At 36.3% G+C, this 110,804-nt stretch overlaps 1 long non-coding RNA gene across 1 annotated transcript; it reads left to right on the top strand.

Moving 5' to 3' along the window:
- Positions 1 to 29,421: 29,421 nt before the first annotated feature.
- Positions 29,422 to 88,912, top strand: LOC125778439 (uncharacterized). The gene is made up of 3 exons (XR_007422702.1): positions 29,422 to 29,980; positions 55,883 to 55,931; positions 88,858 to 88,912. It is a non-coding gene; the product is annotated as an uncharacterized LOC125778439 (long non-coding RNA).
- The last annotated feature ends 21,892 nt before the right edge of the window (positions 88,913 to 110,804 follow it).

Raw genomic sequence — 110,804 nt, 5'->3', positions numbered from 1 at the left:
CACTACATCAAATTTCATCCGTGCCTACTAATTTTTTATATTTTCAATAAATGTAGCGTAAAATAATGCGTGCAGGGTTTACAAACCTTGCGGAATAGCATTGGCTTTTTAGGCTAGGGCGTTATTTGTTGGCATTAAAAGATGTGCAAACAAAAATATATGTATGCATAAGTCAGTCCATTCAATAGCTTCATATGGATGAATTAAATTCATACAAGAAGCAACACCTATAATAGCTTTGATCAACTATATATAGAATATGCGTGCAACCACGAACACCCCGACGTATGAGTAACAAATATTTGCAACAATTGCGAGGCTGGTAAATATTAATTTCAAATGCAAGTGATTTTGCCGCATTGAGGCCAAATGCACATGCGAATAAGCATCAATGAGGAATTGTTCAAGTTCACATAAATATATGCAACTGTGATCAAGTATGAAGTAAAAATTCACCTTTGGCATAACCAATATTTTATTTAAAAAGATTTTAGTAATATGCAACTAGAAGAAGTCGCCATTGCGGTTTTTGGAGGCAATGACGAATGGCATTTAAGGAGAAACAATGAGCTAAATCCATTTAGGAAAGACGAGAACATTTAACCAAAGCGCGGCGGGTAGATCGTGTAACATGAATAAACAATAAGAGGACCGGGCAGAAAATTGTTGAAGCCAATGCGGACAATGCTAAAGAAAGAGGAATCCTAGGATCCAGCTGGATCGATGAATTGGAGAAAAAAGCTTCGTGTTAAAAATTGGAAATCGCAAATGACCGATATGCCTGCAGATCTTTGGGATTAGGTCAAAAATTACTTAGAGATGTATGTTGATGAAATTCGTACTGAAATTGTACGTGCTCTTCTGGCCTCAAATTGATCAATTTTAGCTATTGTAAGTCGTTCCATCGTTGAAAAGTATAGATGCTTATGTATAGTATAAAAATTTTATTTGCGTAGACACCGCTTACGCGATTATGGCCAAGTTTACAACAGCGCGCCAGTAATTCTTCCTTTTCACTATTTACTAGGACCATCACCACCTGCTCTTTCCAACGGAATGGAGGACTTCTTTTTTCTCTGCTTTCCCCGGCGGGTACTGCATCGAATACTCTCAGAGCTGGAGTGTTTTCATTCATTCGGACGACATGACCTAGCAAGCGAAGCCGCTGTCTATTAATTCGCTGAACTATGTCAATGTCGTCGTATAGTATATCTCGTACAGCTCATTGTTCTATTGACTGCGGTATTTGTCGTTGCCAGTGCGCAAAAGACACAAATCTTCCGCAGATCCATTCTCTCGAAAACTCGTAACGCCGACTCGTCAGATGTCGTCATCGTTTGTATCTGTACCATATAGCAGGGCAGGGATGATGAGTGACTTGTAGAGTTTAGTCTTTGTTCTTCGAGAGAGGACTTTACTTCTCGATTGCTTACTCTGTCCGAAAAAGCATCTGTTGGCAAGAGTTATTCTGCGTTGAATTTCGAGTCCGGCGTTGTTGTTGGTGTTAATGCTGGTTCCAAGATACACAAAATTATCTACGATTTCAAAGATATAACTGTCAACAGTGACGTTCCCCCTGCGGGTAGGGGGGACATCCTCAGGGTTCGGGGGGGAAACCGAATATACCCGCGGTAAGGCATGCCTGTCGTAAGAGGCGACTAAGATCCTGGCCGCCAGTCCAGAGTTGTGTGGAAACTCAACTGGTAGTAACTTCGGTTACAAGGTCATACCAAAGACTTTAACCTGGTACCACGGGGAGCAGTAGCCCTTGGAGGTAACTCCAATCTGCTCATTGGGTTTGGCCCTTTGTGGAGATTCGTGGTGGCTGTGGTTAAAACCCAAATCGCGGGAAGAATTGACTTTGTCAGTTCAAATGTGGAGTTCCATTGCAACCTGGCGCCGTGCACATAGTACGGCAGAGGTTTTAGATGGGCCTCGAACCCTACCAAGGTGGTTAGTGTGTCCATGCCACACTGCCGATTGGTACTGATAATGTTTAGCCAGTTTTCAGGGCGCTGATCAACGCATTCTATCGATCCGTTGTGCTTCTGAGCACCGTAGAATTAAGCTGTTTGACAGTAGGATCCTATGTAAAACACACTTCATTGTTGTCAACAGTGACGTATGAGCCAAGTCCCGAGTGCGACGACTGGTTTTTGATGACAGGAGATATTTCGTCTTGTACTCGTTCAGTATCAATCCCATTTGCTTCGCTTCTTTGTCCAACCTGTAGAAAACTTAACTAACAGCGCGGTTGTTGAGGCCAATGATATCAATATCATCGGCGTACGCCAGATTGTTTTTTCTCTATTCAGCTCTGTAGCTCGAATCAGCCTCTCCAGGAGTAGATTTCAGAAGTCGCACGGTAGGGAGGCGCTTTGTCTGAAACCTCGTTTGGTATCGAACGGATCGGAGAGGTCCTTGCCGACCCTGACGGAGATTTTGGTATTGTTCAATGTCAGTTTACAAAGCCGACTTAGTTAGGACCTACCGTCGGGAAGGCAGCTCCTTTTCGTGCTGTCATAAGCAGCTTTGAAATCGGAGAAGAGATGGTGTGTGTCGACTCTTTTTTCATGTGTCTTTTCGCAGATTTGGGGAATATTTGCTCAGTTGTTGAATTTCCAGGCCTGAAGCTACACTGATAAGGACCAATAAGTTTGTTGACGGTGGGCTTTAATCTTTCACACAATACGCTCGATATGTAGAGGAGACTTATCCCACGGTAGTTGGCGCAGATTGTGGGGTCTCCTTTTTTATGGATTGGGCAGAGCACACTTAAATTCCTATCGTTGGGCATGCTTTCGTCCGACAGTATTCTACAAAGAACCTGACGTGTGCTCCTCATAAGTTCTTCGCCGCCGTGTTTAAATAGTTCAGACGGCAATCCATCGGGTTTCTTAAAAACATATGAAAAAGTAGTCAAATTGGGAAGTCATAAATTATTGCTTCAGGTTGCTTTTAAAGTTGTTCAACCAAATGAGCCTCAATTTAAACTGCAAATAACGTAATACTAACTCAGAGGGTGTCTTTGTGATGGAAAATTTAATATTGACGCAACTAGCAGTTATTTATATATTTCTGGCACGTATGTAAATACATATGTGCAGGTATATCGTACATAATTTCAAATGCACGGATATATACTTGTATGAAACAACCCCCGCGGCCACAACGTAGGCATAAATTTGCACGTAAATAGGAAGTGCCAAACGCTGATGCTACCGGAAATAATTCCTTACACATGTTGAGCTTGTGACAAAATGACATATACACGGCCAAGTAAATAATTCGAATACGCAAAGCACCTTGATACGCAATACATACAACTGCGTAAATGCGTATGTTCTTCCTCGATTGCGAAGGCCACGTACATGTGTATGTTGGTGTGCGATTGGTTGTTTCCAGGTGCGAAATAAGAAAGTGAAAACGAATGTTCGAAGAGACCCCATTTCAAATGTCTTAGAAAGTAATTGCTTCGGATGTGCGAAAATAAGCTTTTGAGAGCAGCAGGAGGCAATTTCGGCGTTATGCAAGTGAGAGGCACAAGTAGCAAGTTAGAAAGCAATTTGATTACTTTTTGCGTGATTTTCGTCCTCTGGAGATTTAATGTTTCAATCATACGTGTTGTTTTATTTTCGCATTAAATTAAACAAAGTTTTGAGTATTCTTTGGAAATTTAAAGAACGGTGGCCACTTTAAGTTTTTTATACCAGAAACAATTTTATTGCTTAGCACAAAAATTTGCGCTATTTTTTCTATGTATTAAAACTTATTTTCAGAGATGCATTGTGCTTTTTAAGTGGCTACTAATCAACTACAGTGGTCGTGGAATATAACAAACTTTCGATATCTTGGATAATGCTCTGGGCCTTTCACCTGAAAACGAACGCAACATGGTGGATGGAGTCATGTGTAGAAGTTCACGCAAGTGAGGAAAGTGCAAACAGCTTACGACTCAAATTCGGTGTGGGATTCGTGGTGGGAGAGAGACTCCGTCGCCGAGCACTCTCATTCAACCCGTTGGATGAACGTCTACCCTCAATCCGCATCGAACCGAAGTTCTTCAACATATTGTTGATTTGCGCTCATGCCCCGACGGAAGATAAGGCGATGTTACCAAAGATGCCTTCTAACAGCGCTTTGAGTGCACCTATGAGAGCTGCCCCCGCCACGAAGTCAAAATCGTGCTTGGCGACTTTATCGTCTTATATTTGGCACAACAGTCGGTAAATTCAGCCTCCACGAGCAAGCATCTCCAAATGCGGTGAGACTGATCGACTTCCCCGGGGCCCGAAATATTGTTATGTGTCCAGAGATTCCAGCATTGAAAAATTCACCAATCTATCTGGCTGCCTCCGGATCTAAAAGTCACCAACCAGATCGATCAGTTGTGATAAACGGAAGATACGTCTTCAATGTTTTAGACGTGCGTACGCTCCGAGGTCTTAACGTCGACTCGGACCACTATCTTGTTGCAGCTTAGATTCGCATCTGCCTCTGTGTAGCAAAAAACGCACGTCAACAAACACAAGGAAGGTTCGACGTCGAGAAGCTGCAATCACAACAGATAGCCGAACGATTTTCTATTCGACTTGCACTCTTGCTCTCCGAGAGCACTCGTCAACAACTGTGAAACTGTGGGACGGCATTTCAAGCTCATTACGTACAGCTACAAACGAAACCATTGGTTTTCGGAAAGTGCAAAAGAACAGCTGGTACGACGAGTAGTGCCGTGTCGCAGCGGAGAGAAAACAGGCTGCCTACCTCGCAACGTTACGATCGACCACAACATGTGCGGGATGGGATAGATACCTAGAGTTGAAGAGGGAAAAAAAGAGAGGCTGAAATGCGTGAGTATAAAGAGCTTGGCAAGCTAGCTGGAGTATTTCTCGAAAACTCTACGAAAAATACTCCTACTAACAGAAGGTTTCAAGACCGGACCATACTCTTGTTCAGAGGTGATGTAGTAACCAATGCCTAGAGCATACGGGGGATCCCTTCTCTAGAATGCTGAATGGCAGTGAAAGTATAACGCCAGGAGAAGGCGAACCCGATTCCCCAATCGATGACGATGGACCATACGTTCAATTGCCCGACCATGAAGAAATTCGAATAGCAATTACCCCTCTCAAGAACAACAAAGCTCGCCATACACTACCTCTTCGTTGATTTCAAACCTGCTTATGACAGCTCGAAAGGGAGCCGCTATGTCTGAAATTGGCACTTCTCCAAACTAATAAAGCTGTGCAAACTGACAATATCAAAAGTTCCATCAAATCCGAAAGAACCTCACCAACACAGAATAACTCTTGCTAACAGGTGCTACTTAGGACTGAGTAAGCAATTGAAAAGTAAAGTCCTCCCGACGAACGAAGATCTAATCTTACAAGTAACTCATCATCCCAATCCTATGGTCCAGAGACATGGATGATGAAAACATTTGATGAGTCGGCGTTACGAATTTTTAAGAGAAAGGTTCTGCGCACGGTTTATGGTCCTTTGCGCTTCGGAATATTTCAGTCGATGGAAAGATGAGCTGTACGAGATATACGATGACGTTAAGATAGTTCAGTAATCGAATCGAGATATATGGGCAAAATGGCAAGATAGCCACACCCGCAAAATTCCATTAAACGAAAACCTAGTACTATTACAAATTAAGATGTAAACTGTAATTTAATGCAGAAGATCACAGTAATGGACCAATATACTGAACATGTGTAAAAAGTGGGCAAGACCCAGCCCTCTAGTAGGCCTCAAAGCATATGTCTCAAATTCCAAATCAACCACATTTGTTCAAAATATTTCTTTTGTTACCTCCAAAACCGGTTTATAACCCCGCCCACTATCCATATAAACCTTGTGTTGAAAAAATTTCTTAAAAATATAGTTCTTGACTATACTTGAGTCATGTCAAAAATTCCGATCCTCTGATTGACGTTTTTCACTTAATTTTTCGGATCTTAGCCTATCCTTACTTTTTTTTACAAGCTTCATTCACGGCCGAAATTTGGACAGCATAGCTTTCGGACGACATTGCCATCTTAACAGCGTCTACAGACCATTGGCAGTATTATGACTACCATTCTCAATATAATTCATAATTGGCTATCGCAAGCGGGACTGGGGTTGAATCCGGAGAAAACGGATCGGCTTTTGTTCACAAGAAAGCACAATATTCCACTATGGAGGTTCCCATCGATAAATGGGAAACAACTCTCAACTCAACTCTCAAGAACCAAGTCCGTTGAGGAACTTTTGGACAGCAAACTCCTGTGGAAGCGCAATGTGGAAGAAAGAGTAAGGATGCTAGCAATGCTTTATATGCGTTTAGGCAGATGCTCGGGACAACCTGAGGCTCTCACGCACTGGTGCTACACAGCTATTGTAAGATCAATTCTGCTCTATGGTGCATGGGTTCAGAGGGCCGCTGCGCTGTGCATAACGGGAGCTTTAAGAACAACTCCAATGACGGCTCTTTAACTGGTACTAAACCTTCCACCTAAAGACTGAAAAATGTACCGCACAATCGGCGGGACGACTACGGGCTGCAGAGTAATTTACATATAGAACTTTCGGTCATAGGTCGGTGGGTAATGGCGGTTTGGCAAGCACAGATTACATAATCCTACTTTTTCGTAGAAATACTTTTCAACTGGGAAAAAATGTTGAATTTAAACATAGAAAATGATGGTTGGAGTGAAGGTATGTCAGATACTCTAAATATGTATACGGGTGGCTCGAAAGTGGAGGATGGAGTTGGAGTTAAGCATAAGGTATCCTTTTATGTTCCCGGACAACTAAAGTATATTTCAACCTGAAGTCTTTGCTATTACGAAAGTCGTGGAACTGGCATCTAATGCACTTACAGGCCATTCCCGAGCCCATATCGACAGCTAAACAGAAATCAAGGCAGTAGCCTGGCATTGCATATCGACATGGCAGCAGTGGAAAGTGTTGCCAGAAGCAAGCAATTTCACTGATACTGGGTGCCAGGTCACAAAGACAACAAGGGAAATGAAATAGTGAACGAGATTGCTAAGAATGGTGTACGGCTAACACCCGAAAACGTGAGTAACATTATGAAATCCATGCATTGTCTTTACGACGATCTGAACAGAAGTATGGTAAAAAAAAATTAAAATCCGTTGGAACGAGCTACCTCTGGACAAAACGGCAAAGGTCATGTGTAAAACGATAAATCAGAAGTACACAAAATTCATATTGGCACTCGATAGAAGAGACTGTAGGAACATGATCAGAACATTAACTGGTCACTGTTTAGTGACGGCACACGCCTGTAGAATGGGGCTGGCAGATCGAGAAGACTGCAGAAATTGTCAAGAGCAAGTCATCAGGAAAACAATGGAGTATCTCTTGTACGCTTTCCCGCAACCGGCAAGGCTACGTCTGGAGACCCTGGAAGAGGTGTCGATAAAAGGACGACTACTCAACTTTTGGGGTCTACCAGACTAACTCAACCTAACCTAAAAACGTGTAAACATAATTTTAAACCAAAGGACCTTTTTTATTCCTAAAGTTCGCCGTTTTTCGGCTGTCGTCCTAGCTGTGCCCCTCAAACGTTAAAATCTGCGTTTGTGACTCTTTGTCTTATTACGTCAAGCATCATTATATTTGAACTCAGAATTTCTAAATTGCTTCTTATATTTTATTTTTATTGGCTGCGTATTGAAATAAGATTTCAATCACTGTTATTCAGCATGTCAGCAACTAATTTAGAGGCGATTAACGTGCCCATTAAACAAACATAATTAAAGAAAGCATTGGGCGCACATAACGGTATATACATGCTTATGTGTATGCAATTATAATATTTGTGTATGTGCAAATCAAAGCCTCAGGTTCTCCATGATGTGAAAAATTTGCTTAATGCTGCTAATGGGCGTACCAAAAAATAATACAAATTGGCTTGAAATTAGTTTAACATGCAAGTGTGTAAACAAATGCACACATTTGCCCAAATAATGGGTACTAATAATGTGTACTACGAGCAAATGCGCGTAAATGGCATATTAGCGCATAAACACGCATACATACGCATGTGTATGTGTGCGCACAGCAATTTGCGTGCCCGTCTATGCAGGTGTTTATTTATATAGTAAAGTGTTGGAAAACTGGCGAATCGGTGGATAAAAAACATTCGGCCAGATGCGCGGTGTAGCTGTGAATATTTATTTTTGAAAGCGTTTTATTTTCGTAAAAAAGTGCTTTGCAGCCACGGGTTCCAACACGTCAACGATATTTATTATTCTTAGTAAGTAAGTTTATTATTGAAAGTTTGTTTGTTGAAATTTCTAAAAACCAAATAATATTGGAATTATAATACCTTTTAGCAATGCATATCGTTTTATCATACATATTAAGCTATTATTACTCTTAGTAACGAAAACTTAATCCTCGAATAAAATTAATTTAATGCATATTATAAATAGAAGTGTTTTCAGGGAAACAATAACCCAATATTAAATTTATGTTTTCTGAAAATAATCTTCATTTGAGCAAAACTGTGTGGTGGCAGAGTTGCAACCTAATAAATAAACTATTGAAGACGGATATTTTTTCCTTGTGTTTGGGTACTAACGACTTCAGAATGAATGTCTTTAAAGTAGGAACAAATTTGGCGGCTTAAGTGGTCTTGCCATCAATTCCAGTAAAAACGAGTTTTTTTGAATAGGAATCTAAAATTTCTACTTTCGTATAAGGGGCTCTTCAAGTATTACGGAATCAGCGTTATGAGGCGGCGGAAGTTCTTGCTTTGCTTAATTTGGAGACATGAGGGATAGGTGGTCTGGATGATGATTATGTGATGGAAAGGTGTCACAAAAAAGTACTACGCGCTGATTACCCTGGATGTCAAGAATGCGTTCAACAACGCAAAATGAGCACACATAATCAAAATAACGGATGAAATACGAGAGATTTTGAAGAATAAATAAAGAATCTCAAAATTATGAACAAAGTTTTACTATTTGTTTGCTCATAGTAGTATATGTACATTAAATTAAATATTTTAACGTAAGCAGGAGGAAGGGGGGTAAGAGCTCTGCTTACTTTTGCTGACAAGGGGGTGACGGAGTTAAATAGTTGTAATAAATCTGCTTAAGTAATACTTGAAAGGTCCCCAAAAGGGATACCCAATATTTAAGTTCTCATGTTTGCCCTTGGCGCTCAGTTCCGAGTGTTTTGTTTCCAGATAGTGGTTTGTTTAATTAATTAAGCATTATAAAAATCAAGAATGGGAATGGCGATTAGCCGGTTGAAGATCAGCTATAGTAAACCAACGTTAATCTAATCTATTTTATTTTTTTTGTTGAAGCACAATTGAGTTACACAATTTGAAAACAGAAGGAGTAGTTAGAGTCCAAACAGACCCAAGGATTTCCCAACTTTGCCAAATGTTATGATTATCGTTTTGACCCATTCTTTAAAATGAACGTTAGGCGGATAATTTCTCACCAGAACATATAAGATTCTCAACTAAATTATACGATTACCGTGAGAATAGACTAATATACACTGTGATCGGTTTTTTTCATCAATATATGTAGATAAATAAAGTTGGAGTGTCTGCTTGTAATATTAATATATCTACTTATTACCAAATACCCGGAATATATCCTAAAATAAATTTTTGTATAATAGTTTACATATCTGTCTGTCTGTTTGTAATAGCTGGACCGATTTTGATGTAACTTTCAGACAAATAAGTAGTTGGTATAATAGAGAGTAATAGGCAACATATTTTTCTTCAAATATTTTTCAAGGGGTGTCAAATTTTCCATTTGATTTTTTATTCCCTGAGCAGGGAATTTTTGTAAGCGAAATACGGAATTAAAAAATCCTCGCAAACTCTGTGAACTGAATGAACTGAACAATATTTCTTTATTAACTTCCAGTTAGTTTATTATACATACATACATATATTAAATAAAATATCTCAGATTTCGTTGGAAATAATGTCAATTATTTAAAAATATGAAAAAAATGTATTTTCCATGGAATTATGAGCTGGTTTATTTTCAGGGTTGCACTCAGATGCTGTAACTTTTTATTTAAAAGTCACGGGAACTGTAAAATTTTGCATGCAAATTAATCATAGTTTATTCGAAGAAATTTTGCATCGATTAAGGTCAGCTTTAGATTAGAGTTCATGCTACAAGCGGGAAATTTTAACTTTTGACTAAGTACTCGAACCGTAGTTAAGGTTAAGCAATTAAAGTTTTAAGAAAATTTTTTCAAAAGTTCTCAAGTTATTGGTCTCAAATGTTAAATTGGTTTTTTCGTTTACAATGGAAATGTGAATTCGTGATTTGATTAAATATTGTTTCCAAATTGGAAAATACGAAGGAAAATCTCAATTAATATATAAAAAATAAACAAGAAAAAACGTTAACTTCGGTTGCACCGAAGCTACTTTGCTTCCGCAGTTTTTTTGTAAACTTAAGGCTTTATTGTATAAAAACGGTCCAAAAGTGTTTTCCCTTATGATCCTTTTTTTTGTAAACTAACACAAGTTGCTTTACAAAAATTCTATACTTTATAATACCTAATATAAATCAGTGGTTTTAGTAGAGTAATAGTATTATCTATATATGTGTCAGCCTTAGTAAAGCGTGGACTCAGCCGCACTTTTCTTGGAATTAAAAAAAAAAGAAAAATTTCCCGCAAATTTCGAGAATTCGGCTCAAAAAGTGACATTTTCTGTTTATTCTCTGTTTGGGATCTCTACAAATATTTTGTTGGGCTAATGTTGACACAAATGCCCAAGATCGATATAAAACGATTTAATCGACCAATGCTTGACCCTAGAGACATCTATTGAAAAACGGCGGAAGCAAAGTTGATACCCTTCACAGGTGCATTTCATTTATTAACTATGTGTTTAGTTTGTATGGCAGCTATATGCTATAGTGAGTCGATCTGAACAATTTCTTCGGAGATTACATTGTTGCCTTAGAAAATAACCTGTGCCAACTTTTGTGGAGATACATTGTCAAATATGAAATTTTTCCATATAACAACTTGATTCCGATCGTTCAGTAACATGTTATAGAGGTCTGATATCGGCAGTTCCGACAAATGAGCATCTTCTTGAAGAGAAAATGACGTTTACAAAATTTTAAAACGATATCTTAAAAAGTGAGGGACTAGTTCGTATACATATATACAGACAGACGGTCGGTCGGACAGACAGACAGACATGGCTAAATCGACTCAGCTCAACATACGGATCATTTGACTGTGTGCACGTTATGCTTGTGTTGGTTATGCTAGCGTCAATTGATCGCAAAATTCTGTTTTGTTTGCCTACGAAGTTGAATACAGAAGCACAATCGTGCTTTCACAGACACTTGTCGCGACATGTTGGTGTGAGGTGTCTGGCACTGTCCGTGCGCTATTGTGCGCATAGGCCGTGGACAACGCTGATTTAGATATATACTTTATAGGGTCTCCGACCCTTCCTTCTGGGTGTTACAAACTTCGTGACAAACTTAATATACCCTGTTCAGGGTATAGTAAAAATGTAAATAGTCACATTTTGGTCATCTAAGCAATCTGGTTTATTTTTATTAAGATAGCACTCATGCTATATAGGGACGAATAGCACTCATTCAAAGAGACAACACCCTTTAATAATAATTTCATATTTTTTAACCAATTTTAACAGTCAGTGCAATGCAAAACACTTGCATAATAACGCTAATAAACCATCAGCAAGTCATGAAATCATAGAAAATCATTAGTTAAGATAAAATTAAATTTTTTTTAGCAGGTTTCTTGGCGAATAATCTGTCTATCCATGTTCCCATCCTTGCACACAAAACAAACTACGTCCAAATCGAAGCTAAAACATCGTTTATGCTTGTCTTCTAATTTCATGCTTTCAGAAAAGTTTTATGAAATATGAGTCATGAATAATAGGATCTATATCATTATTTTTTAAAAGTGGTTTTTAACAGAGAAATGTTACGATAACGGTATGTCAGTCATGAATTTGAAGCTCATAGAAAAAGAAATAATAATAATAAATAAATAAAATGCTTCTTTATATAACAGAGAAATGATTGTCAAGCAGGCAGAAAGATGTGTGACTGACTTACAATATTTGCGCAATAAAGTCTGGAAGCTGGACAAAAAGTATATAAACATAAATTATAATTGATTAAATTGGAAGTAAATAAGTAGTTGCACATAATTACATTTCTTTATTGATCTATGGATTTCGATGAATTTGCTGATTTTGCATAAACGATTAACATCTACATTATCATATGTGGGCGCCTAATGATGAGTGAATATAATATTTTCATAATCGAACCCACTTACAATATTAATGACTATGTGATATAACGATAATCTACTATAAATACATACATGATTCAGCTGATTTTTAAATTATATTGTAAAAACCAAAATACTTATTTTATCGACCACAGTTCGGGCATATTTTGCTATATCATTTACTCTCTCTACTTTCCAATGCGTTTGTGAAATTTGTGATTTTTTGCTGTGTGTTCAATTTATTATGTTCATAATTTGTTATTTTAAAATAAAATTGAATAAATGTCTTAATTTTAATATATATTTAGTTATTTATATTTTAGACAAAATAATTGCTATACTTTCCGTTACAGCGGTTGTGTAATTAGTGGCAGTACGATAACGAAATAGTGAGCTAGAAAAATGTATGATAAACAGCATAATTATCTCAAAGAACTTCATAGTATGGCGAAATTTATTTTCAGGTGCAACACAACTGGCAGTAACTCCAAAGAAGACTTAATTGTACGATTTTATAGTTACTGAAAATAGTTTCTCTCTACTTATAACATCATTGTTTTTTTGTAACTCACTCTAAGAAATCTTTAATATTGATCCGCCTTGCAAAATCTCAAGTTTAGAAGCTATTAATGTCATTTCCAAAATTTTATACTCAGCTGAGAAATTGCTCAATATATTGAAGAATTGTGTAGCATTTAAAGCCATGTATCAAAAGAAGAATTTTCTGTAACTTAAAACGCCCAATTCCATTTTATTAAGAATTGGAGGCCTGTCTCAGATTTGGTATTGAACGTGCCTAGTTTATTATGAAATTCTGATTTTCTACCTTGGCGCTGTTACGGCCGAAGTGATAATCACTCATACGCCCTGCTCACACAAACTAAGAACTTTGTCGCCGCTTTCGGTTTCACTTAGCTAACAAATGCGCTTATTCGTTAAAGAAAAGACATATGCGCGCACATATACATACTTTTGTGTACATTTGCGTGATTCTTTAAATAATTCGCTTGCTTACTTTACTCACACCTTGCCTCACTGAACGCATCAATCATGATTTCAACTTGTATGTGCACAGAAGTATAATGTTGTTATCAATCAGCGTTGTTTGTGTTGTTGTGTAGGTACCATAAGTGATACACATACGTGTTGTTGAAAGTCCTTTTATACATACTTACAAGTATACGCATAAAGCAGCCCTTACCACGCAGGATTTCTGAGCTTCACGCACGCACATTTCATATATCAATACATCCAAGCCCAAAGGCCTTTACTATGCTGTGGATGCAATCCATGTATAAAGATACATCATACACTCCATTCCCTCCTGCACCTCCCTTGCGGCGGTCAGCGTAACTCGGTTTCGTTAATGTTCAATGCTTTTGGGTGTTAAGTCGGTCCTCCGCCTTTCATTTTTGTTGTGACTTCCTGTTGAAGCATGCTCACACATGCTTGCATACTTATATAGAAACCATACATACGTACATATGTACTATACTGATTTTTAGGTTCTTGGAGGCTTCTTAAATATATGGCGCGTGCATGTGCATCCAAATTGGCATATTTTGTCTTTGCTATTAAGAGAAACTGCCAACAGCTTTCGTCAGTAATTATGATAAACGTAGTAACGTTCAGCTAATACGAGTATGTATACAAGTATGTATATGTAAAGATATATCATATACTCGTATGTATATGATATTTGATTTATTTTTTTGAGAGTTATCGGAAATATGTAGTTTTGTGATTTTAATTTTTTTTATCTTTTTTCTGTTTAAGCAACGCGAAGGCCAATTTAAAGACAAATATAATTGCGTTATACGCTAAATTTATTATGTTTAGTGGCCTTCAGCTAGTAGAACCGAAATTCCTTGGAGTTAAGATGCAAAGGAAACCGAACTTAACAGCTTCGAAATATATGTAAAATAACAAGTAAGGGTAAGGCGCTTGGCCCGGATAGGTACACAGTGTATGAAGAATTGCCAAAAAGACTTCTTTTCAGAAAGTTTGGTCGTCTCGGACTTATCTGCGTGGATAGTGACTTCACATAATACGACAAAAATAAGTCCAGCGGGGTTAAATCGCAAGGGCACGCCATAGGCGCATGACGCTAGTTAAAGCATCCGAAGTTTCCTTAAATAAATTGATTGTTTCGTTGGCTGTATGGCATGCAGAGCCGCCTTGTTGGAACCAAAGATCATCCACTTCAATATCCTCTAATTCAGGCACGAAGAAGTCATTAATCATGACTCTATTCCCCATTGACTGTAACATTAGGGCTGGCTACATTTTTGGAGTATTGTGGATCACTGATTCCTCCTACTCCACACCAAATACTGACTTTTTGAAGATGTCACGGTGTCTTAACAATAGCTTGGAAATTATCATAACAACAAACAATTTTCTTGAGTACTCTAACCCTTAAATAAAAAGTGATCTTCTTCGCAGAACAAAATTGTGTAATAAAATATTATAGTCTACAACAAGTACATAATTTGGTTGATTCGGAGATTATGAAGGATCTTAAGTTCAATATTAATGTTTATATTAACAGGAAAGCTTTGAAGTTAAATAAACTTGTTGAAAGATCTTTTTATATGTATTTTTATATCAAAAACTTTTATTAAGCAAATCTTGGAGGTTCTATGGTATAACATCACAAAAAAAATCAAAATTCCAAAACAGTTTTCGCTTTTTGCTTTAGGACATTTCCAATGGAACTCTACCTAGGTTAAATCTTCCTTCTTCCTTATTATATATCCATATTAGTTTAAGAACTTTTAAAATGGTTCAATCTTTGTTAATTTCTCTTAGCGGGGGTAAAAATTGAACTTTTAAAGCCCAGTTTTGAAGCAAATTATCGCCGTTCACTTTCAATTCTCATTTCAGCACATTCAACTTGTCCCTTTTTAAGATTTTAAGATTTTAATTTTTTTCACTAGATCAGTTTCAAACGTTTGTTTGGTGTTTTTATCTTGACACATATTTTGTATTACTGGGTAATTGAAAGAAATTTCGCAATAATTTAATTTCTGTTACATTCCACACATACATACATACTCTCATATAAATTATTGTGAAGCAATTTTTAGACGTTTAATGACATCGCCATTGGCAACGCTCAAAGCGATGTATAAAACTCATTTGAATAAAATTTAACAGTAGTAATTGTAATAAAATCTAATAAATATCTATTTTTATTAATGAACAATGTATGTAATAGATATTTTGCTGACAAAGTTTTTGTTCAAATCGTTTAGTAAAGTTTAAAGGAATTTTGTTGGAAATTTAAATAGGATTTTGTTTAAAATGTTTACTAACCTTTGACAGAAAAATACAAAAAGAAACGAACTATTTCTCAGAAATCAGTTATGAAGTGTGAGTGAAGTGAATAATCACTTAAAAGGAAAACTAAACATTTTTATTCAGAGAAAATGGAATTTATCGGATCCCCAACATATTACAAATGTCTTTTGAAATCCGATCTCCCGCTTTGTTAAGTTCGAAAACTTGAATTTGAAATTTGGTTCTAATGCTTGTCATTCAGTCAATAATATAGACAAAATCGGCAAAACACACGTAGTAATACAAATATACTTGTAGTATCGAAATGTTGGATGATTAATCGGTATATTGGTCTATTCTGCTTTTCTGTTTACAATCCGCCTTATTTTTTTGCTTGGCTGGTGACTGCCTCCAAGATAGCAGTAGCTGGCCGTGAGCTCGCTAAGAATACCACTCAAGGAGTGTTACTTATTTATCAATAGCATCAAATACATCCAGGATATAAGGGTCACAAACGAATTATCGCAAACCGCAAATCCAATGAGCTTGTTAGAGAGAGTACTTATGTACCAATTTTATCGGGTTGGAAACAAATTGGTTATTCTCTAGCGATCTGGAGAGAGGCCTGTAAACGTTTGCCAATAACACTGATAAACAAAAATCCACTTGTTTTTTGTGACATGAACAGAACAAAGTGTTTTTTATGTAAAAATTGCCACAAATGCAGAAAATAGCTAAAGATTTCTTCTATCGTATTATTGCTATGAGGATTTTTGTTTAAAAAAACAGTCATAGATACTATTTATTAACCAAAGAGTACCTTAAAATGTTACTATCGATATTTTTTGGCGATATTTTGTTTTTGGAGTATCCCTTAACAATGTCCAGCAGTAATCGGCAAGCAAACTGGCACTCCACTTACCTTGGTATTGTATCTCCATAGCAGAAATGTCTTGGTGGAAAATCCATTTAGGAGTCCAGAAAGTGAATTTTAAGGGACATGTTGCAACGCATTTTTTATAGACAGTAGTTCAGTCACAAGATCTTTGTAATTATCAGCTTTCACGTTTCTAAGAAAATTTTTAACAACGTTTTTAAAGGCACTCCAGGCTCGTATTTCAGTTTCATTGAGCATTTCCTCAAACGTTTCATCTTTCTTTAGTTCTCCTATATGCGGACCCACAGAAAATGCGGAAATTTCTGTTTCAAATACAAGAACCCTATTCCATTTCTGTCCATTGCCCTAACAAAATTCTTCATTAAACCCAATTTTATATGCAAAGATGGGATCAACTAGAGGTTTACTGGTAAAAGTTTTTGGCGTGAAAAGTCTTTAAAATCGCGCCGAAACATATGGGTAGCAGGTTTAAAAATTGGACCGTAACGAAAAGGTCTGTATCATCATACCTTAATAATTAAAAAACTATTAGTCTTAGAAACAAAAATGTGGTGTGAATATTATGCTTATATAGTCAGCTCGCTGTTATGACATTGAGTTCGTGTCGGGGCCGAGCGGGCCGGCGGGGAGGCATACTGCGTTAACTGTGCGAAACCGGCTCTCTCGCTAGTTTCTATTCAGTGTAACTCGTGACTCGGACTATATATTCTTTCGTGTGTTTGTCAAGTTTATTTAAACTGATTGATTTATACAAAAATAAGTGTAATTTGGACAGTATTTATATTTAAAATAACCAGAAAGTGATAATCTTTATATATATAAATCTTCTGACCGTGTGTTTGCCTTGTGATTGCTCCTAAACGGATGGACCGTTTTTTATTAAATTTTGTGTGTACGTTCAAGGAGATTCGGGAATGGTTTATATTTACAATTTGGTCCATTGGAAAATGTTTTTTAAATTATTTTTTCATTTTTAATCAATTTTTAAATTTGAAATGTTTGACCGATAGATGGCGCTCCCATCGCAGTATCCAATATTCAAACCTTAAATTGGTGTAAACGTGTATTAAACAAAACGATGCCAAAGAAAAAGGCGATATCTGTGGATCAAGTTTTTATCACATCGCTTAATATCTATAAAAGAAAGTGATGTTAGTTACTAAGCTTATAACTAGAGAACGCCTGGACCGATTTCGGTGATTACCACCAATTCGGATAGGTCTCCGCCCAAACAACGAGAATACTTTTTTTTTTAGGATAATTCCAAAAAGTATCTTTTTTCCATAAACATTTTTGTGTGTTTTGTTTTTCAATATTTTGATTTGTAAATTATTTGAATAGTTCAATTTCGGTCGCTTGCTTTTTTATTCCGGCTATTGAAAAGAAAAATTATTCAGTGAAAACTTTACGTGCGTTTCACACAAAGAGGTCAATTGCAGATTGAAATTTGTTACGAAGCCACGAAGAGGTCGCCCCAATATCGGTCCATCAAAGTATGGCAGCCAAAGGCAAGGCAAGAAGTACTCCCAGGATGCGGTGACATACGTGCGGAATTATGGATCGCGGTCAATAAGCAAGCGATCGTCACGATGTCACAGCACGACTTTTCAAACAACAGTTACGATGTTTCATGGAGTTTATCTTGGAGTAGGGTAGGTATATGTGGGACTGTTAGAGGCTAAATGTACTCTGTTGAGTAGCAAAAGAGAGGTTTGCCGCACGTACATATTCTTCTTTGGATGGTGGATGGTTGTCACACCAGATCAAATTGATGAACTCATTTCTGCGGAAATTAATGATGCAGAGAAAGATCCAGTATTATATGAAGTGACGAAAACCAACATGGTTCATGGACCTTGCGGACACCACAATCACACTTCGGTTTGTATGCCTGACAATAAATGCGCGAAACATTATACATGTTCTTTTCTGAAACACAAGCTGGAAATGATGGATATCCACTCTATCGGCGTAAATATCGAAGTTAACAACACATCAAAGTTGACAACACATGGGTCGTACCATATTCGCCACTATTGTCTAATTCACATTCAAAAGTCATGTGAATGTTGCGTATTGCAGTTTGGTGTAATCGATAAAATACGTTTGTAAATACGTCACCATAGGAAGCAACATGGCGGTTATTGGTTTTAAACGACACGGTCGATACGTGAACTGAAATAAAGTGCTTTGTAGGATATTTCTTTTGAAATTCATGAACGTTTTCCGACTGTTGTGCGTCTCGAAGTTAATTTGGGGAATGACCAAAGAGTCTATTTCAACCCAGAGAATACAGTACAGTCAACAGAAACACCACCAGCAACAAAATTAACATTAGCGAGTTTTTTCTCAACTTCCGTCAGTGATCCGTTTGCGAGAACATTGCTCTATTCGAAATACGTTGATATTATACATGGGATGCATCATCGAAGAAATTGTTACGCAGAAAGCAGGGTCATCCAGTAGATGGACATCCAGGTGTGTTCTCAACTAATGCATTAGAATGAACTTACACAATCCACCCGAAAAACGAATGCCACTGAAGTTCACACACATTTCGCGATGATCAGCCTTCAAATCCGCGTTATGGGATACGACCAAAAATTACATTGCCGAAGACATTTTACATTGCATACGCTAAGAATTGGAAATGGGTCAATACTGATTGATACTTCCCATGGTCTGATATCAATCCCATATGCCGTTTATCAATTCACGAAAGATGGACTCATCACGAATGTTTATACGAACATTGGCCAAACTGTCGTAAGTACGATTCCTTGAGTGTACGAGCAATCTTAGCTGCCACAAATACCTATGTTGTTGACTTAAACTGGAAAATTCAAAGTCAAATTCCAGGAGACTTGCAATCATACAAATCGATCGATCGTCTGACAATGAAGACGACACCGTGAATTACCAGTGGAATTTGTAAATTCTTTGGAGAGGCCTGGTATGCCACCGCATCATCGCAATCTGATTGTGATGCACCTATCAAATATAAGGGACAGAATGCTTGATTCTACGGATTTCTTTTGAGTTCTAACGATTTGCCAATTCGGTTCAAAAGTATTCCGTTTCCAGTGAAAATTGAATTTAAAATGACGATCAACAGAATAGTCGCATAGTGGGTGGCATACATTTGGAAATGCTATGTTTTTCACACGGCCAGATATACGTGGCGTGCTCAAGAGTTGGAAAACCATCTTCTCTGTACATTTACGCACCGGAACAGAAACCAAAAAATTTTGTTTATCAAGCTGCGTTACATTGAAGAAAAATATAGACAAATAGCAAATAAATGATTATCAATAAAATATGAATTTTTGTCTTTTCATTTCAAAACACATAATTTCGCGCAGGACAACGGCTGCGGGGTCAGCTAGTAAATATATAAAAGTTTTGGTACGTCGGCCTCAGCTCGTGCAAGAGTCAACAGAAATGTAAATTACGGCTATCGTTACAAAGAGGGGGCTATGGGCCACGCATAGGTAACCCGTCGCAAAGCTGCTGCTGCCGACCTCGCGAGTACCTCTACCACTGGAATACCTATACTTATAGACGTAACGAATGAACAGATGATCGATATATCTATTGGATCTGCCACAGTACCTGTAGCAAATGGATAGATGCCAGTAAAATCCCAACGCTGTCGCGCTCAAACGGTTTTCGTTATACTCCAAAGCCGAGCGGACTGACGCTGCTTGACCCGATCAGCATTCGATTGATTTCACCGCGGTTACCATTTATGTAAATTCGTCGATTACGCTACGAAGGTAACTATGGTATAGTGCCCAAGTAATCAATGTACCTGTCGATGTAAACAACATGGTGCAGCAATAGACGACGATTTAGCTTTTAATGTCAACATAAAAAAGAAACTTATTCATAAATCGAATTACTTGAGAGGTTTCGTATGTAGATTAGTTATTAAGGCCTGGTGGCGTTATTTGGCAAACCAACCGCTGTACAAACACTATGACGTAAAGATCCCCTGGAGTGTGTTTAACAAAGATATGGATGACTATATTTGGGCTTGAATTTCAGATTGAGTCGGTCGACCCCAAAATCTGAAATCCTGCTGGCTCGACAACATACTTTGCGATGGAATGAGGAACAATGTTTGGATATTGCTCCGGGACAGAACTCATCTCCGATAATAATAAGTGATTTATGTTTCTATTATGTACCTGTTATTTTTTATTAAAATACTTAAAACAGGGTCAATCTTGTTTTCATTTCAATCTTTTACTTTAAAAGCGATGCGCTAATATAGACGTTTTACGTTAAAATCAACAGCCGTGTGCTGCGGCACAACCCCAGCCGATTTTTGTCCCGGAGTGAGTGCCTGACGTACTGGCCACTGCTCGGAGTGGTCATGTGAAGAAGTTACACGAAAGTAAATCAGGCGAATGCGGTGGTTGCGATTTTAGTGATAACGAATAACCAATGCTGTATTATCGCATTTCTTCGCTCAATAAATTCAGACATAGTAAAAATCGAAGAATTCACTTTTAGAGCCTCACAAAACGACGCATATTTCAAATACTAATAAATATTTTGACCCGAAATTTAGCATACAAGATGTCACTAACAGTACTACCAACTTACAGAAACTTACCAACAGAACAGAAAGATGTATCGATTCGAAAAACACGAATTAAATAAATTCCTATAAATTGACCTTTCAATTTGTTCACAATAGTATTGTAAAATCTAAAGCCGCAGGTTACAGAATATCTGTGGGTGATGGAAAAATTCTGTTTTCAGATTTGACTTGAGGATATCAAACTGCATTAGAAACACCTAAGAATTTTCATGTCACAAATTATTTCTCTCTTTGAACTACCTAATCTGATCAAGGTTCCACTCGCCTCAATTGTAGAAGTACTTGTTGGACAGCCTACAATAAGCGAATATTATTTAGGGCGTAAATTGACATAGTTGCATAAATGAAGATTCCTTTTTCCTTACTCGTAGAATCAGATAATTTTTAGGGCCTTAAATCGGCCAAAATCACTCAGAAATTTATGAAAGGCTCAAGCACAACATCAATAATGAGAGTGCTATGATATATGTATGTCCAGGAGTTTTGGGAATCACAAAAATCGAAAAGTGCAGGTTTAGCGAGTGGTATCTTTTCAATCTTCTAAGTGGTAAACTATTGTCCAGCAGTTGAATCGGAAATACTGATGCTCCAAACGAAAGAAGTAACGTCTGTTTCCTTTACTGATAACAACTTTAGTTATCAGTATCATTAGCATAGGTTGTTGTCATTGTTTAGTCAGGTCTGCTGTATAAATATTGTAGAGCAAAGTAGTAGGCGAGTATACTGCCTTGGGGCACGCCTGAACAGGTCTCAAATCCGACTAAGCATCCCGGCATCTAACGTAGAATGTCCGATTGTGCAAGTAAGACTTTAGCAGCAAATACAGGTAATAAGGCATTGATAGTTTTCCTTTAATTTGTTTGGCGGATATGAAGGAAGACTGCAGATCAGTTTTTATTATTTTCCATGGCATCAGTTAAAAAGTGTCTACCCTATTACATTGTTCAATTGTACCATGAAATATTCAGAACCCAACTTATGATTCGGAATAAGCTGTTTGTCTTCCAACACCGATAAAAGCCTGCATAAAAATATTTTTTCGAATACTTTCGAAATAATTACCAATAAACCAATTGGTCGATAAGAATATACCAGATGTTCAGGTATTCCGGATTTAAGAATAAAAATAATCCGAGCACATTTCCATTGTGATGGGAAATGACATGGTTTGAGCATTCCGTTAAAAACCTTGACAATCATGCTGATTATGCTTTCCGGTAGCATTTTAAGTGTAAACGCATTAATTCTGCCATAGCTTGGTAACTTTTTGTTTGTCAATGCTTTGATCTCCTCTTGCACTTCTACAGCATCTATTTTGAAGAATAGGATAAATAAATGTACTTATTTGTACTTATATGTTTCTTTATTTGCCAGAGCGAAAAAAAAGAAATTTAAATAAATTTTAAATAAATACGTAAAAAATTAATTTCTGTTCTAATAAAGTTTTCAAGAACCAATCATGAAAGAATCAACTAAACAGACCATTTGTTGTTTGGTGTTATCTGATTTCAGACCCTGACCAACGAAATGGCTGACAACACCTTATAAACGCAAAAAGATATCACCGAAGGTAGCAATCAAAAAAAGAACTCCATAGAACTCAGATATACTTAGAACATTCTGATACTGATTTATTAGAAAAACAGAGGATAATGCGTCAAAAAGCAAAAACTATTTCGGAAAATTCTTCTTCTCAAGTGGTTATAGCCCAAAACGCTACGCATTGCTGGCTAAAACAGCTACCAATTTTTGTAGATAACGTTAGTCGATAAATTATATTTTTTATATAATAGAAATAAAGTTTACGGAAAAATTTTTTTTTCATTTTTTTTTAAATAGATAAAAAAAATATAAAAAAATCGGCCCACTCCGGGATTAGCAGGGATAGTTGTCAAATTAATTGAAGTTTTTTTTAGGGAAAAAAAAGGCGAACTTCCAAAAAAAAAGTTACGATTTTACTTAAAAAACCGATTATTTTATATAATTGATCGTGTTAAATTTTTTGTGTGTATTTTTTCGAAAAGTTCTTTCAAAAACAAAAATTGAAAAAAAGTGCCCAAAAGTCAATTTCTACAAAAGTTATGGCTATTTATTTTTAAATAAAAAAATAGCAAAATTCATAACTTTTTCGAAGTTGGACAAAAAATTTTGAAAAAATTCTCAAAAATGTTTTTCAAAGTGTAGAAAAGGATGGATAAGTTTCAGCAAAATCTAAAGGGGTCGGGTTCAAAAGTGGTCGATTTGGTATGGAATACCCCATATGTATTTAAATAAATAGGTCCTTCCGTCCATCCAAACAAGCTGTACTTTGACTAAAAACTAAGGTATAACTGCCACGCCCACAAAACGCCAGTAGGGGTATCTGTGAAAAAAATTTTGAAAAATTTAGCGTGAGCCTGCATCTTATATGTTTAATGTACATATAACCTAAACCTCTACGCCAGAGACGTAAAAATTTACTTCCAAGATCGTTTGATAAGGCTTTATATGAGCCGTGGTAAAAATTAGACAAGGGACATAGCACCGCCTACTTTTTGGTGAAATCACATATCTCGGGACCCGAACGACCATTTTCGACTTTAGTACAGGATATTATTCCCATATTCTTAAGCCACTTCGCATATAACACAGTGTACAAATCAAGAAGTAATTAATATAACGGGAAAACCTTCCACTAATAATTCCCTTAAGATATGCCACATAATGTCCAAAAATTTTCCGAATCCAACAAATACTATTCACGCCTCCAGTTACCGGTTCAGTTTACTTTTGACCGAAAAAATCGGTCAATGTGTGAGATATACAATTGAAATTTAGATTGGGCGAAAACCTGACCTAGCCTTCATTTAACTATTATGAGGATTTTTGAATATCCGGCTGACTTTGCTCCATATGATTGGCGATTGCATATGAGGACCTTAATGAAACCCAGGGAACATTTTTTTTAGTATATGGCATGATAATAGTTAATAGATAAAATCGGATTGATACTACAAAACTCACATATACTACGTATAATGATTTTCGTTTTTCTAAAAATCTTATGCCGAATATGTCAATCGGTGTATGAGTTATATATATATATATATGTGTTTGTATATAAAATTGCTTATATTCCGATACTCTGGTTGACGTTTAGATCTTAAGCTATTTCCGTGGCTTTGATGCTTGCAAGTTGCATTTTATAGCTCGATTGCACCCGAACTTAGCCCTTCCTTACTTGTTTATATGTCAAATTGTTTACAACGACTTCGGAAGAGAAATAAAAGTGAATACAACAGAATGCAACAAAATATATTTAAATAAATAAATCTTCACATATTTTTTAAATTTATTTTATTATTATATGTAATATTCGTAGTCGAAAGATTGTAAATGCTTGATTATAAATTCAGTGACATAAATGGCGTGGTGGTCGAGCATATTTGCAGTCGGTATTAAGTCTGAAAATTCTATGAATAATCTATGAAATCTCACTTTAAATAGCACGCTCTCAACTACAAAGTCAGAGCCAACACACGCACACCCCTCGCATGTTTGTATGCGCCCTGAAGCATGCAGACAACTGTTGTTGCACTTGCTTCGGATTCATTGCTGCTGCTGCGATAAGTGGCACTTTGTAAGACGAGTTCACGCATACTGAACTATTGGCGCGCTTTTGAACTGCTTGTTATATTTCATCACAAACGAGCATTGAAATAACAAATCTTGCATTCACCGGTGTGCGTATGGGTGCATGTGTGTTTCACTTGGTGGCGCATTTCTTTCGTTCACCCTTAAAGTACTTTATCTGGTGCTGGATTTGCGCATTTATTTACGTGCCCTGCCGTTGGTCGCACAGTGGAAACTTATCAGCTACCTTGGTCGCCTTGCAGCTGTGCCACACTCCTATGTACGATAATAAATATAGTAAAAGTATACTGCAAAAATACCTGCATTGGCAATTTTCTAAAATATATTGCATTGCAAGCGCTTTAAGACGCCATGCTGTGCACTTTTGGACATAAATTGATCTGACGGTGAACTAAGTTGGCGTTTTGTAAGCAGTAATGGTCTGGAATATTTTTCATGTTCGACGTTGTATATTAGAGAGATTTATGCACATATTATGTTTATTCCACTTACTATGTACATACATACTTATATGCGGAAGTGCATCAATAAGTATCTGAACTTGTGCAGTCGGTTGCTTAGTGATTTAAAAACGCATACACTCGATATGAATAAATATGTATATACATATTTTCAATAATTTGCATAATGCGCATAAATAAGCATACATCAGCACATAAAATGCAAAGTAACATAACATAATTCTATAGAAGGAAGAAAAATCGATATAGAAAATAAATTAATTATAATGAAACAAAACTGGAATTTTGTTATAACTTGGTTATACGAGTATCAGATATCAGAAACTAAAAATTTTTGTGGATAATCCGAATAATCACAATCAACAGAAAACTCAACTCAATCTTTTTTGACGTTATGTTGTTTTGCACTTTAAATGATGATATGTATATAACGGGTGGGCCATATAAAGTTTTAAATTTAAAGATAGGGCGTAAAAGATTGAGTGTAGCATTTGCTGTATGGCACGTAGCGTCGTCCTGCTGGAACCAAATGTTGTCCAAGTCTTCTTCTTCAATTTATTTGATGAAAAATTCGGTTCGGTTCACGATATCATTGATGGTTACGGCGGTTACGTCTTCATTTTCGAAGAATACTCAGGATACTTCCGACGAATGCCAAGACTGATGGCGCTCAGGCTGGGTGGGGTGGGTATGACGAATAGAGATCACTGATGTTGTTAGTTCTGGGGCGATTGAGGGCGAAAAGTCATAAGCAGCTGGCCACCATCAATAGAGATAGAATAAGAGCCTGCATGACGGTCCGAAATAAACTAATGGCATTTCTTTTACCTAATTTCAGCCACGCTGGTGACGGCTAAGTTCTCTGGTGGACTATAGAACTTTGGGAAATCAGAGCATCCTGCAGACGTTTATTCACTCTACTGACGACTGGGCGTTTTATAAACCGGGACTTGCAATATACAAGTCCGAGTTAAGGAAAGCAAAGAGACTTCATGGAAAAACTTCTGCGAAAAAGTGGAGGGTTGCCATGAGTCCCCTAGACTCAGACGCAAATAGGAAGTGTTCCATGAGCAGCGAGGAGACACTTCGGATGCTCACTTCCCGAGTGTAGTCTAACGGATTGACTGTACATAAGGAGGCGTATTCCGAATTGATATTGAGTGAGCTTTCAACAATGTTCTTCCGAAGTCAGTAGTTATTGCTTTAGATAGTCTTGGGGTTGAATCAAACCTCAAACACCTCATTCCCAGTCTTCTGTGCGTCAGAGTGATTACATCTGAATGGCGCAACCTGAGTGTGCGACGAAATGTGAGTAGGGAAACCACACAAGGTGGAGTTCTTTCTCCTCTTCTATGGATTCTGGTCGTTAATGACCTGCTTAAAAACTTGAAGATCGTGGCTGCAGGGTATTTGCCTATATAGATGATGTAATGCTTATGATCAAACGAAAGTACCTGAGCACTGTTTACCGGCGTCCTAATAAATTGGTCATTCGTAAACGATCTCGTCATCAGAAGGGTTAAAAATTTCAAAATATACTCTTCTATTCGATACAGAATATTTAGAACAATTTATTCCATCTCGATAGCTGCAATAACTAGATAAAAGGGATCATTCCTCTTTACCAGTATTCGAATTTTGTTACTACCTTTTACATATATTTAGTAAAATTCTAATAAAAACAAAATCTATGCCTTATGAATAGAAAATTGATAATATTGTACTACATATTTTAAGCGCTGACAGTTTACATCGATACAGCAATAGTCGGAGTTTTATAGGTAGGTAGGTAGGTAGGAGTGCAGCCCTATCGGGATCAATTAGCACTGATGTGCCATTTTGATACACTATTCGTAGAACCTCCTGTATCTGCTTTACGTTTCACCTTCTCTCTCAAACCATTTTGAGGTTTCGATGAAACTTATGTCCGATATGGTTTTGGTGGAAATCCATTCAAGGTTTGGTGCTTCGTGGATTCCGAGTGTTTTGTGTCGGATCTGTGCTAGAGCTGGGCATTCGCAGAGAAAGTGGAAGATTGTTTCCTTGTTCCCTGCTACTCCGCAGCCACGGCAGATGTCGTTGTAGGGCATACCCATTTTGGACGCATGTTCCCCAAATGGCCAGTGCCCTGTTGTGGTAGCTGTTATTCTGTATATACTTTTTCTTGACCTATTTAATAGGTCGTTGGTTCTTTTCCTGTCGTATGTTAGCCATAATTGTTTAGTTATGACGCATTTTGTACTGTTTTTCCACCTGTTGTTTGCAATTTGTTGAAATTGTCTATTGATCTCTCCTTTGATCGACCCTAGCGGGCTTGGTATTATCTCCGCCTCGGATTCATTGCCAACTCGTTTGCCAACTCGTCTGCTTTTTCGTTACCTAAAATGTTCCTGTGGCCGGGAACCCAGATCAAGTTTAGCTAGAGCTTGTCTTTTATTGAGCTTAGTGCTCTCTTGCAGTTGTGAACTATTCTGGAATTCATTGTCATGGGTGAAGACAATGCCAGGAGGGCCGCTTGGCTATCCGTAAATATAGTTGCTTTATGTATATTCCCGGGGTTTTCTAATAGAACTTCGCAGACTTTTTCTATAGAGAGAGATATGCCTAGATCAGCGGAGAATACCCCCGTGCCTACTCCGCAGTCCATTTTGGACCCGTCGGTATAGACTGAGGTGGTATCCTTCTCTGCTATTGAACCCCTTCTCCATTTTCGTCTAGATGGTATCCTCACCTGGAAGTGTCTATTGAAATCCAGTTTTGGGAGAATGTAGTCTGATTTTTAGTTTCATACGTTCATTTGGGTTAAACTTCCCTTTAATTTACTCCAATGTACTCACTATTACCGTACAGTGCTATTTAAATGTGCACTCATTGACTTTTGCTGGTTTAATTTATGTTTGCCTTTAATGCAGGTTAAACAGCAAATCCCAGCAAAGCAAATCCAGTTAAATGGACTATAATGCAATTGAAGCCAACTTTATCACATATATGTTACACACACATACATCCAGATAGTACATAGCTTAAAGAGCTCGCGCTCACGAGCTTTAAACACGCTTACGCCGCTGTGAATGCGCTCGAAAGTATGCTTAAGTTCATATAAGACACATTCACATACATACATACTCATGTCTGAGTGTATGCAGGATACACAAGTTAACATATTTCCATATGTAACTGTTATTGTATTTGTGCTGTTGCTCGTCACCGGACGCAATGTGCTGACATGCGAGCTAACGACATTTCACCCTGGCGGCACAACACACGCACATACACACACGGGGCGCTGAAATTCCAGTAGTCATGCTGTCAGTCGGTTAGACAACCAGGCATTTAGCCACCGCACTAGACAAACCTGTAATCAAGACGAACAGATGTCAATGGCCACAACGTTCTGTGAAGCGCGCTGATTCGTAGAAGATGATACCAAATAAGAAAAAATAAGACAAGTCAAGAACGCACGTGCACATGTGTGTGTGTAAGGCTAACCTAAATGCTTAGGAAACAAACGAAAAGCGAATGAACGACAAATAACGGCGGAAAAAGTGACTGACTTTGCAAAGGAAACGAAAAGTCACAAGTTTCGCTACGCTGGAGACACGAACGCCAACGTTGGCGGTTTAAATACGAAATAGGATAATAAATACGCAGTCAGGAATATTTCTCGCATGCGACAAAAATCAGCGAAGAAAAAAGCGCTGGCGGATTATGAGTTTATGCTGATGAGTGCGTTTAAGTAAACCGTATTATAATAATACATATTAAGCATTCGTGCATCTATGATGGCGATGGCAAGCAGATGCAGCCTTTGTTTACAACACAGCCAGCGGTAGTTTTTGCTAAGGTCTATGCATGTGTGCCCACGCTGCGGTGCGCTCAGTGCAAACATATGCTGAGCAGACGCTAATTTGTGTGACCCCTCTTAGAAGGGGGAGGGGATACTCTTATCCGACCAGTCGTTGTAAACAAACAGGCAAAACTGGGAACAGTTGTCGCAGGAGAGCGCGGCTAGTGAGCACACTGCGCGACAACTGTTCTTCAATTTCCCCAGGAAAATTATGCGCACTTCTGTTCCCGTTTTTCTCAGCGCCGATTGCAACAGGGAACACTCTGAATCAGCTGTGACTTGTGCCTGGCATTTGTGATAAGAAACTGTTACCACTAAGCTTATTGTGCAAGCGCTCGCTCGGCGTTCGTTGTTCGCTGCTACGCTGCTTCGTGCTCGCCACTCAACGCTTTGCACTTTGGCTTCACGCACGGCAGCGGATATTTTTAGGGGTTTGCCACACTTTTGTTTTGAACGATAAAATCAACGGTATGTGATTGTTTTGATTCAGTTGAAACGGGTTTCTAGCGGCATTCGGTCGCATGCAGTAGCAGTTCGCTAATTGTGGCTAAGTGACTAAATGGCTAATGCATAAATTGCCATACCAAATACTCTGTGCGACGTTGTGATTAGTGTCTACACACAACCAAACAGCATAATTAAGTTTGGCAAAATGAAGCAGACTGTGCGCGAAAATCGCTAGAATAACATATATGTGTGTGTGTGTGTAAGATTGCTTACAGCTGCTCGAAATAGTTTAAAATATTACAGCAAAAGCATTAAAACAAGAAAAATAACTGTGCTTGAATTAATATTAAGTGAGCCCTTGAGTACCAAAATTTGTATATCTTAAAGAATTGTGGGAAAAAACTTCTGATTTTTAGTGGCTAAAAATTGTCTCTTCACATGTTTAACGGATTTAAATATTAAGGAAGCCTTTACTTGTGGATTACGGCAATTCTCTAGTGGTAAGGCAAATTACTTTTGGCAACTTGAACAATAAAATCGAACAAACCTTAGCAATATTTTATCATTTCATTATTAATATTATTTACAATAAATGCACATAATTAAAAAAAATTATATGTGAGTGAATTAGCTGGATTAAAGTAATTAACAAATTTCAAAGAATTTTGAAGCGAGGTTGTTAGAGAAAAAAATTGTTTTTTTTTTTTGTATGAAGTTAAGAGGCAAATTGTGTGTTTATTGTTAAATAAATAGTTTTAGGAGAATGCTTACTCTACTTAGTTTTACTTAATTGGATCTACAGTAATGTTTTATGTATATTATCTATCCAAACAGTAAAGCTACTGATAAATAAAATAAATAGATAAAATAAGATATAAAGCAATATAGTTAAGTATCAAGGCTCTGGCTGACTAATATTTGTCGAAGAATAATGAAAATAATTTTACATTTTTAGTTATAATAAAAAATAAATAAAATAAAATAAAGGAAGTTTAGCAAATCTTAAGGTAACACTTAAAATCACATCTTTGCTTTTATGCATACTGCGAATTACGAATTACAGCGAATTTGCATTTTAAAAATTCTCTGCTCACAAAAAAATTTATTTCATTTTTGAATACTTGCAAGCATTAAGAATGTGCCTACAATTTTTAATTTCCTTTGAGAATAAAGTTTCGTAATTTTTTATTCAAGTGCGAAACTATTGTTGCATATACTTGCATAAATAAAATACTATCAAGTCAAGAAACAGTTTCTTAAAATATATTTTTTTGTTGCCACAAGCACCATTAAATTCCATTAAATCCGCTTTAATGATTTTCATACAGAAATTTAAAAAGAAGATATGCTCTGAGAACTTGTTGAGAAAAATTCAAAAATTACATAATATTTAAAATTCATACTCAAGTCATTATGAGGAATTTTATTTTTGCTGCAGCTTTCACAATTGAAACATTTTTTTTATTGACCGGTGTATAGAAACTCCAAGTATTATTTAATATATTTAATATACACTCGTGGCCACGCAAAGCTTACCACTATAATTTAAATATGTCTTTTTGATTGCTTCGCGATTTTCTTCAATTTAGTTTTTTGTTAAGTTTTTACTAAGCAGCAGTAAACTAAATTATATTATCAAATTATAATTATAGTTATTAATTCATTACGTTTAATGAGTAAAATACAAACTAACTTTTCTGTGCCCAATTTCATTGTTTTTAAAGTAATAACGCGACTAAACTTGATGTTTCATTTAAAGAAAAGAAAACAAAACATTAATTTCAATTATAGTGTAAATGAAATGAAATAAAAAAATAAAAAAAAAATATTTTTTCATTGCATGTCAGTCTCTCACATTTCGAGCTCATTTTGTGAAGCTCACTAACTTTCAAATGATTTTTTATATACATACATATAAGTAGCTGAATGTGTTTTGTTTTTAATTTTTAATAGATGTGATAAGCAGCATGTCATTAACTTATTTCTAAATAAAAAATTTATATACCGCAAAAAGTACCGCTATAAAGTGTTGTTAACTATGCACAACACTTGCAAATGTTGAGTGGCAAGCTTTGCGTGGCGAGTGTATATCGTCAGCTAAATTGCAAAACAACGTATCATCAAAATAATCGAAATTGAGTTTTTTACTGCTTTCGATTCAGTAAATCATGTTACATATGTATATGTAGCATTAAATTTTTGGGTTGCGTTGACAGATATAACCAATACATAACCAATATATTATCATTTTATAACTAAAACTCAAATTTTGTTTCAATAATCGTAATTACTAGATCGTTTTTCTTTCGCTTGCGTTATTTTGCATTCTAGATGACGATATATACTTGTAGTTCATATAAATTGAAACTTTTACTCTAAATATACGCATACTATAAAAATTTTGCTACTTCTTCTTTAATGTATTTGACATTATAAATGAGCATTTTTTGAAAATTTTAATTTTCTAGTGTTACATTTATTTAACTTGTCTATCAAGTGTATTTTGATTATTTAAGTAAGCTTATGAAAGTTGTAAAGGGTGGTCCATTTCCTTACTTTTTTAAAGAAAAAACACAGAAACTCAACATTTAATAGGGAATGATTATTATCCTTCGAACGAATATTGTTTGTCATTTAGTTTTTGAAAATGATCTCTTTCAAATGTGATTATATGAAGCCTTCTACAGTTTTCTCAACTCCGCTCAGGTGAATTGGAGTTGAATCAATTTAACTTCTGATCAATTCAATTACTTTTTGGTTTTACGAACTTCAACCACTTTCAGTCGAAGTTTCATTGGCGATACTAACGTAAAAAATGAAGTTTCGACAGTTGATTAAAGCTGAAATTTTTTAATTTAGTTATTGATTGTGAAAAGGTAAATGGGATGGAGGCATATTATCAAAAACTTCCCGTATTCTTGTTGCCTGTAATTGTCAAGAATGCATTTTAAATGATTTTAACTTTGAGCGGGCGCAAACTACTATATTTTGGGTGTTTCATAATAATATGGTTTAATATAATGAAGACTTCAATATTATAAAGACTGAAGAAGAGCGAAACGCTTGAATAATTTAATTCTACTCAAAAAGTATATTCCTAAGAATAGTAGATTGTATCGATTCTTCAGTCCCACGATGCCTTAATTATATTTTTTTACTGCTTTTTATATGAAAATTTTTCTTAAATAAACACAGTAATGCTCAACCACAACGGCTACCAATAACCACTGGCATAGAGCTAAAAAGCGTAGGACTATCAAAAAGTAAAAGTTTGACATCCCTTTACCGAAATTTTGTTTTGACGAGTTATGTTGAATTTCAAAACTTCAACCAAAATGCAGTTGGTTTGAAAACCGCAATAGGTCTAAGTCTGTAGTTCATCAGTTTGAAATACCGCGTTAAAAGTTTATAAATTATAGAAAAGACAAAAAATTAAGTTTTTAATGCGGAGCACACACTCATAAAATTAATAGATCTAATAGAATGTAGTGTGAAATTGGCAGACGGCATTTCCGACCACAGTGACATTTTAGTTTTTGGAGCATTTGAAATATTTGTAATAAACTATATTTTCTTATGTCCTTTCAAAACTACTAAAAATACCAACCTTGTACCTTTATCTCCTTGTACTTCGCACAATTTTGGACGTTGGCTATCAGCGACTCAGCGCCACTTCAAAAACATTTGCAAACATTTACATTTGTTTCGGGTATTTCTGTAATTTTTGGGCTTGCGATTCGAATGTGTTGATGTTCTACTAATTTAAAATAATTTGGTATTACTATTACTTTAATGTTGTTTATATTTATGTACATATACATATATGACATAATAACACTTTCGCGCAATGCTGTCAATTATTTGAACCAGCAACAATTATGTTATAATACCCTTATCGAACTAAACACCAGTTGCCTTATACATACATATGTACACATAAGACAAACTTTTAATTGAAAAAATGGCAAAAAAAGAAGAAGTTGAGTAAAAGTAATTTCGTATAAATCCTGGAAATGCTCGTTATTTACTTTCAATTATTTATATCACTCCCGCGCATATTGTCGGAAAAGCACTCAAACGTCAGCGTTTGTTCATTTTTTACACCCCGCGCGCTGCCATACACTCTTAGGTGACCGAGGCAAGAAAAGGAAAAATGTAATATTGTGAAAAGTCGTAAATTTTTATAAATGCCATAAAGTAAGTGAGTTGAAGAGTTAATAACTACTTCTTTTTATTTTATAGGCCACTTGCAAATAATAAACCCATTCAAATGTAAATACCTGCCACGCTCGCAGAATTCTCTTTCGTCGTCTTTTTTATTTCTTCAGCATCGTAAAAACTTTCGAGTATCGCCTTATGGCCAGAAGACAGGCCTGCGGCTGTTTTCCATTTGCTGAGCGGTCAATCCTAACAATTTACACTCTATAAATTTTACGGTGCGCATCAAAATATTCTCGTGTCCACACTTCATATTTGCCGCCTTTTATGGCTTTAAATTGTTATGTCCTCTGCTTTCGAGCATCTCGAGCAGCGTAGATGTACTCGTATTTTTGCAATTTAGCAAATGTGTTAAGGAGCAGTATACACATTTGAGTGTGAAAAATTAATGAAGGTCTCCAAACCGGCATAACCACAACCGCAATGCCAATCTCAACAGATGCCGCGCGGTTGACATCTATCATCCGTAACGGAAAGTCCTGAAATTCTACAAAAGTTGCTGCAAGTGGACCATTGTTTGCGTGTTGGAAAATTAATTGTTTTCTGCCTTGAAGCGGGCGCAAGCAAGGTAAAGAAGAAGGCAACGAAGAATAGAAATTCGGCAAAGAAAACGAGAACTATGTTTGTGTTTGTGTGAGTGTATTTTTCAGTACGCTTCGAAATTTTTGAAAAAATTACAGTGCATTGTGAATGACATTGATTGAAGGTGTTAATTTTCCTCGGAAACAAGATAGTTTCTAATTCATTTTTTCTGAAATGTGAAATGTAAAGGAGTAAGTGTGGCTGAAAAAATGTAGACGTTATTTGTAGAAAAATACTAAAACGGAATAGTAGACAGCAGAAGCTGCAAATGTTGCAAAATTGGCGCAAAAAGTGGCCTTAAATGTGTTGGCTGTCCTCCGCAGCAGCTTTGTTTACAGTTACATTTCGTAATTTCAAGTTTTGCTCATGAGTGGTCGACGCGATGCACGAGTATCTATGCTCTCTTTCCCGTGTGTTAAACGTCACCTGAAATGCAAAATAACGTATCATCAAATATTCGAAATTGAGTATCTTATTGATTACGATTCACTACTTCAAATTACATAGATAATATTACAAATGTCCAACACTTTCAGGTTCTGTCCTCAGATATAAACCAGTTTTAACCAATATTATAATTTTTTTTTCACTCATGTTCCATTTTATTACGTGTTTCATTCATACCACTGAAAATTTGCGAAAATGTTGCTACGTTATTTTGCTTTTTAGGTGACGATAAGCTTTTAGACCATTTACAAGCGTTGACGCATAGCTTTCGTTGGTGCAACGTTCAATATTTGAAAAAAAAAACAAGTTTTTGTATTTATTATCAGAGTGGCTGAAATGGGTAAAATTTGAAATTTATTGCAATCGATTGTTTTTTTTTTTAATATTATCATTTCTTAATATTTGTACTTTTTTTTTGAAGCTGCCCTTATATTGGCTAGTCGAAAAAGTCTTTTCGTATTTCTAATCAAAATTCAACTTATCTTTTTATATTTATGATGAACTTTAATGAACCAAATATATGCTATTTTGGTCGACCACTTTTTGCCATATTTTTATTAGATACATTATTCCTTCAGTGTACGACTTTTCTAGCTTCTCGGCGAAAAACTGCGACATGTAGTTTTCGCATGCCAACGCTTCAAGTCTACTTTACTCTATTAAGAGAGTTCTGCATTGGCCGAAGGAAATATTAGTCCGATGGTGCAAGGTCAGGGCTATATAGTGATTGCATCAAAACTTCCAAACCAAGCTCTCCCACTTTTTTCCGAGTCATCAAAAATGTGTGTGGTCTAGCGTTGTACTGATGGAAGACGAAGCCCTTTCTGTAGATCAGTTCTGGCCGGTTTTTCGATTGCTTGCTTCAATCTCATCAGTTGTTGACAGTAAAATGCAGAATCAATTGTTCGATCAGACTGGAGCGCCTCATACTGGATGGCTCCTTTCCAATCCCACCAAGCACTCAGCATAACCTTTCAAAGCGTCAATCCTGGCTTTGCAACCATTTGTTGAGCTTCACCTCGCTTGAATTATGATCTTTTTTGCACATTATTGTCGTATTTGATCCAATTTTCGTCTCCTGTTACCATTCGCTTCAGAAATAGTTCGATTTCCTTTCGTTTCAGCAAAGAATTGCAGATGTTAATTCGGTCCATTAAATTTTTCACAAACCCAAACATTGAGCTTCTTTTTCTGGTCAGCCTTTTTAAACGGTTTAAAACCGTTTGATATGATGAATGTTAAGTTTCTTAGCGATGTTATGGCTGATGAATGTTAAGTTTCTTAGCGATGTTATGGCTGTTTATTTGAGGGCCCTCTGATCGTCGTTTCTCCTTTTCGCAAGGTGGCGCCAAAAGGAGATTCCAAGAGTATGGAGAAAGCAGAACTAGTGACGTGGTTGTTATGATATCGATGTCATCTGCGTACACCAGCAGTTCTGCACTCTTATAGAAGATTGTACCTTCTCTATTCACCTTTGCAGTTCGAATTATTTTCTTCAGCAGTTGGTAAGAAATCTTACGATAGGGCGTCTACTTGTTTGAAACTCGTTTGGTATCGAAATTCTCGGAGAAGTAACTGTGTAGCAATTTCGTATAGTATGGATATATGAATATATCTTGGATTTTACTGAAATAATAGCGATTTTTCTTGCTGAGGTAACGTCGATCCATTTTATTTTCAAAATGCAGCTGAGCTTAACTTTCTTCTCGTCACTTGTTAAAAGCCGAAAGGTTAAGACAAAGACCAAAATATTGTTGGCGCTTTTTACAACAATATAATTATTTGTTAAGTAAAATCTTAAAACTAAGCTAATGATAAGAAACCGCCATTAAAAACAACATTTCGAGCATAGTTCGTCCTCTTTTAAAACCTAAAAGAACCTAAAAGAATGTTTTTCAAATATCTCTAAAAATAGAAATAACTGGGAACCACTAATGTAGTCACGTATGCGTATGTGTCTCCTCACATTTAATACTGAAAGAAATCTGTTTCTTACATGAAGAGACACTTCTTATGACACGTGCGAATGCACCCACACTTTTTTGCTAGTCTCAACTTAAATATAACATATGGCAGACCAAAGCCTGGCACTTATCCATTTCAAACGCAAACATAGCACTTACCTACATGAAGACATCACCCACCAAGCTGCAATTGTAAACGTTTTTATGTAGGTCTGATTCTTTTTTCCCCGGCAAGCTGCTTGCTCGGTTGACTAGCTGCCTGGTTTTCGGTTGTTATGGCCAATTCTTTGTCGCATGGCAGTAGTTCGCATGGACGACAATGGCAAATGTCACACGTTTCGTCGCCTGCATGTTCGGATTGTAAGAACTTTCCTATTTGTTCGTGTAAGCTGGTATGGAAGTGGCTGGTACTGTTATCAAATTTTTCTTTACTTTTAATGGTTTCTTTAGGTTAATGTTTGTTTTGAGCGAAACTTTTGTTGTTGACATGCGGTCACATATCCATACACACATTACGTATCTTGGGGAATCTTCGAGGCCATTGAGTTGTCTTTAATTGTGTTTTTATGCCTGCCTTGCTAGACGTGGTGTGTGGGGTGGTGCTATGTTATTACATATGCGAATGATTAATATGTTTGGAAAGAGGATTTCATCATGTTCTACATATGTTCCGGCAGTACGCATGCATTTTATTTGGCGAATTTGCCGCATCCAAATATTTGCCATATGCTGGGCTGAATACTGTGTGTTAAGAGTGTGTGTGAGTAGAATTATTGCTTTTACGACTCCCTTGGGATAAAGTGAAAGTTTTTGGTACCGAATATTTTCTTTACCTACAGTTTTATTACAAATGTCATAAGAAACGATATTAATGGAGTTGTTTTTATTTTATCTGACTTTGGAATGAACCGAGCATAACGAGCTAATTCAATGGAATATTCAGGAAATAGCTGGAAGTTTCGTAAATTATCTTTAAATAGAGAAACATGTAGGTTGAACTAAATTTAATCAATACAATTCATATATTTCGACAGAATTTCCTAGATTTACTTCTTGTATCTTCAAACCTAATGTGAAAAGTCCCTCTTTTAAATGTTGGTCGCGGCTACATCTCAGATGGTCCATTCATTGCATTCAATTGTTGATGACTCGTTCGAGCATTTCGACTGATAACTAGCGAATGACGCGCGAAATCTCACGCCGTTTTGTTGAAACTAAATGTCGCCAAGATAACGAGCTTCAATTTCAGGCATCAAATAGTCGGTTATCATTGCGCGATAACGGTCGCCATTGAAAGTTATGTTCTCACTGCACCGCCGGCGCACCAAACCGTTGTTTTTTCTGGATGGAATGGCAGCTCTTGCATCTTTTCAGGTTACTCTTTATCCATGCAGCGATTTTGGTTTTTACTTACCTACTAAGCCACATCATCGCTGAACAAAAATTGGCTCGAAAACGTCGGATCTTCTTGGAACTTTTCAGGAGTCCATAGTGAGCAGCGATGTCGTTTGGGTAGGTCGAGCGGTTTCAGTTCTTGCACAAGCTGTATTTTTTACGCTTGTAATTTAAGATTTCTACGTAAAATGCGCAAAGTCGTTCCATACGTCATTCCGAGTTGCTGCGAACGGCACCGAATCGACTCTCCACGGTCTTCGCGTAGACTCTCAGCTACGGCTGCTTTATTTTCTTCACTGCGTGCTGGACGTGGTCTATTCGGTCGAATATTATTCGATAATGAATGCTGGAGATGAAGATGGGTGAAGGTGCTTAGCCAATTGTGTTGACCATAATTCTTTAAAGAACGTGAATTTTCGTAATAAAGTAGAACGATTTATTAACACTGTTCAGGCGTAAACATAATAATAAACATTTAACTTTAAGTAGAATGCCAAATGGATTTTTTTTTTCACTCTACTGAATAGTTTATTATAATAGTATATATTGTATATAATTTAAGTAACGCGTGGTCGGATCTTACTAGTAGTTTATTTTGTCGCTGAAATGTATAAAGTAAAATAATTATGAAAATATGAAAATAAAACTTTTCAAATTTAGGAATGATGTCGGTTGGAAATATGTTTGGCTGTGATGTGACCATCAGAAAAAGTTTTTTCAAACAAATTGATGTAAACAAAGGCAATATTAATGTTTTGGCATCAAATGAAATCCGAAATCTTTCCAGTTCGGAAAACTTAACACATGCATCCTTTTTTATTAAAACAATCATAATTTTTGAACTGCCGAGACCGCTGGCAAGAAAATTTCAAAGAGTGTACAATTTTGACACGTGCGTGTATGTGTCAAAATGGTCACATACACGCAAAACCATCACTGAAACATACTATGAGTATAACAAAAAATGTATGTATACAAATAATATTAAAAAATCATCAAAGCAAGAAAATTATGTTGGATTATTGTTAATCAGTTCAGATTTTTTAAACTGGACTGTCCATAAGTTTTTATTTGATTCCGCTTGAATGGTCAAAGTCATTCGCATTATGTTTCAGCTGTTTTTAATATTATATAAGAGAATTGCGAATATGAGTACAAAATTAAAAAGTCGTAGGACCATATGGTTATTTTGTGTACTAATAGTTGGTTCAATGCAGACTAATAGTATACAAAATATGCACTTTGTTTCATTGCTATGGAGACATATACTGAAATACTGAAAAAATGTGTTCCCATTCCAAAAACGAATGATGTTTTTTAAGCTCTATGGTAACTGTAACAATTCTATAAAAACAATTTTTTTCATATGGTACTTTTCCTACTATTGCAGGTAGTAAGCGGAATGCAGTGAAAACGGTGTTTCATTACTATAAAGGCAGCCCTTTCGCCACAAAAAAGGAAAGAAACAAATTTATCTTTTTTCATAATAATTTGATGTGTTTCCATTACAATTAATAAGTGCGAATTTTCGATTTGTCATAGACTTGGTTTTTTAAATAAAACAAAAAACGGTTTGGTATATCAATAAATAATAATTTATTCCTGTGAAAGTACATTCGATACCATTATGTATGGGACTCGAACTCGATTTCTTTTGCATGGCCTCCGCAGGCACGCTTGCAGGAGTCCAGACGATGAACCTAATTTTAGACGGGTTTCAAGCATAAATTGGTCGATACTGCTGCTATTTTACGTTCGATATTCGTACGAAGTTCAACAATTGTTCCTGGTTTGCTGGCATAGACCATAGATTTGACAAAGCCACTTAGGAAATAGTCTAACGGCGTCAAATCACACGACCGAGGTGACATATTGACTGGGCCATTTTGTGAGATAACACGTTCACCAAACTTAGTTTTCAATAAATGGATTTTGACATTCGCTGAGTGGCTTGTAGTGCCGTCCTGTAGGAACCACTTATTGTCTAGAATTGGAATCATCATCCAACTCGCGCCAAAAATATTCGGTTATCATTGAGCGGTAGCGATTACCATTCACAATAACATGTCGATCTTGATCATCATAGGAGAAGTACGGCCCACTGACGCCGCCGATCCATAAACCGCACCAAACCGTATTTTTTTTAGTAGGCAATGGTGAATCATGGCGATTTATTTACGAAGCCATTCTTCCAAAAATGAGCCTCATCACTGAAGATGATTTTTTGATGAAAATCCGGATCATTTTCAAGCTGTTGTTCAGCCCAATTCACGAACAAACGATGATTCCGGTGGTCAAGCGCTTCAGTTATTGCGTCAATTTGATCTTCTAATGATGTAGGCCAAGATCTTTCTGCAAAATTCGTCATAACCACATCACAGAGATGCCTAAAGCTTGAGAACGATGTGTGAGAGACTGACTTGGGTCTTCCTCAATAAATGCGCAAGCAGCAGCAATATTTTTCACACTACGGGCACTTCTTTGTCTCACTGGCACGGGAACATTTTGTGCAGTGCCTGTGGATTCAAATTTTTCCTTGATTCCGAATTTCTTTAGTAAATATTAATAATTTCGACTCATTGTTGGGTTTCATGATAAAATAGCAAACCTTACTTAAACGAAATGTCAAAAGAGCGGGAAAAAATATGGCGTTGTTTGCTGTCCCTATCGGGCTACTTTTATAGAGTTCCTGTAGAAAACCTTAAAATGAAATTATACAAAATACATTGTTTTGTTATAGCCGAAGTTTTTTCAATACTTGCCTCAATCTCTCGCGTTGTCTGTTTAGTTTGACTTCTTTAACGTCAACCTGGAACTAAATTTTCCGCATATTGCTCAAGAACTGACCTCCAGGCTGGCGTGAAATGCTTCCTTTATATATTCACTTTCATTAAGGCAAAACATTCTCTATTGGATGGGAGTCTAGTGACTGTGATGGCCCATCTAAGGTAACAGCTGGAAGCCTATAATTTCATTTGTGGAATGATCTAATCAAAATATTATATTAAAGAAAATTTAAATTTGAAGCATCCACAACGTTAATCTGACTTAGAAGACACCGGAAATTTTCACTTCTTACTCGAATCAAAATAAAAAAAAAAATTTTAAAAACAAAATTTTTCTGCTTTAACTAACTTTTTATAAGCAACTTTTAAGTATATAAGAAAAATAGAAAATCATAACTCACTTGTCCAAAAAAAACCAATAAAATTAAAAATAGATTTCTTAATCACTATTTGTCGACCAATGTGAAAATATCTGACAACTTTTCAAAATATTATAAAAAGCTGAAAGAGAGCTTCCATTCGCATACTTTTTCATGAAATTACTTTGTCCATTAGCATGCCATTAAAATAAAGAGCCAAATGACCATATGCTTAAGTATGTGCAAATCATGTTTCATCAATGTTTTCTACATAATGCTTACCATTTATTGCTTTTGGAGCGCCCATGGCGTCTTGCTCAGCCATTATAAAATACATAAACTGAAATAAATCTCTTTGGCAAATATTTTTGCAGTTTCGCCTTTGCTTTATTCTATCAACTCAATATATCATTATTGTTTTAGTTCTGTTTGTAGAAACTATATTTCGCCCATAACTTGTAGCAAAGGCAACAGCTGTGTCATAAGTGACTGTGAAAAATTCGCAAAAAACCAAAAACAAAAAGGAGAAAAAATAAAATTTCAGGCTGCACAGGCGAATTTACCAGCTTAGTTGAAAATTCGTTGATAATATGCAACCAGCTATAAAATCAATATGACGCGCGTACACCCACAAATGCCTCCACGAAATGCTAAACACATACACACATACAACTGCTGTATGCTAGCAAACTGCAGGGAGACAGCAAAAGCGGTGGAAAAAATATTTAGCAACTGGAGTTTTCTGATCAAAATTCGACTAGTCAGAAAAATACTGCTTCTTAAAAGGACTTTGGATTGAAAATGAACTAGTCGCTATAAGAGCAGGATAATACCACTTGAAGAGCGATTTATTAAAAAAATAAAATTAAAGTATTATTTAAGTGTGTTTCTTAGATTTTGATAACAAAGCAATTGAAATTTGTTACTCTACTGATAGTTTAAATATGGTAATAGAAGATCAGTGCACTACCGACCCGAGAGACAGAAATATAGTTTACCAGAGACAGAGTGGGTTATGATACATTGTTGCTTAACTTCTCGAATAAAAGCAAACGCAAACTTGGTTTCGTTTATGATGTAACGTGTCACAATCTTGCATTGACAAGTGATCGCTCGTAAGATGTCGCCTTTGTCTAGTTACTGTTTAGGACTAAACCAGTATCACTTCAGTACTTCAATTCTCTGTGGGGTATGTGTGCAAACTATATATTCAGCAAGGAGGCGCTGTGATTTGCTTAAATATTTGCTAATGTATGCATTAAAAAATCTGTTCTTCCAATTTTCCATTTACTTTCGCTTTGGTTTCCGAACTTTCCACACACACATCGCACATACATCTATACGATTACGTCCTCTGTGAAAGTCGCATCCTTTTTGTTTACGTTTTCTATTTTTTAGTTTTTATTTCATGCTCGAAAGCAGCTTAGCCAACACTTTGTTTGCTTTTCCCCGAAAATGCCTTAAATTGTTATAAATGAGCAAAGTTCTATTTAAAACTGTAAATTTCATTTGCTATTAAATCAACTGTTGTACCAGCTGTTTGCCGCTCGAGTTGCTTGTTGGACTGGCTTTTTAATGAACCAACTTAAATGCTGCTGCTGCATGAATGTATAAATTTGGTCGCCTTTTTTCCTTTTTAGCTCAGTGGACTTTATTTATTAGCTCGGATGTGCGAATTTGTACTCATTTGCTGTAGGAGACTATCGAAAGTTTGTGGTCCAAGTAACTTATTAGGTATAGTCCACTCGAGTTCATATGTTAAACCATAAAATAAATTTTTCCTGTGAGATTATTTGCAGCATAAATTAAAATCTACTGGTAGATTGTATTTATGTAACTCAAATTGGAGCACACAAGTAATTTCGCCAGTTTTCGTATTTGAAAAATAACCTCGGTTGCACTGAAACTGCTGCTGATATCCAAAAGTTTCCTGATGAATGTTGTACGGGTTCTGTGCTAGGTAGTGTACTTCAAGTCTCATGAGGACTGAAATTTATGCACTCGGAGTTGGTCCAATATAAATTTTCTTGTACGAAAAGACGAAAAAATCCACAATAGTTGATTGAGATAGCAGGCACTCCAAAAGATAACAAATGAAGGTGTTGGTCATTTTTTTTATGAATAGTTTGTTGTTCGAAAGCTTGGCAAAGTGACACTTGCTCATAATCGCGACAGTTCATCAGAAATCCATTAAAACATTGCCATAACCAAATTCTCTGCATCAGATGTCCATCGACCTCAAGATAATGTTCTTTGGAGATATCTCCTGGTTTATGTCTTAACTGCCATTGGACAGACTTGAGAAGTGGTTTCTCCATTATGCTCTGGGCATCGGTTACTATGTCCCCTTTCGGGGTTCTACAAGAGTATGATCCGGTCTTGAAGCCTTTTGTTAGTCGCCGCATCTTTTCTACGAACTTTTGAGCATTACCCCTGTCGGCTAGCTTGTCAAGCTCTTCGTATTCACGCATTTCGGCCTCTTGCTTTTTTATATGCAAATTCGTCTCGCTTTCCTCTTCAACTTTCGGTATCAGTCCCGATTTTGTGATTGGAAAGCTAGTTACATAAGTATTTCGCAACTTCCCTAAACTCATTTTCGAAACGTAAATTGCATTTTGGAGAAACTGGAAACATTGACAGTCATTTAATTTCGTTTAGAATTGTTATTTGGTCCTTAACAAACTCATAGCAACTTTAACAAAAATATTGGGTGGCGGTGTCGGATAATTAATCGGTTACTTAACTGATGGGTGGCTTACAGGGCCATTTACAATTACATTACCATACCTCAGGTGCATCACACCCGGCTGCTGCCTTCTATTTTCGGATTTGCTTAAGTTTTAGCACATTTTTTTCAATATATCGTCATAGAGAACTAAGAAAATTACACTTTTTTAGCCAATAATTTCTCGATGAAAAAGCATCGTGCGATAGATATTCGACGCTATTTGTGCTTGGCACTTGTTTACAGAAAGCCATTACTTTTTTGGCTAGAAATTATAAATAACGGTGTTCTTAACCCAACTGCTATCTTATTTCAAATTTTATATTCCGCTAATGTCGAAATTATCTTAACATTGGTAACTTTCAGTATTTATCTTCTGATATATTTGACAAAACAATAAAATTTTCTAATATTAAATATTTTACTTATCTGTCTACATATGCTCAACATAAGGTAGTAGCAAGCTAAGTACATCTGAACGCTTTGATTCAACAAGTTATTTCAAGAGGCACGGAAAATTTATTGTACAGTATCAGTTATACCCCACCCCGCAATGGCAGCACTCTGTGAATGAGAAATGTTGAAAACAAAGCCAACTAGTAAACCTCATTTTTCTAACCTTATTTCCTCGATGAGCCACTTGGGAGTACATAAATTCCGAAAATATTTATCGCCACATTTTCATTACGGCTTGCGGCCTCACCAACGTGACGTCACCCTGTTATGTTTATCTCAGCACAAAAAAATGTAATTTAGTGGCACGAAGGAAAACATAAATTTTCGGGGGCCACAAACAAAAAACGGAGAAAAGGCCGCAAAAAAATTCAATCAATTTTGATTGACAGCGATAAAGAGCGACAAAAGTTTGTGCGTGTGTATGTGTGTGATTTAGTTGTTGCTGTTGTTGGGCATGTTTAAGACAGCTGCGGTTGATAAGCGTCGGAGCGAGCGATTGCGGCAAAAACAATCTCTGCGCAAATATCATTAAATATAATTTTCCCTACAGCAGGCTGCTCGCCATTCCGCCCCTCTGCAGTGTGTATAGAAAAATTTATAAATGCGTGTATTTATGTGGCTACTAAACGGTAAATAGTAGTGTTGCTGTTTGGCGTTTGCTCTGCGATTTTTATTCATATTTGTGTAAGCGGCCTTTTATTTTTCCATTAAAAGGCATTAACAGCATTTACTGGCAGATATAAAAAAACATACATATGTACATATGTATGTATGGGAATGGGTAAAATCAACAACAAATAGCCGCGCAAAGGTGAAGGCTTCGGGTAGCTGTGAACTCCTTTATCTTCGTCGCTGTTTCGGCTGGTACATTATTGCAGTGTTACAGATTTATTTCATTTTCTACGAAAAACATGTCGAAATAGTAATAATGAAAATGTAAACAATGTGGAATTGCTTTGCAAACACGTTTCCACCTTTTTGGTTAAAACAAATATTCCCAATATCGCAATATTGTTGTTTGGCGTGTTTTTCCTTCGGGTTTTCGCATTATTAGCTCGTTGTACTAGACGATGTATTTGTCTCAATAAAAATTATTGAATTTTTGTACATGAAACCTGCGCCAACTCTTTTGTGAACGCATTTTCAGTGAATACAAGGCCATAATGCACAGTGTGGCAAATTCGTTAAATTGTTCAATTGTGTCGCCTCTCATAACTTGGTGCTGGGTAATCGGAAATCAAACGAGTAAGAAAGGGATAAGTTCGGACTTTTTTTATACTCTCGCAACAAAGTTGCTAAAGAGAGTATTATAGTTTTGTTCACATAACGGTTGTTTGTAAGTCCTAAAACTAAAAGAGTCAGATATAGGGTTATATATACCAAAGTGATCAGGGTGACGAGTAGAGTTGAAATCCGGATGTCTGTCTGTCCGTCCGTCCGTCTGTCCGTCCGTCCGTCTGTCCGTCCGTCTGTCCGTCCGTCCGTCTGTCCGTCCGTCCGTGCAAGCTGTAACTTGAGTAAAAATTGAGATATCATGATGAAACTTGGTACACGTATTTCTTGGCTCCATAAGAAGGTTAAGTTCGAATCACCACTGCCACGCCCACAAAATGGCGGAAACCGAAAACCTATAAAGTGTCATAACTAAGCCATAAATAAAGATATTAAAGTGAAATTTAGCACAAAGGATCGCATTAGGGAGGGGCATATTTGGACGTAATTTTTTTGGAAAAGTGGGCGTGGCCCCGCCCCCTACTAAGTTTTTTGTATATATATCGGAAACTACTATAGCTATGTCAACCAAACTCTACAGAATCGTTTCCTTTAAGCATTTCCATATACAGTTTAAAAATGGAAGAAATCGGATAATAACCACGCCCACCTCCCATACAAAGGTTATGTTGAAAATCACTAAAAGTGCGTTAACCGACTAACAAAAAACGTCAGAAACACTAAATTTTACGGAAGAAATGGCAGAAGGAAGCTGCACCCAGGCTTTTTTTAAAAATTGAAAATGGGCGTGGCGTCGCCCACTTATGGACCAAAAACCATATCTCAGGAACTACTCGACCGATTTCAATGAAATTTGGTATATAATATTTTCTTAGCATCCTGATGATATGTACGAAATATGGGTGCAATCGGTTCACAACCACGCCTTCTTCCAATATAACGCTATTTTGAATTCCATCTGATGTCTTCTCTGTATAATATATACATTAGGAACCAATGATGATAGCGGAATAAAACTTTACACAAATACGGTATTTGAGCTGAGGTATCACGTTTAAAAAAATATGTAAATGACGGATAATGAAATCTCGATTATCACTTTATCATGCGAGAGTATAAAATGTTCGGTGACACCCGAACTTAGCCCTTCCTTACTTGTTAGTTTTTGTTTTTGTTCCCGAAAGGGGAATCCTTTAAAGATATTGCCAAGGTCAACTGGCAGCATGCACGATTCATATTGTCTGCTAAAGTACACGCTCAGAGAGTATTAATTAACTATGCTGGACTTGTGGGGCAATATGCCCACGTACTAAACCCTTAACTGCAACTGCTGTAGCTTGTATTTGCAACTGCGGCGCTGCCGTTAAGCACAACTTCGAGGGCCAAGTTCGAGCATGACCGAACATTTGCTACTTGCCAGGATGGAAGCCAGTGAAATATCTTCAGGTACATAAGTTTGTAAGTTATTTGGGGTCTAGAGCAAGTCTTTATCAGATTTTATTCATTTTAACACCAGGATGCAACTTTATTAGAAAAAGACTCTTCCTCAATTTTGTTAAAATAACTCACACATTCGCCAATGCGGCATAAAGTTAGCAGGAAGTTCGAAAATCTTTCCATTAGGTGTGTATATAGGGGCTAAAAAATTATTTATCCAATTCAACTCATTTTGACATACAGACATATTATTATTAGTAAAGAACTCCCTCCGAATTTATATAATGAGTCCAGCCACGCGCTGCTGTAGTGCACATTTCATACTATTATTCATATAATAAACTATTTAATACAGTGAAAATTTCATTTACGAATTGAAAACGAAACCGTTTTTGAAGTTGAACTTTTCTAACTCGAATCACCATAATCCACAAAAAATCTTCCAGTTATGGCAAGAAAATTTGTATACAATTTGAGTTATGGAAGTTAACTGTATTATATATTTTGAAGGATTGTGTATACATGCGTATGATTAGAAGTATATACAGTTAAATCCTCTATAAACAGACACTAAAGAACCAGCCTTTCTGTCCAGTTATTAAATTTTGGGACCCGCTTAAAAGAGTATTCATTTAATATAACATACACATAATGCAGATTTTACGGTATTTATTATTTCTGAATTGTTTTGACTATCATATCTCCTAAGTTGCTTCAAACTGGACACAGTGTGCTAAATTTTGATAAAATAGGTTCAGTAGTTCAGGAGGCCATCATGGTCAAACAACTTGTCACGTAATTTTTATATATAAAGATATCAGGCTGCCTACCTCGCAACGTTACGACCGACAACAACACGTGCGGGATGGGATAGATACCGAGAGTTGAAGAGGGAAGCGAGACGCATTTGCAGACAGAAGAAGAAAGAGGCCGAAATGCGTGAGTTGGCGTGAGTTGATAAGCTGGCCGACAGGGGTAATGCCCGAAAATTCTACGAAAACATGCGGCGACTTACAGAAGGTTTCAAGACCGGAGCATACTCCTGTAGAACCCCCAAAGGAGAGCCCAGAGCATACTTAAATTGTGGAGGGAACACTTCTCCAGCCTGCTGAATGGCAGTGAACGTACAACACCAGGAGAAGGCGAAAACCGATTCCCCAATCGATGACGATGGAACAGACTTTCCATTGCCCGACCATAAAGAAGTTCGAATAGCAATTACCTGCCTGAAGAACAAAGAAGCGGCGGGGGCCGATGGATTGCCGGCCAAACTATTCAAACACGGCGGCGAAGAACTGATAAGGAGCATGCATTAGCTTCTTTCCAAAATATGGTCGGACGAAAGCATGCCCAACGATTGGAATTTAAGTGTGCTATGCCCAGTCCATGAAAAAGGAGACCTCACAAATTGCGCCAACTACCGTGGGATAAGCCTCCTCAACATCGCGTACAAGGTTCTATCGAGCGTACTGTGTGAAAGATTAAAGCCCACCGTCAACAAACTGATTGGACCTTATCAGTGTGGCTTTAGACCTGGTAAATCAACAATCGACCAGATATTCACCATGCGCCAAATCTTGGAAAAGACCCGTGAAAGGAGAGTCGACACGCACCACCTATTTGCCAATTTCAAAGCTGCTTTCGACAGCACGAAAAGGAGCTGCCTTTATGCCGCGATGTCTGTATTTGGTATCCTCGCAAAACTAATACGGCTGTGTAAACTGACGTTGAGCAGCACCAAAAGCTCCGTCAGAATCGGGAAGGACCTCTCCGAGCCGTTCGATACCAAAGGAGGTTTCAGACAAGGCGACTCCCTATCGTGCGACTTCTTCAATCTGCTGCTGGAGAAAATTATTCGAGCTGCAGAGCTTAATCGAGCAGGTACAATCTTTTATAAGAGTGTACAGCTGCTGGCGTATGCCGATGATATTGATATCATCGGCCACAATACCCGCGCCGTTAGTTCTGCTTTCTCCAGACTGAACAAGAAAGCAACGCAAATGGGTCTGGCAGTGAACGAGGGCAAGACGAAATATCTTCTGTCATCAAACAAACAGTCGTCGCACTCGCGACTTGGCTCTCACGTCACTGTTGACAGTCATATCTTTGAAGTATAGATAATTTCGTCTATTTTGGAACCAGCACTAACACCACCAACAATGTCAGCCTAGAAATCCAACGCAGGATTACTTTTGCCAACAGGTGCTACTTCGGACTGAGTAGGCAATTGAAAAGTAAAGTCCTCTCTCGACGAACAAAAACCAAACTCTATAAGTCACTCATAATTCCCGTCCTGCATGAGTCAACATTGCGAGTTTTCGAGAGAAAGGTAAGGGTAAGGGAAAGATTTATGGTCTTTTGCGCATTGGCCACGGCGAATATCGCATTCGATGGAAAGATGAGCTGTAGGAGATATACGACGACATTGACATAGTTCAGCGAATTAGGAGACAACGGCATCGCTGGCTAGATCTTGTGGTCCGAATGGAGGAAAACACTCCAGCTCTGAAAGTTTTAACGCAGTACCCGCCGTGGGAAGCAGAGGAAGAGGAAGACCTCGACTCCGTTGGAAGGACCAAGGGAAGAAGGACCTGGCTTCGCTTGAAATATTCAATTGGCGCCACGTAGCGAAGAGAAGAAACGACTGGCCCGCTGTTGTTGACTCGGCTATAATGGCGTAAGCGGTGTCTACGCCAGTAAAGAAGAAGAAGAGAGATATCTCACAGATTGTCAAATATTCCCGGTAAAAAGTTTTTCAGTTTAAACTTTGAGTCACATATACGGTATTTAGCGTCTAGAATAGTTTTGTTCCGAATTGGACAATTTTTGGTCATAAGTTGGCCTACTTTAAGGACACTATTCAGTCAAAGTCAAATTTGTGCTTGGCTTGCATTGTGGAAAGTGAAAAAATCAGATTGTATTTGTATTGGGTTATATAGAAAGTAGGCGCAGTTGGCATCCGATTACGCCCATTTTCGCATTGTACCATAAAAATGTTAAAATAATCCTAAGTACGAAATGTGTTTGCAATTGGTAGAGTTGGTCCAGAGATACGTAATTTCCCAAAAAGGTGGGTGATGCCACGCCCCATATTGGCACCTGCTCCTTTAAAGTTTGTATATTAATTCGTGGCTTAGTTATGGTAATTTTGCAGTTTGACGAACTCTGATAATTGTCTAATTTTCCATGCAAACTTTGTTCTAAAACTTTCTGCCTAAAACGATTTAAAATTAATTTCGTTGGTATTACAGTTTTTTATAAACAACTTTAATGTTGTACAGTATTTTATTTCAAATAAATATATCAATTTAGAATTTTCTTGTTTTGTAAAATTATATTATCTATGTAAGTTCTCCCCAATATGCCTCCCAAACCTTTTCCATGTTATAGCCATGCTTCTTACGCATATCGGGTTGGAATTTACTTTTCTGAGAAATGACAACACTCTTATTATATGCAAATTTTACCGGATCATCTTTTCTGGTTTCCCTAGCTCAATACTATTACTTATGTTGTACCGATTTCATAATATATACTAAATCAATTTCATAAGGTCGCGCCCGATGCATACATACATATATATTTCATCCATCAGTACCTTAATGTGTCTTTTATTTCCCATGAAATATTTTTGCAAACATCTTTAAGTTTCTGTTTTTGTCCTAAATAAAATGATCCAAAATAAACACGCTTTTTATTTCCAATTTAAACAGTTCCTACGTCATATTTCTTTTCCCACAATTTTTACATGTGATTTTTTGACATTTTGTACTAACATGGGATGTTGTATTAAGTATCCAAATCCACAACTTTGAAAATGTGATATTCTATTACAAAATTCTAGTACAAAACTTTCTGGGTGATTTTTTCCATAAAAAATTCCTTTACAAGTTATCCGCAGTAAAATTTTTACGTCAAATATACTGCACCTTTATACAAGTGATTTATATTGTACTTACATTCACTGTTGCTCATACGACACGGTGTACTGCCTGAGACAGTACATTTGAAGCAAAACTTTAACCGCGCATAACTTCTAAAGGAATGTTTATATGAAAAAGTTAGTGAGATATTTTTTGTATTAGAATCATACTTTTAAATTTCTATGTTTACTTGCTTTGAAGAAAAATTTTATTATTACAGTTAGATCAAATAATCCCATGTTAAATGTACCAGAAAAGTGAAATATGCAGAAATATGCACGGCTGAAAATAAAAAGCTCATTTATGGACACTCTAAAAAAGGGAATTTCCAGAATTTTTTAAATTTATTGATCCAAAAATTTGTGCACACATTATCTTTTAACTGTTTTTTAAAGCTTAATACATATTAGTAAAAATATTTATTTGGAAAGGAACTGCAGCTGATCTCTGGGAGCTCCTCTCAAAAAAGACGTTTGCGGTGACCACCATATCTTTGAAGTAGATCCTCTGAAATTGAAAAAAATTATTCATTAAAGTAATGTTAAATCTAGTAATTAATCGAAGAGATAAGCAAAATAAGATGTTTTGACAAAATGACGGCTTATAAAAAATCGATTTTCGACCAAATTTCGGCTCTATATATTTTATATAAAAAGTATTTATCGTTGAGAAAAATTATCGATTAATTACGGCTTAGCCGTTTTTGAGTAATGTTGGCTCTTTAAAACACTATTTTAAAGAAAACGAGTTTAAAGTTTTGCCTTGTACTTTCCAGCACTCTGAAACGCAAACGCCTTTTCAAATTTGCGTATAACCTCGAAAATATTCACCGGAACGATATGATTTCTGTTTGTATTCTTAAATATATGTTCATTAAGAAAATAAAATAAAAAAATCGTTTTTGTTTTTTAATTCCAACTGTATATTTTACCATAATAAAGGTACATCAAACAAATATATTAGTTGCTTTAAGGTCTGAAATCTGATTTTTTCTATCAATTAGTTACTAGATATACGATAATCTTTAGTAAAATGCCGCTGTGATTAAATTGAATATACTGTGTTTGCTTAAATTTTATTATTTATTTGCACGTGTGGGTTAAATGCCAACTTCCGTGCAATTAAGCAGACTCAAGTATTAAAACACCCCCAAATATACTCTTTCGACTTCAAATACATATTTATCGCTGTTGATTCAGCACAAGCTCAAATAATTGCACAATAAATTCTGAAATCATTTAATTCAGCGACCAAATATATAGTAAAGCACCTACGCCATAATTCCGTATTTATTGACATTCGGTTTACAGCTGGTTTGGAGCACACAGTGCTGCTGAAGCTCTTAATGCAGCGCCTTTGATCGGCTTTGATTATATCAAATCTCATATTAAACTTTAGCGTGTGCTATTTGCAATTGTATACTGCCTGTTATTGACGTTATTGAAATAGCTGTAATTAGAATGTGATTGCTGGTCATATTTATGCCAGGTGGATAACATCGGCGCGGTTTGCCTAGTTTATCTTAAAATTAAAACGAAATCAATATTGCGTTTTTGCCAATATTGTGTGATTTATATTGCCTGAATATAATCGCTATTGCCGCAGTAATATATTGCACAAATCTAAATAGACTTGATATAAGTAAAACGAGTTTGAATATTTTTTGCAGAGGCATATGGTCACAAAGGCCAGCACTCTGAATACGTCCAGGATCTTGCTGGGTGCGTTGTAGGTGATGTTATCGCTCAGTTGGCGGAAGAGACTATGCCCTTGTTGGGCAAGTGTTTTGTGAGCCTATACAGCTTAAGGGGAAGTTGATTATATATCTAAACATTGCTAGGGTGTAACCTCCCAATATTAACTTGGCATGGCGCATTCCTGCTACCAGTGCTGTTTTCTTCCAACTCTTTTCTCTGTGCGGGGCAACCGCAAAGCGTGGTTCTGGCCCCATCATCCTGGAAGCAGTCGCAGAGCGGGCTAGTTCATTGGCCAGTTTCCTGCTGGCTACACCTTCATACACGGCGCTTTAAGTGGCGCTTGACTATCGCTGAGTACAGCGATACGCTGGTTGCGATAGTTGCGTCGGAGATTGATTTCTGTGCATTGACTTATAGCAAAGACTTCTGCTTGAAAGATGCAGAAAACATTCCACTGTTATGGATAGTTTCGTATGCGGTACCGTTAGTGTACCACTGGATAGTGCTGTCGAGAGTAATTTCAAACTTTTTTGCGAAGTTCACCCTCTTCGTAACGCCGTCTCTTGGTTACGGGCCAGTAGTGTGTCTTCTCCTAAGGCCTTCTTTTGTTGAGACGACTTTATTTTTCCTTTGCCAAAACCCTGTGCTGCTTGTTTGATCATTACATGCACCGGTGTGAATTCCAGCATGACTTCAAGTTCTGTGGTTGGCCAAGTGCACATTGCCTCTGAAGCGCAGACACAGGCGAGCCTTTTTAACTTCGATTGTTGTAGGCCTACCGAAGACTGCGTTGTCCTCGATGCCCAAGCAACCGCTCCATAAGTGACAATGCAAGTATCCACCGGTTAGGCGTCTGCATTTCATGAGTGCCTTAACGGCTCTGTACAGTATTAATCCCTCATGCCTATTCCACCGTAAAGTTAAGTCTAATCTGAAACCTAGGAATTTGACCTCTTTTGATACCTTCAACTACCTGTGTTAGGAGCTTCAAGCCCGGAAGAGATCTTCGTTTTTTAAAGCGACGACGGTTGTTATCAAATCATATAAGCTTGTCTGAAAACTGGTAAATACCATTATGGGAAAAGGAAAAAGTAGATTACTTTTTCAGTATTTTATAATTATTAATTTTATAATTATTATTGAATATTTCTGTTTTGGGGGTTAACTTTAAAAATTAATTTATCTGCAAGGTACAAACGTGTTTTTTCTGTTTAAGTTTATATTTATGTTTTTTCAAAGTTTCATTAATTTATTATCTTTACTTTAATTGCAATTAATTTATTAATAAGAGTTTAGGACAGTCAACCTTAAATTAAATACGGAGCTGTCATACTGAGTATTCAGTGATGGAGTGAGAGACACTTTTTTTATAATTAATAATATTTACTGAGAAAGCTTTAAAATATCTTAAAATGTTTACGAAAGCTCCAGATTACAAAACAATTTAATGTATTCTTGCCTTTATAAGGCTGCTGTAAATTGTGGACACCTTGTCGTATACGTAACATTCGACTTGCGCAGCTGAACGATTTCCACGACAAGGTTAACTGCACTAGCGCCCTCACATATCTGCACCGACGTAATAAATTAACACATAACTAGTTGGTGTGAATCGAATAGGATTACAAAATAACTGCGTTATTACTCAGATTCTTGTCACTTTTACACAGCACAGTGTGCGGACATGACCTACAACTAGAAGTCATTGCGCATGCAACAAGCTGGAATGTTGAGAATAACAAATACGCTTAATATGTCGGCGACAAAAGCGAAATCTGAAAGAGAATTCCAGTGCCCGTACGTGCAAAGAAGCTTTCAAGGCAAACGATATCTAATATTGTGCTGTCTTTACCTTGGATGGCGCTGAAATGTGACTTTTTGCATACAGATATGTGAGTATGCGTGCCACAATTGCCTCTAGCCAAGTAGTTTTAAGCTGATGTAAGATACAAACACGTTCAAACCAGCTGGTAGAAAGTAATTTGTGTCATGCGTTAGCAATTTTTTCTCACTGGGTCTGAAATACATTTGGTATGAGCCATATATAAGTCTGTCTGCTGCTTTTGATGAAATGAAAATAACAACATACTTTCCGTTGGAACGTTGATGCCTTTACAGTCACTATGAAATACATTAGCTTCTCTGCTGCTCTCGTATTTGCCAACATGCAGGATCAGGCAAAAATGGTAGCTAGAAGGTAGAAAATATTATCGTCGAGAATTTCTCATTATCTGCAGGTGTATAAGTGTCTGCGTGCACGACCATTTCGGTTGCCGATTTCACCTTCACCTTATTTAAGCACGTTTTTTTCATTTCCACTCATAAAGTTCAGCGCATACTTATGAAGATAATGATGCGTAAGGCTCATTCATGCGCGCATGTCTATGTGTGTGTAGTGTTGGCGTAAACGCCTGTGATTATTTGGCTTTGTATCTAATTAAACTGAAGCATTCTTTTATGTGCCAGCACCCGCATCATTATGTGCTTTGTTCCTTTCACTTTGTCAGTTATGTTGTGTGCGCTGCTCGAGTATGCCTTGTTATGTAATCGTGTGTACTATATGCGCGCTGAATTTTTACATACTTTTGCTCACTGCCTGGGTAATTGCACTTTAATACAGTCGAGCGGCTGCTCTCGAATTTCGTGTGAGTTATGGCCTGCTTATCACTTTTTAAGCTCAAACATAATGAAATTAATGAATTAAAAACACTTGATAATCACTTTCGTAATCCTCTAAATGCTGAAATTTGTACGTTTTTTTGAGATAACGCTTGGTTGCGTCGGCGCGTCTTGTTTGAAGGACAACATTGTATGTAAAATCGGTGGTAAGTTTAAAGTAATTAATTTAGGGTGGCAAGTGCGGTGTTTTTGTTAATTTGTTTAGAGTTATTCGTGCCTAATTCAACAATTATTTTAAATTATTTTTTCAGTGCTGTCGGTTAGGTAATCGGCCACGTTGCTAACGTTAGAATAGTTCTCAAGCAATCGAATGGATATTTTTGAAATTTTGCGTTCTTCATTTTATTTTGGCCTGTCTCTATATTTCAGCTATTTTATGGTTATTTTAAACAAGAATTATCGATTTCTCTTCAGTGTATCTGAACTGTTCAGATTAAAGTTCAAGCAACTTTAATTGATTTACATTTTATTAATCACTGCTCTTAACCTCTTATCTTTCAGGCATTCTCAGCAATTCACTACCGAAGAATTTCTTTGTTTTGCGACAGAAGTAAGTATATTTCTTAAAATTTTCTTTATTTAAATAATCTTTTAAATAATTAGGGGCTTCATATAGTCTCATAAAGTTATGAGTTATAACGATTCCAAAACATAGCATTAAAATTGTAATTGTGTAAACTCATTTTTGTATGCAATTCAACAACAATTTTTTTAAACAAGTGTAAAAGTTTATAATTTTACGACTTTACGATGCTTTATGACAGGTTGTGAGTACCCCAAATGATTAAAAATTCCTTAAGCTTCGGATGAAATCAGAATTCACATTTATTACATCAAAATCTTAATTTCTTAATAAAACTAGGTTAATTATGGACACCACTTAATGCAGAATAAAACATAATAAAAAAAAAAACAAAAAATCATAAAAGCGACAGGAAATAATGTACCACCTAGCATATCTTGAATCAATATCTAAGTGAAATTTCTAGGTATGACAATATTTTATGTCAAATTTATGATTTTTTTTAATTTTTGATTGTATCATCATTTTAACAATTCTTTTTGGGACTTGTTTTACAATTAAATTGTTTATTTAAAATTACATAACATACAAAAAAAAAATACATAAAATAACAAATGAGTTTCATAAGGTGTGTTCTGTCTACCACATGCAACTAAATTTCAAAAGAACTTGTAATTTAAGTTTAAAATGCCTTCTTTATTTTCTTATATTTGACTTAGTTGCATTTTCTCACGAACGCATTGAAAGCACTTCATATCTTTTCTAAGAAAATAATAATATAGGGTGATTTTTTAAGAGCTTGATAACTTTTTAAAAAAAAAAAACGCATAAAATTTGCAAAATCTCATCGGTTCTTTATTTGAAACGTTAGATTGGTTCATGACATTTACTTTTTGAAGATAATTTCATTTAAATGTTGACCGCGGCTGCGTCTTAGGTGGTCCATTCGGAAAGTCCAATTTTGGGCAACTTTTTCGAGCATTTCGGCCGGAATAGCCCGAATTTCTTCGGAAATGTTGTCTTCCAAAGCTGGAATAGTTGCTGGCTTATTTCTGTAGACTTTAGACTTGACGTAGCCTCACAAAAAATAGTCTAAAGGCGTTAAATCGCATGATCTTGGTGGCCAACTTACGGGTCCATTTCTTGAGATGAATTGTTGTCCGAAGTTTTCCCTCAAAATGGCCATAGAATCGCGAGCTGTGTGGCATGTAGCGCCATCTTGTTGAAACCACATGTCAACCAAGTTCAGTTCTTCCATTTTTGGCAACAAAAAGTTTGTTAGCATCGAACGATAGCGATCGCCATTCACCGTAACGTTGCGTCCAACAGCATCTTTGAAAAAATACGGTCCAATGATTCCACCAGCGTACAAACCACACCAAACAGTGCATTTTTCGGGATGCATGGGCAGTTCTTGAACGGCTTCTGGTTGCTCTTCACCCCAAATGCGGCAATTTTGCTTATTTACGTAGCCATTCAACCAGAAATGAGCCTCATCGCTGAACAAAATTTGTCGATAAACATATTTCGAACCGAACACTGATTTTGGTAATAAAATTCAATGATTTGCAAGCGTTGCTCGTTAGTAAGTCTATTCATGATGAAATGTCAAAGCATACTGAGCATCTTTCTCTTTGACACCATGTCTGAAATCCCACGTGATCTGTCAAATACTAATGCATGAAAATCCTAACCTCAAAAAAATCACCCGTTACATTAGAAATAAAAAATTATATAATAATACTAGCTGACCCCGCAGCCGTTGTCCTGCGCGAAATTATGTGTTTTGAAATGAAAAGACAAAAATTCATATCTTATTGATAATCATTTATTTGCTATTTGTCTACATTTTTCTTCAATGTAACGCAGCTTGATAAAAAAAAATTTTTTGTTTCTGTTTCAGTGCGTAAATGTACAGAGAAGATGGTTTTCCAACTCTTGAGCACGCCACGTATATCTGGCCGTGTGAAAAACATAGCATTTCCAAATGTATGCCACCCACTATGCGACTATTCTGTTGATCGTCATTTTAAATTCAATTTTCACTGGAAACGGAATACTTTTGAACCGAATTGGCAAATCGTTAGAACTCAAAAGAAATCCATAGAATCAAGCATTCTGTCCCTTATATTTGATAGGTGCATCACAATCAGATTGCGATGATGCGGTGGCATACCAGGCCTCTCCAAAGAATTTACAAATTCCACTGGTAATTCACGGTGTCGTCTTCATTGTCAGACGATCGATCGATTTGTATGATTGCAAGTCTCCTGGAATTTGACTTTGAATTTTCCAGTTTAAGTCAACAACATAGGTATTTGTGGCAGCTAAAATTGCTCGTACACTCAAGGAATCGTACTTACGACAGTTTGGCCAATGTTCGTATAAACATTCGTGATGATTCCATCTTTCGTGAATTGATAAACGGCATATGGGATTGATATCAGACCATGGGAAGTATCAATCAGTATTGACCCATTTCCAATTCTTAGCGTATGCAATGTAAAATGTCTTCGGCAATGTAATTTTTGGTCGTATCCCATAACGCGGATTTGAAGGCTGATCATCGCGAAATGTGTGTGAACTTCAGGGGCATTTGTTTTTCGGGTGGATTGTGTAAGTTCATTCTAATGCATTAGTTGAGAACACACCTGGATGTCCATCTACTGGATGACCCTGCTTCCTGCGTAACAATTTCTTCGATGTCGGAACAGTCGGAAAACGTTCATGAATTTCAAAAGAAATATCCTACAAAGCACTTTATTTCAGTTCACGTATCGACCGTGTCGTTTAAAACCAATAACCGCCATGTTGCTTCCTATGGTGACGTATTTACAAACGTATTTTATCGATTACACCAAACTGCAATACGCAACATTCACATGACTTTTGAATGTGAATTAGACAATAGTGGCGAATATGGTACGACCCATGTGTTGTCAACTTTGATGTGTTGTTAACTTCGATATTTACGCCGATAGAGTGGATATCCATCATTTCCAGCTTGTGTTTCAGAAAAGCACATGGATAATGTTTCGCGCATTTATTGTCAGGCATACAAACCGAAGTGTGATTGTGGTGTCCGCAAGGTCCATGAACCATGTTGGTTTTCATCACTTCATATAATACTGGATCTTTCTCTGCATCATTAATTTCCGCAGAAATGAGTTCATCAATTTGATCTGGTGTGACAACCATCCACCATCCAAAGAACAATGTGTGCGGGTGGCAAACCTCTCTTTTTCCACTCAACAGAGTACATTTAGCATCTAACAGTACCACATATATGTACCTACCCTACTCCAAGATAAACTCCATGAAACATCGTAACTGTTGTTTGAAAAGTCGTGCTGTGACATCGTGACGATCGCTTGCTTATTGACCGCGAACCATAATTCCGCACGTATGTCACCGCATCCTGGGAGTACTTCTTGCCTTGCCTTGCCTTTGGCTGCCATACTTTGATGGACCGATATTAGGGCGACCTCTTCGTGGCTTCGTAACAAATTTCAATCTGCAATTGACCTCTTTGTGTGAAACGCACGTAAAGTTTTTACTGAATAATTTTTCTTTTGAATAGCCGGAATAAAAAAGCAAGCCACCGAAATTGAACTATTCAAATAATTTACAAATCAAAATATTGAAAAACAAAACAAACAAAAATTGAAAAAAAATGTTTATGGAAAAAAGATACTTTTTGGAATTACCCTAAAAAAAAAAAGTATTCTCCTTGTTTGGGAGGAGACCTATCCGAATTGGTGGTAATCACCGAAATCGGTCCAGGCGTTCTCTAGTTATAAGCGTAGTAACTAACATCACTTTCTTTTATAGATATTAAGCGATGTGATAAAAACTTGATCCACAGATGTCGCCTTTTTCTTTGGCATCGTTTTGTTTAATACACGTTTACGCCAATTTAAGGTTTGAATATTGGATACTGCGATGGTAGCGCCATCCATCGGTCAAACATTCCAAATTTAAAAATTGATTAAAAATGAAAAAATAATTTAAAAAACATTTTCCAGTGGACCAAATTGTAAATATAAACCATTCCCGAATCTCCTTGAACGTACACACAAAATTTCATCAAAATTGGTCCATCCGTTTAGGAGCAATTCCAAGGCAAACACACGGTCAGAAGATTTATATATATAAAGAAGATAAGAAAGTGATGTAAAATAATGAAATTATTAAGGTGATCTGTGGTGGGGAAGAGAAAAGGGAGGAAATGGTTGAATATTTAATGGTTAAAACCAATTTGTATGGATTTCCGGTGAAACTACAAGCCCTATTGAAAAATATTATATGGAAAAGTTGCTGATAATAAAAGAATCTATAACTTTTGATCACACCTTTTCACATAATATCAAAATTTATGTGAAAAATTATCTTCTCAAAAAACTTACTTTTTAGTTCCCAAAATTGTGCGTTTTTTTAATATTTTCTTATTTTAACTTAATATCATAACTACCCTAATTTACAATCAAAAATGCTCATGTCAGAATATCAGGGTTTTTTCAAAAAATTAGTAGGCCGTATTAGTATTTCTAATGATCTAAAAAATGTATAGATTGCTGTGATAAGATTTCCCAGAATATGCATAAAAGGACCCAGCAAACGAGTTAAACCTGTTTTTGTTATTATTCAATGTGACAGTAGAGTATCCGGAATTTGTAAATTCGTCATTATTTATTTTGTTGCCTTTAAAGTAATCCCCACCAGATGTAATACACATATGCCAACGATTTTTCCAGTCTTCGAACACTTTTTAAGGACTTTTTGGGATGGCCTTCAACTTCTTCAGCGATTTTTGTTTTATCTCATCGATCCACTGAAAACAGCTTCCAAGAGGCGGCAATTTCAGTTCGAGGAACTAGCAAAAATCGAAAGATCGATGGTATTCGTTGCTTGTTTGGCTTTAAGTTCGGTCACAATCATGGCTTAATGCAATGATGCATTATCATCGTGTAAAACCTATGAATTGCTCTTCTAAAATTCCGGCCGTTTTCGACGGGATTTCTTACGCAAACGCCTCAATACGGCCAAACAGAACTTCTTATTGACCGTCTTTCACGGATATCGAAAAAACAATCACCATCACCTTGATTTTTGAGTGGCTTTGGAGTGTTGTCTTTTGGTTTCGGCTCATTTTTTCCCCTTCAATGCGATGATTCTTCATATGTTTGCATCTCAAATTCGTAAACCCATATCTCATTGGCAGTTTTAATCTTCTTCATGACCACGCACGACCAAGCATGTCCAAAGGGACCTGTTTATTAAAAAATTAAGCATTATCGGAACGAGTCGAGCAAGAACTCATTTCATACTCAACATATACACCAAAATCATTCGAACGGACCCGCTAGAGATGTCAAACTCTCTTGCCATTTGTTTAACACTTGTTTGACGATTTTCAAGCACCAAATCCTTCACTTTTTTAATAATTTCGGTAGTTGAAGAGGTCGAAGGTCGTCCAGAACGAGGCATGTCTTGCTTTTATGTTTGACAAACTGAATCACCGTAAGCCTTTTTTCGTTGTAATAAAACTTGCAACTGGTACCCTTAGTAAAATGAAATACATGGTGACGAAAAGAACACCTTAGCACTTGATGTTTGTGAGACTAAATAGTGCCTTTGGCAGATGGTCATACAAGTTGTATGAGTAATTTTTAAGCAATTTTATATTTTCAATAAAAAATGATAAATAGTTGGTACCAAATAGCAGGAAGCCACTACTATCTATAACCATATATTTTGGGCATTCCTTATTATTATCCTCTACAGACCGCAGGTTGAGTAGAATAAGTAGTTGCACATTTTTAGTACAGTGCAATATGTTTCTTTATAAATCGATTTATTGACAAAATCCATCAATAAAGAGTGACTGTTTGATTTGGGTTTTGGAGTAACCTATTTCTGCTGCTATTGTACTTTAAGTTCTTAGAAAGAAAGCCTGAAGAGTAAATCGAGTAAAATGTGTGCGATAAGCCATGGAATCATTTATTGCTATGAAGGAAACAAACAAAATACTTAAGTATTTATTTATTTAATAAATTCTTCAATATTTCGAAAACACACCACTTCAGAATCCACCCTTTAAGTCTGTATACAAAATATAATGAATATGAACCGTCTTTGTTGTAAACACTCAAATGTTGCGTATACGCGCGAGTGCACCATTTTGTTGCGCTACACAATTCATATTCTTATGCATTTTGTTGGTGCGCGTGAGTTTATTGTTAGTTGGTAATGCCACTTGCAGTTTTCGCGTTGACAACAATGCGTTAGTGCTGGTCGGGCGGGAATGCCAATGAAATTTTATGGAATGCCGTGGCTTCAGCAGCATCGAATGCGACAATAATTAATGCGACACATATGTAATTCAGCACTTTGCGTAAACGCTTTGCGTTTGAGTGTGTAAGTGTTCGATGCAACACTTTTGAGTGCTAAGTCCGCAGGGCATCTTGAGCGAAAAGTTCCGAGGGCCGCTTTTTAAACAAGCATGTGGCTGCTTTCAAGCGTGTAAAGGAGTGTGTATGTGTTTGTCATGCTTAACATTTCTCTATGTTGTATACGCATGAGTGAAGATGTTCATGTTTCCGCGTATAGCGCTTTCGCACAAGCAAATATGTACCTTATGCAGCGGTAATTAAGCGAAATTTAGTATAGAACATTTTTGCTTCGTGCGCCTGCACTTACATCGTGTGCTCAAGTCCACTTCCTAACTGCTCCCGTTTCTGCTCATTAACCTACATTTGTATGGCGCTGCTTGCTAATTGCTGCACCTATTAGTCGGCAATATTTTCCTAGTTACTTCGGCTTAAATTGCCCTGGCGGCACATGCCATCTGTAAATGTCTTTCCTTTAAAGGCTTTCATTTTCCACGTGGAAAGCAAAGCTGCGTGTAAGGTCTCTGCAATGTGGCTGTCATTTTGGGACTGAGAAGCAGAGCAGCTGTTAGTTTTGTTAGCAACAGTTACATATACGAAAATACCTAAAAATATTTGTTTGTGTCGCGTTTGTTTAGTATTTGTATGGTTTGTATGGTTTGTTGGTTGTTTAATTGTTTACTTTGTGTGGCAATATTTGCCGAAGGCATTTGTTTGAGGTTCGCCTGTTTATTTTTTCCGCATTCTGCGTAGATATTCTGGGTGCGCACTTAATGAGCGATGTATTTTTGCTCCAGTGTGTCGTTATTTCGCTTTAGCTTATTTTATGACTTTGTTGGAATGTGAGACACTTTATGCGTCGTTTTTAAGAAATTGGCCACAAAGCATACATCTTTATGTCCTAATCATTTACTGTAAAACGCTCGAGATTAGGTCTGACTGTCAATTATTTGGAGGGAAAAAGTGATTAGAATGGATTTTATAATTATACAACTACCTAATTTTGAAAGTACTGTTATTCTTAAGCCCTCAAAAATAGTTACTTTTGGTTTCTGTCAAAGTTATCTGATTATTCGATTTGTGTGCAGTAATTCAGAAAATTTTAGACATATTCACATTTCCTTTCATTATATACAAATTACTTTTTCCAAAGAATAACTTAAGGTATCAAATAATTAATTTTCAAAAAATTTAAATTTTCTCGAGCTGACAAGAGCTGTCGTGTGAGTATTGCAAAATAATGACCTTTTAAGTGATAAGTCAAATCAGTCCGAAGGTAACAGGATTCCTTAGACAGCTGGAAGTAACAGTTTGTTGTGATCAAATGACCATTTTCGTGCCCACAAAGCGTTTTGAGACTACTATCAATTTGTTGAGGTTTTTAATGTCAACTCTTGTCAATTTTCTTAGTTCATAGAAGTTATCAATACCGAGTTGCTTCAGCCTATAGAATAGAATAGTGTCTAAAAAGAACTCCTATCATTACGGTAAGATAAACCTTGTTAAAAGAAAGTAAATTAAATAACCTCTTAGGTTTCTCTTCGAATCAGAAAACCTCGCTGTCGCTGTTGGTTGCTAACCAACGTTTACTGAGCACACAGTCTACAGATCCAGTACTAGCATGCAAGATATCAGTGGAGCCCTTCCTCCGCTCATCTGTTCTGCAGTTTTCAGCTATTTCCCTATGATTATTTAGTTACCCAAACCAGTCTGACGACGAAGTACTCTGAGTGTTCTGTCAGTGAGTTCAAGGTCAGCTATTTTGTGTTGTCGGATTTAATGCACACCTCTCAGAATGAAGTTGCTCTTCGAAGCAGCACTTCTACCGTTACCTTAACTGCAGAGATTTCTGTTTAAAAAATACGATATTGGTTTAATATCCTGAGGCTAAAGGTAATGAATAGCTTTTGATTGAAAAAAATCGCTCTTATCTTTCTCCGCCCACATAACCCTTGTTGCCATGTACGCAGAGAAAAAACCACCTACGATAAGTTTTAAATTATATTATATAACTAAAGGACCCGCTTACGTTTTACTGCGGCTGATACATAGATAGTACTACTAATACCATCTATATGATTTCTATTAGTTAGATTATAAGTATTAGTTAAGGAATAATCGCATTTTTGATGAAGAAAGAATTGGTTTTTGGGGTAAAAATACTATTGAATTTGGGCTGTGCATCAGTGAAATCAATCGAGTCCAATCGATTGTCAGCCTGGTGGACTGCATATTAAGAAACGGTTCTCAAGCGTGGAAAGACAAAAAAATCGGCTGGCAAGGTTATGGCATCAGTCTTTTGGGATGCCCGTAGTATATTATTCATCGAATGATAAATGAGCCAGTTTTAATTCATTGCATTGTGTATTTGATTGCAGTTCTATTCTACCATTCCCAATATTTAGCAATTTTATTATTTTTCAGGAAGGATCAGTTTGAAATTGTACGCATATACATATGTATTCATCGTTCCCGTTTAAATATTGCATTGCTCTGTGCAATGCTTTGAAAAGATTTCTGTATATCTCAAATTTTTTATCAACACTTCAGTTATGCCGCTATTTTTTTATGCCAGACCTTTTGCAATTTTAAATTGCCTGTCAAGATACCCCCTCCAATAGTTAGCAGGTATGAAAAAAATGTTATAGCTACCCATAGAATTATTGAATCACCCAATTTATTATTTAAGAACGAACTCTGTCCTCAATATAAAAACTTGATCCACAGATGTCGCCTATTACTTTGGCATCGGTTTGTTTAATGCACGTTAAGGTTTGAATATTGGATACTGTGATGGTAGCGCCATCTATCGGCCAAACATTCCAAAATTAACAATTGATTAAAAATGAAAAAAATAATTTAAAAAACATTTTCCAGTGGACCAAATTGTAAATCTAAACCATTCTCGAATCTCTTAGAATATACACACAAAATTTCATCAAAATCGGTCCATCCGTTTAGGAGCAGTTCAAATGCAAACACACGGTCAGAAGATTTATATATATAAAGATATGTTTTTGAAAAGAAGGCATTACACTTCGATATCACATCAAAATTATTATATTACTGACACAGGCAATTCGATATTTAAATCGAATAACTTTGTTTAAATGTGAAGATGAAAGACAGAATTTTGCTGAATAAGAAAGTTTCTGGCTTAAAGTAGCTTCGTCAAAACTAAAAATTAATGATTCTTTTGTTATTCGTTCAATACAAATATAAAGCTCGATTTAAGTAGTTTTTGTTATTCTAAGAATTATGCTGTTTCAGGAGTGATCGAACTATTTCGATATCTTTGTTTGCTGATATTTCAGATACTTTGCACTACCTCTTATATTGGAGATCCTTAGGAGTTACGTTCAATCGTTTACTTACTCAACTATACTTTAACTTAAAATAGCGAGAGAGGTGGAGTTATATAAAAGAGGCTAAGATTACTGTATCTTAGCAATAAACTTTAAAAGCAGGCCAAATGAAAAAGGTAAAGGCCTTCGAAAAATCTGAACTTACGCATTCCAGTAACATAGTCATATTGAAATATGCTAGAAACTTTATGAGCTTGACGACCGTTTATCTATTATTTAATTATTATAAAGGGTGATACATTTAGAGGTTAACTATTTTTTTAAGGAAAAAAAAAACAAGAAACTACAAATATAATGGCGAATGCTTATTATCATTGGAAAGAAAATGCTTGTCTCAGATGGTGAAATTATCTGCTCACGGAAGTGTTATCTCAATAAATTCATTGATTTGATGCGATGTGTGGGAAGCGCCGTCTTGTTGAAACCAAATGTCACCGAGATCACGAGCTTCAATAACAGGCATCAATTAGTCGGTTATCATGGCGCGATAACGGTTGCCATTGACGGTTACGTTCTCACCGGCATCATTTTTAAAGAAATATGAACCGATCTGGCCAACAAACCATACCAAAGCGTTGTTTTTTCTGGATGAAATGCCAGCTTTTGAATCTCTTCAGACTGTTGTCCCAAATGTGGTAATTTTGCTTATTTACATACCTATTAAGCCGGAAATGGGCCTCTTTGCTTGAACAATTTGTAAGCGTTGTTCAGACCTAAGTCTTTCTTTGATGAAATGCCAAACAATACTGAACAAAAATAACATGAAGAAGGCGATTGGAAAAAGTACCTCTAATTGGATCACCCACTAGAAGAGACTCCTTAGCTATGACTATGGTCTCTTAGTAATTAACTTTAGGAACAAATGAAAATGGTAAAAGCTTTAGCAAAATCTCAACTTAAGCATTCCAGTAACGTAGACATACTTGAATTTGTTAGCAACCTTATGAGCTTCACGATTGTTTTTCTCCAAATAAAAGAAATTATAATATTTGGGGCATTTTAACATGAAGAAATTATGAAATTATGAGCTCTAAAAAATATTTTGGTGTATGCCATTGATATACAGAAAGTAGGTAGCGATTATATAATCATGGAAGCTTGAAAGTTTTAGTTTACATAAATGCACACATTTGTGTATTCGTAAAACACTGTTTTTTGCAAGAATCGCACCCTTTTTGCAACTGCGGCACAACAAAAGAATATTGTAATTTAAGAGCCATGCCACAAATTCGCTTAATGGTTGGCAAATGCGCCCTCATTTCGGTATTTATAGCATGCATGTGGTAGAGTATATAAAAATATGTGTGTGCATGAGCTTTGACCAAACTGTGACTGCCAGCATATGTGTGCACGTGGTCGCTACCAAAAGCAAATAGCAATACATTGCTGCCGCCAGCCCGCAAAACCACGCATGCAGACGCCGCACGACCAAGGAAACGATGGAAATCGCAAAACGCAGCAGGGAAATTGTTAAACCACAAATTATAGTCAAACGTTTATAGACGCATGCTTACCACAAAGTTGCAAGTGCATGGCACGAAGGGGGAGTTCTAACCCTTCTTGGGGGCTGTTAAAGTTGATTGGTAGTATCAGCGTTTTTAAGCGTATGCCGCCCACCAGTCGCGCCCACTGCACTTTCGAAACTGGGGTGAAACAGTTTAATGTTCGAAAGACGTACCAACTTATGCAAATTTGCCAATGAATATGAATAAATTACATGCAATACATAAATAATGCTTTCGAGGAGCCGAACCAGCGCAGCGCAGCACGGCAAAGTGTGTCGGTGTGCGTCGCCAATTGGTGGGCATGCGGTGGTGTGGGTGAGCAGCGCGGGGCGCAATAAAATCTATCAATCGATTATCGTCTGCCAATTGGATCAGTTGGGATTTGTGGATTTGTAATGCAGACAACTCTAGACAAACAATGGCGAAAATCCAATGTACGCGCGTTATTGACATAGCAGTATTCCTAAATAAACAAACGTGCGCTGTACATATGTACACATGTATGTATGAATGCTTGCCATATACACATACATGTTATGATTGACTGAATACTTGGTCGTTTTAATTTAAAAAAAAATTTCACTTTTCCACTTAAGAAAAATATTCACTTTGCCAGCGGCATTGTACTATACGCTGCAGCGACCCGTTGGACTCTGGTGGCGGGGCTGAATCTGGGTCACATGCAAATTTGCTCATATATGTCCACAAAAGACGTCGACTTTCGGTATTTATTTATTATGCTGTTTCTTCTTCTACTTTTTTATTGTCTTGTCATAATATTCACATCACTCCCGCCATCCCTCGCTCTCCGCTGACCTCTTGAGCAATCATTTATTTTACTTATATTTCAATTTGGACGCTGCGTTACTTGCACTATGGCAACTCTGCCGCGTTATATATGTACGTGTGTGTCATGCTCATGATGCACGTGGCTTGTTGGCAATCATGCACAGTTTCCACTTTGTTTCAGGAAAACATAGCATTTAGTTTCAGGCGGGTATTCGCTGCAATATTTTATCGCTCTTCTATTTAAGTTTATATGTCAGTTATATTCAGTTCGTTTAAAAACTTCGTACACCTGCACAGTTTGCTTGCTTCGCTTTTCTTAGCATTTTATTACGTATTTTATTTCATCTTTGCTTGACTCGAATTTATGCACCCTCTTGTCTTCCCTCTTCTGCGAATTCCCTGACGCCTTGATTCAGCATGCCATTTTTCACGTGCAATGCAAATTGATGGATGCATATTATGAGTTGGCACCCCTTTGCTGGAGGCCAAGATGCTGTGCAGCAGTTTGCAGCTTGATCCATTTATGCAATTTTATAGTTTCGGGTTTTATTTCGCAAATTTTCTTTTTGCTTGTCAGTTTATTAACACAGTGAAGCTTAGCTCAGCATCTTTGATACTGCATACACTTATATATATATATACTTGTTTATATATAGGAAACAGCTCTTTCTCTCTTTGTCTATAGAGGACAAATGTTATATAGATACATATTATATTTGTGTATATATAGATGTATATTAGGGTGTCCATTATTTTTCAAGTTGATTTAGTTTTTGTAAACGCCCTTTAAATCAATTTCCTTTTCTCTTATAACATACATATATAAAATGTGATTTTATATACTGAGTACTGAGCCTTCATGCAAATGATTTATATATTCTGTGTTGCTCATACGACATGGTGTACTACATAAATACAGCACATTTGATGCATAACTCTAACTGCGTATAACTTTTGAGAAATGTTTTTGTGAAAGAAATTATTCTTACTTAACTTTTCGCTCCTGTGAAATCTATTGACGGACTGGGCTTTAATTTGGATTGTCTGATTTTGCAAACTCAACGAACTGCTCCTTCAAATGGGACTTTTTGGACTAGATACTGCTAATAGTTTTCCATTATTAAGAAATATTTTTAAGAATTTGGTCGTTATAATGTCTCCGTTGAATACATAGAACCATATAAGTTGCTTTGAACAGAAAATTCTCTTCAACAAAAACTCATGCCACCATCGTTCAATTTCAACACTACACAAAACTGTTTAATAATTTGGATAAATTACTCTATAAAAGATTTATTGACAGCACAGAGTCCGCATTAAGTGTAACCCTAAGTTTTTTTGGAACTTTGTAAAATCTTAGAAAAGCGTGTTCGGTCATTCCTTCTACTTTACGCTGTGGTGATAAGTTGGGATATACTCCTGGTGAAATTTCCAACGTGTTTGCTGCATTCTTCGAATCAAATTACTTCTGCTAATAATTTTCCATCTATAAATTTTGGCATATTGTGTCAATAGCAGGATGATATTGCCAAGGCTATTTGTGATATTAAATCTTTATTCCAATAGGATCTGAATGTGCTGCTTATAAAAAAATTGTCCTGCCTTGGTACATTCCTTATGCTTCTGTTGAATAAGTCTCTGTCTTCTGGTAATTTTATTTCAGAGTGGAAGTTGACATTCATTACTCCTATACCTAAAGGTAGTAGAAGTGATGTAATCTCCAATTACAGGCTATTTTCTAAACACTCTACCATTTCCAAAATTTTTGAGTGCTTTGTTAAAACAAAAGTTTTTTTTGCAGCTAAATCATAGTTAACGTCAATCAGCATGGGTTTGCCTCTGGTCGCTCTACTGAGTCAAATTTAGGGTTTTTTGGTGAGTATTGCATATCTGCCTTCTCCGCTGGATTTCAGTAGAATATGTTTACACAGATTTCTCTAAAGCCTTTGATAAAGTTTCACACAATATTCTGAATAAAAATTACTCTCTTTAGGTTTTCACTCTGTCTTCTTCTGTTATTGTCGATGGGACGTCATTCGATTCTTTTATTGCGTCATCGGCAGCACCACAAGGAAGCGTTTTAGGCCCTCTTCTCTTTGTGTTGGTTATCAACGACATTTTCTATTGTTTCTTAAAAGATTTTTCTTAAATTTGCCCTCCGCTCCTTAAAGTTTGTTGACCCCACACCGTCGTATGCAACTCATTTAATCTCTTGAAAATCGACGATCAGTTCTCTGCTTTTCATTTATTTTCAATGTAAATAATGGTGATATTGACTGCCCTATTTGCTGGGAAAAATTAGTATCAATATTCCTCAGCGTTGCCTCAGATCTATTTCCCAATTTTGTGGTAAAAAAGAGAAAACTAAATTATGCCCCTTTCAGCGTGCTGTGCGTGAGTCTGACTCGATTTTCGAGAAAGTTCTACTTGATTTTTCTCACTCTATCGCTTCTTTCATTAACACCTTTCACTCTTTTTTTTAGGTATATTATATGTTTGTTTATTTGTAATTTGTATTATTTTATAATTCTAATTTAAATCATAATTTTCTAAATTTATCTTCTTTGGAGATAAAAATTATTGGAAGATCAAAAAATGCCACGTATCTTATTAAATGTATTCGAAAAGTAAAATGAATTTGGTAAAATTTTAATTGAAAGTAAAGAGCCTGTTATGTCGAATCGTCTTTTTTAGGGCCAAAACTGACATTTAGGGAGACAGGCGTAAAAAAAACCAACGATTAAATTGGGAAATAACGGGCAATTTAATGTACATATACATACATATACAGCTTTATTCAACTATGTATCCATGTATTCGCTTTTAGTTTAGAAATTAACTCATACAAATTTATAATTTGCATTTTAATTGGAGCAAAAACAAGCACTAACATGGCTGGCTTTTAAATTTCAACAATTGAAGTTGCTTTTTAATAAGACACTCATAAAATATTCAACTTAGGCATTGTTAAATAATTTTTAGGCATTTAAATATTCATGTTATTTACTGCTAAAAACATTTTATAGTTATTTAATTTGCCTCGTAATGTAATTTAGTTAAAAAATACTTTTTAGAGAAAGCTAAGTTAAGCACTTTATAACTAACTTATCGTTTCTATGAGCGGTAGCACCGAATACTATAATTGTGGTTGGACCTACTCTACAAAAGACACGTTGATGAGTTACAGGATTTTGAGTTACGCATCTAAAATTGAATAGAATATAACTAAGTTCGAATTGCTAAAAATACCAAAGCTCATATGAGGAGAAGGCATTCAGTTGTGGATTCAGAATTTGTTTCGAGGAGAATTTTTGTTTCCAACTTATTTTAAATATTGATGTTACTTCGTAAGTTCTACGGAATTGAAATCTCCGATCTTGCTTATTAAGTGTTTTTGGGTGGATCCGTCACTAAATGCATCTGTCTATTGAAAAACAAACGACTTAAACAAAATTTAAGATTTATATCAAATAAAATCAGTTTATGATGACTTTTATTATGAAAATTTTATATTTTTTGCGCTTAAATCTTATGAAGAAAATTATATGAAATATTTGTAAGTTAAAGCACGTAATAAATACGCATTGCTTTCACGATTTGGCGCGCAAATGTCATCACAATTTCTTTATATTGGAGTGCTGAATTTCAGTCGTTGAATTCAAATAGCGATTTTACTGTTAAGCTACAAATAAGGGCTTTTAAAAAACCAAATAAAAAGGTTTTCAATATGCAAAAGAGACGGCGGTGCAATATTACTGGCTTACCCTACGTACATACGTACGTGGATATGAAAGAGTGGAACTTCCGCTTGGTCGAATAACATTGCGAGAGGGTAAAAACTGTGCCAATAGTTGGTTAAGAACTATATGAACAGTTGGTAAGTAACGGTAAAATGGAAGTCGCAGAAGCGCACCTCAGGATCGCAGGTGGAAGCAGAGTTTACACTTTAATTATATTTTTCCTTATCGCGCTTATGATCTTCGCTTTCGGCAGCTGGTAGCATGCAGCAATCGCTCTACTGGAAAATTGGCAATTTCCACCTTTTCTGAAGATTTCATTTCGGCCAGATGCCTCTCGGTTTGGTTGTGTGTAATTCCATAAGTGAAAATAAATATGTGCCTTTGACTCAATGCTGGAAAACAAATTGGAAGTCCTTTGAAAAGAGGTTTAATTGAAGCAAAAACTGTCGCAATGTAAACAGGCTATGAAATTGTTACTTTATTCTCGTTAGTTATGGTTTGTTGCTACAATAACAGCAGGCAGCACCCAGCTGTGTTGTTGACCAACAATACACCTAATTCACCAGTTGGTTGTTTACCTAATTGGTCTATTAGCTGCAATTACGATTACTGTTTGTATTTCCACGAATATAATCGAACAAGTAAACGAATTTTATTTAACTACATAGTTGAGTATGACTTTTTCTTTGATTTGTACAGTCATGGTCAAAATAATAGGCAATATTAATCATATGAAAACTATCGATACCACTTCCAGTGTCTCATACCGTGGGGTCCCCAAATGCTTACATTGTAGTCTTGCTAATGCGGGACAAGTGCACAAGAGATGCTCCTTTTCATTTGCCTGCTGCTGTGCTTTTGACATTTCCTGCAGTTTTCTTGATCTGTCAGCCACATTCTCCAGGCGTGTGCCGCTACCAGACATTGACCATTTAGTATTCCGATCATGTTCCTACAGTCTCTTCTATTGAGTACCAATAGAAAATTTGTATACTTCCGTTCTACCGTCTTATACTTGTACATGACTTTTGCAGTTTTGCCCCCAGGCAGATCATTTCATCGTGTTTTAGTTCTCTTTGCCATGCTTCTGCCCAGATCGTCGTGTAAGCAATGCATGGCTTTCCCTGTGATGAACACGTTTTTATATGATAGCCATACAATTTTCTTGGCAATCTCGGCCAAAATCTGGCCACCAAATTGCTTGCTTCTAGTGTTGCTAGAACTGCTATCCTGCTTCCTAAGATACAAATACCTCAGCTTGAAGACTGCCTTATGTCTAACTCTAGACAGTATATCCTCGCCACAACTCCATCCTCCATTTTCGAGTCATCCCTATAAATGTTTAGAGTGTGCGCGCAGCTAACATTTACTTTTGCACCCACTATCTTTTTCTATGTTTCCTTTGAACCTTATTTCCCAGTTGAAAAGTAGGATCGTGTAGTCGGTGCTTGTCAAACCGCCATTACCCATCGATCTATACCCGAAGGTTTTTATGTTGAAATACTTCAGAATCGGATCAAATATTCAAGTTTGAGTATCATAAAGTAAAGGGATCTTTTAGAATAACGTTCAACAAAATTGAGAATACCTGTTGCTTTGAAGACTATGGTATCAATATGAAGACTAAAATTGAGCAGAGTCCATAGTAACTTCCAAAACAACAAAGTTAAAAACATGCTCTAGTAAACAGTCTTTTATTACATAATTAGAGGAAAACCTAAATCTACGAGACAAGCAATCGTTTAGCATTTTTTGAGATCAATGGCAAATCTTTTCCATCACACCAAGCAACCAAATTGTTTAAGTCTATTTGTAATAGACACCTTTCATGAACTGAAAAATATGATAAAAAAGTTTAACGTCGTCGGCATATAATAAATATTTGAGAATACTATGACACAAGAGATCGTTAATATATAAAAGGAACAGAACCGGGCCAAGATGACTACCTTGCGAAATACTTACAGAGACATTAACTGAATATGAAAGAGTATGCTCAAATATCACTAATTTTATTCTATTGTAAAGATACCCATTGAAGAAATCTTGGTTGAAATGACATCTAAAACAAAATGTGTGGATCAAATAAGCCACATGTACAAAAATGCCTTAAAAAGTTAAGGCACTGATCAAATGTAATAAGAACGCCGATTTATGACAAAGGATGAAACATGGATACATCGTTTGACAGTCCGCTGAATGCTTATTGTCGAATGATTACTACCTCGATTGGACGTCGAGATGATAACTAGTTCGGTTAGTATAAAATATTTTAAACTCGGCCATTGCGAGGACATTTCCGGTGACCCCTCGGTGAAAAGATACGCCCGCGTTGGAAGAATAACTCATTATAGGATTATCTAAAGTGAAAAATACGTGTTTTAATTAAGACCTTAACTTAAAATTTGGACGAAAGAAAATAAACGAACCGAAAATTGGCTTTTTGGGAGACATTTTTACAAAAAAATGAAAGTTTCAGTGAAAATTTCACGACATCTCCAAGTCTTAAGAATTGTATCTCAGAGATCTGTGTAAAATTTCATGAAGATCAGTTGAGTACTTCTCGAGACATCTTGCCAACCTACTTCAAAAACACAGTTTCGAAAAAAACCTCCTTTAAAGACGGCGCACTTAGTCTAGCTAACCTCGAAGGCACAAGTTCTCAAAGTTATATCTCCGAAGCTATTTCTCGGATCAACTTGAAAATTTAGAACAACGTTCTAGAGATGTTGTAGAATTTAATAAGAATAAGAAATAACATAAAAAAACTATTTTTTGAAATCTGTGAACCCATGTAACCCCCTAACACTAGTTCAAAAACTTCTCGCTTTTCGAACTACTTTGACTATTTGCCAACGTAAGGTTACAAAGGAATGCCACATTTTCATTTTTATTGTATTTTGCTTTAATTGAGTCGTGAACATACGAGTATAACTATCGTCATTCTCTGATTCTTCCTTGTAAAGTTATACTGTGTTTGAGGCAAATATGACTTCTTCAGCTTTTGCTCAACTTTTAGCATGAATAACAAATGCCGGCAGCGTATATGTAGACATACAAGTATATAGCATAATAGAATAATTTCAATTATTACCATTCATGCTTGCTGCTGCCGTTTCAATGCTGTGTCCGAATAAAGTAGCTTGTAGTACGTGTTGGTGTCTGTAGTGAGAGAAGTGTTATTAATTGTTGAATATGCTAATCTTTTTATACATATTCCCGCCTGTGTATAATTGAGCGGTATTTGTAATAGTGTATGTTTGCTTCATGTGTACGACAAAACACTCAGAATTCCGCCTAGCAATAACACATTAAAATTTAATAGGTTCCAGTATTTTATAATTCTAAAAAGGTTTCGTCCCTTCTAATGGGCCATATGACCCATAAATGACAAAGCTGAAATCATTATGCAAAAGCATGATTTGTTCGTATAACAAGAAAATGCTGTGCCGAGAGAGTAATTGTACGATGACATTGACATTTTTGTGTCCATAATTATATTAATAGAGTGCTTAGAAAACACTTTCAACTAAATAAAAACATTGAAAATTTTTACACTTTCTGTCACTTCCATTTAAAGTTTTAACGACCTTGAATATTTTTTTAAGCAAACGCTTGTGTTGGCAATTAGTTTTTGTTTGAGTGAACTTGTGCTCCTATTTGCACTCTCGCTTGACTGAACATCTTTTACTTTGTCAAGGAAAATACCTTTTTAATAAAAAAATACACTTTGAAGTTGAACAGGTCAATTCTCAATACTTATACAAATACTTCAAGGAATATTATTCATTTATTTGTTCAGCGAAACCGCAGTCACATGAAGCATGAAATTCTTGCATCAAATCGATACTGTAAGTCTTTGATGTGTGATCGCTGAAGTTTTACTTGTTTTCAGCTCTTGGGTAGCTACGACAGGTCTTGGTTTCCTTTAAGTTTATAGAAGCTTATAGTCTTATAAGCTGTAAACGACTAACAGAAGCAAGGGCAAAGTGTCTTGTTTAACTTCTTTAATACCTTAAGATGGATGAGGTGATATGAGTGATGGGAAGGCATATTAGACCAAAGTTTGCATTGTATAGTATACTCTATTAATATATCTACTCTATCTTCATATATTGCTATTATTGTTCCTTTTGTAGCAAAGCTTAGGGCTCATTGTTTAATACTGTGTTATATATTCATACATACCTAAATTTTTTTGCTTTAAGAGTACTAACATCAACAGTGTTAAGTATCGATGAAGTGGCAATTTTTTAACATACAATAATATATTTGTATGTATGATCATACAAATACACAGTTAAGCTGCCAGATTTTTTCAGTCAATAAGTCGATGTTTGCAACTAAAAATATTAGACTTATTTTATTATTTTGCTCTCAGCACACTGCTTTGCGCTTTCAATGCAATGTTGCCATATTTCCCAGTGTTTACACTCATCAATCAAAATTTTCGTTTTCATTTTATTTCATGATTAATTGTTGGAGTGTTTGTTACGCCTCACGATTACATACGCTTGAACCGAACCATGCCAGGCACTTACGTTCCTCACAGTAAATATCCCTTGACACCCTCCCATATTGGGATTAGTGCCGAGCCTCTTCTTCCTTTGCAATCCAGTTGCCCTTGACATTTGACCAGAGTAGCCTTCCTGGTATTTCCTCTAAGCTCTCGTATGTATTCATATTTTATAATTTATTCTATACATTTACGAGATTAAAGTGCCAATTTCATTCAGCGGCCGAGCCGTGCGTACGAATGGAATGTCAGGCACATGATTGATTAGGCCACTCGTGAAACTGCGAACGCTCGTGAGTCAGAGAATACGGTCTGAAATCCGTAAGCAGCTACATGAGCCAAACTGCAAAGCGTACGAAGGTCCATCTGTAAATATTTGCGTTTAACATTCTAAGTTTGCTTCCTTTATACTCGTATCCATTCAAACTGTTTAAGCAGATTTTTGGTTTAAGCACTCACTGCTCATTAATAAATAGAGGCGCTAATATGTGTGTGAGTAGGTATGTATGCATGTGATATAAGTCGGCTTACGTTTATTATGGCTGATAATGTACTAGTTACATATATATTTTGCGGAAGAGTCTCTGCTGCAATTTCATTCAAATATTTTTCCAAAAGCAAACAAACATTTCTGTTTTCAGTATATACTGAGCAGAAGGCAGAGGCATTACTAAAACTGCTAATATATAATCTTTTAAGTAGTAATGCATTAAATAATAACACTTACATTTGCGCATTACAAATTATATGGATTTAATAATAAATCATAACATTTAGTTTTCAGTGCTTATGACATTCAGCAAATTCAAGCTTTAATTAAAGAGTCTTAAAGACTTTACAAATTGCACTAAGAATGGAAAAGTAAATGGAAATTAAAGCGGAATCAGTAAGAGCAGAGTAGGGACTAAAGGTGTAGAAGATTTTATTACTAAGTACCAAACTTGAAGTTTCAGCGGTATATCACTAGTGATTCACTACTAACGTCTGAAATAGCTAATGAACTCTTACCGCAGGGCCTGTATACATATTTATTATAGGGCAATGGATGATATCAATCGAATTCAGCTCTGCTACTGAGAGTTTAAGAGTAACAGGTCCCGTTTTGGTCTTTTAAAGGTTGATCAAAGCAATGAATATTATAGGAATGTTTCAGGTCTTTGAACAAAACTAAATTATGTTGAGGTAGCCCACCAGGTTTCGTCATATAATACAATATAACGGGTAATCTAAATTTAATTAAACGGATGGACTATCTGAGACGTAGTTGCGGCCAACATTTCAAAAAGATAATCTTTATTAAATTTGAAGTTTCTATGTTTTTTTTTTTAAGTAGAGAACCTCGAAAATATTTACTCCTCATATGTAGAAATTATCAGGATAACAAGACAAGTTGAAATCTGGGTGACTGTCTGTCTGTCCGTCCGTCCGTTCAAGCTGTAACTTGAGTAAAAATTAAAATATCTTGATAAAACTTGTTAAATATGTTCCTTGGAAAAGTCGTAAGGCGGAGTTCGTAGATGTACGTAATTGGACCACTGCCACGTCCGTAAAACGTCATTGACAGCTAACGTTCAAAGTGCCACAACTAAGGATTAAAATAAGATATAGAATTCTAATTTGGCACTGGGGATTGTAGTGGCTAGGGGTATGTGTGGACTAAAAATGTTGAAAAAAGGGGTGTGGCCGCGCCCACTAATAGGTTTAATCTACATACTTCCTATATCACTAAATTAACGGAGGATAACCCCTTAAAAAAGTTCTAAAAGTGCGTTACATCATAAACTAATTATAAATTTTAAGACCGAGATGATGTGAAGAGGTTTTATTAGAGGCGGTGTATAAATTGGACGATGGACATGGTACCGCCGACTATTAGGAAATCACATATCACGACCAGTTTTGACTAAATTTGGTTTGTGACATTCTTCTCACACAATTATGGTAGAGTGAAAAAATTAACGAAATCCTACTACAACCATGCCTACTTCCCATATAACACAATTTTAAATTCCACTTGATTCTTTCATTTTCCAGTACACAAATGAGGTATTGATATAACGAGATACAATTTAGCCACATTATGGCTAAAACTTGTCCGAATCCAACTAATCCTTGTATCTATTGCTGACTTTTGACCGATATGGGATATACTATACAATTAAATTCAGAGAAAATATTCTTTTGGTAATATTTTCCCTATGTATTAAAAAGGGGTTGAAAGGGGTCAATACCTGCTTGAGCCCCGTTTACTTAATGTAAAGATATTCGAACTTTCGGGTGACCACACATACTGCGAAATATGTTAGTGTTTTACTCATAAAATTGTATATTTGTGTCCAAAATAGATAAAATTAGAGGAAAACTTGACCTTATACCAGGATATTCAGTAAGTTTTGCCATTTGATAACAGAAGGCGTTGCTACTAACCCAATTTTTTGTTTTGTTGGTACACTCTTAATATGAAAGTATGTAAAGTTTCATTTCAATCTGTCAATTCACAGTATTTTTTACAATGGGAAAAATTGAATATCGTGCAGTGATAAATTTCTTATGTTTGGAAGGTGTCGCGCCAAAAGAAACACACGAACGAATGTTAAAAGTGTATAATGGTTGTTCACCTACAATTAAACAGTAGAAAGATGGGTTGCTGAACTTAAACATGGTCATATGTACAAGCCTTGAAGACGATCCAAGTGAAGGACGTCCAAAAAACGTATCAACGCCAGAAATCATAGCCAAAATAGAGGATATGGTTTTGAAAGATCGTCGATTGACTAAAAGAGATTTATTAGAGGCTCTACACATCTCATTAGGCAGTATGAGCCATATTTTAAATGAAATTTTAGTTTTTAGAAAGATGTGTGCGCAATGGGTGTCACATTCGCTAACAATGGAACAAAAACACATTCGAATGCGACTTTCTCAGCAACATTTTGGGCGTCGATTCATCACTATGGATGAGATTTGAGTCTATCACCAAAAGGCTGAAGAGTGGTGTAAACCTGGTAAAACAATTAATTAATGAATATTATTGCAACATTTTGGACCAGTTGAAAGAAAAAATTCATGAACAAAAGACCCGGTCTGCAGAAGAAAAAATTCTTTTTCATCAGGACAATGCACCGTATCACATGAGCATTTTGACAATGGCTAAAATCCACAAATTAAAGCTCGAATTGTTGGAGCATCCACCGTATTCACCAGGTTTGACCTCCAGAGATTTCCATTGTGTCCACTACTCAAAAAATGTATGCGGGGCAAGCTTTTTCATCAAGTCATAACGGATGTTGAAGCGTATTTTGCAGACCTTCCGGTTTCTCACTTCTGGGATGGGATCCACAGATTGGAGGATCATTGGAGTAAGTGTATTAATGTTCAGGGAGATTATACTGAATAGTAAAGTGAATTTTGCGTCATAAAATTTTGTTTTTCTTATCAAATGACAAAACTTATTGAACAACTAATATCAGAACTTTCCAACATCCGGCTGACTGTACTCCATATAATTGGTGATGATATGTGAGGTATCTTAATGAAATCCAGTGAACATTTTTTTAGTATGGGATATGTTAATAGTAGGTGTTGCTGCCAAAAATGGATAAAATCTGGTCAATGTTACCTCCAACCCTTATATTTTCCCGAAGGAATTTGATTCCTGAAAGTTGCAGGAGTATAAAATGTTCAGTTATACTCGAACTTAGCTCTTCCGTAATTGTTTCTTGAAATATAATTTCCATTTTATACAATACTACATCTATCTCAAGTCTTTATTGCGAACAACATTTTGGCAAACCACACTGTCTAAAGTTCTGTGCAAATGTGTTGAGTACAATAAATAACAATGCTCTATGTATTCTATTAAGCCAGCTTTAACAAACGAAAAGTGGAGCCAATGGAATTCTCGAAAATTAAGCTTTTGTAGTGAAAATTAATTAAAACTTAGCAGCTTATCCTTAATTGATCCTGAACAAAATGTTAGCGATGGAAGCCAAAAGCCTGTGTTAAACACTCGTGAGCTCTAAATTCTGAATGTTAGCAAATGCGCATAAAATAGTGAAGCTCTAAATATCAAATAGAATTATATAATCACATTACTCAGTAGAACGAATGTACTGAGCAAGGTAATTCTACTTAAAAATGCACTTCCATTGCCTGCCATTGCAGGTTGTAGCGTCGCTGTCCGCGCTTTCAATGTGTGAAATGATTTGGTTTTAAGCAGGGACCAAAATCTGCATTCTTCACAGCCACAGCGTTGAGTGCTAAAGTAGTTAGTTAGTTTTTTGTGGGTTCTTCACTCCAGCTCTCTGGTGTTGGCATAGTTGTAGCAACATTTATTGTTTTAGTCCGCATTAAGTTAATTCAGTCTACTTCAGCTTGGTGGCTAACTTTTTATGCCGGACCCTGCATCTGTATGTATGTGTTTAATAAACCGGAGAGCAAGCACAAACTTGCTCGGCATTCTAGTGGAACAAAAGATATAAACATTGTTCGGTGAGTTCTTTTTTGCCATTTACATTTCCGCTCCGTAATTCATTTCATTTTCTTTTCCTTTTTAGGCGAATTTTTAGTATTTTCCATTTGTTCGCATGAAAGCGGTCTGGTGTTTTTCAGGAAGTATTAACGCGCTTAAATTGATGAAAATACATTTTATTTTACATTTGTATGCACTTAGCAAATTATTTCGCTGGAGGAAGAGAAGAAGCGAATAAAGAAGTATCGGAGTGAATGGTAATATACTAGCTCAAATAATATGAAATTTAAGTTGAGCTCGAACGGTTTTTAGTTATAATAATGTCCGCCTATTTATGAGTTAATATAAATATACGTAGGTTGCTATATATATTTCTGGACTAGGCAACACTCGCTCAAAGACGAATTCCGTGAAGGTCGTCCAAAAACAGCCGTTGTGCCAGAAAACATCGATGCCGTACGTGAACTGATAATGCAAGACCGTCATGTAACATACCTTCAGATAGAGGCATGCCTATGCATTTCTCCCACCAGCATACATTCGATATTGCATGAACACCTGGCCGTAAAAAAAGTTTGTTCTCGTTGGATCCCGGCCAATTTCACAATCGCTCAAAAAAAGGCTCGTGTGGATTGGTGTAAAGAAATGCTGAAAAAATGCCCGAAACAAAACAGCAATCGAGTGTGGGTCTTCCAAGACGAGCCAAATCCAACGAAAAAAAAAAACACATTTTCGTTGATAAATATGCCTATTTTCATTATTAGGCCAGAAACACATATAGCAGCCCTCGTATGTAAATACATACATATAAAACATCTAAAAAACATTTCTGATTGCAAGAAACGTTGCGCAACTCGGAATAAAACAAATATTTGGCAAAAAAGACATTGTAAGTGGAAGATGGTCCATATCGCGATGAACCTGCAATTAGTTCCGGGATAGAGTGATATTCTTGGATAATATCAAGCAGATGAACAGTCGTATAACTAGACTCCGATAAAGAAGAAATGTGGGTATGAGCCTCTGTCTACTTGTAGATATTTAATCGACAAACATGTTATAAATATAAGTGAGTCCGAGCAGAGATCATTTTTAACTCGCTCAACGAGCAGATAAATAGAGAATAACATGGAATATGGCCGCAGCAGCCGACTAAAATAAGCAGATATATGCACATAGAATATACTAACCATAATTTTTACTAGTTGAGCTAATATCTTGTGCCTCAGATAAAGAATAAAGTTCCTCAATATAGACCTGTGTTTAGGAATTTGTAGTACACTAAGGACAACCCAACAATGACACTCAAAGCCACTTTATACGTTATCTGTGGGCATATTTGGTATTGGCTTTGCAGCCAAGTCTGCTATTAGACTAAGAGAAGCTGGGTACATGAAGGATCGACTACTCCGTTTGAATTCCCTACAGTTTAGATCACTGCATCATGGAAGCTTCTCCTGGCGGTTTCTTCTCTGCTCACACACCTGTTAGAGATTTCTGGGAGATGAGGTGTAGTGAGCGTTTACACGGATGTATCGAAGTTAAGGGGGAGGCTGGGAAGACCTTCCGTCGGGAGCTATTCATCGTCCGTTTCCTTGGCAAGCATTGGTCGACAACCAGAGGTCGTGCGACTTCGAGATTCTTGTGGCCTAAAGGGAACCGTAAGAGGTTCTCCCAACTACTTGCACTTATCAAAATCAAGTCGGACGCTTTTTGTCAAAACTATATAGAGGAAGGTGAGATGTAATCATCTTGTCATTCCTCTACTGTTTAGCTCTGGCCACACTGAAATATATCGGTCGATACAGCTTTGGAGAACCTATCGAAGTGATTGGGATTGATATGAATGATTGATCTATGAGATGATAAAAGGTGTTTTTGGGTAACACAAGAACAAACATTTGTTTAAGTAATGTCCATCAATTAATCCTACGGCCTAACCTAATCTTATTTTTCGAACGTATTGGTTTTCAGTACTCACCTTTTAGCTCTAAACAGTTATTTTAGCAAACAATTTAATTAGAAATAGGAATTCCTGGTATTTTTATTTTATTTGGTATATTTACCGACAAGCTTGTTGTTGTTAAATATTTGTTTAACATTTATAAAAGCTAATAATTCTCTACAAACTGCAGGACATCAGTGAATGTGTTAAAGCAAATATTTGTAATTTACTAAATGTCTGTTTGTTGATCCTTCTGTGTGCACTTGTATTCGTTCATTTGTTCCATTTAATGACAAAATCACTTATGAGCTTCAAGTAATTCTCATTGCGCATATAAATCCAAATTAAGTTTGAAGTGTGCCGAAAGAAAACATGAAAGTCTGAATAAGAAAAATATAACAAGCATCTGGGGTGTGCATTTAAAAAAGCAATTACATTGTAAATTGTACACAGACAAGTATTTTTGGTATTTTCTTTGAGTCTTTCGTTAGTTGTGTGGGTATTCGGTAATGATTGAGAGCTTAGAGACGCACAATTGTGCCAATAAAATGACAAGATAAGTGCGTGTGCACAAGTTGATTTGTGTTGAAAAGCTAGAAATAGAAGAGAGTGTTTTCAATTTAGAAGTGATTACACGTGCTCCTTAATACTACAATGCGTTCAAGTGGGCAAATATGAATATTACCAAACAACTTCAATTACATATAACAGAAATTATTACGAAGAAAACGTATAAATGAAGAAGTCTCAATAAATAATTAATATAAGAATATATTTTTGTATAGAAGAACAACGAATAACCTCTTTTAAAACTATCCCGTACAGCAGCCTTTGCGGAGGAGTTCTCACAGCAGCGTTTTGTGAAATATTTAGCATTTGTTTTATGGCACTTAAGATAATTTATTGTTGCTTTGAGACTACTACTCAGTGGTTTCTAATTTCATTATTATTAAATTTTCTTAGTGCATCTTGGCTAACGCTAAATGACCTGCGGACTTGACGGCCTTTTAACTCCTGGTCGACTTTAGCTTTTGAACCCAGAGTAGGAGTCTCTTCATCAGGCCAATATGTAAGCAAAAGGATGGAGGAAGCCGGTGGTATGGTCAGGCATCTGTGCAGCATGCTAATACACTCGAGTGGGCCAAGAGGGTGCTGAGCAAGAGCGAGGACGATAGCGCAGAACAGAACGCAATTAAAATAAGACAGCGGTTAAGCGGCAAATGTCGCATGAGGGAGAAACCTACTTTGGTAAAATACAGTGAACGGGAGGGACTCAATAGAGCTTGGCGTGCTCGACTGCAGCAGGAATGATTGTGTCATTTCCCGCGAGGAATGGAAGAGAGTAGTGGCGGTTATCTTCTCAGTCTTCCTGAAGGTGGTCAGAGGAAACCCTGTGCCATTCCTAAAATGTGAGAGGCCGGATTGCATCATGGGCTTCATAAGCTCAATAGATGTGCCGATGAACGATCGGCTCTGCAGATTGGAGGCTCTGTTCAAAGTGGATCTTCAACTTCGCCCTAGCGCTCGAGTCTGGCTACCTTCTTCTGCGAGTGCGATTGTGGAAATCCTCAGATACTGTAACCCCTCACTACCCACGCTTGACTGGAGGGTAACCAGGCTGGAGAGAACCGAGAAACCATATAGGCAAGCGCTGATTCTGCTAAGTCCGTCGACCCTCTCAGCAAAAGCAAAAGAGTCTAAGCTATGGGTTCAAAAATGTAGTCCTTAGGCTACTCCCGACGGATGCCAAAGCTCACGGCGCTCAAGCTGCAAATGCGATGGGTACGACAGGCGGTGATGGTGTTAGTCAAACGACCGTGAAAAGCGATCCGAGTCTCTTGGAGGTAGCGAGATCTGAGGGCGCTTCGTAAATCGGCGACTCTTTCCTCGGCTTCGAACAACTGCTTGAGGTGGTGCTGGTCGAGCAAGACATGGGCGCTGGACTAGCGCTTCTGGAGGAAAGTCTGAAGATGAGATCTTGATTTTGCAGTTTTCCGCTGAAACTTTAATTTTCTCTGACTATTAATATGTCTTAGGGAAAAATAATTTCTCTGTTGATTTTCAAGACATTATTTGCGATATAATTGGAAGCAATCAGCGTGATTTGACAATCTCATTGCGGATTTGTGTACGATTTAGGAATGGTTGAAAATGTTTCTTTATCAAAATTTAAAAGGATATTGTTATAAGTATAACCAAGGGACTTAAATTAAAATTTTGAAATAGAACCAAGGTTTCGAAATCGTGAATCATGTTCTTAATCTAACGGTGAATTAATAAAGCCGAAAGTTGCCAGCTTCCATATGAGGTACTAACTCAGCGTAGATATCCGAATAGTAGTGTTATGAAAGCCAGGTTGAGCAGGTAAATAGAAAAATTAATGGAACGAAGCTTGGTTAGCTTGGCAGAGATTTTGGAAAATTTGCAAAGAAGATTTTTGATTGTATTCTGAAAGTTTTGAAGATCTCGTCACACTCCTCAAGCAATTTAATTTGTTGCAGTGAAAGCAATTTGTAGACTGAAAATTTCGGAGCCATTATTGGCTGTTATTTGATGTTCAACAGCTACTTGTAATACATTTAAGTACTTTCCGAAAGCGCTTACGTACTTAAATCGCATATAAACTGAAAGGAAAATATGATATTGTACCTTTAAGCACTTTGAAGCCAATTTATTTATTCGACTCGCAAGTGCGCTTGACTTGGCCACTAATTTTTAGCCAATTTGTTGTCCATTTATTGTTCAGCTTATTGCCAAATATAAATGTGCATGGATTTTCTGCTTATTATAACCGTAACATAAACAAGATGGCCCAGACGATGACGCTACTTAATTTGGTCTATTGGTCGTGTTGTAGCTGCTGTTGCCGACACATTTTTAGTACTTGGAAAATCAAAAAGGAAAATGCCAAGTATTTTTGTTATGTTCAACACGCGTAAGTTCTATTCCCTTCTCATTGTTTCTGCTCCAGCTCCAGCTCCATCTCCGGCGCTCATTGCAACAATGTCAACCAGACTTTTGCACAGATTTGCGAGCAGACCTTTTGTGTACGCTTTGAGCCGGCGTAAATATTCAAGGCCAGCCAGCGTCGCACTTGACATGACACGCGGCTAAGGACAAAGTCAACATTAACAATAGTCTGGGCGGTTGATATTTGGTGCAGGCACCACCAACTCATCCCCAGTCAATATGTCTACGGAGATTATATGCAGCGCAAAATAGAAAAATGTTGGCATAAGGCAACGGCGATTGAAAGGATGAAAAAATGGCACAAAGGAAGAAAAAAAATATTTTTAACAATTTCTAAGCTCTTTGCCGTATAATTTTTCTAGTAGCTAAACAATTTAGTTGCTAACCGCTGTCACATTTGCTGACCGGCAGTTTGCTCATTCATCTGCAACGGCAGCAGCCAGCAATAGTTAATTAAAAATTATTAATTTTTACTATCTCTGGCGCATTTCAGCAAATTGCATAATAGCGGTACGTATGTGTGTGCGCGTATAACGCTTGGTACAGCATTTGTCTGGAAGATATTGAGCCACTATGTAGTATATGTATACTTATATTGGCTGATCTAATGAATTAGTTGTTGCTAGAAGAAGCATCGTGACCTAAATATATTTACTTATGCTAACAAACTATACAAGAAATACAAAAAATACAGTTGTTGTTGTGTTATCATGACAACATTGAGTACTCCTTGCTAGCCTCGACGGCATAATTTAAACTTAAATCAGTTCGAATGAGTTTCGGCGGTTTTAATCTGTGTTTTCAACCGCATACTCCACTTTGTCGCTTTTCCCCTCCAGTTCGATACCCTGGAGACCAGCCAGTGAAAAGCACAATGAAGCAAGTAAGCAAATTTATGTGTTTAATTAAAAGTAAAGTATGTAAGTGCGGGATAACTAAAAAAACTTCGAAGCCTGGTGGCGAGCTGATAGTTCTGCGACGAATATGAATTTGAACCCTTTTGAAGTTTCATTGTACCAACAATCGCTGAAATGAACAGATATTCTTTATTGCCTCCTCCTTGTTGAAAGCATTCTACTAAATCGTTGGTAATTATGGTTTTAGTTTGAAGCATGAACAACTGTAAAATTGTTGCTTTATTATAAACACCAGGAATATTAATTTTTAAAACAAAAAGTGCTATTCTATAACGTTGCAGATCAAAGGTTCAATAAAAAAATTGGAGATGAACGCAGAATATTTATAAAATTAAATAGTTATAAGAAGAAAGGGAAATATTAATAACATTAATATTATGAATATACTCGTATATAGAGCGTCAAGATTAAATTCTGACTTATCACCAGATGATTTTGATACTCCGACTCTGAAAACAGTGTGTCGCGAAAAACGGGTTTGAGGTCTAGGAAATCGATTGCATTAACTATTCTAAATTCCAGATAAACTTCAAATTTTTGGCGAATATTCTCAAATACATGTATGTACATTCGAAATAAAAAATTCGATATTTTTGAAACTCTCAAGTGGATCACCCTTTAAGCTAAACTATTTTAGGTGTGCCTGTGAAAATCTTTACTAGACTGCTCTTATTTAAGGTCGGTATATTTAATAAGCACTTAAAGATGCTTTGCTGTCTTCTTAATAAATTTAATAAATAAAATGAATATACTTATAAAAACAAATAAAATTTTAAGCCAGTTAACATCATTCAGTCTATTTTGTGTATCCAATGTTCTGCTTTTTTCCGGAAGTTTGTTGATAAGTAGATCAAACAGCTATAACCACCTGTCTTGCTTGTGAACTTCTGTCAAAATTTGCATAATTTTTAATAGATTGGTCCACAATTTCAGTTATAGTGGTCAAACTGCTTTGCAAAAACGTCATTGAATGTAACTTTACGTTTCTTCGAAATCACTACTGCCTGCATTTTTGTCTTCTTCTCAATTAGTAATTGCTTAAGCTTATCATTAGAAAGACTAGCTGCCGTTTCTTGAACTATTTCTTTGACATCTTTCACATTTAGCTCATCTAAACCGGCACATTTTGCAAATTCCCCTATTTCATCCATGTCGACAGTGTCCAATGTCTTCGCTCTTAGTTAAACCTGGCCAATTCTTCTTCTATAGTCTTTTCAAAGATCTTTCTGTTATTTAATAATAAAGTAATTAACCTTAAAATTGGATATAACGCCTTGGACCATTGGTTGGTTTCTGTAATGTATGTAAGCATGTGTATTCAGATGTACAATTTCGTTGAATATCGTGTTGAAGCGCTAAACCTAAAGAGCGTTAAGCGGGTTCTTACTGTACTAAAATTTTAAAACAGTTTCTTAAATAGTTTTGAGTTTGAGTTGCATCCTTCTAAAGCGTAACCACATGAGTTTAATCAGCTAAATCACGTTATTGCTAAACTCTCAAACCTATGTTTTTCAAATTTGCTTGAGTGATTGCTCATAAACTAATGATCCGATCACTGCCAAATTTTGTGCATCTTCTCTATAGTTCGCTATACAATGGCATCGCAGATTTTGATCTGACCAAAACTCGAATTTGTCAAGCTGAAATCGAGCAAATTTTCGAGTCTAACTTTTTTCTGATTCATTTTGTCAATTTCTGATTTTTTGTCAGTAAATCATTGTACAGACAATATCTTCTAGCAGCGATTTTTTAGTTTTTATCCTTCAATGCAGTAGTGAACGATCTTTCTTTGGCGCCGTCGGAGATAGCGTGCAATTCGAAAAAGAATTGTTTTCAAAAATTTTACTGTATATTTTCTAAATGTAGAAATATACTACCTTTAAAATTTGAAAACAATTTTTAAAAACTTTTTCTTTTTTTTTATTCTCAAAAATCGCAATTTCTTAGTCTGTCAAACTTGTTGTTCCTTTTTTAACCATGTAAGCATGTTAATCTTCAACGAATCAACTGATTTTTAGCATTCAGGCTCACTGTGCAACGCTGTCCACAGCTGCAAATGATGCTGGCCGCAATTCAAGTTTTAATTTAAATAGATTAAAATTTCTGTCGTCGCTTGTCAATGGTTCAATTATGGTATAGTGCGATTCGTGGCGTGGAGCAAAAGATAAATTATTTTCTTGTCGTTAAGGGTGTTTGAATTAATTGTGGTTTGGGTGAAGACTTCGTTTGGATATGCTAATTTTGATCAATATTCGTAGTATTTAATGTTAGTACTATTTAAGAAAGAGATTTATTTCTTTTAATGTAAATGCTTGTAAATAAACAATATTTATTATTTTATTTCAGATTTATAATGCCAAGGGTATACTAATTTCAGGTAAGGCATATGCTATGAGTACTGATATTTGAAACAAATTTTTTCCTTATATTATTAATACAGTTTATATTTTCCATAGTTTTTAAGAAAATTCACTAATCTCTCGCCCCGAAGGATATGAAAGAAGTTAATCAATTATTTTAATATAACTCCAAAGAAAGTATTACACTTTAATGTTTTAATGTCATATGTATGTACGTCGTAAAATTTTGTTCATAATTTTAAAATTCTTAATTTATTCTTCAAAATCTAGGCTCAAAGTAAACACCTTCACACCCATACACTTGTGTCAACGTTTTTCTGAATCCACGAAACACTTGTTAAAGTCAATTTGCGGAATAGCCTTCAATGCGCGTGGAGATTCACGTTTAATGTCTTCAATTGACTCAAAGTGATTTCCCCGGAGCGGTCGTTTGAGTTTAACAAATAAATGGCTCAAAAATCAGTCCAATAATTCCGGCTTCGTTTGATGAATAGCCTCGCCCAAATGACGCATAATACTCAAATAGTGTTCCTTGTTTACAGTTTGGCCGGTCGGAAGCAATTTGAAGTCCACCTGACATCGATAAACGAAGAAAACTGTCAATATAAACTTGATTTTTGACCCTATTGACGTGTATTTTCGGCTTCGGTTCACCTTTACAACGATATTCGGGCGATTGATCGCTTGTTTCCACTTACACTTTTCTTGAGGCCAAATGATCTTTCAAATGGTTTATAATGACCCTTCCGAAATTCCATGGGTGCCAGTAAGATTTCTGATTGTTAGTCGTCGATTCTCTCCTTCATTTTATTGAAGTGTTGATCATCAATTGATGTTGATGGCCGTCTTTGGCGTGATTTGTCGTCAACGCGTTTTTGACTTCTTTAGGTAATTTGTACCCAAAGAAAAAACTTAAAATCGCGAAAAACAATTATTACCAAAGGCCTTTTCCAAAATTCTGAATGTTTCAACTCCAGAGATTTGATTCCGCACACAAAATTGAATGGAACTTCTTTGTTGAATACAGTCTGTCAAGTAAGAGCGTGGTCCGGATAATTAAAAAAAAAAAAATTTTTATTAAACTTTCTTATTTATATATTCATTATACACATTACAAACAATGATGCAATTTGGTCAATAATGTGTCCAGTCACAACCGGCGTCGATAATTGGCTGGCATCTCCGAGGCATGCTTTCTACTAATTTGACGGCTTATTCTAGTGCCAAGGATCTCCAGATCCGACAAATTTCGTAAGACCACTGCTTCAAAGTGTATGTGCGTCTTCCGCGAAGCTTCTGTTTAATATATGCCCACACATTTTCAATAGGGTTTGCAACGGGCGACTGCGACGGCCAATCCAATGTAATGATGCCAGATTGAGTTTTCCACTGAGTACAGGGCTTGCTGCGGTGTTTAGGATCGTTGTCCTCCTGCAGAATCTAATCTTAATTTTTTCTGATGAACCATCGTTTGGCAGCTGGCAGTAAAGCCTTTTTGTAGATTTTTATCATTTTCTCAGCATTTAGGTTGTCAGTAAAGAGGTACAAAGTGCCGAATCCCTGCTTGGAGAAACAGCACCAAAGATGCACCTGTATTCCATGTTTTACGGTCCGCTGAACAAGCCTATTGGAGGAAGTTGACTAGGCTCGCGTGAGAACAGAACGTGCCCATATAGAACATTCATCAGTAAAAATGACATTTTCAAAATCATTATCAATATTCTCATGCGCCCAAGCGAGTCGCTTTGTCACAACTTTTTCAGTCAACAAAGACTTCTTCATTGTGTTGCGCCATTTCAGATCATGAGTATGGAGAAGGGATCGAATAGTTTCGTAGGATATATCTAAACCTTTTGCCATCCAGATTCACTGTCCTATTTTCATCTTTTTTGTTTACATTTCCTATCAAACTACGTTCTGGTAAATCATCGACATTTTTAGCCACTTTATATTGCTGTATCCACTTCTGTACAAATGCCTGCGACTTTCTCATATATTTAGCAGCCGCTGATTGCGACATTTTGGAACCTTTCGGGTGGATTTAAAGGAACACAGCCTCGTAGCGCGACGCGTACTTAGCACTCATTGCGTTTAACGTAATTCTCTTTCAAAAGATCAACGACAACTGAACCTTTGTTGACAATGCATCAAGGACAAAGCTTCCCTCTATCGGCTCGCGAAGGAATTAGAGCGAAATCTTTCATTAACTGTCAGTAAAGTTTTACTTGACAAACTATATTTTCATTCGTTGTAGAAATCGCCGAATGTATTTCAAATAATTCAGAAAGACTAGCGTGTACTAAACACTAATTATTATTGTGATGTGACATTTGACACGATTACCGCTGACAGTCTTACCAACCTAAAAATAATATTTCAACGAAAAAACTTTCGTCCGAAATTTAAATTAAAAGTCTTACTAATTTTTGCCTACAGTAGTGTACAAGTATCACACATTTTTGAAAGTTAGATCGAAGCTCAAATGAATTAGTTCGCTTAAATGTACGAGTATGTACGTTTGAAGTAATAGCAGTGATAAAGGGGTTATATACAGTTAGAAGGCCGAAAAAAGCAAATTTTCTAAAAAAATTTCTGAGATAACTTTTAAATTTATTGATCCAAAAATTTGTACATATATTATGGTATCTTTTAACTGTATTTTAGGACTTAGTATTAGTAAACATATTCATTTGGAAATATGAGCCTTTTTGAGCCGAATTCTCGACATTTGCGGGAAATGTTGTTTTTCTTTTTTAATTCCAAGAAAAGTGCGGCTGAGGACCCGTCCACGCTTTACTGAGGCTGACACATAGATAATACTCTTACTCTACTACTACCATCTTTATGATTTCTATGAGGTATTAAAAAATAGAGTTTTTGTAAAGCAACTTGTGTTAGTTTACAAAAAAAAAAATGATCATAAAGCATTTCGTGTGTTAATTAAGCATTGCTTTTTGATGGAATAAGGGAAAACACTTTTGGACCGTATATCCCTGAACTGAATCCTCTGAAGTTAAATGACCAAACAGATTTCAACTAAATAAAGACTTCGTTAAATTAATGGGTAATATTGAAAAAATAAATTTTTACTATTTAATTGTTTAAAGATATATATTATTGCATGCTTCCGAAAATTGTCGATTTTATTGATGAATGATGAATTTGTAGCGAAAGTACAGCTCCTACATTCATTATCATATTTCTAATCACACAGTGATCAAACTCGAGTACAACAAGCCGAAGCATCTTTCAATGTAGAATGAGTTTGATGAACGCCAAGTTAACTTGAAAGTAATGGCCAATTTTTAATAGACTTAAAGCTGCCAATGAAATTTATTGCGCCTAAAGAGCATTACGGTAATTTGTAAACACTTGTGTATGCATTATGACCACAAGCATATTATGAGGGAATTTCCTCAGTTAAGTGCCAAACATGCACGCCAGCGGGGGAGCCATTTGTCTGCCACATGTGGAGATGGGTTAATTGGCGGGCAGTGGTCGCTGGCGAAAAATTCATCAATCTGTCGCAACGCCATAAATCGATTCGCAAGTGCGCAAGTGTTCCTCGGAGTGAACAAATGGCTGTATATGCAAATGCCTCTCAAGCACTATATCTGTACCAATGTACATTGTATGTACTTGTATGTACGTGTGGCGGCGCAAAGGTAAATATTTCTATTTAGCTCAAAGTGTGAGCAGGAGCAGAACAAGCCGCAAGATTTCGTTTCGAATAAATTCTTCGCAATTCAATGAGCATTTCCAGGTGTTTGCGAGCGCATTGCTGAATTATAGCAATTGCGAATGTGGCTGTTAATAAAAACAACAACAAATAGACCAACTGTGTGCATAATTAAATGCTTCGTTAATTACGCCATCACAGCTATTAGCCACTTAATTGGTTCAACGCGTAAGCGCAATTTGTGGCAAATGTACTACGAACATACTTACACACCCGACGCATACATACACATATGCGCGCATGCACACACCCAAAATATCCGCTTATGTACTTGTGTGCACGCTCTGTGAGCAATGTGTGTTTACGATCGTATTTTATAGTTGAAAATTGAAATATTTTCTTTTTAATGAGTCGAAAGCTGAGTGAATGTTTGTGCTGCTGGAGCAACAATCAAGCACTTACAATTTGGAAAATTGCTTAAATCAAAAATGAAACGATTTATTCGCACATTTTCGTGCAATGATTTGCATTTTGTGGACGTCAGCAATTAGACTTGTTGTTTTGGCATTTTAAGTGGAGCAAATTAATGCTCAATGGCAGGCGGCATTAAATAAAGCATTTTAACAAAGCAAATAAGCACAAATAAGTGCGTACGTTGTTATGCATATGGTATGCTTAAGTACCCATGTTTATAAGTGTTCAAGTATAATGTGTAATACGGAGTGCGAGGACTTCTCGCATGTACGATGTACACATATAGAAATAACAAGGTGTCTGAAATTCATCACGATACTCTCTAATTCTGCATTGCCTTAGAGTACACCCTAGATCACTTACCGGAGATTGTTTTCGGAACTGATAATATAATTTTTTTCGGAATAATCAAAAACCTAGAAAGTATGTTTCGTATCCTCTGATTCACGCTGATTTTCTTATCGAAAAAGCGAATAACCTCCTCGACGTCCTACCACACAATTCTTTCATGTTTCGGGGAGTGATTACAACAGGATTGTTAACAATGAGCTGGTGCAGTTACGAGAACTGTATTAAGGGGTTATATCCACTTGCGAGACAGAAAAATTTCGTTCTTTTTTGTGAATTTTTTCCAAAGAGGCATTTTACTTTATACATTAATGGAAAAAATGTACTTAAACAGAATTTAACGTACTTTAACCCTAGAAAGATAACGTACGTCGAAACGACGTACACATTTTTTTTACGCTCTCACACTGTTATTTGTCTACTGAGCAACTTCTTGCGCTCATTTATCTCAGTCGGTAGCAGCAGCTTATTGGTAGTGGTTGATTTTTTGCGGTGAGTATTTTCTTATCTGAGTTATGATCAAATCGTACGTCGAAAAGACGTATCGTTATCTATAGTGTGGCTTTTTGGTTTTTCAATCGCATGTATGTTTTATTTGCTTTTTAGTGTTCGGCTTACTAGATTAGTGATTGGTTTTTGGTTTTTAGATTTAATTTGCTAAAATATATAATGGCATCTTCAAATTCAATTGATGACTCACAAATAGCTGCTCTTTTGGAAGAGTTAGATAATGAATCGATTTCATCTGATCAAGGAAGTGAAACGGAGGAGGGTGTAGTACTAGAGGTCAATGTTCAAAGTGATTTTGAAGATCAGTTCGTTGACAGTCCAAATGAGATTATGACGAGATCTGAAACACCTGATACAATTACTTCTGATGGACGCATTATAACAGATTCCGTACCAACGCTAAGGAGTAAAAGAGTAAAAGTGGACACTGCTGGAGTACAACAAAAGGAACTAGTTCTTCCCGATACGCAATGATAAACATAGTTCGAACTGCAAGAGGACCTACTCGGCAGAACAAATCGTTTTATGAACCTCTGGAGTGCTTCAACATATTTTTTACCGATGAGATTATTTCAGAAGTGGTTCGCTGGACAAACACCGAAATTATACAGAATCGTCGTGACGATATGACTTCTGCCACATTTAAAGAAACAAACGTCGATGAGAAACGTGCTTTAATTGGAATACCAACACTGACCGCGGTTTTAAAAGACAATCACCTTACTACTGAAGACTTGTTCAATGCATCATACTGTAGAGCAAGGTATACGGCTACTATGAGCAGAGATAGGTTCGACTATCTGTCAGGCATCTAAGAATGGATGACAAAGCATTACGCCCATCACTTCGACCAAACGATGCATTTACTCCTATCAGAAATATATGGAATATTTTTATAAAACAATGCCATTCTAGCTACATCCCTGGCTCACACACAACAATCGACGAACAGCTTTTGGGATTCCGTGGACGGTGCCCTTTTAAAATGTATATTCCTAATAAACCGAAAAAGTATGGAATCAAAATACCTATGATATGCGACAGTTCTACAAAATATATGTTTAATGCAATTCCGTATCTTGGAAAAACAACGACAACCAGCAATTTTCCTTTAGGTGAGTACTATGTAAAAGAACTTTCACGGCCTATACATGGTACATGCATATGTATTACCTGCGATAATTGGTTCACATCGATCCCACTTGCTAAAGATTTGTTAAAAGAGCCCCACAAATTGACTCTTGTCGGCACCGTTAGATCAAAAAAACGTGAAATACCCGAAGAAATGAAAAATTCACGAGCCCGACCTCTTGGAACTTCCAAGTTTTGCTATGATGGCCCCTTAACCCTAGTTTCATACAAGCCAAAGCCATCGAAAATGGTATACTTGCTGTCATCTAATAATGAAAAGGGTGCTATTGATAACACAAGTGGAAAACCAGATATGATATTGTACTACAACCAAACGAAAGGGGGGATAGACACTCTAGATCAAATGTGTTCCGTAATGTCGTGTTCGCGAAAAACTAATAGGTGGCCGATGGCAGTTTTTTATGGCATGCTAAATATAGCATTCGCTAACTCATATGTAATATATTGCCATAACATGATAAGTATTAACCAGAAACCTTTAACACGTAAGGATTATATGAAAAAGCTCTGTGCTTCGCTAATAAGTTCATGGATGAAAAAAAGAATTGAAGTACCCACATTGTCAAGAACTTTGCGCAACATTATTGAAGTCGCTTTAGAAAATTCCGGCGACGGAGTCAGTGCTACGCAACAAGAAGACCCAATTGATATTGGGAATGATCCCGAAGGTAGTAGCAATCCGAAAAAAAGAAAATACTGCGGTTTTTGTCCTTCCAAAATAAGACGCATGTCGAAAAAAGAATGTGTTAAGTGCAAAAAGCCCGTGTGTGGGGAGCACCAGAATCAAGTTTGTAAGGCGTGCATATAATATTGCTTGATTTTATTTTTTTTTTTGTTCTAAACCAATATTCAAAGAGTTATTTTGTAAAAAAAATAAAAAAAATTTGTTAACCTAGATTTAAGAACGAAAATTGTACCTTTTTCTGAAGACTGCCTTATTTGTGCTACTTTTTATGAAAAAAATGAATTGCTTTATAAATTTTATATTATCTTTAATTTTATGATTACATGTTTCAAAATGAACTGAAAATGAATGAAATAAATGATCACAGTTAAAAAACAAACAGTTTTTATATTTTTAGGAAGCTCAAAATCCATTAAAAGGAGATGCGTCATTATGACGTATCGTTATCTTTCCAGGGGTAAAAAATAACGTTATCTTTCTAGGGTTAACAATCAGTGGTTTATGTAAAAAATATTGGATCCCCTAGCTCCTGTAGATGATCTGAGGAGAGACGTCCAAAAAAAGTGCTTGGCGGTGAGTAAGATATCTCTGGTCCAAACTACCAGTAAGATATCTCTGGTCCAAAATCTGAAAACCAAAAACCAAAAATATTTAGTTTTGTGATAAATAAATACAATATCTCGTATCGTTCAATCGACGCGATACTCGCCGTTACCAATGCGCAAAAGACTCATCGACTCATCAGATGATGCCATTGTCCATGCCTCTGCGTCATATAGCAGGACGGGAATGGTGAGGGACTTGTAGAGTTTAGGTTTTGTTCTTCGAAAGAGGACTTTTCAATTGCCTTCAATCCAAATTAGCACCTATTAGCAAGAGTGTCTCTGCTTTGGATTTCAAAGCTGATATTGTTGTTGGTGTTATTACGGGTTCCAAGATAGAACAATATGGTATGTAATAAAAAAGCTATGAAAAGTCCATACAGCCTTACTTAAAAAGCCGAATATCTCGAGAAGTATTAATGATAGCGATTTTGATCTCGGACCATTTTTGTAGCAAATAAAATTTCCTTTCGCTTGGCATGCTTTTTCTATAGCTCTTGTCATTTACGAGATACTTATATACAAAAAAATGCGGATTTCGTAGAGAAATCATGTTTAGAGCCCCGTACTAACTCGCCGGTGAGAGTTTCGATTTTATCGCAATGGGCACTTTTGTAGAGTTTTCAATTCTGAGGAATGCCATAAAACAACTTGAGCTATAGAAATTTAAAGATAAAAAATTACGATTGTCGGGTATTTTGAATGGAAAATTTTTATATGCCTTCGTCCAGTCCTTAATGTTAATATAAAGGGCTAAAATTTTCAGGGAATTTATTTTTTTGAGCATTTCCAAGGAGATTTCATGATGAGACTGAAAAAAATAATAATTCAAAAAAATACCCTAATGTACATATATATACTTTTTAAGCAGTTTCCTTCTCTACGTTACAAACTTCGTAGCAAACTTAAAATTCCCTGTTCGGGGAATAAAAAAATTGTATTTGAAAGAGCAGAATTATTTACTGGCACAATACTGTGCGCATTCTTATAATTTTTGGTTTACCTCACGGCCAACATAATAAACAAACAAATTTAGTTCCAAAACTTCGATTTCCTCTTTTTGTGAAACAAACGAACATTTTTTTTTTTAATTCGCAAAATCGGTGCCAATGATTTGCCGTTTTTTTGCAGAATATACCGGCCATTCTTCACGCTACTGCATAATGGAATTGTTGCTGCTTGTATTCTGCATGCATCCAACACTTTGCCGCTTTTATTGCTTTTCATCCGTTGCCAGTTTCGCCATTGTGGAAATGGACTTTTATTGTTGAAGTTTTGAAAGCACTTACCTGTGCGCATTCACCAAATGTATTCCTACCATACAAGTGCTCATAGTCTGTCTTTAAGCTTATGTACCATTTGCTTCGTACAAGTGCAAGGCCAACCCGCTCTTGTTGATAGTTGTTGTAGTTTGCATTGAAATTTTACGTTTTATTGGCATGTTTGTATGGCTTTGAGAATTGTTAAAAATAAAACACGGCGAAACCACAACACCGTTGCTTTTATTTCAATTCCGCAAATGTCAAGGTGACTGCAGGAATTTCGAATGCCTTTATAGATTAAACATGTGGTTTGTTTAACAATTCACATTTTATTAAAGTTCGCGAGCTTGAGGTTGTAAAAGTTATAGGTGAAGTGCAAGTTTAACGATGTTCGGCCTGCCTGCCTGGCTGCCATACTCGTAAAATGCCATGTATTTGCAATTACTTGCAGTTGCAACACTTTGGGTTAGTTTTTAGCCCGGAATGGGATTTCATGCTTATACGAGTATAATAATGATTGAATGAATGATGAATGTATTATTTTAAATATACATATCTTTTATATAGGATATATATCATATCCTTAGTATAGGATTTGTAATTAATATAAAAACAAACAAAATTTCTAAATTATTTTTATTTACATTTTTATACCTTGAACAAAGTCTATTAAGTTTGCCACAGTGTTTGTAACAAAAGGACCGAGCTGAGTCGATATATCTGTCCTTTTCTCACTTAGAAAGTGTTTATTTGGCGGAACTGCGGATATCAGATTACTACCGCATATAGCTACCATAAAAACTGAACTTCGTACTGCGATACGACTAACTACACTTCGTTTTAAACGGATGTAGTGTGTTTAAATTGTTTATCTCAACATTCTTCTTCTTTATATATTTGATGAAAGGAGATATTTCGTCTTTCTTTATTCAGCTTTACAGCTCGAATTACTTTCTCCGGCAGTAGATTGAAGAAGTCGGCATAAAGACCACTCCCTTTTGTGCTGTCAAAAGCAGCTTTGAAATCGACAAGGAGGTGGTGTGTGTCGATCTTCTTTCACGGGTCTTTTCGTCTTTTCCAAATTTGGCACATGGTGAATATCTGGCCAGTTTTTGATTTTCCGGGCCTAAAGCTACACTGATAAGGTCCAATCAGCTTGTTGACGGTTGAATACGCTCGATAGAACCTTGTACGCGATGTTAAGGAGGCTTATCCCACGGTAGTTGGCGTAGATTGTGGGGTCTCCTTTTTTATGGATTGGGCATAGCACACTTAAATTCCAATCGTTGGGCATGCTTTTGTTCGACATTATTTTACAAAGAAGCTGATGCATGCTCCTTATTAGTTTTTCGCCGTCAGTTTAAAACTTTTGATCAAATATAACATCTTACAAATTTTTTCTTCAATTAGTACGAAACGTGGAGGTATGTATTTATAATTTTCTTCTTGTGGCAGATTTAATTAAAATACAATGATGCCTGTGGGACCAGCTTAAACTATTTGTTAGTTACTCGTGTTTCGTGCAATGAAGATAACCTTGGAAGAGTGAAAAGATTCCGTGGAATTTTGCTTGAGAATTCGGAAGGGAGTTAAAATAATATTTTACTTAGCGAAGTTGTAATGCTTTAATTTTATTATTTATGGAGAAAAATATAATAAAATTTCGACCATTTTTTTACTTCTTCATACCTATTAATTATTGAAGACGTACTTGCAAATTTCTCTGTGTTAAAAATATTGGGTTGTCAAAAAAGTCTTGCAGTATTTTCGCTAGTTGGCGCTGAAAGCTTGTAGTTCTAGTTTTATTCGTCGCATCGGGTCATGCTATACCTTTCTGGAAAGCTCATTTCACGCGCTAACACATGTTTGATTGATTGTCGTTTCTTTTAAGTCGTTCGTGAGTTATAGCGTCGCAAACATGGAGCAAAATAAAGAGAAAATACGACATATTTTACAGTACTACTACGATAAAGGCAAAAATGCATCTCAAGCCGCCAATAAAATTTGTGCAGTTTATGGACCCGATACAGTTTCCATTTCCACCGCACAACGATGGTTTCAACGTTTTCGTTCTAGTGTAGAGGTGGTCGAAGATGCGCCACGCTCCGGAAGGCCTGTCGTCGAAAATTGCGATAAAATCGCTGAATGGTCGAAAGAGACCGGCATAATAGTCATCAAACCGTTATAAACCATTTGAGGAAGCTGGAGTAACTAAGAAGCTCGATGTATGGGTGCCACACGAATTGATTCAATAAAAATACCGCAAGACTTTTTTGACAACCAATATATACTATATATTTATGTGCTAATTAATGCTAATATAATTGTTTGAGGAAAAAAATAATTTAATTTTAATGTGAGATTTTGTGTACATTCAACAGGTGGTCTCATACGCCATTTTTAACCCCAGAAATTCTAAATGTATATTTTATGTTATTTTCCTTTTTTATGAGCATCATGACCTTAAAAAGTTAAAATCCACACATTAGCGAATACATAGTGTGTAAAAAGTAGCAAATGTATCATACGAGTACATATGATTTTAGTCGATTTGCAATTTGTCTGACAATTTTTTACAAATTGAAAATATTATATTATGTATTTTTTTTTGTTTAAATTACAACTTTTTGTTTCTGTTGCAAATTTTGTTTGCCAATAACAATGTGTATGTAGAATATATTATTTACAAAGAGAAATAAAATAAATTTGCAATTGTTTACACAGCGAAAATCTCGCGATTCGCCGCTTTGAAATCTAAAATTTATGAAACACTCAAAATTAAATTGGCCATTAAGTTTGTAAACTAACCTGTTCACAAAATCCAACTAATTACAAGGCAAATAGCCGCAGGTAAGTGATAAATTGAATAAATATACATACGCAAACGCTTTGCGGCGTATGGACTTATGCACACACCCACACACCTAAGCATACTCAATTGATTCATGGAAATATATATATTATACACATATGTAAATTAAATATTTAAAATGCAAGCCTTATATTTATTGCTGCTCTGTGTTGCACACATAGTTTATAACATAAATCAAATAATTACGTTTCCCAGCACTGCAATGCATCAATATGCGTATGTGTGTGTGTGGAGTAATTAATGGCAAGGGAATTGGAATCATTTTGCTTGTGTTTGAATGTGCGTAAATTGGGTTGTATATAATTTGAGTAAATAATAAAGTGCATTCAAAGTACACATGTACTCATGTAAATATATGTAAAAGATGTGTTTATATAACTCTCAATATTCTTTTATAAATAAATTTAACAATCCTGCCAGAAATATTTCTAAAAATTTTTCATTTTCTGTCATTGCTTTGGAAAAGGCGGGCAAAATTATTCCGTGATTTTTCGAAAGTATTTTTTGATTTTTTTGTTATTAATGTAAGAATTAAATTTAATGTAATAAAATAGTGGCGCCATCTATTTATATGTCCGTTAGAGTCTGCTATCTTTATTGATTGTCCAGCGGGAATTCGATGACATTTCATAGATTGGAAGTGAAGTTATTGCGTTTTAAGTGTCAGTATGTTTGTGTTATCGGTGCGAAAATGAGCTTCGAACAAAGAGCCAACATTAAATTTTGTTTTAAAATTGGTCAACATTTTATCGAAACGTTTCAATTGATGAAAAAAGTTTATGCGAAGATTGTCTATCCCGTAGCAGAGAGCACGAGCGATTTTAACATTTTCAAAGTGGTTGTCAGAACATAAATGACGATCAACATGTGGGTCAATCAAAATCCGTGATCACCGGAAATTCCATCAAAACTGTGCCGAAATCATCATTGAAATTCATGGAAATGGAATTGAACATCTTCAAAACATCAATTTATCGCCTTTTGACCGAACATTTGGGCTTAAGAAAGGTGTGTGCACGGGTTGTTCCGCACAAATTGACTGACGACCAAAAATCGCTCAGAATCCAACATGCGAAGGACATCATTGGGACCGATTATTTGACCAAAAATCAAATTTTAACCATTACCAAATCCCCGTATTCACCTGATATGGCACCGTGCGACTTCTTCCTTTTCGGAAAAATGCATTTGCCTATGAAAGGAAAGCGTTATGCTGACGTAGAGGCCATTCAAAAGGTTTGCATCGGCATACTGGCGGCCAACGAGCTAAAACACTCGTTCGACACGCTTTTGGAGCGTGCAAAATGCTGTATTGAAGAAGAAGGAGACTATTTTGAATAAAATTAATTGATTTTGCCGAAAAAAACCATTTGTTCTGTTTTTTTAAGTCCTCTTTACTTTGGAAATCACCTTGTAGTTGATGATTGAATGTTATTGTTAAAAATATGTTAGAAGACAGTTCTGGTAAATTGAAGGATACAGATTGGAATAAACGGTTCAACGGAAGATATATGCTATATTTGTTCATTCCGATTAGTTACGTAGACAGATTATGCTTACGAGACGACATAAGATGTTCAGACACTACTTGCTGTGATGGTTAACTCTGCTCTTAATATTCAACCATTTCACATCAGAAAATTTAAAAATTTAATCTGCCAAAAACGCATTAACGTCGCTCAGCTAAAAGGGAAACATGTTTCTTACAAATGCATAAGTAATTATTAAACTAATTAATCAAAATTACATTGTTATCTGTACTGAAAGGTTCGCGTTCCCACACTCTGACTCTTCTTGCTAAAGATATTTCATATTCGAATTACTGCAAAATGAAAAGCCATACAAGGAGCAGCCGGCGCACTGCGTTGTCTAAAAGTAGAAACTCAGTTTTGAAAACGCGATGAAGAGGCTAGGAACGCAATTTCCAATGGTTTCTTCCTTATTATGCAGTTAAGCATATATGAACAAAGCACCAACAATGTGTAGCCAGAAGCTGAGTGGAGATTGGAGTGCAGGTGGAATCGCGACTAGATCCAAGCCATCTTAATTAATCAACGCCGAAACGAAAAGTGCTGCGAGAAATTGGAAGTTAGTACATAACTCAATGCCGCCAGTACGTGCCGCAGATGTGCTGCAAAAGTCGATGGCAATTTATTTCCAGCTTTCAGCGTTTTCCCAGCGCATATTCGTTCCGTTGCTAGCGCTTCATTGTCAACTAATTTCCTTCTGTGCTGTAAAGTAGGGATAATTTCCACATGCGAACAGTGATGGCAATTTTTATAAGTTCTCCGCTTTATAATTTAAATAGCAGCAAATACTAAACAAAAACAGTAAGTTTGTAATTTCTTATGTGCCAAGCACGCTGTAGTTTTTTAATTTAAAATAATGTTTTTCTCCTTATACTGATTTAATATAGAAAAAACCCTAATTGTCAATCAAAAATTTTAAAGAGAAAGCTCTCACTCCTTCCTTCGTTGCCTATGGGTCTCAAATACCATGAATTTCATTCTGTTTTTATCATTTTCAAAGGCTTCGAAATGAGTCAGTATATATTCATATAACCCTCGTGCGACGTTCAATTTGTATTTACTTATATATACTTGTCTGCTATCAGTTTTGACCTAGAGTACATTTTGTTCATTTGGTAATAGTGGTTGGTGGTTTTGGAAGTGGCATGTGCCAACGTGAATGTTATTCCTGCTACGTGTAATTAAGTATGTGGATTTCATATGTCCCAATTTAATTACTGTTCCATTTGAAGTGCTTATCGCAAATACTGTTGGAACGAAACTGCTACCCACTGATGTAGCACATTCCACCGTGGCACATTAACAACCAGCAGCTCTATTTATGAAGACAGCGTGCTCTCGCACAGCTCGTGGCAATTCCAAGTATGTATGTTTGTATATGAAATTGTAATAGCATCACATATGTATATGTATGTGTGAGGGTTATCATCGCTGCTGAAGCTTGCATAGCCTGCAGTTACGCACAACTTTGCTGTTCGTCCGCCGTTAACCAGCTCAAGTGGCAGCCTTCGTGCTTTGGTTGCAAGGAAACGTTTATACTTGCAAGTGCAAGGATATTTAGCTACTTCATACTGGCCACAGGCAGTCAAGTAAATTTACTTTTCAACTCAAAGGCCTGCGGATATGAAGAAATGTGAATACACAATTCTTGGAAGTGGATTAGCTGGCGGATATATTGAACTTTATTGCGTTCTTTTCTCGCTCGCTTTCAATGCGACGGCAGATGACTGGAAATTTGTTACATATATATATTTAGTGCTCAGATTACCAGTGTATCTTTATCCGCAACATGTTGCGATATACGGTGACCACATGTATTATTTGTATGTTCTAAACTCTATCGGAACTTTGAAAAGCTTTCTTTTCTACTCCTTTATTGACGTAGACACCGCTTGGTGGTTATGGTCGAAAGGAGACAACAGCCGCCGATGAGAGGTATCTGTTTTCTTCTTTTTATCGGCGCTGGTTTTTACGTGACGGGTTGCAAACCCAGTGGTCAACCATGGGGAATTAGGGATATTATAAAGGAATACTATAAAGGGGAAGTATTGATCCGATTTTATTCATCGTTGGCACAAGCATTAATTATTATCAAAAAGGTTTTTTTAATAATTTTTTTTTATATCGCTTAAATGAAATATTTTGAGTCAAAAGTTAGCCATAGGAGGTGACATTGATCATTTTTGGACGGAAGATAGTAGTAGAGCAAATCTTTAATCCGATATCTTTATTGTTGCTTTCTTTATACTTTAAAGTGAAATAATCAGATGAAATTTAAAATTTTATTATGATTACAAGTAAGCCCCGTTTTACTCTCCTTCTATTGTCGAACTCTGTCAAATATTTCGGTGTTATCCTAGACAAAAAACTAAACAATATACATTCACGTGAGGTTTGAGGCAATGCTTACGGCTAGCCGGCTATGATTTCCGGCCACTGGAGTCGAGCTAAGCATCGCTATAAGCATAACTACGTACTCGACCTTGTCAATAAACTCGAGTTAGGCTACAATGCAACCGCGTAAAGGAGATACACGAGGAATTAAACACATCGTAGAAAAGATTGGGCCAATGGTTCGGAGATCGACTGTTCCAACGACGAAAGGAATACAGGAGCGGGATTTTTCTGTAGTAATCCAAATGAAACTGCAGCTTCAAACAATTGCGGGCATAACAGGGAGCCAAGTGGGCTTCTGCTCTAAGCTGCAAGTCCATAAACATTATAGTGGATAGTCTAGCGGCCATTAAGACCAACCAACACAAAGTCTCATTGCGTTAGGTTATGTAATAGAGTTTTATGGTTATATAGGAATGGAAGGAAATGTAAAGGCAGACATGCTGGCCCGCTCCGGGCATCTAGAGACACAATCCCCCTAAGCAGCTATAGGCCATTCAACTCTTTAAAGGATTACTTGAAGCAGTGGACCCTATAAGAACCCCTCAGGTCTTGGAATACAAGCAACACAGGGCATTTTCTTGTTGCTACGTTGTTTTGAATTTTAGGTGACTGATTATACTGGAAAGTGAAAGAAACAAATAGATTAAACTTGTATATGGGAAGAAGACGTGTTGTAGTTCTATTTCACGCCCATTGTCCAACCTGCTTTTGCATTTTAAAAAGTCCTATATCTGGAGAATAATACAATTAAATTATGCCTTTAAATCAGCTCAAAACTAACTAAAAGTAATAAAATATTTGTAAAAAGGTAAAATACTTTTTATAATCAATTCTTTATTATATTTACTCAACTCTGTAGTATCTCGTGGCCGTTCAACTGAAAACCGAGAATAATGTTGACTAACATTATACCTTTCGTCAAAATTTCATTACGCCTACAAGATGTCAGTAAAACGGATAACATAATATTTGTTTTAAAACCACTCTTTAGAAAAACATCCTACAGCCATCCATCAAGTAAAAAGAAAACCGTGCATATAAAGACACTTACTGATAGTGACGTGAAAACGATCTCCTTTATTTTACATTGACTTTTCGGGACGTCAAATTTTAATAAAACGGTAGAGTTCTCTTTCCGTCTTAATGCTGGCAAAACATGAAGGATCGTTTTTTAAATAAGAAATTATGAAAATCCTGTTGTGAGTGGTTTGTTTACATGGCCCTCTTTACAGGTAGAGGTACTGATTTAATACCATTTTTTGACAGATCACACGTGAGACATCTCGAGCTGTCATGTTATTTTTGTTTGGTTTTGTTTGGAATTTCATCATGAGTCGATTTGGAGCATTTTACGTCTTTCTAAATTAAAACGACGTCCTTCCCAAGCGACATCGATTCCATCCATGGCCTCTTGAAAAGTTCCAAGAAAATCCGAACAAGCAACATTGCAGCATTTGGGACGAAAGGCAACCTGAAGAGATTCAAGAGCTGCAATTTTATCCAGAAAAAACAACGGTTTCTTGAATTGTCTTGAAAAATTTTTGAGGTGAAAAAACATCACATTTGTCAATCGCTAATTAGTAGTAGAAATGTTTGAATGAATCATCGAAAATTTGACTTTCGCTTTCTAAAATAATAAAAAATTATACCTGCGTCGTAAACATTTAGATTTGGAAAAGCTTTTCAAATAAAAAGAAGAAAAAACGTTAGCTTCGGTTGCACAGTTTCAGTTTGAATGGCAGCTTTATGCTATTGCGATTCTTTCCAAATTTCTTGAAGATGTCTTGTCAAATGAAAAAGCAAGGATTTGTTACCTATCGTTCGGTTTGTGCAGCAGTTAAAGGCTATAATAACTAGTTCGATATCACCGGTTCTGTTAAATGAGTAGCTTCTTGGGGAGAGAAAAGGACGTTTGTAATATTTCACATCAGTATCTCAAAAACTGAGGTTTTAATTTGCATATATATGTACAGGCAGGCAGAGAGACATGGCTAAATCGACTAAGCTCATCATGCAGATCATTTATATAAAAACTTGATAGGGTCTCCGATTTTTCCTTCGGGGTATTAAAAACTTCGTGGTAAACTTAGTAGACCCTGTTTAGGCTATAATTATGAAAATTCTGTTAGGAGTTTTTTGCTTATGCAAACCCCAATGTAAAAGAGCGGCAACAGTATACTCACTCAAGTAACAAAATTTTGTAGTTGAGCATTCTTTACTAGTCCCTTTCGAGAGAGAAAACTTTATTTTTTTGTTTCACAATACCGTTACCTATATCGAGTACCACAATTTCTAGATTGTGTGTTCGGGATTAACAACACTAAAGTATTTTATCACAGTAAACAGGGGTGCAAAAAGAAGCATATATAAATGTAGTGCCTGCGAAGTTTAGTGAAAAGCATGGCTTATCGAAATCCTTAGCCGAGGGCAAAGTAGGCGCGTCAAAACAGAAATACAAGCGCGTTAACTGAGATAAGCGATGAGCACCAAAAGCGAGACGGCAGCAGAATGTGTGCCTCAAAGGTAGACCAAGCAATTGTAAACACGTAGCAGCCACTCGTATGTGGGAACCATAGTTAGACGAGGCCACTTGAGAATTGTGGCAAAACATGCGAAACGTAAAGGGCGAAGTGTGTGTGAGAGTTTTTCTTTTGCTTTTTGCTCAAAGCAATTGATGAGTTTATGAGCATGCTCTGCTAACTGTTTTAATGCATGCATGTATGTATTTATATATTTGTATAGATAAGCGCCCCGCATGTGTGGTTGTCGCTGGGAAATTGTGAATTTTCAAAACAGCGTGAAATATTCTGAATTACGTTTGTTGTTTGCGACTTTGTTAGGCATGACTATAGAATTTCACATAGTGGGCCTTGAAAAAGTTTCACCAATCGTGATTAGAATGAAGTCTTTGTGTTGCGTACACAAGCAATTCAAGGTTTCAGCAGCACAAACACATACACATACGCTGGTATTTGTGTATTTGTGTAACGCAATGCATGTGAGCATATTTGTCTTGCTGTGCGGTTTTGAATTATGGCCAAAGTTGGCGGAAATACAATGCCACATAATAAATAGGCCAAAGTCAATTTTTGGTTACGGCACAATTTGAAGAAATTTATTTGCTCTCTAGCTTTCCAAAGTAAATTGAAACAATTTAACGCTACATGCTTGGCTGCAAACAAGCTCTCGGCTTATTTGCTCTGCCAAAATACTACCGAGCATTTGATTCATTGCTCCGTTGGCTGATGCTGTTATTTGCACATCATTACAAGGTATTTTAATGAAGTGTTCGGTTGAATTACATGACTTTTTCCGAAATCAATCATTATGGAGCTTGGGTGGCCACATGAAATGCAAAAGTTTCAGTAGTGATGGGCCTGTTTTCAAAGACGGTGGTACATAACTATGAGCCTTGGCACAGAAATGTTTCATAAAGCAATAGAAATATGTAAAAATTCCCTTCTTAATTTTAATTAAATAGAATTTCAAGGACAAACCAATCTCTAAAATGAAACGAAATTTTTTTGAATGCCTAGCGGTTGGAGATGTCGTAGGAATAAGTACAGAAAAATTTACTATCATTCAAGCACAAGAAAATTCATCAAACTACCTGGCTGTCTCCGGATCGAAAAACCACCAACCAGATCGATCATGTTGTGGTAGATGGTCGACATGTCGCCAGTGTCCAGTGACGTGCGCACAGTCCGAGGACTTAACATCGCATCGCTACTTTATTTTGTTATAGCAATGTTGCGATCGATCACAATACGAGCAGGGTGGGATAAATGCCGAGAGTTGAAGAGGGAAACGAGACGCGTAAGCAGATAAAAAAGAGTATGAAGAGTTTGAGAAGCTTGCCAACATGCGTCGTCTAATGAAAAGTTTCAAGATAGGAGTATATTCTTGTCAGACACAAAGAGCTGAGCTAGTGTTTGGTGTTCAGAGTATACTGAAGCTATGGAGGGAACATTTCTATAGCTTGCTGAATGACACTGAAAGTGTAACATCTGGAGATGGCGAATACGGCTACCAATCGATGGCAATAGAATAGATGTTGCCTTATCCGACTATGATGAAGTTCGAATAGCAATTATCTGTCTGAAAAACAACAAATCGGCAGGCCCGATGGATTACCAGCCTAGTCGGAAGCATTGAAGACGTCCAGAGATCAGGTGGAGAAGGACCTGCTATCCCGAAATAGCAAACAAAGCAACGACAGTCGCGCTGACGTTAACTCGGCTATAACCACGTAAGCGGTGTCTACGCCTGTAAAGAAGACGAAGTGATTAAAAATATTTATAAGTGAACAGTTATTAATGAACTATGAAAAAAATGTAACTTCGGTTGCCCTGAAGCTATAACATTCTTTACAAATATAAAGGACTTCTTTCAAAAATTTGATTCCGTCAACTATTTCTTTGATCGAATATGGAATTATAGCCTTAGAAAATAATCAGTTCCAAATTTTTTGAAGATATTTCGTCAAATCAAAAAGCCTTCAGTACAAGTAAATGGTACAGATCGTTCAGTTTGTATGGCAGCTATATTCTATTGTGGTACAATATCGGCGGTTCCGACAAATGAACAGCTTCTTGGGGAGCAAAGGACGTGTGCAAAAATTTAGATTGATATTTCAAAAGATGTGTTACTAGTTCACGTATATAGGAAGAGACAGACATGACTAAATCGATTTAACTATTCATGCTGATAATTTATATACATATGTATGTTTCATAGTCTCCGATATTTTCTTCTGTATGTTAGAAACTTTGTGCCAAACTTAATATATCCTTTGGGGGTATAAAAACTTTGAAAACTCTTCATGTTGGATATAACTTTCGGAACAGATGGATAGGAGCCCTATTTAGTATTTTTATTCGAGTAAATTGCAAAATGAAAAAGTAAAATTTATATAATTAAAAATTAAAATTATTATTATAATTAAAAAAATATAATATTTCTTTATGCTTTATTCAATAAATAATGACATCAAACTTGTAAAGTTTAAGAGGAAATCGTATGGTAAGAAGAGCTAACAAATTTTTGGAAATGTAACATATGTACATATACAAAGAAAATGGTGCCAAAATGGTGCTTGGAGAAGCTTTTCAATGGAATTAGCACTTTACATGTCGCTCTTAACTTATTTTCAACGTCATGGAAATAATGCCTCTTGTGACATTCCTTATCAAATTTAGTATTCATAACACTCTCGAGTAAGTTTAAGTTCTATGCACGTAGTTTAGGATAACATACAGCTGTTGACAGCTAATTAGAAACGCTACGTATTTGAAAGTAAATGATGTTATTTTCCAATAAATCCGTATTTATACTGTATTTTCACTTATTTTATTGAAACCTATGTTAAACTTAACCTCTAACAGTAAAAATTTTGTTTAAAATTCGTTTTTGTTATGAAGATATTAACTAGAAGATATTAAGTGGAATCAACGATTTGAGTGCGACTGATTGGAAACGAAAATATTTTATGGGCAAAAAATAATGATATTACAACAATGTACTTACTTTCAGTTAGTATTTTATAATATGACTTCACATCCACTGCGAATAGACGTTATCAGACTCTGGCAGCATACCGCTGGTGTTATTTGCCATGCCGTCCTTATCTTCTCAAAAAGAGCATTAATATTTGGGATATTTTTGGTACTAACGGCTTTTTAACATCACGCCAGAGATGTTCATTCACATGGGAATATTCATCAAGCACTTTTGTGTCAACTTCGCCGTATGCTTTGGACCTTTATCTTGTTGGAATTTCCTTATAAAAGGCAAAATTTCCTCTGCTCATGGCATTATGACATTTTTCAAGATGTCGACGTATTTCTCTTTGTTTAAAACTGCATCAATCTCATGCAGTGTACCAACACAACGCCAAATAAAACCTCCCACCTTTCATTGTATGAAAGATCCTCTACCATACTTCACTTCGGGTGAAAGATAGCGGGGATTAAATTATTGATTGTTTGGATGGCGAACATACTTTTTATAATCAAGACCTTTGCGACTAATATTTGTTACATTGCTCCAAACGACATAACTCCATTGATCTCAGAAGCGATATCCTGCGTGCTTCCCTGCCGTGAAGTCCAGATACCACCAAACATCGGGAAATTGTTTTCTTGGATATTTGAACATTATATTCGTCTTAAATTTCAAGTAGAATGTCGGTAGAACTATTTTTTGCGTCTCCTCGGGAGATAGTAGTAATTCTGCGGTATATTTCTAGTGAAGTTATTCGGTTTTTTTTGAGTGCAATATTGAAAATATTTTTAAAATTCTGTGTATGCTTGAGGACATTCAAAACTATTTTTTTGATCATTTGAGCTTATTCGAAATTTCTTTGGATATCTTTCTAGACCTTCGAAGGTCAAAAAAAAAGCTGCGAAGAGTAAGTGTACAGCT

The sequence above is a fragment of the Bactrocera dorsalis genome, chromosome 4 (assembly GCF_023373825.1).
Source record: "Bactrocera dorsalis isolate Fly_Bdor chromosome 4, ASM2337382v1, whole genome shotgun sequence".
Lineage (NCBI taxonomy): Eukaryota > Metazoa > Arthropoda > Insecta > Diptera > Tephritidae > Bactrocera > Bactrocera dorsalis.
Note: the sequence above shows the minus strand (reverse complement) of the source record. Positions and strands in the feature narration are given on the sequence as shown.